The sequence below is a fragment of the Triturus cristatus genome, chromosome 5_2, assembly GCF_964204655.1.
Source record: "Triturus cristatus chromosome 5_2, aTriCri1.1, whole genome shotgun sequence".
Taxonomy (NCBI): domain Eukaryota; kingdom Metazoa; phylum Chordata; class Amphibia; order Caudata; family Salamandridae; genus Triturus; species Triturus cristatus.
Window position 1 is genome coordinate 295,407,568 of NC_140588.1, and position 144,179 is coordinate 295,551,746.

Consider the following 144,179-nt stretch of genomic DNA (forward strand, 5'->3'; position numbering starts at 1 on the left):
TTTACTACATGTCTTGTCTGTGTACCATACTCACAGAAGTAAAAATCCCTGTAAAGAAGTATGACAAGTCAAGTATGACACCAAGCAAGAATAGCAATTAAGCACCAAAGAATGTCTAATTGATAAATGGCACCATCACCTCTTAGCTCAAAATGCACTCCTCTACTCTCAAGTATACCTAAAACTGTATTCCACATTAGTCCTGGAGTGATTTGCCCATTACACCTTGATGTGCATGTAAGTAAGTATTTTGGGAAAGTTAACAGTGTCAGTGAACAAATATGTAGTCATGTCTGTTATCATCTGCACACAAACCCCGGCAACAAATAATCTGAAACAGGACAGCATGTATCATCCATGTGAGCATCTGCGTGCAATATTCTCAAACACTCATCACGCTGCCAATCACACGTGATGGGGGGTGATAGGGCCTGAGCATCACTAATAAGCCATTGGAAATCCACTGCCCTGTAATCTAGGGCCACTTACACACTACACGTGGTGTCAATGTTGAGGGTAATGGGTGTTGTTACTGTCTGTTCAGCCTGCAATAACAATAGAAAGTCACGCTGCACCATACTCACAACGGTTAGGCCAACAGGAGGGCAGTAAGCAATGCTTTCAAGGAAAAACATGACAGACGACATGCACACAAGAGAAATCACAATAGCCAAAGCTATTTGGATGTACATGTATACTGCATTGTGCAGCACACATAGAAACAGCAATCAGTCCATCATTGCCAATGTGCCTGAAGGGGTCCCTCCTCACACATAAACAGTTTTGCACCAAACCCATGCACATGTGCACTACCCAGCAAAACTGCCTGTCTGTGAGCCACACTGACAAGGCAAGTGACAGTGCACAATGTAATGCATGCCTGCACCATAAACATGTCAAAATGGTGCAGGCCACGGTCACTTAAGTGGCTGAGTGCGGAGTTCATCCTTAAAGGAGCAGGTCATACTCTGTCACTTCCTCGTGTTCATACAACCTCTGATGTAAGAAGGACATCTGCTGGCCAACAATGCACAAGTGTCCCAACTGTGACCAAGACCCATATTTACTCAAGCTTGAACATCTCACATTAGAAATGCACATAAGTGAACGGGTCACTGGGTGAAAGTGAGAAGGGGCAGTAAAGCCAAAGCTGTACCATACCTGCAGATCAATATGCATCCATTAAGATGTCATCACTCACTTTGACTTAACAAAATACACAAGTATCTACACTGTGTGTGTAATGGCAAATCAAGCATACCTCCCTGCCCATATCATGTGGCACATCACATCAACCCAGATCACACCAGTGGGACAGCCCTAATCATGGCACAACAACAATCATGTTGCATTGCCAACAGCAAGGTGTGACACCATAGAATCCACCTCTCCAAAATAGAGCAATGTTGAAAAAGTATTAGGGTGTACTGAGTAGGGGTGACTCTCCCACAATGCAGTGCACAGACACATAAATCAGAGCTAATCAACATTGACAACAACATCACAGTCACTACTGAGCAGAGGGCACAACTGGGCAAAAATTGGTCACTCACATTTGGCCTACTTGTAAACTGTGAGATGATAATGTAGAACTCTAACGTCCCATCCGTGATGTTGTACAATGAATCACTATCGGCCATGTAATAGACATATCCTCCTAAACATTCTGAACGGACATTGTCATGCAGTCTGCTTGTACCCTTATTCAGTGCATGATCATACTTGAATTACACATACAACTGCATCTCCCCTTTACATTGCAAAGAGAGAAACATCACCACCTGTGTAGCAGCCTGTCCCACTCTTCAATGATGAAGATGAAGAGCTTCCAACAATCAACCAGGACACCCTCCAACAGCTGCTCGACTCAATTAGCACAACATCGCCGGAAGCAGGGCCATCCAGCAGTGTCGTGAAATCTCCAGCCCCTGCACAAACCACCCAGCAGCAAACAACGACCACCACAGCTGTCTCCCAGGACCTTGAGGACCCACTTCTGGCATTTCATCGTCATGCGGTAGAGGTCCAGCAGGAGATGGCTGGTCAGGTCCGGGTGGGGTTTGACAGCCTTGCGGCCAAATTAGATGGGGTAAGTGCAACGTAATCCTGCACACACATACAAAATCAATTGCACAGATGCAATGTTTTAAACATAAATAGAATGTCCAGAGTGCTTCAGTGCTACTGGGTTTTCTTTATTCCTGAAAGAAACGTAACCAGCCGACACGTGTTTCATCGGGGAAGAGTAAACCCACGACTCTTCAGGGCATTAAGCCGGTGATAATTCCAAACTGGCCGGGTGCAAAAGTAATAATCAAGGAAAAATGAGCAGCAACGGAAGTCTGTACGAAGTGTGAATGATGCGCTGGTATCAGCAAGCCGGTAAAAAAGTCCAAAAGGCAATCCGCACTCATGACAAGAGAAATGGGTCAGGGGAATGGAGCTAGATCTCGAGGTTCTTTATAGATATGCCGCAAGTAGGGGTTGGTTAATAGTTCAACAAATGGTACTCGAGTTGATAGTGGCAAAAGACAACCGAATACAGTCAAGGAGTGTTCAAATCGAAAGTAACAAAAGGGGCGAACACGGGTAAGTGTTCCCCATGCTGAGTGAAGCAAGTAGATGTGCGTCCTGGCGGCGTCTATGTAATCGCGTGTGTAGCCGGGGGTACGTGGGTGTCTCAGGCCCATTCGGGCCCACCTTCAAACCATCACAGACATCCACAGTCCGCTCCATGCTCTTCAGCATTCCATGGCTGACATCGCTGGAGTACTGACTCAGAGACAAGAACAACTGTCCAGTCAGAGTGGCTCCAGCTATGTCAGCAAGGAGTTGCGTCACATGCGAATGATCATGGAGAACATGGATGCAAGCCTCACAAATGGCTGCCACGACTGCACACCACAGACACGTTGCTGGAATCTTTCATGCCCTGCAGCTGCTCATCACAGCAGTGCTGCCTCAAGGCTTGGCACAGATGAATGCTGCTGCTGCTTCAACATCCACATCTCAGCCCCCTGATGTATCAGTGCCTCACAGTGCTGCAGACAATCTACTACCACGCACATGGGAGGCACATGACACATCAGAGGACAAAGATGTTGATGATTCTGCATTATTGCTAAGAAGAAAGCAGTAGCATTCATCTATGACAAATTGACTGTTTTGCCTTGAATCTGTGCTTAGCATCATGCCCCAGAACATCAGCTTCCACTGTCCTCGGATTCACACTGTGACACTAACCTTGGACCTCGATATGGACTGCCATAATTTGTGTTGTTCCCAATGACACTGCAATCAGCCTGCTGACTGAACTCTGCTTCTTCCTCTGGACATGTTCCCCCCAAAGGACTCTGACAGGCCCTCCACTGGGCAACTATGGAATGTGGGGGTTGTTTGACCAAGTACTGGGCCAGTCTACACCAAAGCCAATACACATGCAAATTAAAATATTTAAGTTTCACAGATGAGTGTTTCCCATGACCATTCAGGTATAGAAGTCTGCAAAAATTTTGGGTCAGTAAATCCATCAAAACGTATACCGAGGGACATATGATAAATGCCCATGTTCAACTGTGTCACAGATAGGCAGTGAGATGACCGGGTATGTGTGAACAAGCCGTGCCCTCATTGCACAAATCCAACCTTCTAGCAAGATTCAAACATTGCCCTATGTACATGATGGTAATAGGTATGTGTGGAAATATGTCCAAGTCAGTCACATGCCACAAGTAGTGTCTCCATTTAGCATTGCTAACAAGTCTCACTTGGCAGATCTACTCACACTCTACGGGGTGGACAAAGCTTGTTGTGATGGGGGGCATTGCATGTCACATTCCAAGATAGAGCACACCATATTCACATAGATGAAGATTCGTAATGGCACATATCTACCACCCGCTATTGGAACCACAATGTCTGTTTCAGTAAAGTTGTGTTGGCAATTGGGACTTCTCCTAAAGTGCAAGTCCTCAGTCAGCCCCTTCCAGTGGCTTAACAATGCCTTGGAAATAAGGAACCCTCTCATGCAGGGCTTACTATGAAAGGAGAGGGCAATGTGTCTAGGGATATGTAGTGCACTGCAATTAGCATATAGTCAATATATTTCAAGGGTGGCATCACTATGAGGCAATGACAAAAGTAACATCTGGGAAACGTGGGTATGACACTGGCACTACAGAGAGCAATGCTACATTTCCTCTCCTGTTTGCATCAGAACTGTGTTCTGCCAATGCCGTGTACATTTGATCCGCAAAATGAAAACATTCTGCATGGACAGGAGGCTAAGCCTAACAACTAACAGGAGATGCTCAGTCCGTTCAAGGAGAACAGACAGCCGCTGAACGCTGTGAAAAATACCAAAAGACCTCTTCAGATAGTTTGCTCATCACCTGGCCAGAGTTCAGAGTCCATCAGCCCACCCTTACTTGCGGTGCTTCGTCATCTGGGACTCTAGGAGATCTAGATCTAGGGCCACAGTCTTGAGCCACCAGGCCCTGCTGGGTACCTGACCTGACGCTCCTGAGAAAGACTCTTGCCAAGGTGTATGTTCAAACTATACGAACTCTAGTGACGTGCAGTGCTCCAGTGTAAGTGAAAGTTAAAAATGGCTACCTGGGCAAAAAATGTGTTTATTAAAAATTGTCCAAGTGTCATACTAAAATAACCTAATAGTCTTGAAAAAATTGACTATTTCCTGGCTAAGTCTAATGCGGTCGACATGTTTCAGCCGAAATGGTCAATTGACCCGGCTTTCTTCAGGACCTAGATGTAATAAAGTAAAGGCTACTGCAGGATAAACACAATTTGTGCATAAAATCGTGTGAAACAATACTCATATAGGAAGTATAATAGTCAGGTAAGTCCGTGGCAATTGCCACCCTACCGGTACAAGCGAAACTCGTGCTTGAAGGTAAGAGCTACCTCTTCTTTCCTAGAGAGAATTCAAAGAGTCAAACCATCAAAAAAAGTGTATCTATATAGATCACAGCATCAGCGACTACTATTCAACAGTGCCCATTATGCCCTGCTTAAATCGCGGAAAAACCCCAAACAGTGGTTCCATACAGAAAAAGTTTGAAAAAACTGTAATTGACTTACCCAGCTTTATGTGGGAGAAAAACCTCACCTCACCCGGCTGACTGCTCTGTTTGTATGTGAAGTAAAACAGATTCAAATGCGCATGCGCGGATGCGGAGCCAGGGCACACTACTGGTCCCTGACACCGCGCATGTGCAAAGCGGAGTGTCTTTACTTTGAGCATGATAATAAATGATGTTGCGCCATGCAGCTAGTTGTTATAACGCTGTGCGCATGCGCCGGAGTGAGTGTCTCGGAGTTCGCACATTCGCTTCTTAGGCGCATGCGGATTGGGTAATGGAATACCGGCAGCTGGTGTAAATAAGGCAATTTCGAGTAATCAAGGCGGGTATATAAGGAGCTCTCCCTCCCCCTGCCGTCACCTCCCAGACAGCTCGCAGTCTGGTCTGAAGTACCGACGGACAGGTAAGGAGAGGAGAGCCCGCTGTTGTCCGTGATACTTAGGTCTATTTCTCGACTTAATTTAGCAGTGAGATGGCAATACCTTCCTGCCTGAACCTCGTATACTATGTTGTTCTCCCTGGACTCTGTCGCATTTAGCTTTTGAATGAGCCAGGAGGGACTATACAGACTGAGGTTTTTTATTTTTTTATTAATTTTTTTTAATTATTATTTCAAATTGCATGATAATTGAGTCTTTTGAAGACTGAGGTTTCAAGAAGGACATCTTTTTTCATCCACCTGCATCATTGTATCTATTAGGGGCTGAGTTTTTTTGGTCTTCGATTTTTTAGGTTAATCATAGTGTTTGATTTACATGTGAAGTGTGCAGACAGACCAGTATGAGTATGCAACTTTTCTGTTTTACTTCACATACAAACAGAGCGGTGCCTCCATCTCCGAGCAGTCAGCCGGGTGAGGTGAGGTTTTTCTCCCACATAAAGCTGGGTAAGTCAATTACAGTTTTTTTCAAACTTTTTCTGTATGGAACCACTGTTTGGGGTTTTTCCGCGATTTAAGCAGGGCATAATGGGCACTGTTGAATAGTAGTCGCTGATGCTGTGATCTATATAGATACGCTTTTTTTGATGGTTTGACTCTTTGAAATCTCTCTAGGAAAGAAGAGGTAGCTCTTACCTTCAAGCACGAGTTTCGCTTGTACCGGTAGGGTGGCAATTGCCACGGACTTACCTGACCATTATACTTCCTATATGAGTATTGTTTCACACGATTTTATGCACGAATTGTGTTTATCCTGCAGTAGCCTTTACTTTGTTACATCTAGGTCCTGAAGAAAGCCGGGTCAATTGACCATTTCGGCTGAAACATGTCAACCGCATTAGACTTAGCCAGGAAATAGTCAATTTTTTCAAGACTATTAGGTTCTTTTAGTATGACACTTGGACAATTTTTAATAAACACATTTTTTGCCCAGGTAGCCATTTTTAACTTTCACTTACACTGGAGCACTGCACGTCACTAGAGTTCGTATTGTTTGAACATACACCTTGGCAAGAGTCTTTCTCAGGAGCATCAGGTCAGGTACCCAGCAGGGCCTGGTGGCTCAAGACTGTGGCCCTAGATCTAGATCTCCTAGAGTCCCAGATGACGAAGCTCCGCCAGTAAGGGTGGGCTGATGGACTCTGAACTCTGGCCAGGTGATGAGCAAACTATCTGAAGAGGTCTTTTGGTATTTTTCACAGCGTTCAGCGGCTGTCTGTTCTCCTTGAACGGACTGAGCATCTCCTGTTAGTTGTTAGGCTTAGCCTCCTGTCCATGCAGAATGTTTTCATTTTGCGGATCAAATGTACACGGCATTGGCAGAACACAGTTCTGATGCAATCAGGAGAGGAAATGTAGCATTGCTCTCTGTAGTGCCAGTGTCATACCCACGTTTCCCAGATATTACTTTTGTCATTGCCTCATAGTGATGCCACCCTTGAAATATATTGACTATATGCTAATTGCAGTGCACTACACATCCCTAGACACATTGCCCTCTCCTTCCACAGTAAGCCCTGCATGAGAGGGTTCCTTATTTCCAAGGCATTGTTAAGCCACGGGAAGGGGCTGACTGAGGACTTGCACTTTAGGAGAAGTCCCAATTGCCAACACAACTTTACTGAAACAGACATTGTGGTTCCAATAGCGGGTGGTAGATATGTGCCGTTACGAATCTTCATCTATGTGAATATGGTGTGCTCTATCTTGGAATGTGACATGCAATGCCCCCCATCACAACAAGCTTTGTCCACCCCGTAGAGTGTGAGTAGATCTGCCAAGTGAGACTTGTTAGCAATGCTAAATGGAGACACTACTTGTGGCATGTGACTGACTTGGACATATTTCCACACATACCTATTACCATCATGTACATAGGGCAATGTTTGAATCTTGCTAGAAGGTTGGATTTGTGCAATGAGGGCACGGCTTGTTCACACATACCCGGTCATCTCACTGCCTATCTGTGACACAGTTGAACATGGGCATTTATCATATGTCCCTCGGTATACGTTTTGATGGATTCACTGACCCAAAATTTTTGCAGACTTCTATACCTGAATGGTCATGGGAAACACTCATCTGTGAAACTTAAATATTTTAATGTGCATGTGTATTGGCTTTGGTGTAGACTGGCCCAGTACTTGGTCAAACAACCCCCACATTCCATAGTTGCCCAGTGGAGGGCCTGTCAGAGTCCTTTGGGGGGAACATGTCCAGAGGAAGAAGCAGAGTTCAGTCAGCAGGCTGATTGCAGTGTCATTGGGAACAACACAAATTATGGCAGTCCATATCGAGGTCCAAGGTTAGTGTCACAGTGTGAATCCGAGGACAGTGGAAGCTGATGTTCTGGGGCATGATGCTAAGCACAGATTCAAGGCAAAACAGTCAATTTGTCATAGATGAATGCTACTGCTTTCTTCTTAGCAATAATGCAGAATCATCAACATCTTTGTCCTCTGATGTGTCATGTGCCTCCCATGTGCGTGGTGGTAGATTGTCTGCGGCACTGTGAGGCACTGATACATCAGGGGGCTGAGATGTGGATGTTGAAGCAGCAGCAGCATTCATCTGTGCCAAGCCTTGAGGCAGCACTGCTGTGATGAGCAGCTGCAGGGCATGAAAGATTCCAGCAACGTGTCTGTGGTGTGCAGTCGTGGCAGCCATTTGTGAGGCTTGCATCCATGTTCTCCATGATCATTCGCATGTGACGCAACTCAGGAGCAGCAGGTCAGGTACCCAGCAGGGCCTGGTGGCTCAAGACTGTGGCCTTAGATCTAGATCTCCTAGAGTCCCAGATGACGAAGCTCCGCCAGTAAGGGTGGGCTGATAGACTCTGAACTCTGGCCAGGTGATGAGCAAACTATCTGAAGAGGTCTTTTGGTATTTTTCACAGCGTTCAGCGGCTGTCTGTTCTCCTTGAACGGACTGAGCATCTCCTGTTAGTTGTTAGGTACTGATTGGGGATTGGAGTTGTTTCAGTCCTTAATTAATTCCCCTGTGACCCTTATTCACATTGTGTTTTTGGTCAGAAGGCTAAGCCTCCATGCACAGGAACATCTCATTTCAATCATGCTGACACACTTGCTCTACGCAGCAACTGCGCCGCCATCAGATCCTCCTGTGCCGCTTAGAGGAAGCAGGGGTAGCTGGCCTAGCATTGGAATGGTTTCGGTCTTTTTTGTCCGATAGATCCTTTCAGGTCTCTGCCCCTCCCTTCCTCTCTTGCGCTCACTCCATCAAGCAGGGGGTCCCCCAGGGCTCGACGTTAAGCCCGGTTTTATTTCATGTCTATGTCCAACCCCTGGCACAAGTCGCGCGGGACCATGGTTTAACCATGGTCTCCTATGCTGATGACACCCAGCTGGTGGACGCCATTCAGTTCCGGATTGGTCTAGAGGCGGTCGCTTACTGGATGACTACAAACTGCCTTCAGCTTAACGCTAACAAAACTGAAGTGTTGTTGGCGGGAAAGGACAAGGGGCTCTGGAACACGCAGTGGTGGCCAGTATCCTTGGGGTGTGCTCCTACCCCTAAGGAGGTGGTAAAGAATCTAGGGATCTGGCTTGACTCCACTCTTGGATTCCAAGACCATACTAAAAAAGATTGCTGGCACATGCTTTGGACTCCTACGGGTTCTGAGGCCTATATTAGGGTTTTTCGATCCAGCCACACGTCAGCTGATAGTCTAGGCGACTATCTTGTCGAGACTTGACTTTGCCAACTTCTTATTGTTGGGTTCCAATAAGGCGGAAGTCAACCGCCTTCAACGAGTTCAGAACGCAGCTGCCCGAGTTCTGCTCAGACTCCCCAGAACTTGTTCTGCATCGGGCGCCATACGTCCCCTTCATTGGCTCCCCATTTCCCAAAGGATCGAATTTAAGACCCTGGGCCCGATTCACAGAACTAACTTAAGACAAAATCCTAAACTTACTACCATTTTGGTATTCGCAGAAGGCACTTACTCATTTTGGTATTCACAGAAGGCACTTACTCATTTCGGTATTCACAGAAGTTAGGAGTCCTAACTTTAGGACTCCTAAATGCCTTCTGTGAATACCGAAAGTCTTAAAATTAGGATTTTTCTCAGTTTAGTAGTAGTATAGTTAGGACTCCTAACTTTAGGACTCATAAATGCCTTCTGTGAATACCGAAAGTCTTAACAAAAAAAGGATTTTTCTCAATTTAGTAGTAGTAAAGTTAGGACTCCTAACTTTAGGACTCCTAAATGCCATCTGGGAATACCGAAAGCCTTAAAATTTTGATTTTTCTCAGTTTAGTAGTAGTAAAGTTAGGAGTCCTAACTTTAGGACTCCTAAACTGAGAAAAATCCTAATTTTAACACTTTTGGTATTCACAGAAGGCATTTAGGAGTCCTAAAGTTAGGACTCCTAACTTCTGTGAATACCGAAGTGAGTAAGTGTCTTCTGTGAATACCAAAAATGAGTAAGTGCCTTCTGTGAATACGAAAATGGTAGTAAGTTTAGGATTTTGTCTTAAGTTAGTTCTGTGGATCGGGCCCCCTGTGTCTAGCTTTCAAAATTTTTAAACTTTCCACCCCTGAGATCTTATCCAATTTGCTGGTCCCTTATGTTCCCACCCACCATTTACGCACCGCTGGGCAAACTCTGGCCACTGTTCCCCGAGTGAAACACACTAGGGCGGTTGGCAGGTTCTTCCTCTATCTGGCCGCGAAGCTATGGAACTCCCTCCCTGTACAGATTCGTCAGTTAGACTGCCTGTCATCCTTCCGCAAAATCATTAAAACTCACTTGTTTCCTACAGTCTAGTTCTCGCTCTCTTCGGACTCTGCCTTCAGCGCCAGGACGCCCCTTCGCTATACAAGAGGTTTTAACATAACATAACATAACATGTGTGTGCATGGTAGATGGACTCTGCGCCAGGCTCATGTGACATGCAGGGTGTGGACGTAATCTGTGGAACACGGTTCATACATCTATTTTCAAGATGGATAAGAGTTGCAATGTCAATGTCTGCGCAAGGCCATGTTCCTACATTGTGTTGTAAATGGGCAACAATGTGCTGTCCAACTCTGTGAGTCACACATAAGATGTCAAACTTCACAAAAGAGTGTCCCTAGCCTAGGCTATAACTCATACTTGCCAACCCTGTAATCTATGCAAGTTTACTGTGCTCAAATCAAAAGCATCCTGACACTTTCCGTCCAGCTAAGTAACATGTCATGACCACACGTACACATTCAAATGATTGTTCTGTGATTGAATAAGTTGTATACAAGGTAAAAAGCAACAATCCACCAAATCACTTCACACATAAGTGCAATCAGAATTAAAAAACAGTAAACATTTATTATGAAGAAACAAAATAAACTACCCTAAACTAACACTAAACACTACTACAACGAACCTAATCTTAACTAACTGGAGCAAAGTGAATGCTAATCTAAACTATCTAACGTAACTAATCCTAAACAAGCAACAACATATCTAAGACATCAACCCCCCTCCCACCCTTAAAGCACATCAGAAGACAGGACAAATACATCTTAGCTAAACATAAACTAACCACACAGATATCATACACAAATATATCTTTAAAAAAAAAAAAATTAAAATGCTATTATAACAACAAACACATCAACTCCCCACCCAAAGGAAAAGGAAACTTATCCCCAAATCTTAAAATCTAACACTACCTAGTCCTACACTACAACTACACTACCTAACACTTAAAAAACGTACCTATCACTAACTAATAACAATATATAACATTGGGGGAACGGAGAAAAGGGGGATTGGTCTCCATCGGAAAGCTCAAACTGGAAAACCCAGGGCAGCCTTAATGTCCTGTAGGTGGGTGGTATGCTCCACTATTTCACGTTCTATTTGTGCCACTCTGATGTTCATGTTCATGTCCATGATTGTGCGACGGTCCTGCATGGTAAATGGCACAACCTTATCGGATGCTGCAGCTGACATTGTCCCTTGTCCGTGGAGCTGTGAGGGGGCACCAGATTGTGTGCCGGATCCTGAGGCAGCAGCTTGTCTGTGTGGTGTTTCTGGGGATGTGCAGATCCCTGTCCACGTCAGGACGCATGCCTGTCGCCAGAAGCGCCAGATATGGCCTGTGTGTCACTCTGCCTGCGTCGGAGGAGTACATCAGGCACCGACTTCCACCTCCCAGCTGCCCGGTCAGCTTAATGGCTCCTTGCCATGCTGCGGTATCCCCTGGCCACCCTGCGTATGTGAAGATATCGGGCCTTCCTGACCTGGAACGCGTGGGCCTCCTCTGGTGACATGTTGTCTGTCAAATAAGAGCAATGACAAAGGTGAGTCATGATTTCTATGTCAATGTTCTCCATTTAACTTAGAAACAGAAGGTCAGTGAAACATGGGAGCCTACACTCTAGCGAAAGATTGTGAAATTCGAAAGTGACATGGACAATGCAATGTAGAATCAAGAAAATACAACATTCAGGCGACACTGACATGACAGTGCATGGCATGTGACATTTAGGGGCCGATTCTGATCCTGGACTTTTATTTTACATACAAATCGGATCCGTATTTTTTTCCATACAAATCGTACAAGTCCCTTCCAACCCGCGTAGTACGATTCGTACGGGAAAAATACATACAGATCGGCCCGATCCTTACAAATCGGATCGGGAAAAGCTGTACGACACGGTCTTGTAAAAAAGACCATACAATTTGTAAAAAGGCTGTACAACCCGTCAAGTACGATTCGTACCAGGTTGTCAGCATGCGATTTGTATGGAAAATGGCCTGTATACGGGGAACGACTCGTACCGGGCTACGAAGCGAACCCCTATACGCCTCGTACCCTGGTATGACTCGTTCTGGGGGTACGACTCGTACCAGGGTACGGGTCGTATAGGGGTATGAGGCGTACAGGGGTCCCCCCACATGCGAGGCATGTGTATGGAGCGTACCCCAACATCGCGCATGTACGCACCGTACATACGCGATTTTGGGGTCCGTACCGTACATATGCACTTTTGGGGTACGGTGCGTACACAAGCGTCCCCCACTTTCCATGTCATCGGTATGCACCGTACATACGCACCGTACCCCTGTATTCATGGGGTGTACGACGCGTACATGGGGGGTCCGTCTCGTACTGTTTTCGGGGCGTACAATGTTTTCTTGGCACTTTTTGGCTCCTGTAAAAAAAGAGCCGTACGGAGTGCCGTTTGTACGAATCGTACTTGACGGGTTGTAAACTGCTGCCGGGAATACATGTGAACGTCGTGTACAGGGCAATCCGAATCGTAATCACTTGTATATACGAGTTGTATGGTCTTTTTTACAATTTGTATGGAGAGCGTCTATTTGTACGGATCGTAATTCCTAGGTTGTAAGGAAATCCTTACAAGTACGAGTTGTATGGGGAAAACGCTCCATATCACGATTTGTACAACGTTTTTCCAGGATCGGAATCGGCCCCCAAGTATCACAACCCAATGAGACTGTCAGTGTCAAATGATGGGGCTGTCACATACCCGGACTGAGGGGGACATGTACAAGGAATTGGATGAGAGAGGCATTAGCCCTTCGGGTGTAGCGCCTCGCTCCTCCACTTCTGCCACACAGGGCTGCACCATATGTACAATATTCTGGTGCAGCCCTCTGTGGCCGCCGGCAATGGTGTGAAGTTAATGAACTCTGCGCCAACACAGGCACCCTTGCACAAGAGTGAAGGGTGTCTATGTGCAAGGTAGGCTTGTTTATGTGTAGGAAGGTGTCCCTTCCTGCACATGAACAATCCTGGGAAAGCCCTACTGTCATTTTCATTTGTGCTGCATCAAGCAGCACTCATGGAAAAACAACGTTAGGTGGCTGAACACTGACTTATACATGAGGCGCGGCCCTTCTCACAACCACAACTTCACAATAAGTGATGTAGTGGTGGCGACTGGGACAAACGTTGTTTACCTCGCAATTTTTACTCCGCTCAAACTTTTACAACGCAGGTCTCTACACCGCAAACTATTACACCGCATTCCCTAAAGTAACGCCCCCCTGGAGTTAGAATAGTAATTGTGTCGTAATGGGGAACACGTTGTAATGAATAGCGTTGTAAAGCCCTGCATTATAAAAGGTATTGCAGAGTAAAAACTGTGGAGTAAAAGCATGCGTGGTAAATGCATGCGGGGTAATGTCACATATTCGGTGAGAGGGGCTTGTACATCTGACCCTGATTCTACCAGGGGAATGAGCACAAGGAGACAGCTTGACAACACCATTGCAGTGCCAAAACATGCCAATACATACATAGGGCCATCTTTGCTAGGTGGTTGGGGAACGTGCCATTGGTAGCCTTGGCTTAAAGCTACGCCCTGCAAATTTGTGGGAGCTGGTTTGCAGCATACCTACAATAGTACTGTGCAGACCTGTGTCTGATCCAGCACAGCCTGAAAAACACTACCTCCTTGTGCATTATCTGTCCCACTTGCACAGTCATCTCAGTCAAGGATGTACACGCATTCCATGTCTGGTCATACTCATCACCAACACCACTCACATGTCTCCTCTCCTGTCTTTAGGCTCTTTAATCCACATGCATGTTCTGTAGTGACAGAAACCATTGATATTTCTTGCATGGGTATCACTGACTGGGGAAGTGCAAAGTTACATCCGGAAGACATATGCATTGCTCCATCTTCACTTACTGATTTGTACACCCTTCACACTTCCACAAAACACCATCACACTGGAGGCAAGGTACATGTGATACAGACCCATACTGCATACTAATAAGTACATGATTTGACTCATACATTCGTCACATCTCACAATGACAATATTTTATGGGTGAACTCACCAGTGGCGTGTGGGTCCCTGAAGGCGTCAATATCCCCCTGTGTGATGAGTGGTCTGCCAGCTGTGAAACATGAAAAGAAACGTGTGTTGATAACAGACGTAAATTCACACATGTATCCTAGTCATCATCCAATTCATCACCATCAATGTCAATGCTCTGTAACTGTACTGTTCCAGTTCATGGTGTATACATGATTGTGTCTAGTCTGCCTGTTATTCCCACAAGACATGATAATGCAGAGTTAGGCCAAATAAGACAATCATGCTTGCACATTTGCACATTTTACACAGACGACTTGTGTGACACATTCCCAAGGCCCTGTTTCTCCCAAAAACATCATGTTCTCCATGCTCTGTAGACAATAGCATCGCTGCAGATCAAACAAGGGTGTGTCACAACTATTGATGGTGTATGACACTCTGGAGATGTCCTATGTTAAATGTCACATTTTTCATATCTCATTCAACGTTACATAAAACCTAGGTACAACGGCAGCCTACATAGTAGGCAGCGCCAATAGTAAAGGTGAGGGAAAAGCTGATCCTAACTTAGCAAAACTAGGAGAAAAGTATTATTTCTCATCCTTTTTGCTTTTTCCATATGTGCTGCCTTGTTCAGCACACATGGAATAAGCAAAAGGCTTTGGATTGTTTATGTACAGTAAGGTCACCCTTCCTGTATATGAACAATCTTTGCCCTGAACGCAGACACCCTTGCACTATGGTGCAAGGGTGCCAGCATTGGCACTACACTGCTAATTGTTGCGCCTGCGCAGGGGGGAAAAGCAGGCCTGCACCTCCACTTTCTTGTACATATACCCCATTGTGGTACAGACAGCATTTTTTATTTGTTACATAAGTGTTCATTTAACTATTTTGAGGTTGTACTTACCACCTTGTTAGCCAATGAGGACTCCCAGGAGGTCCAACATGTCACCAACACGGCCCATGCAATCCTGCCATTGGTGCTTCCATTGTCGGACAGTCCTGTCCACACTGAAGACCTGCAGCATCTGGTTGCTCACATGCTCCCACCTCACCTTCCACACATGTATGGCATATCCCTGCAGGATCTGACCCCCACTTTCAATCATTAAGGGCAGGTAGTACTTTACTAGTCAGAGGAAGCCCCCCAATGCCCCACCAACAGCCTGCCCTCCCTACCCACACCCACCATCTCCCAGCACACACCTAAACCCACTCCTAAAAAACTAAAACCCTAATATATACCCCAACAACTATTAAGAATGAAAACTACCCCTTGGACAAACACCCAACAAGATTTAGTACAAGACACATAAGGACAAGTACACAAGAATGTACAGGGACACTAGGGACAGTTCACAGGACACAACAACACTCTCAAATCCAAAATCACCAACACACAACATCAAACACCTCCAACACTCTCAACAGTCACAAGAAGTGTGCTCAAAAGAGAAAGTGAAAGTGTACAGTACTCCTCCGGGCAACAGGATGCAAGCTGACATCACTTTCTGTGTGTTTGCGGCCTGTTTTTTTACTATGCGGTGAGATTCTGCACGCAAATTGGCTTTAGGGGTAATATTCCTTGTTGTCACATGTATTTAGCTATTATTTTCTCTCACAGTTATGAAAAAATTGTTGCGTTAGCGTTAAGGCTGCATAAATTTGGACGCTAAGTGCAAGTTGTTCCTCAGATGAACAGTATTTGATTACATTTACCCTATGATCCAAAAACACACCATAAAATTCATCTTTGACCCCAAAACACACCCTAAAATTCATCTCTGACCCCAAAACACACACTAAAATTAATCTTTGACCCCAAAACACACCCTAAAATTCATCTCTGACTCCAAAACACACACTAAAATTAATCTTTGATCTTAAAACACACCCTAAAATTCATCTCTGACCCCAAAACACATACCCACCCAGAAACTTTCAATTCACCATTACTAACCGCACAATGTTTAACTTTCACTTGTCAGATAGATGTACTTATGCAGAGGATGAACATGCACATAAGGTTTTGGATGTTGTGATGTTTTATTGCACAAACTATGCTTATGTGCATTTTGCACAGAAAAGAATCGAGCATTAGCAATGCAATAGGTCTCGCAGTTACAAAACTCATATAAATGTGACACCTACTGCATTGCAAATGTTGGTTTATAAAAACTCCCATGCGTCGCTTTCACTTTAATGTCGGCCACCACCCTTTTCCTTAAATGTGCCGTATCTAAAGACAGGGGCGCGGACGTCATTAAAGTGAAAGCGTAGTATGGGACGCTTATACAAAATGTATTGGTCTGTCAACTTGACAAAAATGTTTTTTTTGTAAAAAGCGCCCATGCCCGGTTTCACTTTAATGGCTGCCGCGCCCCATTCCTTAGACGCGGTTTGTCTAAGAAAAGTGAAAGTGCGGCAAGGGGCAGTTAAAAAAGAAAAAATTAAATGCTTAAAAAAACAAACAACAGAACTCAAGCGGTAGGGCTTCAAGCACTAGTGCACTAGGCATTTACATATATATATATTTTTTTAATCAGTAATAAAGAAAAATTCATAGTTTTTATGCTCACTTCTCGTGGTTTTACCGCTAAACAACGACACTAACTAATACTCAATCAAGGAGAAGGAACAACACAATTAAATGACAATAATATCTATATTAGAATTAAATCCTCAAAACGAAAAGAAGTCATTAGGCAGATAGTTCTTGATTCAAATCCAATCTTCTTTATTGTAAATCAAGTCAAGTTTTCTTCATGAAATGTCATTTGATTTTTTCAACTCAAAGACTCGCAGCTTTCTTGCATAAATCAGATCACTCTTTGTTGCAATATTTTATTCAGCCAACGCGTTTCGTCTTAAAAAGATGTCATCAGGGCTTAAGTAATTTTAACGTGAATCTCCTCATTAAAACGGTCAAAGGCACCGCATGAACCAAAATATTAGGTGTACTAGTATTCTTAGAGGAGTTTCATCTATTTAATATCCGCTAATTTTGCACGTGTATTTTTCAAACAAGTAATCTTATTCAAATCGTGTTACGGTATGAAGTTCTCAGTGGTAGTAATTGACCATCGTCGACAGCGTGGCCCGATAAATCCCGCTTAAAAAACACAAGCATTGAAAATGCAATAGGTCTCGCCTTTGATTAAGTTAAAGCCATTTGCTTTGCTAATAGTATTGTATAGCAAAGTAAATGGCTTTAACTTAATAAAAGGCGAGACTTATTGCATTTTTAATGCTTGTTTTTGATTGTTAATGCGAGACCGACTGCTTTGCAAATGCTTGTTATCTACATATGTATCCCTGTAATTTTATAATTGTACTCGGATTGTCAGCAGTCCATGTTCTATACCTCTACGCATGTATTTATCCCGTTTCACCTACATTCTATGCCCTAGTAATAAACTTCCAGAATAGCAATCCTCTGCTGACCTCTAATCTTCGCTCTCTGCCCACCAGTTCGGTGCACCATTGCCTTCCTTGCAAGCTTTTTGTACTGCAATCCTTCGTAAATCTCTAACAAATGCCGTACTCTAACCCTTATTTGCTTTGCTATCCACAGAACTCAACCCATGGTTCCCTGCCGCCTGATCTTTACGCACCCTTCTTCGGTACAGCGCCATGAGGCCCTGCAGGATTTAGCCTAAGCTCTATAAAATAAATAAATGTATAACCCTGTCCAACTGGTGAAACCGAAGTCCCTTCCACCCCCTCCTGAGCTGTTGTGGGACAAAGAAGCACAATCCAACACCAGACCCGCAGACATTTTCCAACCCGAGCCTTAGGCTGCCTGCGCCCCCATCACCCTCCATGGCTGCCGCAGTGAGGGTCTGGCCCCTTCTATGGAGTCCCCGCGCATTCTTCACAATCCGTTCCCCGTTGCTGGGAAATGAGCGTGTTAAACACAGGCCAGTTCGGACAGCGTCCTCCCCTGTCTCCCGGGGCCTAATTACAGCCACAGGTTTGCCAGCTCTGGCTCTCTATGTAGGTAAAACTCATCGGGTGAGAACAAGGGCAGGCTGCAGGCTGTTGGTGTGGAAACGGGTGCCGGGAAACGACGTCCGCCCTGCGGCCTGCTGCTGATGGGAGGCAGGGGAGGTCTGAGCTGCGCACTGCCGAAGAGCACAGGGCACCCTCCATGGCTGAAACGCAGCCAGGCCCCGCACGAGAACAAGGTAGGATGTTTCTAACAGTGAAGTTTGGAGGTGAGTTGGGGAGGGTGGGTGAAACTGGGGAAGGGCAATGAATCTCCTCAGACACTAGTTCTAAAACCGTGGCAAGCCTGGTACCATCCTCCGTGCTACAAGCGGCGCAGTGCAGCATACCTCGCAGTTCCTAGTCAGCATGCCCACTTAACATACACCTGGAGGTAATGCACCGGTTGCAGGGACCCACCTGTGTGTAATCTTAGGTTACAGATTTAAATACACCCGCTGTTGACTCAACCTTCCATCCTTCAGCAGTTGATAAAAAAGAAGCCACTTTTAATTGAGTGTTAACATCATCTAGTTACAGCGTTGTGTGGGGACTCGCAGCGCTGTATGTGTGTCTGAACATGCCAGCCGCGGTCTGCCGAACGCCTATGAGTGTACTTGCATCTGTGGTCCATGCTCCGATGCGCAGTGGGCCTGCCCAGTGCTGGAATGAGAAGTCTGCAGGTCGAGGCACAACCATGTACCTGCTTGCTTTACGACTGTAAGTAAAACGCAAGTCACTTGCGACATGCACCCCCAGGAGCAGAGGAGCCCCACGTGGCATCATCTCAGCCCCTCAAGTGCATGCAAGCAGTCTACGGAGCAGAGACACTCTTCCTCTATACAGAGACGTCAGCACCCTCATAGACTCACTCACAGCATAAGAATTCACTACATACCTCAAAGCGGGGGTTCGAGTCTCGGCAGGGATGTTCAACATCTGGTGACTCTCAGGAAATCACTTAATCATCCTCTGCCTAACAATAGAATGTGTCCATCTGTAAAGAAACTGGTGTCGACCTCGGGTCGAGTTCGCGCTGTATAAAACTAACAAGAACAAGCATTTGCAATGTAATCGGTCCGATTGCATTGCAAATGCTTACGTTTAAAACTGAGAGCGGTGCCGCTTCACGGACACCGCGTTCGGTTTCTTTATATATTTCTTAACTTTAACACTGAGCGTGGTATCCTTGAAGCGGACGCTGCGCTCAGTGCTAAAGTAAAAAAATATATATATAATCCGAGCGCGGTGTCCGTGAAGCGACGCCACGCTCAGTTTTAAAAGTTAACCAGCTGGAATGACAAAAAAAGTCCTCACCCTGTAATTAAAGAGGATAGTAACGCCTCCAGTAAACGATCCAATCCCGGTGGGAGGGGGCAAAAGGAGACAAGGCAGCAACAAGGAGGGACTAAGAAGCCTCCTTTTCAATCATGAGCCTGGGTTTTGCATGCAGGATGACGCCAGCGAATGAGGAAGATGGGTGGGGCTTCAACTCCGCCTCCGAGAGCTTTGAAATTTGTATTGATTCCAAGAAGCTCTCGTATGACGAGAGCAGCGCATGCGCGCTGCTTTCACCAGCCAAGACCTAAAAAAGGGATGTCATATTTTGACGTGCTTATGTGAAGAAATTATTGATAATTATGTCCCTTCGTGCTGTTCCTGCAGCAGAAACTGGGGTGTGTGCAGCATTGGCCTTGTCTTTTTGGTCATTATCAGGATTGTCTGGTTCATTCGGCACTTCAATCCATGGCGCATTGGTGCGGGCACATATGTTGTGCAACACACAACATGCCACGATGATCTTGCACACTAGTTCAGGGCTGTACAGCAGTCTGCCGCCTGAGATGTCAAGGCACCGGAACAGTGACTTAAGCACACCAAATGTTCTATCCACAATGCACCTGGTGCGTCCAAGGGCAACATTCTACTGTCTCTGTGCCTGGGTAGTTGTGGCTCTGAGGGGTGTCATCAGCCATGGAGAGAGTGCATATCCTTACTCACCTGTGACATATAATGGAGAGATGTGTCCATTAGTATTTGTGCCTGCTGTGTTTGCAGTTTCTATTTTGGGGTGTGTTATTTGTGATACTTTGGTACTTCTGGTTTGTCATGTGTAGCTTCTGACAATTGGCCAACATCAATGCAAATTACATTGCCTCCTAGCTGCTCGTCCCTCCCCTCTACCCTATTTGTATGGTGGCCCTTGCACATTTGCGCCGCTGGCGCAACGAAGGTGTGCCAAAGGCAAGCCCGTCTGCGCCCGTCTGCGACCCAACCATGACCAGCGCCAGGGACCCTGGATCTACTAACGTCTACCACTATGACTTATCCTCCGTCCTCGAACTCAACCCCGGAAGAAAGTACAACTGTCAACAAGCCACACTGAACGTGACCCACGCCCGGTTCTCCTGGCGCCACTGCCACAAGACCTTCACCACTGCCACGGACGCCAACACCGCCAATGCCCTAAGATGCATCCTCCTCACCATGCGCTCCCTGCACAGACATGCAGTGGAAATCTGGAACCTCTGGGACACACTCTCACCCGACATCGCCTTCTTTACAGATACCTGGACCACCACCTCTTCCGCCCCTGATATTGCCGTTTGGAATCCTGGACGGATACAAGATACAGAGGGAGGAAACCCCAACCACCCATGAGGAGTCCTCGCCATCACACACAAAAACTCCCTCTGCCTCTCCACCTCCAGCGACACCTTCACCGCTACTGAAGACCTGCACTTCCAGGTCCAGACCAGCCCCAACTCCACACTCTGCGGTAAACTCGCCTGCAGACCCCCCGGACACCTGGACCGCTTCACCAACACCATCACTGACCTCATTGCACCACACGCCATCGCCTCCATGGACTACATACTCATCGGAGACCTGCAGTTCCAGCTCAACAACACCAACGACCCCAACTCCACTACCCTCCGGTGTAAAGCTTGGCAACATCGGAATGAAACAACTCTTCACCACATGACCAACAAGGCAGGAAACACCCTCGACCCCATCTTCGCAGGAGGAAACAGCGTACACTTCAGCCACACCATACAACACCCATGGACAGACCACCACTGCGTACACTTCCTCTGCGACAAACCCAAGCCGACCAAACCCGCACCCTGCGCCCCACAAAGGAACTGGAGCAGATTCACCGAGGAGCAGCTGAAATCCACTCTCAACCGCAACACCCCCACCGCTGCAGCTGACGCCAACCACGCTGCCAGGGAATTCCACACATGGATCTCCAACTGCACAGACAAACTCACCCCGATACACAACTCCGACAGACAGTACACCAGATAAGCCGCCTCGTTTACCACCAACCTCAAAGAATCCAGACGCAACTGCAGACGCCTGAAGAAGAACTGGAGAAACAACAAGACACCGGTAAACTTCACCACCTACAAGAACACCATGCCGAAATACCACCAACGCATCTGTACCACTGAAAGGAGCTTCATCCACAGCGAAATTGTCGCCAACTCCACCAACTTCAAAGACCTCTTCAACGTCATCCAGGAATTCACCAAGCACCGCGCTAAGCCACGGACAACGCCATCCTGGACCCGTTTCAATCCGGATTCCACAGCAATCACAGCACCAAGACTGCCCTACTTGCTGTCACTGACGACATCTGCATCCACACTGCAGCCCTTATTCTACTCGACCTGTCAGCAACATTCCACACTGCCCCCCATTGCACACTAGTGGGCAGACTACATGACGCCGGCATACAAGGAACCACCCTGGACTGGATCCGATCGCTCCTCACTGGCAGATGCCAAAGGATCGGACTGCCACCCTTTCTCACCGAACCCAGGAAAATCAGCTGCGGAGTGCCCTAGGGATCATCGCTCAGCCAAACCGTCTTCAACATCCACATGGCCCCCCTCACCGCCATCGTCCAACAGCATAGCCTCAGCATAGTATCCTACGCCGACAATATTCAGCTCATCCTCTCCCTCACCAAGGAGCCCACCACCACCAGACTCAACTTCCAGGAAGGAATGCAGGAAGCATGAAAATCTACGTGGAGAGGACAGATGTCCTCATCCTCAGAACCAGCCCAGCGGCATGGAACAACCCCTGGTGGCCCACCGCCCTCGGCAGCCCCCCAACCCCCACGGACCACGCCAGAGACCTTGGCATCGTACTCGACTCCTCCCTCTCCATGAACCGACAGGTCACCGCTGTTGCCTCCAGCTACTTCAACACCCTTCGCATCCTGCGTAAGCACTTCAAATGGATCCCCACGAGTCACGAAAGACAATCACCCAGGCACTTTTTAACAGCACACTGGGCTACGGAAACGCCCTCTATGTCGGCATGGAAAGGCCTCTGCTCTGCAAGCTCCAGAATATGCAGAACACCGCCGCCAGACTTGGGCTTGTGTTCGCACTTTCCTCATAGGTCCTGACCGTCCATCACACCTACTTGGTTCCCACCTCCCCCAGCATTTGCAGATGTGTGACGGAGGGGCAGGACATTTGATGAAAATTTGTCCACATGGCTACACCCAGTGACCGCAATTTATTTTCTTTCTTTATTTCTTTATTTCTTTATAACGTTTTATATAGCGCGAACATGACCCACGGGGGTATCAGAGCGCTTTACAGTACATAATTCTCACAAGTTATACATACAATCGGAAATCACATGTAATACAAAAGAGGTAGACATTGGTGTTTGGATATAATCGGTGGCAAATAGGCAAAAAAGTGTTAAATATTTAGGATGTTAATTTGTTCATTAGAAACAATTTTGCTTCTTTTTTTAAGGTGGTAAAAGAGGAGATTCTGTGTATGTCTGGTGGAAGGTTGTTCCAGATCTTCGGTGCGATACCTGAGAAAGCTCTGCATCCAGTTCTCTTTTTGTGGAAGGATTGAGGTTTTAGTAGTAGTGAGCTTGCGCTTCGCGTATGTCTGCAACCTCTCGACCGCTCTAGCTTTTGCGCTAGATAGCTCGTGGTGTTGCTATTTAGGGCTTTATGTGTCATGCAGGTGATCTTTAGTTGTATTCTCGACTCGTAGGGCAGCCAGTTCAGAGCTTTCAGGGCCGGTGTAATGTGATTATTTATTTTTGTTCCGGAGACCAGCCTGGCCGCAGTGTTAAGCGATGCCCTGATCGGTGCTAGCTTGTATTTTGGAAGACCGCATAGCGTGGTGCTTCCATAGTCCAGTCTTGGTAGTACTAGCGCTTGAACCGCCATTTTTAGATCAGTCTGTGGGAGGAAGGGTTTAAGTTTCCTTAAGATACTCAACTGAAAATTGGCTCCCTTGGTGGCATTGTAGATTTGTGCCTGCATATTTAAATGTTTGTCAAAGGTGACTCCCAGGGATTTTGCGGAGTCAATGATGTGTGGGGCGCAATCAAAGGAAGTTAGATGCTACAGCCATAAGTCTATCTTGGGTGTGTGATTGGGGGGGGAGATGAGGAGGAACTCAGTTTTCTTGGTATTGAGCATGAGGTGGTTGCCATTGAGCCAGTTTTGGGTATTATGTAGAATGGCGATGAGGGAAATGAAGTCATCTGGTTAGGAGATTTTCATATATATTTGAGTGTCGTCCGCGTATAGGTGATATAGAATGTTTGCAGAGTTCAGCGCATTAGCAAAGGGTTCCATGAGTAGATTAAAAAGGATTGGTGATAGTGCTGATCCCTGTGGAACTCCTAGGGTGACCATGGATGGTTGAGAGAGTGATTGCTTCATCTTGATTCTTTGGGTTCTGTTGCTTAGGAAGGAGGTGAACCATTGTAACACTGGACCAGTAAGGCCCATCCTTCCTTCAAGAAGGGCCAGTAGATTGTCGTGTTTAACCGTGTTGAAAGCGGAAGATAGATCAAGGAGTATCAATAAGCACGATTCGTTATGATCTAACATTTTTAAGATGTCATCCATTATATGAGTGAGTGCTGATTCAGTACTGTTACCTTGCCGGAAGCCGGATTGGTGTTTATCTAGGAAGTTGAAGTTCTCGATGTGTTTGCAAAGTTGAATTTGAACACATTTTTCCAATAACTTTACCAGAGTGGGGATGCTGGATATAGGGCGGTAGTTGTTCAGATCTGTGGAGAGGGAGTTGACCATCTTTAGTATAGGCGTTACCTGCCCTATTTTAAGGCAGTCAGGTAAGGAACCTTGCCTCAGAGAGGCGTTAGCAATTTTTGCCCATAGTGGTAGAATAGAGGTCTTTATCATTTTGAATGCAGATGGTGGAAGGGGATCGGAGAAATGATTGGCAGGGTTGTTCGCTAGTAGGGTGCTATAGATTTCGTGTTCAGGGATGGGTGAGAAGGAGTGCCAGTTGGCATTGTTTTTTGGAACTTCGATCGGAAAGCTAAAGAGGTCCTTGATCTGTGAGTAAAGAGCAGATTCTTGGTCAGTAGATTGTTGGGGAACCTTCTTGGATTGATTGTAATTTTCAATGACTCTAGTATTTTCTAGGAAGAATTTGGCAAGCTCGTCGCAGCTCGGGGTAGCTGGGTTACTTAACTCCACTAGATTTGTAGAGTTAAGCGATTGTTGTTTTACGATTTCGAATAGCTTTTTGGGACGGTTAATGGCTTTGTTCAGCTGTGTTTTGAAGAAGTCTGCTTTAGCTTTTAAGATTTTCTGTTGTAAGTGTTTCTCAATACCCTAAGTTGGTATAGGTGATCAGTGGAAGGTGCTGATTTGCAAGTTCGCTCAGCTAGACTTAACTTGCGCCGGTCCGAGTTTAGATTCTCATTGAACCATGGTTTGGAGATTTTGGAGGAGATATTTTTCTCTTGGAGGGGCGCTGTGGTATCAAGGATTTCAAGCATAGTGACGTTGTAGAAGTCTGTGAGATCATGGACGTCAGCCATGTCTGCTGATGGGGTCAGGGCGGAATTGCATTGGGATATCAGGGCGTTGGGATTGATGTTTTGGATATTCATTTTCCATTGTTTTGTTTTAGTAGGTTGGCTTTGTTTTGGAGTTACCTTACTGCTGAGGGAGAAGAAGATGCTGTAATGATCAGTCCAGTCACATGGGAGGATAGATTCTAGTGATATAGTGGTTTTTTTGCTATGATGAGATCTAATTTCCCCCCCTTGTTGTGGATTGGGCTGTCACAGAATTGGGACAGCTCCTGGTCTGCCAGAAAGGATTTGAGACCGCTTACATCATGATCGCCAGTATTGTTCCAATGGAGATTGAAGTCTCCCAGAAAGATCTGCGGCACTTGTGAGTTGGCGTTGGCTGGAATGACTTCCATTAGTTCATCAATGAACTTCAGATTGTCGCCCGGGGGGTGGTATATTATGTGGAGTTGGCAGATGATGCCCTTTCCGTCCGATATGTTGGTGCAGAGATATTCACAGGAGGATAAGGATATGGAGTCTGCTTGATTAACTGTGATTGTGTTTCGATAGATGCAGGCTAGTCCTCCTCCGGGTTTCTCGTTTCTATCCATGCGAAGTATGTCATGACTAGGGGGGACCAGTAGGTCAAGGAAGGGAGCAGAGGAACTTTTTTGCCATGTTTCGGTGAGGATGATGATGTCCAGATCATTCGAGAGAATGAGATCATAGATGACCGTAGCATGTTTGTTGGCTGATCTGCAGTTGATTAGTGCACACTTTAATTTGCTAGTCGAGTGAGTGAGGGTCGATTGCGTTATCTTGATTTTTGTGAGGTTTTCCCTAATTATGGATCTGTGGTTGTGAGTGGGTTCTCAGTAGGGGTTGGGTCGGATGGATTGGATAGTGCCATCGAGAGACTTGCTACTGTCATTATGGCTTGTGTATGAATTGAGAAGGTCGTTTGGGTCGTTGTTTGATAGATAATCCAATGCCCTCGTAGGGCGATACGGGTCGTTGGGTGAAGGTATTTTACTCCGTGATGTATAGACTGGGTGTGGATTCATGGTGAAAAACCTGCTGGTGTGCTGACTAATTCGGTTAACGGTGGCACTAGTGACTTTATTAGAGTTTAGGAATTCATTGGTGATTGATGAAAGATTTTGCATTTCATCCTTGAGCTGGGCAATCCCTTGGGTTCTCGTGTATGGTAGGTGGACATGTTACAAGGCATGTTGTATGACATTTGCTACATGTGCATCCTCACATTTGTGACCTACATGATTGTGGACTTGAGGTGTGTGGTGTGTTAAGTTAGTACTTTCCAACAAGCAGTACATTTCCATATGTGCCATTCTCAAACCTCTGGTTGATGATGGACTGCCGGAAGATGTAGGAGTCATGCACACTCCCTGGAAACCAGGCAACGACATTGGTGAACAAGCCCCGGTGGTCCATGATTGCCTGCACGTTCATGGAGTGTGTGTGCTTCCTGTTCCGGTAGATGTGTGCGGTGTCCACAGGAGGTACAAGTGGGACATGGGTGCAGTCAATTGCCCCCAACACATGCGGAAAGCCAGCAATGGCATAGAAGCCTTGCTTGGTGTCAAGCTGTTCTTGCGCAGTGTTGGGGAAACTTAGGTGCTGTGGCATCAGGCTGATTATGACATCCAAGACAGTTAGGAGGAACCTTGAAAAGGATGACTGGGAGACTCACCTAACTCTGGCAGTGGTTGGTTGGAAGGCACCAGAGGCCAACATGTGCAGCACTGCCAGTAGCTTTGTCTGTGGAGGGATGTTGGTGCTACGCTGTGTTGGTGCCTGCAGCCTGGAGGATATCTAGCTCAGTATGTGGAGGATGGAGGACCTTTTCAGCCTGTAGTGGGCTATCACATCCTTTGGCCTTAGGGCTATCAGGGTGATGCGTTGACAATAGACCCGCTGTCTTCTTTGGCGCTGCCTCCGTGGTGATCCTGGGGGCGGGCGGTGGCGATGGTTGTTCTGGTCTTCTTGGTGCTCCAAGCTGCATGAGTAGTTCCTCCATGGCATCAGTAGGTTAGCAAACGTGGCTCTGGGCTACTCTCCCTTATGTCCTGTTTTTTTATCTCCATTTTTAAGACCACCTTTTTTTTCTAATCTTGCTAACCAGCCGCTAACGGGCCTTAACGGCTGTTTTTGGAACGTATAACCATACCGGCGATCACTGTGAATATCACGAAGTGGGGTTAGCGGCCGTTTCTGCACGGGAATGCCTACCGTGCATCTCATTTTCGTTACCTATCACAAACAGAAGTGGCGATCGGAAAAACGGACGATTTCGCCAGTAAACTGTCGCTAACCGCAGTTAGTGGCAACTTGTACATATGACGATAAAAAAAAAAGCTGCCGCAACGTCAAAAAATTTACGCTACGGCGGCGTTAACTACTTGTACATATGCCCCCAAGAGTACGGTCCCGATACGCACAGAATGGAGAGTACTGTAAAACCAAGGCTGTGGCTCCCCAGGCCCATCTCAAGACATCTATCCCCCTCCCCTGCTCAGGCATCTGTTTTGGCCAATTTCCATATTCATGAGTCCGATCGCTGCGAGGGGGGGAGGAGAAAAGGCACGTGCTGTCAAGAATATTCATCAGCGCGTGGCGAATTTGACCTCATGCTATATTTGCTCCTGAAATACACAGGCATGATAATTTAGCCCGGTGCCTGAAAAATTACACGATAATATTAATACCGCGCCTATCTGCTGCACTGCCACCCCCCTCCCCAAGTCTACATACATCAAAATCCCCGTGCCTTCCCACACCCACTTCCGACGCCCTCGTGTGCACAGCGAACATCATTTTGATCAAGCAACAAGATGAACATTACAATATGGGACACTGAATTTTTAATTTTCTGCATGACCTGGAAAGTGTTTAATGCCGCCTTTGTTTTTGCAGTTCAAAAGGCCCTATCTGGGGTGCAGACAAGCGGGGGGTAGCGTCACCTCCCGCGCGCCGTGCGCGCCGCACATCCCGGCCCGTGACACGAGCAGCCGTCATTATTTCAGACACTAATTCATTCCTTTGTGACATTACTCAATGAACCTAAAATGCGCAGATTTGAATTGCTCTTTCAAACACATCGGCTTATGGAGGAGTCTTGAGGGAGTCTTCGGATTTTTTTTTTTAATTAATATTATTCCTCGGCAGAAAAAAAATGCATCTTCCTTGGTTACGCGATTAAAAAGCTGTCGTTTGTTCAAATTACGGGTGAACAATTATGATAATATTGGAACCAGATTTTTTTTAAATGTTACATTGCCTTTTGTGAAGCTGCATAGATGATATAGTGCACGTAAAGAGGGGCTATCACTCTAAAGATATGTTGTTCTCTTGAGGAAGCCCAAGTATCCAAGTCAACAAACTACCACCACGATGGTAGTCGGAAATTTCCTCACCGAAAAGCAATTATTGCCCTCGTGAAATGGCCCCTGTAAGGCTCCTCCTATAAACATGCGTATTTTTTAAAAAAATACTAAGTAGTTTAGTTTCCCGTTTATTAAAGACGAAACGATACATTATTCTAAAATATCTCAAGAAATAACTGTGTGGATTTCTTATCACTGCATTACGTGTTTCACTGTAATCGTGGAAGCATAATGCTTGGCGAGCCGACATTTTGATGACTGAATTATGCTGAGCACTCGCTCTTGACATTGGTGTGTCACCTGATCTCAGCAAAGCCAACGCACTCCTTCTTCCTCTGAGGTCGATAAAAAAAAGTGTATCATTCGTCTGACGAACAGTAACTCTTTTTATGAAATAGAAAAAAATTGCAGTAGCACTTGCTATATAAAGCAATTTTTAAAAGTATTAGTCGTATTGCTAATGTTGTTTATAGTTTCAAATCACTAGGATGAATATTGGATTCGAAAGCTGGTTATTTCCTGCAACTACGTCACAGCAATAGAAAGAAAAGTTGATTTCACTGCTGCGACAGCAGAAGGCTAGCTTGCAGCCAAAGACTCAAGATGTGGGTGGGATGGCTGAGACGGTCCATCTCGGATCTCCGCAGACCGAGGGAAGGGGGTGAATTAGGACGTAGCGCTTGCACCCCTAGACGCTGTTCTAATGTCAGTGTGCACAGACCACAGATGACAGGGCGCTTGAGTCTGTGCTCAGGTGGCCCAATCAGGGCATGTGTCATCACAGAAGCCAGATGTCTGTTTTCACACTGAAAGTGGAACGCGTGACCTTTGGAGCTGGGGGAGGGAAGGTTCAGAAGGTGGTGGGGGATGGTGGAAGGATGCCTTTTATTTTTTACATATATATTTGGGCATGAGTGTTTCCAATGGCTGTGGGGGAGGGTGGCCCCACGGCTCGTATTTATATATAATATGTCAGAGGGAGCGAGGATGATTTGGAGGTGGGTCAGGCAGGGTGGTAGGGTGCCAGGTATTTTTTGTTTATTATTTGGTGGGTGAGGGTTTGGACAAGGGAGGTGGCAAAGGCTCTCAGAAAACAGATATTGTGTTTTTTATATGGGGTAGATGAAGGGAGAAGTGGTAGAGAAGAAGTTGTTGAGGGTATGGCAAAGAGGAAAGGGTTGAAGGGAGACAACATGCTGGAAGCAGAGAGTGTTATATGGCTCCCCCATAACTCATCCATCACACAGCTGAACCAAGGCACCGGCTTGTGGCTAGGGCTAACTGCGTACAAAGTTGTTGTTGATTAGTTATCAATAATGGGACATAACTTCTTATACTCTAGTATATCAGATTATGGAAGTTGTCGTTGTGATGTCACAATGCTGCTGCCAGCCGACAGTGTCACATTCGGGTCACAGTGCAGAATTATAACTGTATGTTTACATAATGAAGAGATAACTATATTTATAACTCTATTTCTTTTGAATTATTTTCCTTTAACAATTCACAGCCATGAATCCACAAAAATACATTTTGCACTCTTGGAGTTCTGTACACAAAAGCTGGAATGTTTTTGCATGCCTTATTGAAACCACTTAAAATATTTTTTCCTACAAATTAAACACTGCATATGCTGTATTTATTTTCACAGTAGAGATTCCACATAAATGTTCCATACCTGCAACAATAGTATCCCTTTCATAAAGAGCAGCAAGAGACAAATGGCCCGATTTAGAGTTTGGAGGACGCAAAGGTGACAACATAATCTGACCCTCTGCGCCACTCACTCTATAACTGTCAGCTTCCTGAAGGCAGTCTCCCCACCGGCTCTTCCATTGGGAACAATATAACAAAATAGACCCAATCTGGTAACACGGCGATTCTTCATATTTACTTTGAGAGTGGGAATGGAAGTTTATTTTCTTCCTCAACAATCTCCTGTCGCTGATTTTGGAGAATTGTCCCTCCTCACAATAGTCGTATATTTTATTTTAAACAAGAACCACACCCAAAGTCAACAGTCACTGGGTTCCCAAAAATATACCGAGGGGCGGAATTAGACAAGGCTCATCAAGTTGAAATTACGCGAAGAATGACAACATAAGTGTCTTTTTAAGAAACAGGGCTACTCAGACGGTGTAGCTCCTGTGTGACGCGGTGGATAGCTGGTACGAGGGGCCTTGGCTATTACCGGTCACTGGTTGTTCTTATCAAGGGTCCAGATAAGGTGGACGAAGTCCTCGTGCCCTGAAGAAATTGCCACTACAATAGACAGGCAATGAAACATGTCGGCCCAACATAATTTGGTCTGCTAACATGCAGTATGTTTTTAGTTTGAATAAGCCCATGAGTTGTGAATAAAGTGGTTTGCTGTGGGTTTATTTCAATTTTAATTATACGGGGTTGAAGTGTGTGATGCTGTCACATATTTTCACCAAGTTTACTGGTTTTCTGGACACCTTTTTGTTTTTGTTTTTTACAAGGTAGCGACCTATGATGATAAACGTGGGCATAACTGGTGATATTTAACCAGCAAGCTTACTTTGGTGGTGCGCACGTAAGGTGCTACCTTGTTTTTGCACTTTTTTCACATTTTTACACATGGTTGTGGTATATACACCTGTTAATGTATGGGGTATATTTTTGGGAACCCAGTGACTGTTGACTTTGGGTGTGGTTCTTGTTTAAAATAAAATATACGGCCATTGTGAGGAGGGACAATTCTCCAAAATCAGCGAAGGGAGATTGTTGAGGAAGAAAATAAACTTCCATTCCCACTTGCAAAGTAAATATAAAGAATCGCCGTGTTACCAGATTGGGTCTATTTTGTTATATTGTTGATTTGAGTTGGGGGGCGACCTAATCTGTTCATTTCCCCTTTAACCTCTTCTGTGCCCATGACGAGATAGTCTCGTCATTGAGCACGGTCGCGCTGTGCCCATGACGAGACTATCTCGTCATGAACCCCACCCGCGTGTGAAACGCCCGGCACAGGAGGGGGAAAGGGCGTGGCACCGAAGGGGTTAACTCCTTGATGTTTAAATCTTCCATTGGGAAGCCTACTCTGATGGTCCAATGGAGAAGGGGGCATTAGACTAAGGGCATCAGACTACCCACACTATTTACCACGGACAGCCTGATGTTTTTTTTGTTCTGTTTGTCACCAGCAGGTAAAACCTGTCAGTCACCATAGAAAAAACATTGACTCCTAATCTCTTGAAGAAAATGTCTAGGGTATGGGGCCGATTCCCCAAGTTTTTGTTTTTCAGAAACAAACTCCTAATTTGGGAGTTTGTTTCTGAAAAACCAAACAGTTTGGAGCACAGCTACCTAAAAGACACCGGATGTGCACCAACTTTCATTACCACTAGAGGAGTCAGTAATAAGGGAACTCCTATTGATTCACAGAGATCCCCACATGGCTGGAGGTGAGTTCATAATCTGGTAGGTGGTAGTCTGCAGGGCTGGACTGACTACCAGGCGTTTTGGAATTCTGCCGAGCAGGGGGCTGATTTCACTGCGGTGGGGGCTGATTTAATTCATGGAGACCTGCGTGTACTTCGAAATAATTAAAGCAAAACGAATTTCGTTCAGTACACGCAGGTCCCCATCAACGAAATCAGCCCCCAGCTCAGCAGCATTCCAAAACGCCCGGTAGTCAGTCCGGCCCTGGTAGTCTGGCTGGGGTAAAGGAGATCGCCTTTGCTACCCTGGCAGATAGTGGGCTGCCCGCCAAACTTTAAATCAGGCCTATAGGATTTTACAGTGGTGGGGGAAGGGTGATAAGGTGACCATGTTTGATAAGGAATAAAATACCACTGTTATAGAATAGCGGGTAACACAAAATGTCTTTCAAGTTTAAGTCTTTCTTTAGGATTTGTTTTAACGTAATATTCATAAATCTCGAATATGAATATTATTAGTATGTTCCAGATCTTTCTAAATTCTTTCTTGTCTTCTTTTGAAGGTTTGGGGATTAAAAAAGCCAGGATCCAGAATGCAGCTATGGAAACCTCCCACTGTCTTCAGGTTGATTCCTCAGAACACCACTACACCTCGAGAAAAGACTAGGTAAGTGTAAAAATATTATAGGAAATGTATGTTATCCATAAAATACCAAGGCACATATTACAAATGACCTGTAAATTGCAATCTGTTCACAAATACGTATTTGCCCATGTATCACGATTACAAGTGGTGTGATGTTTATTGCAATTGGAAAATACCATGTGCTATAAAGATTGGACCATTTGTTAAATTTATGCAGGTCAAACCTGCTGGAATTTTACAAGGGGGAAAATGCCTATTTTTCAAGAGGACATGTGGATTTCAGTTCCGTTAAGTAAAAGTTATTCCTCAAAAACTTGGAATGCGATAATTATCCCATCTGATAAAGTCTAAACACACCAGTGTCGATTTTATCCAGGGAATAAATACTATGCCGATCGTAATCAGGGCTCTAGTATTTCTGCTTCATCTCTCTCTTTTACATAGTATTTCCAGAGACTTCGATGTATCTTCCTCTCTTGCACAAAACTTGGACTGGCTTGGTCTATCTTATAAATAAAAAATATGGGCCTGATTCACAAAGGTAAACGTAATCTTTTGTGTACGTTCAAGATTGTTTGCTATTCACAAAGGTATTTTTCTACCAGTATCTTTACAACTGTGGAGTCTCTGTGCCAAAAAAAGATAGGATTGTCCTTATCTAACATGGTTGGATAAGTCCTGGAAGATATTGAGGATTTCCTTCATTTGTTTCAGAGCCTCATATGTGGCGTGGCATTTTTTGTGTGCACTGCCACCTTAAGGTAATCTCTCTTGTGATTTTTGCAATTATCCTTCTGTGCTTCGGGAAATGATGTGCATCATTTGCATTCAAGGTTCGGGCATTTCCTTTTCGCTTCACTCAGATCACTGTTGTACCATTTATTAGTGGATTTTTTTCCTGGGCTTCAACTTTTTACTTGACAGATGCCAACTCTTCAAATTTATTATTTTGTGATAATAGTTATATAACAGGATCTCAGGATTGGACAAGTTAGGAACTTTGTGGTCTGCTGCTTTACATTTCATCAATGTCCTCCTTCTATATGTTATTTACCTGGTTGGAATATGAATTGCTTCTGGCTTGGAGTATGATGGCAGCTGGTACTAGAGAGAAGAGAGGAGAAAGAGGGTGATTAATAAATGGACAATTGCTTTGGATCTACAGTTATCACATTTAATTTTTATTGGTTAAAAAACAACACAATATACTTCATTATGTAACACAGATATTGTGTGGTGTAGAACAAGATGGAAAATACATTGTACATTCATTGATTGAATTCTATGGTTTGAGGGGTTTGCTAATCTTCTCTAGCAATGTTCCACATACTCAGTCTCAGATTTACAAAATGTTTCTAACCAACTGGCATCAATTCAATGGTAGCTACTGACCCTATCTCTGTGGTGGAAGGTCATCAGTGTATGAGAACATGGTATCTATCAGTGCTCTCCATGTGACTGGGCCTTCAGTTGCTATAAGTTCCATACATACTTGCTGCATGTGCAGCTCCTGTCTGAGGACTCATGGGTTTCTCCCAGTCATTCATTCACCACTGGACTACCTTCCTGGAACCAATGTATTGCAATCCTTCTTCTAGCTAATGTAAGAAAACAGCTTGTAAATGCATACTTTATTCTGTCCTCCTTGGGTTTCTTATATAGCTATAATATGCAGTGTTTAAGTAGACATTCCACAATTTCTCTCCCTCCTCTAGGAATGTTCAACACTGCCAGTTTGTAAAGTGTTATTGATATTTTGTGGTGAAAGGCGCCAAGTAGGATCACAAAATCGGACAAGATGGACGTCTTTAGGTTTGCACCTGCTGCTTTATAGAGCAACGTGTCCTAAGGTAGAAAGCTCTACATTAGTCTATTGTCTACGCCCATGTGGAGTGACCCTCTGTAATGCTGCAGTAGCAGTAGCAAATATTTCAAAATAGCTTTTCGACTAATACTTGAAAAGAAAATATCAGCTTTTTATCATTTATTTCCTGTCAGTGGTAACTGCTTACGTAGGTGGTGCTTCAGTATCTGTCCTTATGACAGCAACATGACTCTGTTTGGGAATCAAGATTCATACATTTTTTTGCACGTGCGTTTTGAGGATCATTCTAGAGACAGACACCCTCTCTTATAGTTGACTTGAAAATGCAGTCTTTTTACGTCCATTGAGCGCTCAAGTTGAGTTGACAATTACGCTTGAGCGCACAATGATTTCCCATCATATTAAAAAAAAAACACAACTAAACTAAAAGATGTGGCTTTCTTTAGATTTTCAGCTCCGCACATTGATGCGTTGATCACCACAACCTGTGCTGTTAGAAGTCAGCATGCGTTTCTTCAGATGGCACAAAAGGGCAGGGCGCCAAGCATTGAGCTATCCTGGCGGATGGAGGATTAGGCAAACGCTCGACCAGCCCATGCCAACCTCTCAGAAAACAGCACAGAAGAGGCAGAGTACCTCAATCCGCCATGCAGACTCACCTGCTATTCCACCATCACTGGGCCCAACACACAGATATGCCTATGGACATCAACCCTGTCTGTAACATCCTCATTTTTCCAGTGCTGCAACCACCTACACCTCGATTCTGGTATGCATAAGCTTTTCCATTGATCTTTGGGTGTACCTCACTTCCTCCACGTATCGTCATGGTACTCAAGTACTTAGACCAACCAAGAGCTCTGCGATTGCTTCTCCGTATTTCACTGCATCTCATTGATATTCCGCTACCCATACTAATACGTAACCTGCCAGTGCATATCAGTCCTACAACGTAGACACTATTTAAAATTCTAACAACCATACCAGCATCTAATCTGCCAGCGCTTTTCAGCCCTGCCTGCAACATCACCCGCCATTTCAATGTTGGGACTAAGCATTACTTCACCTCCACTAATAAACCTCAATCTTGACTTTCGACAACCAATAATCCTGTACTGAACCCAAAACATCTCTATCAGAGCACACTAATTCTTAATCAGTACCTATGTTCCATTATCGGCACCCACACACAGCTCTACTGGTGGAGCTTGGGCCAACGTAGAACAGGGGAGGCAGCAGACGCGGGGTGGAAGCGGGGTCTAGCACCTCCAGGAATGAAGGTAAGGCCGCTTTATGATATACTTTGGGGCAAGTGTGATGCATTCTACAAATGTGTGCTCCTTTCTTTTTGCAACTAGAACTCCCTGGAATCAAACAACTAAATCTTACAGTACTTCCAATATTAAAACAGCCAGCTAAAAAGCAGGTTGATGAAAAATGATCTTCATGGAAGACTCTGTTTCTTCCAAACATAGGCAGGAAGAGGTTAATGTGAGGAGGAACTGCGGAGACTGTGTCTGTCGTTTCTCTGTACATTATTCACACTTTTTCACTCCAAAAGTCTTCAACATTTGGAGTAAAAAAACGCACCTTTAGCCAACCGTGGAGTAAGTGAGAAAACGAAGAAAAATTGCAATTCCAAACTACATTTTTTCCTCTCATTCTCCGTGTTTTAGCACAAATAATCAAAGTATCCTTAGAAAAGTAAAGCAACAGTGGCAGAGATTGTGAAAGGGTTTTATATATAATAGTATTGTTACGACAATAATTACTTTGTATGTGAAGCTGATTGCATTTATTTTAACATTAGCTAATGTAGGCCTCGATTTCAAAAGGGGCGGTGCTGCTTTCAGCAATCTTCTCTGTATGTGGTCATCTGTTTGTTCTTGTTTCACCCCACACACAGACTATGCCTGTATAAGCACCCTTGTGGCTCTGCTTTGAAATGTAAGGTCATGTTCCCGGGTGTAGAATGATGTTTCCGATGTTCCACTGAGGGTGCATTGTTTCAAGCTCCCTCGGTGGACTCTCATGAGAACCCCTCCTTGTATAACAAGGAGCACGTTTGTACCAGCCATTTTGGTGACTAGATGGCACCAGGGATGCAAACTGCATAATGTGAATCTGTGAGATAATGCTGAATATTGTGATTTCACAAACTGTATTATTCTTTCAGTAACCTGATCCAAATTGTGGGACCTTTACACAATGGTATTTATGTATAGTTTTCATTGTATTTTGCATTATAAAAGAAGTCCATTCCTGAGGGCTGTGGACTCACTCGCCCTGATCTTTAGGAGGGGACACTTTGTTGGTCTAATCCCTGATTTCTACCTTGATTTATTCTTTAGGGCTGAACTTTATGTCGTTCTGCTTATCCATTTCCTGCATTTTATTCTGAGCACTGTTCTACTATATGATAATTGATAGACTGACTGGCTCTTAACCATTTTAATTTGCTTTTGTAATGATCTGAATCCTTTTAATAATCCCTCATGGTTGTTCATTTTCAATCCTTGTCTCGTTTTCATTGGAAAGACGAATGTGCTTTACTATTTACATTGAAATTTGCAGCCTAATTTTATTGACCAAGTCCAGTTGAGGAGCAACAAAACCATTTGGGGTTAAGTCCGTCAGATGTGGTTTATAGCCAGTCTGGTGCCTTAGTGGACTAATGCGTCCACTGTAGGGGCCTATGTTTGACCTCATGGTCACAGGTTCAAATCCTAGTGGGTCCACTCTGCCTTTAATCCTTTTGAGGTTGATAAAATGATTACCATTGAGTTTCTATAAACATCTGTTATTCAGCGGCAAGATACCCTTGGGTGACTGAACGCTTTACAAATATATGTCATATTTGGCTTTTATAGAAGAAGGTCAAACAACATCCGTAAAAACCTTTTCTCATTTTTTTTAAAAAGAAAGTGCTGTAATTGATGCCTTTGCCTCCACCTGTCTTGTTCCATGAGTGCTTTGTCATCTGTGGTCCTGTCTTAGGGCCGGACTGGCCGTAGTGGGCATCAGGCGTTTTCCCGCGGGCCGGTTTTGCAGCAGTGGGGGCCAGTACATTGTTACTGGGGGCTGGTTTTGCACAGGTACTGCAATATCCGCCCTCAGCAACAAAAGCAACAGTGCTTCACACTTGACACCCCCCCCCCCCACCCCCCACCACCACCCCTTCTCCTGGTCCAACAACATTTCCAGAGCTGCTTTGGGTTCACTCTTGCCGGCCTGACTGCTACGTAAGTGTTTCTGTGGAAGTGATCAGGAAGGGGGGGGGGGGGGGTTCACTCTTTCCACCAGCCGTCAGAATATTGCTCCAGCAGCGAAGTGTATTAATATTTAAAAAACTGATTGGCTGACTGACTTCATCAAAAATGGCACGCCTCACGGCAGCTGACATTAATTCGGAATTATTTTTAAATCCAATTAATTGTCACGGAAGCTCGCAAATGGTCTCTGCGGCCCAGCTCGCACACAGTGAGCGCCATCTTGAACTCTATTGTCTGCTGGAGCACTGACTGCAAGAAGGCCAGGGATATTTCAGAGCATGTTCTTGTTTAATGCATGCCCAAATGTAAACAGTGATAGGGAAATCACTCCACGTACGTGATAACTGAACACGATAATATGGCCAGAGCATAAAACGTCACTTTCGTTGAAGATATATTTGTCAGATGTTATCTTGATGATAACATTGCAAATCATTTTTTCATCTTTCAATTACTGTTACATTTTATTGAGACAAGGTAAAAGCGGAATCTTCAAAAACTGTTTTTTTAAGATACTTAAAGCATACATTTTAAAGGCAGCTAATTGTTTTTAACATGTACTGAAACAGGCCTTGGTTGGAGCCTTGGAAGCCATATACGGTTTGGGCAAAACTGTCAAAAAATAGCTCTGCAGAAGGTGCCCATTCACATTGTGCACAAACGGCCAAACGTGCATGCACAAATAAAAATGTGGTTATGCACATTTGCCTTCGTAAAAAGGGCTATTGAAGTAAAGAACAGGAAATGACACGTGGCTATGAAAAGCACTAATCAACATCTCATTACATACACAAATGAGCCTCAGTACACGAGCACATGCCAAATTGGAAAGCATAATGGGATTTGCTAATTGGGGGGCAAACAATTGCAACACAAATCTGCACCTGTGCAAAGGGCTCCTAAACCCACATGGACCGAAACTCACAGCAGACCACACCATGGCAGATGCTGCCGTCACATCCACGAGAAACAAACAGCTTGACAAGCAATTCACCACGATGGAACTAGCCAGGATGCAGTTGGTCTTTTAAAAAAATAAATTATTAAAATCTGAGAGACGCCCATTACCGTGAGGAAAAACAGAAGACCACTGATTTTTGAGCTCATTGCTCCTAAAAACTGCATTAAAAGCCCATGTTCATTGTTTCCCAAATGTTAACTAACCAGCACAACAGTCAGGGCATCACAGAGAGATCATTCTCAACTCAAGATCTGTATGGATTAAATTGGCTGATAGGATGACGCGCCTGCCATATTGTCCTTTGTGGCAGGGTCAGACTGGCCTGTAGGGCAATCTGGCAGTGCCAGAAGGGCTGGAGTCACAGATCACTGTGTGAGCTGTTTATGGCTTTTTGTGGGGGGAAACAACCATTACAACGCAAACATTACACCGCAATACCTTCACAACGCGGTCGTTACAACAACCGCGTTGTTACAACGCAGTGTCATTACAACGCAAGTCGTTCCAGCAACTTGCTCTAGATGGCGCTCTAGACTAAGGAATAGTATGATTTACTATTCCAACACCTTCCCTACTGTTGCACGCACTGGAGTTGGAATAGTAAATGATACTATTCCTAAATCCAGCGTGCCATCTAGAGCAAGTTGTTGTAACAACTTGTGTTTTAATGGTACTGCGTTGTAACAACAAGGTCGTTGTAACGACTGCGTTGTAAAGGCACACGATGTAATGACTTGCGTTGTAAAGAGTCATATTTTTTGTGGTGTTTGGAATGTAGTTTGGATGGGTGATACGTTTGATTGTTTGTGATTTGAAGTTGGCTTTGCACATTCATCCTACGAGAGAAGATTTTTCAGTTCTACTGTCTAACGGTACCCTGTCCCCTTGATGTGTGGGATCACTCTTGTTTTTGAAAGGTGTTCTTCTAGCAACCACTATTGCAGGCAGTCAATTGCCCTTGTGTGACTTAGGTGTCTTGTTAACACACAGTATTTCTGGATCAATGCACCTTTCTGTTAGATTGGTGAGCTGCTTGACTTGAGTGCCAACTGAATTGTCTGCATAAACTCCAATTAAGTACTCATTTGAAGGAAGTTCTAACTCAAGCGAGCATGAATGTAAAACTGCAGTTACATCAGGTGTCTCTGGTGTCACCACTTGTAGATGGAGGAGAAAATACCCTTCAAATTGACCATCGAGTGAACCACTGGCTACAGGCACTCACAGGAGGGCAATCAGGATTTGTACATGCATAGAAGGGAAATCGTGATTTGTCAACAGCACTTTTATTATTATCTGGCAACACTTTTTACTTTGTGATATGATGGGGTAGTGAGGACCTGAGAGGAAAGGATCCTACAGATACATTCATACAGTCATGAAATAAGTTTAATGAACACATCACAGGCTTAACCAAAGTTGACGAAGGAATCTTCCTGGGCTGCAGCCATTTGTCATGTGGCAAAGCATCTTCTGTGCTTCTGCTACAGCTCCGCAATCAGTGTACTGCTGCCCTGGATGGCAAAACTATGAGGGGCATCAGTACTGACAAGTCACGCAGTGCAGGATAGGGGAAAGAATGAGGAAAAATAATATTTCTCCTCGTTACGCCTCCTTTGGGGATTTGTAGCGGTTTTGACGCATTCTCAGGTCTAAAACTTATTGTAAATTTGGGAATGCATAAAAATGCATGGGGGTTTCGTGCGAACACCCAGGCACCACTCAAGAAATACCTCCCTGGGGCAGAGTAACGCAACTCGGCAATTTGTGCTGTCTTGCCTTACTGTGGATTTATCAAACCACTCAGGGCCATGCAAAGTGGCCTTGCGTGGCTTGATAAAACACATGTGAGGGTTGCATCACTTTTGCGCCCCGTTATGTGGCGCAAAAGCGACGCAAGCCTGTGATAAATATGTCCCTGAACGTATTGGAGAGATTAGTAACATAGGCAAAAGCATTTACGCGCTTGCCAGCTTGCCTAACTCAAAGAACAACAGACAATCAACAACTCGACCACAAAATGTTCATTCAAAATCTTGTAATGATGGTGAGTAGAGCACTGTCCATCTGAAATACTTATCTGGCTACTGGTTTGACCCCTTTTCTTTAAAACTCCTAACTGCTTTGATTCCTGGAGTCCTAGTAAACACGTGGATGCCTAAAATAGTGGCTACATTTGTAGGTAGCATCCAGTATAATAGTAACATTTTACTGTTCGGACTCAGCAAATTTATTACATCCCTTCTTCGTATCAGTGTCCTATATAGGTTAACTAGAATATGCAGCTAGTCTTATGGAGGCTGATTTAGAGCATCGCAAGTGCAATTTCGATACCAATGTGTCCGACCATGGTCCTCTGCCATCTTGGTGGAGGAAAATCTGCCGCATTTATAGGTCTATTCCAAGGTGGTGGATATTTTTCCACTACATTGTTTTCTGACCCTAGGTAAGAGTCTCACTGGCTATATGTCCAAGAAAATCCAACCACTTTTCATGCTGGATGGTGGACTAAGCACATTGAAAATGGATCCTCGAAATGAGTGCATTGCCCAAATCTTGTCTCCCTAGCGTGGTGGTTGAGTTTCCCATCATGGTAGAGACACATACTTACCGCTACACCAAGGGAATTGCAATATTTAAATTGATCAGCAGGACGTGGCATTCCCAGTAAATCCATTAATAACCTGCTTGCTTTGTCTTTACAACAACTAGTCAAGAAACCTGTCACAAGGATAAACACTTTTTAGATCTTGTGATGTGTGAAGAAGAGACACCAGTAAATCAGTTAGACCAATAGCATTGTCTTTGTTAGCCTGTCCTTCTCATGTGTGGCAAAGACATGAACACCTAACCAATGGATGTTTAGACAGATGGTAACAGTTTATATCATTCAAAACCATTTCAAAATGGTCACCTTGTATATGCTTATGTCACAACGCATGGACATGCATGGATAGCCTTGCACCAGCAGCCATGTTGGCTGGTTCACTTTACTTTTCTATCATGCCTGACCTGTATTTTAGAATGATAAAGCAAAAATAAAAACACGTGTGGCCCAGTAGAACTATGGGCCGCCGGGACCGTTAAGAAAAAATGTGAATAGTAATATATGGTAACAAATGCTTTTGCCAGACATCAGTGACCAGGGGCAGCACCTCCTCAGGAGTGGAGGAGCGTTGTCCCAACACAAATAAGTAAAATGGCATGTCAATGCCATTTTATTTACAAGCGCGTGTGAGTGCAGGGGGCGGGGCTGAATCCTGCGATTGCAGGATTACAGCTGCTCCTGCAGTGCGCATGTTGGGTTGGCCAGCTGGTTTGGTATGGCCAGCCCGGCAGCTGTGAAACAACTGGGGTATTGCTGTCACAGGCCCCCCAGCATCAAAATGAGCTCTTGGTTAGCCTGCTTCCACCAATCATGGAGCTGCTCTCATGCTGAGAGCAAATCCAGGATTGGTTGTTGGTGTTCCCCTGAGCAGGAAGGAAGTCCTTCCTTTTCCTGCTTGAGGATGCCGATATGGAGAGAGAAGTGCTGCACCGGTGGAGCAGTAAATATGGTGAGTTTGGCACTGTCGCGCCCCGTATTTTAAAAGTTGTAGCCGTCACTGTTTGTGACAGCTAATAAGGAAGGCAATTCAATTAGATATGGCTCACTAAGTGCCTATACCTGTCCTGTCTGCGCAAATGGATGGAAAATTTGGTAAACACTGAATTTTAAGTCCACCTTTAGGGTAATTGCACCATTGATGAGGCTCAAGCTGTATTTCATGTGAAATGTGCAATTAAACCGTACTTACAGTGGTAACAGCAGTGTAGGGGGTCTATTCTGCTGGATTTCTCTCCTACCTTTGAAGACATTATACTGGAAATGGACAAGGACTGCACCATTCAAGATAAGGCACAGACGTGGAGTAAATCCTTTCTGCAGTGTACATCAAAGATGCTGTCTTTCTAGCCCCTCAGACATCTGCACTTCTCCAACATTTTTCAATAGCTGTATGAGGCCAATAATGAAAATGTTGTGTGCCTGAGAAGTGTACTTTAACTATCTTCACCAAAGGGCACAGGGCTGGTCTTACTTAATCAAGGGATGGAGTCTATTGCATGAATATTAAGCCTAATACATCTCAGGGCAGTTCGGTATGGCGATGCCTTATTGAAATTTGGCCCAAATGAACTCAATACCTTACCTAGGGCTTGAGCTACAAAGATTACATTCACAGAAAGTAGTCACTAATTGCACACCAACTTTGTATGAATGTCGTATTATTTTGCGAACTAATCTATGTATAAATAGGCCGGTTCACAAAATGCCTAATCGTAGTGGGCCACAGAACAACCTGTATAATTGTTATTCATTAGGCAGGTTGCAATATGTGAACCCTGTGATTGGCCTACATCACACGGATGGTGCCCTGCAAGGGTCATCAGACTACCATATCTGTGATTGAGTTGAAATAAAGAAAACTTAAAAAAAAAAAAAAAAAAAATGAAGCTCATTTACTTTAAGGGAAATAGGACTGCATTTAATAAAGTTTTATTTTTTCAAATGTTTCTCTGAGAGTTGGCAGCTTACCACTACCTACATTCTCAGCGAGAAGGAGGTCCAAAGGGAGCTACTTAACCTTTGCAAATCAGTTACCTTAACACCTTGAGAGTTGACAACTCATGGAATTATGGTTGCAAATGCTTCATAAATCAGGGTACGAATCGCAATTTGGAAAGGACGTTCATATCACCCCCCTTCCAGATATAAATTTGTAATCCATTTACTGATTCAGAAACACTCTTCCAAATTCATGGGTGTTTAAAAAATACAAAAGTATTTTTAGTGTCACAAACTCTCCGATTGAATTGGAGGGTTTACGACAGGTCCAACGTTTTGTATATCAGCATATGTGAAGAATTTGGGAATAGCAATTTACTCTGAACTACTGCCCATCAGGTCTCTAATGTTCTAAACAATGGGCAGTGGCGGCTCCTCCGCAGCAAACGAAAAATAAAACGATGTTCTAGCTTAGTTAGTTTGGAGCACAACTACCTAAAGGACACCGGATGTGCACCAACACACATCCGCACTTAGGGCTGGAGAAACCCCGCAGACTCCATGACCTGAGCGAAGAATCTTTCTTGCCCGCTCAGGCCAATCGGATATTGGATGGGAGTCTGTCCCAGGGGCTGCAGGGACTGGGAAGAGGACAGCAGGAGCGACGCGATGCATGATGCAACCAACGGCTTCAGGGAAGAGGACAGCAGGAGGGACGCAATGCGTGAGGCGGCCGGTGTCTTCAGGTAAATAAAAAAATATATATTATTAACACGCGTCCCCCTGCGTTCCCCGCTACCCACCACACCATCCTTTGTTAGTGGTGGCCGCCACTGATAATGTGCCTAAATCACAAAGATTTTGCTTTGTCGTTTTATTGTGATACTCCTGGTTTACATCTGAATTTGAGCACTAAGCCTGGAGATTAGTCAGGGATCCCGTCTATGACTCAGGGTAAAGCAACTAAAAGGGTAAGTCACACCAGCCCTAGCAAAATCTGTGCAACTTAAGATCATTGTTTTGTTACATTTGAGAGTCATCAGAAAGGTTTCAAAATACCTAAACAACATTTTGCCCCTGTATATTGATCTGACTGTAGCCCTGGCCAATCTATATTCATCCTAAAGTCGATATCTTGGCTTTTCTGCATTTTGTTTCACACACCTGCAGAGATTTCAGAATGCAGAGCCCTTGTATTAATGCATTCACTTGATGTCATCACAAAAGTACAGTTCTTCATTCCTTACACTGGTTACATAACTCAGAGGGTGTACTTTAAGTTGATATGCATCACCCAGAAGGCCATTCATGCAAGAGGGCCCGGGCTCATGGAAAAAAGATTCCAACTCTAGAAACCTACACTATTTTATATTATGAGTGACTTGACTGCTAACAGGAACCGGATTTCACATAATAAACAAGTGGCAGTCAAGCATTCAATGCCTTGGCTGCACAATTGAGGAATGCACCATCACTCTGCACTAGACATATTGATGACCACAAAGACCTTATGCACTCTTAAAAAAATAAATTGCTCCCAATTACAAGATGGTTCATTATACCCATCGATGTTGGGTGGGGTTGCCCTCTCACAACAAGAGGCCACTGTGGTGATGTAAATTGTGCTCTGCAAATTGTCAAAACACAACATGACATGATATAACAAACCAAAATAGTCTACCACCCTTTCCATGGTGGCATACCACGATGCTCACTCCATCAAACATCATGTTTATTCTTCCACTGTATTTAGAGAAGTTTGATTTTCACTCTGACAGACAAAGGCAGAGGAGCAGATCTATCTCAAACAGCACAGCATCCAATTTGGGCACCTTAGGTGCTGGATGATTTGTCATTTTAGGCAGGACCTCTTTTAACCCTCTCCTCTAAGTGAAGCTATTGCATATTTTGGCCTGGCACTGCCGGAGCTATGGCCAGTGAACAACAAACCACATACAGAGGTAGAGGCTCTGGGTCAGCTCCTTCAGACATTGGTTTGTTTTCGTTATCCATTTTCAACCATTGCTTGAATAAAATGTCATTCACATTTTGGATCAAACTATTAGCTGTATTAGCCCACCTAAAGAGATGGTCCAGGCACTGCAATGGAGGTGTACTCTTTTTATGCATGCTTGTGCTTGCCTTTATTTAACTGCCAACCATGTGACAATAGCCTTCTGCATATCTAGTCCCATCCTCGCCTGTCAGAACACAGCTATAGTTGTCCTCCTGCCATCTGTGTGTGGGCACCCACCATACAAGATGTGTGCATGCTGTCAACTACCAGGAGAGGCTGCTTGTGCCCCGCAAGCTGCTCTCGGTGTAGTTGGGGCCTGTGTGATGGGGCAGGGTCAGGTGTAGCAGCCAGGCTGGTAAAAATTGCCATAGCTTGTTTCTTCCATATATCAAACTGTAAGCATTGCTAGCTTTGTGTTGAGGACTGAATATGTTACAGACCCCAACTGTCATGTCTGTTTTTTGGTTGCACTGCATTTTAACGAAAATGTAATCACGTGAATATGACACAAATACAAGCATTATACAATATTTCATTGTCTGGATAAATTAGTTGATGATGTTGAATTAGTGGTTAAGAAGAACTAAGCAAGCATCATTTATCCCAATCGGTGAGTAGGTCAAGAAGACACATAGATCTTTTTTTTAATAGGGCTTTGTTGGACTTGGCCCTCTCTGCAGGGTTACCCCCAAACTGTATGCCTTCACCCTCATGTTTTCTGAACTCATTTTAATGGACTTTTAGGACTCTTTGCATTTTACCACTGCTAACCAGTGCTAAAGTGCTTCTCCTCTCTCCTCTAAACATGGTAAAATAGGCATACACCCAATTAGCACATTTAATTTACTTGTAAGTCCCTAGTAAATTGGTAGTACATGTAGGCACGGCCTGCAAATTGAATGCTACTAGCAAGCATGCAGCTCTGATTGTGCCACCCACTTGAGTAGCCCTTTTAAACATGTCTCAGGTCTGCCATTGCAGCCTTTGTGGGCTATTTTGGCTGCTACTGTTTTGTTTGTATGCGTTTTCAGCACTGACATTTGATTATTCCGATTCACTTGCTTTTACTCATGGACTCACATTTGCTTTCCGACGATAGTGGGTACTTTATTTTTATTATATGTATTATTTTATTCTTTAGGTTCCACTCCTTCTCACAAAGAGATCAACGAATATATTACCTTTGTTGATTGTGTTCTCAGGTGATGGTTCCACATGACGCTCGTTTAATGCTTCAGGAATGTTTTGCATCACATTCTGGTAATAGTCACATGATTGGCTGAAAGATGGAAGTTCATGTTGTTAGTTTTGCTTCAAGTTCATAAAGTATGTCGGTTAGGAAGCAATGTGGTCCACAATGTTTTAGTCCTTTGGTACATCATTTCTTTCAGCTCCTTTTTTCCCGGAAGAAGGACAATGTAGTGCCCGAAATGCATTTGAGTAGAGCATAGAGAGTGTCAATGATTTTGATATGAGTTAACAAATTATCAGTGCACTGAAGAAAGGGGAATACATGAAAAAAAAAATTCATGAAGGATTGATTACACATGTTACCATTATAAAAAAAGTTTGGAGTACAAAGTAGGAAGCTTCATTATTTTTAGACTTTTAGAACGCTGACATTTTCTTGTCCCAGCCATTTGGTGCCATCAGCCTGTATCCTGGGTGCGTGACTACCTGTAGTTGGCAGTTGGTCTTTGTGTATGCTCTCAATCAGTGAGATAAAGGGTGAATAGGTGTTGGCAGGATGGGCCCTCTCTGAGTTGATAGGTGGGCAGGCCTGTCACCTACCATACTTGCACACCACAAAGACTCTGCCTCAGCACACTCAAAAGGGTTTCACACTAGCCTTTTGTGCCACCAGACAAGTTATGGCCAGGGTGGAAGGCAGAAAATCCCAAACACCTTTGGGGATTTACTCCTCTAGATACTTGTCCTACTTCAAAGTTGGCACACAGGATACATAGTGGACCCTCAGACCCAACACTCCAGTATACCTCTGGACCTATGCAAGACTCAGAATGACTGATGTGCTGCTGTGTTGCAAGGACTGCTACGCTCCTGCCCTGCTGACTTAGTAAGAAGGACTGGACCTGCATCTTTAACCTGGGACCACCAGAGTGACACCAAGCCTCAGGGACAGAAAAGGCTCCAACCACCTTGAGCTCATCACCAGGACTCTGTCTGCTGTGAATCTTGCCCCCCCCAAGTGGTGCCACCCAGTCCTGAACCCTTGGAAGTGTGCCTGAGGGTTCTCTGCCAGCCCAGCTGTGGCCCAAGCAGTACTGACGTAGTGCGATGCATCGCCGCTCAGCCTGGCTTAGCAAAACCCGGCTGAGCGATACATCCCAGACGCAGGACCTTGAAGCTTCTCAGAACAGCCGCTGCATGACACATCCTTGACTCTGAACTTCGTATCACAGCCCCGCTGCTCCTAAGGACCATCGCTGCATGATGCATCCTTGACACAGGGCCTTGCATCGCAGCCCTGCAGATGCTCAGGACCGCTGATGAGCAATGCATCCTCAATGTAGGACTTTCATTCCCAGTCCTGAATCAATGCTGAATGACGTATCTCGATGCTGGACTTCCCAACGCTCCACAACCAGGATTTAAGTTACTTTGCTCAGCGGACCTAATGTGGTCCCTGTAGTCTTCCCACAAGTCATCACGGTCAACTTGACCCTCCGACTTTTTCCCGGTCTGGCTCAGCTAGATAACCACAGATAGCATTTTGTGCTTTTAAACACTAGTTTTATTTAAATCATTAACATTGTATATCTTTATTCTACTGATGGGATTTTTGTCATTTTGGTGTCGACAATTTAATTCTATTTTTCTGCATTGGTGTGGAATGTTTCTTGTGTTGTATTTTCCCTTTATTTCTCTTTGTGTACTGTATAAAAACTTTACACGTTGCCTGTAATTTAAGCCTGAGTGCTTTAGTTCTAAGCTACCAGAGGGCCAAGTTAATTTGGGGGATTGTTTGTATTTCACCCCAATGACAATTGAGGTTGCTGCTATAGTAGGATTTCACCACTTGAACCAGTAACCCAATTTCCTACAGGCATTGTGTTTTTTTTGCTCTCATGGTTGAGCACTTTGAACGATGCTGGCTTGGTGCCGACTAGGCAAAAAATTCAGTAAGTGCACTGATCTTTCAAAAGCATTTGCCATGTTCAAATGCACTAGCACTTGAAATAGATTCTGTAATGTGCACAATAACAGGTGTAAACAAGCATTGGCAATGCAAATTGGTCAGACTTATGAATTGACTATCAAGCCAGACCTCATATTCCACGAAAATTAATGAGTGCCTCCTCCCCTCTATGCTGCTGCCAGAAAAAAACATAAATTGGCATAGCCAATAGGTCTTGCCTTTGGGACCTTATAAGTGTTTAGCCATGCAACAGTTGCATAACTAAATACTTATAAGGTCCCAAAAGCGAGACCTATTGGCTATGCCAAGCGGCCGCAAAAGTGATCGCGATTGCGATCAAACATCAAAGCGGCCGCGAAAGTGAAAGTAATCGCGGAAAAGCGCGGCGCGGGCGCCCGCGCACATGCACTGTAGCTCTAGGCTGGCCTGGTAGCACTTTTTGGAGCCCTCTCAAAAAGTCTCGCCAGACCAGCGCATGCGCTAGGTCATGCGAGACCTAATGACATAAATGATCTAGTTATCTAAAACACTTTAAATGAATTACAATAGCATGTGTGTGCCCCAGAAAAATTTCAAGGTCCGGGAGCTAGATAAATAATCAAAATGATCACAGCTGCATGGCGGACAAGCACTTTTTTGTGGAAGTACTCAATGTCTGCCCAATCAAAATATGTACTTCTGGTTCTCAACATGTGGGCCGAGCCAAAGCCTCACCCCTGGTGGATCTCACATGATTGTCTGGCAAAAGCTGCGCTGTCAAGCCAGACCATAAAAAGTCCTCTATTTAGGGTATTAATACTACTTACTGCTAATCTTACTCCAATTTACTTCTGTACTTACTCCTACTTACATTTACATTTCTATTAATCGTTAGTACTCTTGCTCCTTACACCTCCATACTCCTGTGTATTACTACTCTTGCTTACTTCCACCATTACTCCTAATTACTGTCACTCTTATTCCTGTTTAGACTTACTATTATTTCTACTCTTACTTTACCATACCTTACTTTATATACTCCAACTACTTAACAACAGAAATGCCTGAACACCTTGGCACCCCACACTGACTGTTCACCAAAGCTGGATACTTTCATAAAGGCCTCTTACACGGCCCACCAAACTAGGGTAAGGGATTGAAACATGACCAAAGGGCTTTCCGGTTGAGATCAGCATGTGTGGTACTCTTGCCTGAAGCATTTTTTCAATATTAGGGTCATACGACTTTAAATAGGAACAGTGGCCCTCGACGATTCACTCATAAGTTTATACTCATCAATATGTAGTGATTTATTAAAAATACTTTTTACAAAGTGCTGACAGCGCAGTTCAACGTGAAATACAGGCTGAACAAGTCTAAAAGAAAAGTAAGGCAGTCATTGTCCAATAGGTTGCACATTGAGTCCAGTCCACTTATCGTCGATAACCACCTTGTGATGCTCGTTTCTGACGTTACACAACCCTACCTCTTACACCAAAGCACCTTTATAGTGAACTGGTAGTGTAAGACTGACGTAGCTTGTCAACCGTGATGAGACCCGCAGACTGTAGTCAACAGAGTCAAAACGTTTAATTTTACCCAACCGGGCTGACCATGGAACTTGGGCAAGAAGACTCCAGCAAAATAAATTTTTTGCAGAATAATGTTCCCCCAAAACTTTTATTTTTTGCTTGAACATACACTGTCTGGAAATGTATTTATCAATGATATATTTGTGAAGCACACTATCACCAAAGGTTCCTGGTGCTACAAGCCGAGTGATGGAGAGACGTATGGAGAAACTAGACAGACACAAAGCGACACAGCAAGCAAAGTCAGATAGAGCGGACCAGAAAAATAAATCTTTAGGTCTGATCTAAACTGGTGATGTCAGGTAGTTTGACAGAAAGTGGGTTTTGGCATGCGGTTTTCATAAAAAAATATACTTATTTCTACAGAACTTTTTTCCTGACCATTTCTTTTCTTTTCAGAAAAAGTTTCAATGCATTTGGCAACGAAAACCTTTGCAATTCCACACATCTCTAGCGAAGTTTAATCTACCCGTGACTTAAATGAAATACAGAGAGCGACATTGAATAAAAATGTGAAATCACAAGTCTTGAAGCTGGAAAAAAGTAAATGTCTGTTACTGACAGTGAATTGTTCATAAGAACTGCAGTGTTAATGCTGCCAAAACATACTTTATATTATAATCTAACATGCCTATCAACACATTTTTGTTACATAGTCAGGGCATCACACATATTTAGTAGCATATATATTATTATAATTTCAACAATTATTGTAGCCATGCTTAAAAAAAAATATTGTTTGATTAAATATTTTTAATAAATCAGTTGAGTTTCGAACTATTATCGTAGAGACATTTATTCCTGAAGGATGATAAAATATGTTGCCATTTTCCACTTCAGTATCTTTTCTTCCTACTCAGTCATGAGACGACTTGAGATGCCTGTGAGCAGGAGATAATGGTTGCTCAAACATAGACAATATTATTCTCTGAACAAAAGTAATTTCAGTACAAACAGGCGTCTCGTGTAGATGTCTAGAACAGATGCAGGCCACCAAACCCAAGAAATCTGCACATTCGCCTGACTGTTTGGTCTGCGGATGTATTGTCTTTACTCTTAGAATAGTCTCACATGTTCAGCTAAAATGGCTTCACGTGCAGCTAAAATGGCCTCACATGTTCAGGCTACAGGGATCTAATGGTAATTAATACCTGCTATTTTACTATGCAAGAATGGGTTATATTCTCAACTTCCTATTGCTAGAATCACCCCCCTCCTCATTAGGAATGTATACTGTACGTTTACATTGACAACTGTAGCACGGAACCACCCACAGTCTTTCCTTAAATTTAGGCTCCCAATCCTCCTTACAAGCTAGAGATAGAAGCACAATGGACGCACCAATCCAAAAAGATATCCCTCGAATCTATGAGTTAGCGCTCAACCCCTGGTACCAGATAAGGGGTCCTCACGACATATTGAACAGGTCCAACATCCTTCGACTATTCCACCACATTCCAACCCTGGCTCAAATTGATTTGGAAAATTTGGAGTGGGTAAAATTTAGAAAGCTCCAAGGGGATACCCATGGAGACTTCACCTTAGTGGGATTCATTCAACAGCAGATACAACTGGCTGTGCTAGGGGAGGCGCAACAGTTAGCTAGTTGGGGCATAGATGCAAACTCCCCGTCTGCCGAAATAGCTGTATGTTCTCACTCCCAATTATGAGGGCATGGGGGCCCCCTCAGTCTTACAGGGAACAAATAATTACAGCAAAGGCGGCAGCAGCAACCAAGCACGATTAAGCACCCCCACAAACATCAGCATCATATATAGAAACAACCAGAGTGAAGTGTATATGTGCCAGCTCTAGAAGGCGACCATAGAGGAATCCAGGCAGCAGCCCCATTTTCCTTACAGTAGACATAGCTACATGACAGAAGAGTGGGAAACGCGAGAGCCCTTAGATCTACAGCAACAATTGACACTAATGTCCTGGAACATAGCAGGGCTCCGGAAAATCACCAGGGACGATAACATACAGGATTACCTTTCAAAGGGAGACATAGTGTGCTTCCAGGATACTTGGGCAGTTTCTCAGAGGAGAAAGCAACCATAGGCCACTGCATACTCTTTTCAATTAGCAATGCAACCAGCAGCCTTGCTACACGTGATAGGTGAACTCACAGGGGATGAGAGGTATAGGATGCGCCACAGAATTAAATGGACAGCTAACCTCGGAACTAAACTGATGGAGTGGGTGGAAAAGAGAGAAGGAAGCCCAAAGGCAGTCTCACCAATGAAGGCAATAAGACACTGGGAAGCTCTCATAGCAGATTTACAGCAGAACCTGGGGGAGGCCTATTACAAAACAGAGAGTGAACTTAGGGCCATGTGCCCGAAGGGCCTTACTCAGTGCAAACGGGCTCTCAGAAAGGCATTTAAGGCAAAAAAGAGAGGTGGCAAATTGTTGGAGACAAGCCCCATCGCCGTCCTGAGGGCAGCACACAGGAAGAAAATATGGGAATGCAAAAGGAAACGCATGGAAGGGAAATGGCTTAAAGTGTTCTCCTTGCTGCAAGATAAGATAAGAATCATTCTAAATTATGGAGATTCATTAATAAGCTCAACACACACGGTGTAGCCGGAGATGAGTGGGAAAATTACATGATAGGACTGTACTCGAAAGTCTCCCAAGAAGATAACATGTCCTCCACCAAACGGGCCAAGATATCATGCTCATCGCTAAGAGTGACCAGGAAACAGGCCAAGATAACGCCCAAGGCACCTCATTTACAGAAGGCGAGGTAATCAAGAACAATAAGGTAATAAGAAACGATGGAGCCCCAGGGCAGAATGTGATTCCTGCCCCGGTATGTAAATTAGCCCAGGCATACTTAGTTCCAAACCTGACTCCACTTTTGAACCATGTGTTCACAACAGCAATGGCACCGCAGTCATGGAGAGGATCTATCCATAAAAAAGTCAACCGTTCAAACCCGGCCAACTACAGGCTCGTGGCTTTGCTCGACCTAGAAGCTAAGGCCTACGCCCAAATTTTATTGAAGGATCTGGAGGAATGGGCAAATAATAAAAGAATCCTCCCACCCTATCAGTCAGGATTCAGGGTAAGTAGCTCAACCACGGACAACATAATTGCGCTGGCTTATCTTTCTAAACAAGCAGTCAAGGAAAAGCACTCGCCCCTGTTCTGCTGCTTTATAGATTACAGCACAGCCTTTGGCAGGGTGGACCGAGAAAACTGACAGGTTGGGGGATCTCACCTAAGCTCCTGAAAGCAAATACATTCCTATACGAGGGACCATAGGTTAAGGTCAAAACAAGCCCCACCACAGCAACATCGAGTTGACACCAACAATGGGCTTTAGCAGGGCAGTGTTTTGGCCCCCCTACTCTTCAACCTTTATACCACGACTTGGGGACAGCCTTGAAAGATGCCTGCTTAGTAGCTCCGAGGCTGAGCACGGCGAGGCTCCCCATCCTTCAATAAGCGGACGACACAGTAGTAATGGACCATACTAGGGTGGGTCTCCAGAGAGCCCTTAATGAACTCCATAAGTACAACAAGGAAAACCATCAGCAAGTTAACCAGAGCAAACCCAAGATAGTTGTATTTGGCAAACATCCGCATAAAAGGCAAGCCCGCTGGCAATTTGGAGATCATCAAATTGGTTCAACATCGGCCTACAACTACCTTGGGATTTGTCTCTCTGAGAGGGCCACTCCGGCGACCCACATAAAACATCTAAGAGCAAAGGCTGACTGTGTAATCTGAACAATGAAGTGACTAAGCCTACGCCTGACCAGCCCAACAGCAGAGCCAATGCTGACAGTTTTGAAGGTGAAACTAATTCCGGTCATCAACTATGGCCACCTGGCGTTTACGGGAGCCCTGGATCCACTCATAGCTGCGACCCAGGTAAAAGCCTATAAAGCAGTGCTGCAAGCTCTGAGACACGCCAGGAATGCCAGAATAAGGCTGGAACTTGGCCTTGGTAGACCCGACCTGGCATTACAGGGGGACCTAATACATTTCTACATCAGGGTCCTAAGACCCCCTGCTAACACCCTTAAACATCAATTGGGATTCAACTTTAAGGAAGAGGACTCTCCTTGGCATTCCAAGCTGAGTCAAGCAAATGGGAACTTGAAGATTGAAGAAGAGAGCCTGCCTTTACCCGAGATCCCGATATCTGCCTGGACAAATGCAGTGAAGCGGCAGGTCCAGGCCATCTCATTCGAAAAGGATCGGTTCTCACTGCACTTCAATCCCAATGCAACGGCACTGGAGGCTTCTTACATCCAGGGGAAAGTCCAACAATATCTATGAGAGGCGCTTTTAGCCCAGGCTTGCAGGAACATTTTATATATGAGGCTCACTGCACTAAGAATCACGGATTTCAACCCAGCCTGGGCACGCGATGATGGAGCAGTCACCTGCCGTTTATGCTCTTACTACAAGGAATCCTGGTTGCACCTGTTGTGCTGCTGTCCTAAGCTGGCCAGAGAGCATCATCAGCTGCTCTGCCCCATGTTTAGTGCCAAGGGCACGAAGATCTGCTAGGAGGCCTCGGACTGGTGCTTCTCTGATATAAAGACCTGCAGTCGTGCAAGAGCGGCGAAGTTCACTCACTCAGTGAGACTGTCATTGGTGGATGCAGCACAGCCTCTATACCCCTTCAAGTGCCCAAGACATGAATTGGGAAAAACGCCGGGGTGCTCTGTATCAAAATCAAGCTGACAGAGGCCGGCAATGGAGAACCGTCAGGAAATGCCGTTGAAGCGTATAATGTAGAAAAAGAATATCTGTCCTCCATATATCAGCTCCTCTGGTGAACATTGGCTGGGTGTCAAGGCATCACAACAGGCCCGAGGAGTGAGAACATAGCACTTTATTTATTCACTTTTTTGGCACTAGAACAATTGAGAAACACACCCCAATCTTGGGAAGGCAGTTATTACTAATTATTTTTAGGCTTCCCGTGTTTAATTCATTAGAGATCCTAAATTATATATATTTTTTCTGTGAGAACGCATGAACAACGGGTCCAAGTTGCTATGGGACTCAAGGGGGCGAGGGAGGAGGGGCGTGAGGGTGTTTTGAACCAATCAATTTTGTATGACTATTTTAGTGTAAAGATTTTAATTAATCTAACGGTCAATAAATTTACTTACTTACTTACTACTTTTACATTGGGAAGTATCCCACTTTACAATGCAGCTTCTATCCTTTGAACGCACTGATCGCCTATATGTAATCTTCTTTCTGGAGAGCCCTACTCTTCATTCCCAAGTGTTCAACTGGCACCAATTGGACAAATGCCAAAAGTAAGGCACCAGATGTTTTTGCGGGGCTCAAGTAAAAAATCTGGCGCAGCGCCCCACTGGAAGCTTTTTCGGGATAAGCTCTGTTATCTGGTGCCATTATGGTATGGCCAGGAAAACTGACTCATTAGGCAGGCTTGCTTAACGAATTTCAGTTTAGATTTTGCTGCAGGAATGTGGGCTAGCTTTACCAAACTCTAAGTTATTTTTGCTGCAGGAATGTGGAACCTTGAAAAGTGTGAAGCTGGGAACACAATGTCTCACCCTCTTGTGACAGCCTTGGCACACGAACCATGACAGAACACTAGTTCCTAAACATTGCAAAGGAAATTCAATGACTAGTAGAAATCCAGCAGTGTTAATGGCCACAGAGGAAGTGCTACCATGGGTCTATATAAAAAGATGTTTACATTCCTCACCCAGAGGAGAAAAGTGTAACCAAATATGTTGGAAGAATCCAACACACTAGAACGATCAAGCCAACAACTGTAGGAACACGTAGTACACCAGGAGTCCCATAGCTATCCAACCTCTAGGACTAATGGTGGCTGGAAAGGTGCTTTATGACCAGAAGGAAGCTTCCAATAAAGGACAAACCCATTTGGATTGTGCAGTGGGTGAGGAGCCATCCACTAAGATACATATGATGTACAGGTTGAAACTAAGACTCACCTCAGTGATGAAAGACAAATCATCGTCGCTAAGTATGGTATGCGCGTAGCAGCAAGGCAGAGTTAATGGAAATTGAAATGAGAGCCAAAGGGTGAACTGAACTATCAGGCACATGTGGCATGTGTGCGAGGGTGCCTCTTTGAGAATTCTGCGGATGAACTCATGTGAAATTGCCTTGCAAGTTGCCTCGCTTCCACTCCTTTTGTTATATATTTATTCTATTCAACAGTATATATCATTGGAAATTTACCTGGTGGTTGAGTCTGTTTCTTAAATGCCTAGATAAATTATCAGCGACATGCAGATCCATAGAACTTTCCGTAGCAGTATGGGAGAAAGTTCTGATGTCAGAGATTCCTCAGTAGCCAAGAGGCAAACCGAAGGTTGTGGTCAGTGGTAAGTGGGTAGTAAGCCAGGAAAGAAGAACTTGATGCCTATTGAAAAGTTTTAGTGGCCAATAGTGACACTGAACCAGCAGGCCTCTGATGTCCACATGTAGCCGTGCTCAATGATCATTTTAGATTTTGTCGTATGTCTAGTCACTAGGTGTGATGTCCGTATACATAGCCAGCACGCTGGCGGGAGAATTGGAAGGTGCCTGTTCATTTTTCAAACGGAGTGTTATGGCTACCGCTATATTGGAACTGCCTTCAGAGAATACCATATAAACAAATAGTGTGGCTTTGCAAAGGGTAATTTTCACCAATTCAGACAGGTTCTATGTCACACAGTGATGGGAAGGACAGCACCCGTGTTGTACTGTGATTGGCCTTTTCTACTACCACAGACCGTGCACTTCAGCTACCTGGGTACCATTGATACTCTGCATCATATTTAAATTATCCCTATAAGTGATGAGCAGCATCTAATTTTTTGTAATTTTTTTTATTCTTGCTCACATCAGATTACTGTTCGAGTTTGTGCAATTGAATATTACAACTATGATCCAACCACCTGCTCCGATTTTTCAACATCTTGGTAAACCATGAGTTGAGTGGATGATGGAGTTGAACCTCATTGAGGAATATGTTAAAGTACTAAAAGGAGTGGAGTGAGAACCCCAGCAGAAACTTTCCTTGTAAAAGTTACATGTAGGTGCTTAAGAAATGTAAATCTTTACTTTGTTTAGCAGTCTCGTCTGAAGAGCTGGACGCACATAAATATTCCAGATGTCAAGTGGAGGGCAGATAGGGATAGAAAATATAAACTATTTTGCAACACTATAAGTTTTCCCTTCACAGCCAAGAACACTGAGTGAGTGTGGATGAATATGTTTAGGATTGTATGCAAATCAAAGGTAGAAACGCTATGTAGCTCCCAGGTTTAGATGGAGAGCTGCTCCTGTTAATGGAGCACATCTACAATAGCAGCAGCACTTTAAATCTGCCTATCACAAATGTTTGTTTTGCTAGGAAAGTTTTAAGCATAGAATTAGCACAGTACAATCCACATCACAGTACAAAAGTGGCAAAGCCTTGTGACATTTTTGCAGGAAAGTACTGGATTAGCTAGTGATGTCCACACTGAGGTAAATAAAGGACAAACGCTTTTGATCATTCCGGGCACAGTATTATAGCTTGGGATTCATAACATACCAACCAAGCCAACCTGGAATAAATAAAAGCAGCTCCTGGCACGCGTTTTGCTCTCATTAAAGGTTGTCAGTGTAGAACAGCTTTTTCTTATCACAAAGGGGCACACTGTATAGGTTGAAACCAAACACTCACAAGCTTAGGGTGTCACATAAATTATGAAAATCAAAGGTAGGAGTTCTGGGTAGGTCTCAAGTTTGGGTGGAGAGCTGCTGGTGGTGTAGGTCGCATCTACAACACCAGCGTCTCTCTAAATCTGCAATCTCAAATGGCTGTTTTTCTAGGATGATTTTTAAGCATAGTGTTAAAACAGTGCTATAAACACTGAGCTAGAAAAAAGACAAATCCTTTTGCCATTTTGGCAGCAAAGTCTGTAAAACAGCAGGACAGAGACATTCCGAGCGTGAACAAGAGCGAGTCTGATAATCTGAAGGCGGTATGGTTTTGGACCAAACATACAGACTCACATTATCTGTAGGGACCTATTCTGTGGAATTAGGGTGGAAAACTGAAGCAGGATCAAACAAAGGAAATCCTTTGGAATCAAATATCATAAGTAATGCTGTCACCAACAACAAACAGCTAAAGATCTTTACTTCTTAATTGAAGAAACCAAACCAAGCTTAGTTGTTATTATTCTCACTGTCATATGTAAAGCAATCATCATATATTTGGTCCACCACCAAATGATGACACATCTTCTTAATTGTGTCTCACGACTGGGTGGTCCAAAGGAAGAACAACTAGCTTACAACAGTGAAGAATTTTCGCTAGTCAAACCCTCAGAATACCGGAGATCTTGAGAAGAAACTGACTTTCTTTAAGGCATACAGTTATCTGGTAAGCCAGTATTTGAACCTGAATTCCCAAAGCCTGAAAAGTGCCCCCTGGGGTTTTTACGAAAAGGCGAACTCATTTTTGGTTTAATAAGGACTGGAGCCTTACGTTTCCTGTTTTCTCCCAGAGACGGGACCAAAGGAATATGCTGTTGTAACATAATGTTCACAAAGGATTCAATATTTTAATATCACCACCTAATCATCACTGGAACCCAGGGACCCCCACTGAATGATTAGAGGAACCTGGGGACTTCTACTGGGTCATTTCTGGATGTCAGGGACCCGGCTTGAGCGATTTCAATGATTCGAACCTCAAGGCAATACACACCAAATACAGAAACAAGCATTCATCAAACAAATACACAAATGAATAAATATTTTATTTGTAATCAAATATAAGGTTGGAGCTTTTCTAAATTCAATTGAGGCCACTCACTGTTCTATAATATATTCTGTTTAATGCAGTTGAACTGGTCCCACATATTAATCAGAGGATTCTAACCTAATTTTTTGCCTCCAAATTCATTCAATCGCATTTACAGAATGTGTTCAAATACATTATTTATTTATATACACCTTATTAATTTGTTAATATATTTTCATTTTCTAATTATTTTTCTCTTCATTTCTTATATGTTACCTTGCATTGGTTTGTTCCAGTATATCTACCTTCTCTGTCCTTTCATCGTTCATTTACCCCAGTGCATATGCTGCTAATGTCTTCTAGCTAAGCTCACTATACCTCTACTACACAAGTGATATCTTACATGCTCCTATTTTACAAGTCAATATATGTGTTGTATTTTCCAAGTCAAATAGACCAATCACTTGAAGTGCGCTCCAAAGTGCTAATTTAAAGAACTGTCTCTTCCACAGTTTTGGGTTGGCTGGTGTCTTAAATATTTGAAGAGCTGGTGCAACAGTATTTTACCACCACAGGGTGATGCATGATTGCTTGCCATCGAAACTTCGCAGGAAAGTGGTTCTTTTTGCTGCAGATCACAACACATCCCAACATATTAAGTACCTCAGAGCAAAACAGCAACACAAGAAAAACATAGCAGGGCAACTCAACAATACAAAACAGAATGCAAAACATCAATCACTTTATAACACAGCAACACAACAATGCAAAAATGTAACAACACAAAACACAACAGCACAAAAATCATCAGAGTACATCACCAACACAAAAAAATACTGTCAGTCCAAAAACACAGCATAACACAAAACACAATGCAATGCAGCACAAAATCAACACAGTGATACAGCACAAAATAACACATTAGCAAACAGAAACAAGCAAATAATGACACAAATAACAAAATTCTAAAATGTTAGAGCGCAAGAAAATGTCACATAGCACAAATCAGAAGTAAAGTATAAGCAGAGCAATTTAACACTACAATGCCTGACCACAAAACGAATTTACGGTGTGTTATTTTGAGGTGATGTATTATTTTGCCGTGTTCTTAAAATTTGGGCTGTGTTTTATGCATGTGTAGTAATCATGGGTTGTGTTTAGTGCTGACATTGTGTCTTGTTTGTGTGTTGTACCGTGATTTTGTATTGTATATTTGGTGTTGATTTCTTTTTGCATTTTTGTGTTGTTTGGTTGTATTGTTTATATTGTTTAATTGTTCTGTTTTTTTGGACTACAGTGTGTTGTTGCGGTGTTGCTGTACCTCACTTGCAATCGGTCTTTAAATATGAGCAAGTATTCTTGTCGAACACTATCGCCTCCACAAATGTACTTTCATAATAGTTATTAAAATGAGTTTGCACCAAACTCTTCCTTACATAACCCTAAGGACATGTAATAGCGCCAGCCAAAATGTTTTGTGATTCAGCCCAAACAATATCCAAAGACATGCAGTTGCTTCTGCAACTGTGGCCCGGTTATGTATATCCTCAAGCTCATCTGATAGGAAATTCAGAACTTTAGTTGCCATTCGGCCAATGGCTAAAGAGGACAAGTCACTCTTCTCCCTACTTACATCCACCTGCAGAATGGTATAGTTGCTAGTAGATGAACATGAACTGAATGACCAGAATATGTTGTATTATGTTAAGTGAAATAGATTTTTATAGCTCTCGATCACCTTAGGCAGGGTATCTTTGCACACTAAGAAACCGCTTTGACTGGGCCAAACCAAAAGTACAAAGCTAGGCTGAAAAGGAGAGATAAGTTGGAACAGCCAAGTTTTAAGCTTCTTTTGAAAATAGGAATTATGCTGATCAGCCGTAGCAGGAGAGGGAGGTGATTCGACTTCTGCCCGCCGGGTATGAAAAGAAACGGCCTCCAAATCTGGGGGTGAAAGAGGAGAGTAATGACCCCTACCTAGATGTTGGGTAGAGGATAAAAGCAGAATGGTAGTCTGCAAAAACAAGATCTTCTGTTTTAAATATCATGGGACGTGTGTATAAAATAAGAGATTTAATTACGCCCATTTCAACATGGTAGCCACTAGAGGACCTTAAGTTATGCAGTTACAGATGTACGGACCAGAAGGACAACACAAGCCGGATGGCTGCATTTTAGCACAATTTGCAATCTTTTCATCAGGTAGTTTGAGATGCCCACATAAAGTGCATTTCTGTAATTTAGTCAACTGGTTATTAGGGTTTGGATTATCATTTTATATGTCTCAGTGGGAAGCCTCGTAAAGACCTTGCCTTGCATCTTTAAGGAGGTAACACAAGATGCTGAAACTAAGGTGACTTGGTCTGCCATCTTGATGATTTTAGCAATACTTGTATCATTACTCCCTCTTCACCGTCCATCACAACTTCAATACTTAATCAACAGTATAATATTTACACTTATGTTAAACCTTTTCCTGATTTTGATTAATTTTTTCGTATTTTTTTCATTTTAAGAGAATTGCATTAGAATGATCATATTGTGGCCTACTTATGATTAATAAGATCAAACATTTTACATAGGTACGTACATCACTCAATTGGTAAAAAATCTCTTTTCACAATTGCCTATGACTGCTACTACTGACAGAGAGGCCAAGAACATTTGAAATTCACTTGTTACACCAGTTATAAACTACGGAGTTCTATAAATGAATATTAATTTGAGCAGCATAATATATTTTGACTTGTTATAAATGTTAGCTGTATTTTTGGTTTGTTTTAGTATGTACTAGCAACGTCACAATAACAGAGCAGGACCAAGTTACCAAGCAACCACCAATGTCTATGTAAAGAAAAATCATAAAGTGCCATATATTTTGAAAAGCTTAAGAGTATAATGTTCGGCACAGAGTCAACCATGGTTTAGCTCACAATAACAGAACAGAGACATCCATTGAACACATTCTACAGAAGAGTAGTGTAGTTTGTTTCTGAACCGTCTGGATTACCTTGGTGTTGCTAACACAGTTATCAATGTCTCTGATTTGTTCAGTCTTTGTCCATTCTTTTTGACTCATGCCCCTTAAGTCAAGTCTACCCATCAAACACACAGTGGTTTCTCTGTAAGATCCTACTCTATTCTGTACCAGACTTTTCATTGGGAAATGCTTGTATTTCCTCACAAACATGCACTATCCAACTTTCTTCTAGCCTTTCTTTAGATGTTTTTGATTTTCTATTAACCCACTTTCAGAATATTTGGCCAGAGTGACGTGATTATAGCACAAACAAGGGCCCTCTGGCTTTTCAAGAGGCTGTTCTTGGTGTTTATAACTCCATCTATAAACCCTAAGCTTATTTAGAGTATCCACGGTATTACTAAAATTTTTGCATAATGGGGTATTAGAAGAAGAAACAATGCTTGCAACCGAATTTTCAAAATCTAGAGACTAGAATCCAGCACACAATTTTGCTTGGGGTAAGAAATGTAATCAATTTTATTGTAATATTGTATGCCTTCAACACAAATGCAGTATAACTTTGCATTGCATGAATGTCACCTCATGTTAAATATAAAAAAGGTGGAGCATGTGCCTTAATCCACTTACCACACTTTAAATAATGATTTTAGATGCACCTGCCCTTTTCTTAATGAGAATGCAATTGTTGCTGTGTACATCTTAGAGAAGACGAATACTCCAGTGAAAACCATAAACTGCCTTTCGCATATTGCTTTCCGTTTAAGAAATGCTTCTCATTTACAGTTTAACCATTAGAGCAAGTAGTGCTTTTTTTTTATACTTTCTCACTGTTTTTTGATATAAGAAAAAACATTCTCGTTTCATATAGTTTAGCTAGGATATCATAGATGAATAATATTATCATGTATATTGAATGCGCACTCTGTGGACTATTTCCCATTAGTAGATCAGGCATTTTGGATAGGTACGTACACTACTAACCTTTTTAAAACTCTCTTCTGATTACTACCTATAACTGTTCTATTAAATTTGTTTCAGAATATTTGCCCAGGTGACATGTAAACATTAGTACAGTCAAGACCCCTCATGAAGTGAGAGAGGCTGTTACTGTAAACTTTCAGGCTCATTAAAGTTTCATTGAACAATTGTGATAATGCTGAAAATTGATAATAGCCGTACCACATGTAGTATTCATGGTATTTCCACAATTTCTGCTTAAATAGGGAATACCACAGAAAATAGTGTAAGAAACACTTCTTCATATTTAAAGGTCAGGATTCAACACTTTGGCGCCGATCACGATTCTGTAAAAACCGGGTACGAACCGTCGGACGGAGCATATTCTCCGTCCGACACGTACCCGGTTGTCAAAATCTACCAACATGGAATTACGATTCGCACGGAAACACCATTTCCGTACGAATCGTACAAAACCCCGACCGACGAAAAAAAAAATACAAATGCGATCCGGGAAAGCGCCGACCTGACGTCGGGACGCTCGCAGCCTGTCATTCACGAACCAGGAATTACGATTCGCACCGACGTCATCCCGCACGGTGAATATTATCCAGCAGCCAAAAACTGCCGGGAAATCAGGACGACGCGAACAAGGAGTACCAGTACGCGATGGACAGACAGGATGACGCGAACAAGGAGTACCCGTACGCGACGGACAGACATGGACACGAACCTACGTGTCATCCCGGCCCTCATAGCAGTCGACCTCCTCTACAGGTTACGACGCAGACGCCGCAGAAGGTCAGAACAACTAAGGGAGGGGGGAAAGGGGGGGGGGGTGGCAGGACCAGGGCAGGCCACAAACCCCCCACCAAAGTCACACAGCACACATGCCCTGGACATACCTGACTCCCAGGCCCTGGTCACTACGAGGGGGTGGGGGCGTGTCCAGCTAAGCCAGCGACCGCCACAACGGAAGTTCTTGACGACGCGGACCGGCAACACAACCAGACAGGTACGTCCCATACCCACGCCTTAAGAGCGTGGGTACGAGTCGTACCACGCCCACACCTACATCACCCCAACAATGGCGGGACGGCTCGTACCCACGTGGCAAAGGCCTGGGTACGGGCCGCACAAGCATCACATAGCGTGGGGACGGATATGTACGGACCGTACCCCCACCCCGTATGCATGGAGCGTACCCCCACCCCAACAGTGTAAGTACGACCCGTACCCTCACCTGCATATGCAAGGAGCGTACCCCCCATGCCAACAGTGTAAGTACGACACGTACCCCCACCCGCGTATGCAAGGAGCGTACCACCAACCCCAACAGTGTAAGTACGACCCGTACCCCCACCCACGTACGTATGGAGCGTACCCCCACCCCAACAGTGTAAGTACGATCCGTACCCTCACCTCGAATGCATGGAGCGTACCCCCACCCCAACAGTGTAAGTATGACCCGTACCCTCACCTCGAATGCATGGAGCGTACCCCCCATGCAAACATTGTACGTACGACACGTACCCCCACCCGTGTACGTATGGAGCGTACCCCCACCCCAACAGTGTAAGTACGATCCGTACCCTCACCTTGAATGCATGGAGCGTACCCCCACCCCAACAGTGTAAGTACGACCCGTACCCTCACCTCGAATGCATGGAGCGTACCCCCACCCCAACAGTGTAAATACGACCCGTAACATCACCTCGAATGCATGGAGCGTACCCCCCATGCAAACATTGTACGTACGACACGTACCCCCACCCGCGTACGTATGGAGCGTACCCCCCACCCCAACAGTGTAAGTACGACACGTACCCCCACCTCGAATGCATGGAGCGTACCCACATCCGTGTATGTCATGAGCGTACATATTGTGAAATAGAAGGGGGGTGTGCAGAGTCCTCCCAGCAGTGCCCTGAGACAGGAGGGGTGGGTGCCTAACACTCCCAGCAGTGCCCTGAGACAGGAGGGGTGTGTGCAGAGTCCTCCCAGCAGTGCCCTGAGACAGGAGGGGTGGGTGCCTAACACTCCCAGCAGTGCCCTGAGACAGGAGGGGTGGGGGCCTATCACTCCCAGCAGTGCCCTGAGACAGGAGGGGTGTGTGCAGAGTCCTCCCAGCAGTGCCCTGAGACAGGAGGGGTGGGGGCCTATCACTCCCAGCAGTGCCCAGAGACAGGAGGGGTGTGTGCAGAGTCCTCCCAGCAGTGCCCAGAGGCAGGAGGGGTGTGTGCAGAGGCCTCCCAGCAGTGCCCAGAGTCAGGAGGGGTGTGTGCAGAGTCCTCCCAGCAGTGCCCTGACACAGGAGGGGTGGGTGCCTAACACTCCCAGCAGTGCCCTGAGACAGGAGGGGTGTGTGCAGAGTCCTCCCAGCAGTGCCCTGAGACAGGAGGGGTGTGTGCAGAGTCCTCCCAGCAGGGCCCAGAGGCAGGAGGGGTGGGTGCAGAGTCCTCCCAGCAGTGCCCAGACGCAGGAGGGGTGTGTGCAGAGTCCTCCCAGCAGTGCCCAGAGACAGGAGGGGTGTGTGCAGAGTCCTCCCAGCAGTGCCCTGAGACAGGAGGGGTGAGTGCCTATCACCCCCAGCAGTGCCCTGAGACAGGAGGGGTGTGTGCAGAGTCCTCCCAGCAGTGCCCTGAGACAGGAGGGATGGGGGCCTATCACTCCCAGCAGTGCCCTGAGACAGGAGGGGTGGGGGCCTATCACTCCAAACAGTGCCCTGAGACAGGAGGGGTGGGGGCCTATCACTCCCAGCAGTGCCCTGAGACAGGAGGGGTGGGGGCCTATCACTCCCAGCAGTGCCCATGGAACGCAAAGGGTGGAGTAGCCACAGATACCATGCCCACAAATGTCAGTCAGGTGTACCAAGACCCTGCAGTACATGTACCACATGTGTGCGAGGCATGGAGTATACGCATGCATAGGGCCAAAAAGAAAACATGTACACATGAAGTCATGTCAATAGTCCACATACACAAGTACAATGACTACCAAGGATGCCACGAATGATGCAGGTGGAGAATGGCTCAGCATGCATGTGCAAAGTTGAAGGAGTCCGTCACACACCCAGCTAATGTACACACAGCTCGGCGCTAAATATTGGGAACACCCTGCAGGGAAGAAGTCAGGGTACACAGAGGAAGGAAAACACCTTGGGACAATTGCAACATGCAGCAACTGCTTACATTAATTGAGAAAGCTAGCTAACACCGTGTGATGGCACACAGATCCCATGGTCCCCCCTATGAGCAGCACACTACTACATTTCCCACACACCCAACACATGAACACCACCCACAACCATGTAGCAGCCTCACCGACAGCAATGCCAGCAAAGCAGGAGTGTTCCAAGGGCAAAAAATAAATAGCTTTATTCAGCATGATCCAAAAACTGGTATGTAGGAAGTTCAATATTTACAAAGCCCATAGGGCAGTCCAGGAGTCACAGCTGGATGGGGGACACAGTGGGATGCGTGTCCCCTAGCTTGCCTGCACAGTTACAAGCCGTTGTCTTCCACAGGGGTGAGGGCATCAAGTGGGGGGGAATGAACAGGCACCGCAGGGACAGAAGGGCGAAGGGTAGGCGACGTGGGTGCAGGGATGGAGGACTCCACCACAGGGGGTGGGGCAGGGCCAAAGGTGGATTCTAGGAGCGCGCTGCACACCTCGGCAAGGTCCTCCAGGGACTCCCCTGCACCCGAAGGAGCCACAGGCCCCAAGGAGGGGGGGGGTCAGAGGGATGTGTCGCAGCGCCACTGGGGGAGGGTGTGGACAGGGGGGGGGCTCAAGCACCCTGACCGTGGACTTCCTTGACCGCTTGCGGGGTGGTGTCACTGTGGGGCTCAGGGACAGTGCGGCTATGAAGGAGTCTTTGGGGGAGATGTGGCCAGGAGAGCTGAGGGGAGGGGATTTGGAGGGAGTGGATTGGGTGGAATGCGGACTCCCACTCTGGCTGCGTGTCACACGTTTGCCCCCCGACCCAGTGGGTGTGCCTACTTCACCCTGTGTGTGCGTGTCAGGAGGTGTGCGGCGGACCTTCCCTGCTGGTGTGGTGCCTGTGTCTGTTGTGGTGGGTGCATGCTTACGTCTGTGTGTATGTGGGACAGGCATGGGAGTGGGAAGTGTGGAAGGAGCAGGGGTAGGGGGTGGGACGTAGCGCTGCAGGAGACCAACTGCTGCAGTCAGTGTGGAGTCTATGGACCTCAGCAAGTTGCGTTGGTCAGCCTGCGATGAATGAATGCCCTCCAAGTATGCCTCCATGTTGTTGAGGACCTGGCTGTGGGCATGGAGGACATTAAGGATCGCAGTCTGACCAATCTGCAACTGCCGCTGGATGTCCACAGACTCAGCATTGGCGGCAGCAGTGGAGACTGGGGCAGGGGGTGCGGTGCCTGGCAGGAAGGAGACATGTGGTGAGCGGGCACGTTGGGAAGGGACACGAGCAAGTGGGAGGCGGCTGATGCCAATGGAGGGGGCGGTGCGAGATGTAGGGCTGCTGTCAGATGGTGGTGCAGCCACCGCCCACTCGGAGAGATCATCCTCGGACCCGTCAGCTTCATACTCTGTTGTGCCAGTCGACAGGTCCCCGGGTTCACTCTCCTCCGCCTCTGTCCCACTCGAAGTGCCAGGCACGATGCCACCGTTGGCACTGGTGCTCGGTCCCTCCGCGCCGTCTGTGTCCATGTCTCCCTCCGTGTCCCTCGACGATGCTGTGGGCAGGGTGAAGAGACAGAAATTAATCATACACCTGTATACATATGTCACATGAGTCAAATCTACTAAGGTCACAGTGCATAGCCTGAAACAAAGGAAGAGTTACAACTACAACACAAGGTACATATGTAGGCCCTGCAAGACACAGTTGTGTGACCCACCATGCCATGGAAAAACTATGGAGAGCATGACACAATAGCAAATGAGATGACATGGAATTTTGACTGAGGAGCAAGGCCCTGGGGACAATCCAGCACTGCATCTGCACCACACAGCGTGGCAGGCAATAGGGATGAGTAGGGACCACATCCAGGAACTAGAGGCACATGCAGCATAGGTAATACTGAGAACATGCCCACCCTGACTGGCACAATGCACCTTGAGTGTATGTCCAGACAAACATCACACACTGGCCAGTCCTAGCAAGGAGATGACAGGTCTTGACATGTAGGCCATGCCCGCACCACCCACCCCCTACATGAGACAAATCTGTGGAGACACAGGAAGCACTTACATCTCTTAGTCAGGGTGAAATACACATGGATTGCAAAACTTCAATATTGCACACAAACTACCCAAGGTGCGGCTGTCCAAATTATCATGTACAAATGGGCATCATCAGATGATTGCAACAAGACACAAAGGCAATGGCCACCGTGAGTATGTAATAGGAAAATCAGGTCAGGCTGTACAGTGGACACTTGTAATACATCTCACGTCAATATACATGGTGCCAGGGGACAATGGCACAGAGCACAACCTATGCTGTAGACACAGAGATTGTCGACATTCTCGGATTACACACATGATACCTAGGAAAAGATGCCCCTGGGGACAGTAGTGGCCACACAACTCCATGCTCCTGAATGGGAATGACTGCAACACACGCTAACATCCCTGCACTATGGGTAACGCACAATCATGCACATCATGTCACAGGCCACCACATGGGACATGCCTGCTGGAAGGCCTCGCACTCGAGAGATTAACTCCCATGTCTGGAATCAGCATTAGTGCCAACTGACATGGAACCCACAAGTCCAGAACTGGACAGGGCACAGGCAAGGTCACTAAACCTGTTACACACCACCCCACACATGATGCTGCAGGCATTGTACACTTGGAGAAGGTGTCAGGCTACATAACTTTGTGATGGAGTGACTACACAGAGACCAGGGAACACATTGCAAGGTGGGGAAGGGAGGCAGGAGAGCCCTGCAACACTGTGGGTAACAGGATCTGCACAGCACCATAAACCATGGAAGTGTATCCATGGAACAGTGCACTTACAAATGCTGGTGAAACACAACAAACACACACATGTACCTACCCCCTTCCGGCTGCTGCATCTCCTGTAGGCGCCTGTCCAAGTCAGGAAAGACCACCGCCAGCACACGTTTCTGGATGTGGGAGAGACGGCGGCGCCCGCGGTTCTTATGGCTCTCAGGTGAGTCCCCCAGCAGGACCCGTGCGATCCTCCGCGTCCAGCACCGGATATCCTGCCAGCGTTTCCTCACCTGGGACAGGCGCCGCTTCCGACCATCCGCACTCCTCACGGCGCTGACGGCGTCCAGCCATATCTGCTCCTTGGCAGAGGCGTCTACCTGTGAGGATGGAGAAGTGACACTACATCAATACACCTGGCACATGTCACAGGGACACAGATTAGAACACATTCGCTGTTTACAACAAGGCATAGTATGCATCCAACGCATTGCACCTTTGTCATAGGGACATGATCCTCTGGGGAAGGGCAAAAGCAGTACGTGCCATTGAAAGGACACAGGTGGAATGAGGGCAACTACACAATCAATGATCCAGGCTCACACTGTGCATCACACCCACCCCTCCTGTCTCAGGGCACTGCTGGGAGTGATAGGCCCCCACCCCTCCTGTCTCAGGGCACTGTTTGGAGTGATAGGCCCCCACCCCTCCTGTCTCAGGGCACTGCTGGGAGTGATAGGCCCCCACCCCTCCTATCTCAGGGCACTGCTGGGAGTGATAGGCCCCCACCCCTCCTGTCTCAGGGCACTGCTGGGAGTGATAGGCCCCCACCCCTCCTGTCTCAGGGCACTGCTGGAAGGACTCTGCACACACCCCTCCTGTCTCAGGGCACTGCTGGGAGTGATAGGCCCCAACCCCTCCTGTCTCAGGGCACTGCTGAGAGTGATAGGCCCCCACCCCTCCTGTCTCAGGGCACTGCTGGGAGTGATAGGCCCCCACCCCTCCTGTCTCAGGGCACTGCTGGGGGTGATAGGCCCCCACCCCTCCTGTCTCAGGGCACTGCTGGGAGGACTCTGCACACACCCCTCCTGTCTCAGGGCACTGCTGGGAGTGATAGTCCCCCACCCCTCCTGTCTCAGGGCACTGCTGGGAGTGATAGGCCCCCACCCCTCCTGTCTCAGGGCACTGCTGGGAGTGATAGACCCCCACCCCTCCTGTCTCAGGGCACTGCTGGGAGGACTCTGCACACACCCCTCCTGTCTCAGGGCACTGCTGGGAGTGATAGGCCCCCACCCCTCCTGTCTCAGGGCACTGCTGGGAGTGATAGGCCCCCACCCCTCCTGTCTCAGGGCACTGCTGGGAGTGATAGGCCCCCACCCCTCCTGTCTCAGGGCACTGCTGGGAGGACTCTGCACACACCCCTCCTGTCTCAGGGCACTGCTGGGAGTGATAGGCCCCCACTCCTCCTGTCTCAGGGCACTGCTGGGAGTGATAGGCCCCACCCCTCATGCCTCAGGGCACTGCTGGGAGTGATAGGCCCCCACCCCTCCTGTCTCAGGGCACTGCTGGGAGTGATAGGCCCCCACCCCTCCTGTCTCAGGGCACTGCTGGGAGTGATAGGCCCCCACCCTTCCTGTCTCAGGGCACTGCTGGGAGTGATAGGCCCCCAGGGCACTGCTGGGAGTGATAGGCCCCCACCCCTCCTGTCTCAGGGCACTGCTGGGAGTGATAGGCCCCCACCCCTCCTGTCTCAGGGCACTGCTGGGAGTGATAGGCCCCCACCCCTCCTGTCTCAGGGCACTGCTGGGAGTGATAGGCCCCCACCCTTCCTGTCTCAGGGCACTGCTGGGAGTGATAGGCCCCCACCCCTCCTGTCTCAGGGCACTGCTGGGAGACATCAGGCATTCCCCCCTCCCTGGGACCCCCCCTACAGTACATAGCATGTGTGTCACACCTGGACACAATGGCAGAAGTCACAGTCACTAAAAAGGGACACAGTCTGTGCCAGTGGACACTGCACTCACCTGATAACCTGGTCGCCCGTACAGCATGGGGTACCGTGGGAGGATCACATCCACCAAAGCCATGTTCTCCTCCAGGGTGAATGGCTGTGACCTCTCCACAGCCCTTGACATGGTTCCAGGGAATCAGTAGCAGCAGCTGGGTCGTGGAATACAGAGATGTGCAGGCAAGTGCTCCCTCATGGGACCTGGCTGCCTTATATCTGCCTTGCTGGCCCATCTCATGCACAGGAGTACAGAGTGTTTGGTCACTCACATTTGCATCCTATGTTTCCTCCAATCCCTTCAAACCTAGCAGTCTGTGGGTTCTCAATCTGTTTTTTTCTCCTGCATGATGTCAGCCCACAAACACATTGCAACAAAGTAGATTCATTCCAACTGACTTCTGCCGTGCAGCTTCCTGAACAAATTCAAAATTTGAACTTGGTCTCCATGACAACCAGCATGCATGTAGGCCTTAATACTTGTCCCTCATGTGTCCCCTATGTAATTTGGAGCTTCACACACAGGTACGGTGCGTTCCGGGGCCCTAGGGTACCCCAAATGCATAGCAACGGCCCGTACACGCGTGCCTACGTTCACTATCACTCTGGGTGTCCTCGCATATGCGTACTCGTAGTGGTACGGGCCGTACACGCGCCTGTACGCTCCCTATCACTACGTGTACGCATACGCGAGAACACCCATAGTGATATGGAGCGTACAGGCGTGTGTACGGTCCGTACCACTACGAGTACGCATACGCAAGAACACCCAGAGTGATATGGAGCGTACAGGCGTGTGTACGGTCCGTACCACTCGAGTACGCATACGCGAGGACACCCAGAGTGATATGGAGCGTACAGGCGTGGGTACGGTCCGTACCACTACGAGTACGCATACGCAAGAACACCCATAGTGGTAGGGCCGTACACGCGCCTGTACGCTCCATATCACTATGGGTGTTCTCGCGTATGCGTACACGTAGTGATAGGGAGCGTACAGGCGCGTGTACGGCCCGTACCACTACGAGTACGCATACGCGAGGACACCCATACTGATAGGGAGCGTACAGGCGCGTGTACGGCCCTACCACTATGGGTGTTCTTGCGTATGCGTACTCGTAGTGGTACGGACCGTAAACATGCCTGTACGCTCACCATCACGATGGGTACACATACGGCAGCACTCCCATAGTGATATTGGAACGTACACAGGCCTTCTTAGCAGCAGTACGGCGGTTTTCACACATCACAGTGGTGACAGGCAGCACACAGGAAGGAATAGGGCCGACATACTTGTCCATGGATGGACATCAAGGCATTGTCTGTGCATTACTACATGTGTGGGGCACAGGTGTGACAGGCTGTGATGTGGAACATTACTCCTGAGTCGAGAAGGCACCAGATGTATGATGAGATGTGTACAGATGTAATGTGTGACGGTGCAATGTGTGCCAGGCATGCCCTTGACTCCTTTGACATGTGTGCATGTCGTACTGCACACTGGGGATGAGCGTCACTGGCATGGCACGGACACCAACACACGCAAGTGTCCCCTGATGCCCGGTACAGGGGTTACCACACCTGACTTGTCACTACCCACGGTGCATGATGTGACTATGTCATGTATGTGTGGGGGCTTCCCATTATGTTGATGTTGGAGCACCCTCAAAAGCTGCAGCTGTTGCAGCAACCAACATGTGTATGTGTGTAGATTGACATTGGACATTGTTCCGCACACCATGCCACATGTGGTATCGGATGTGAGGTGCGTATGTATGCATGGGACATGGAGTAGCGTGACAAGGACATGTCTGCATCCTCTCAATGAATGTGTGGTGAGTCATGACGTGCACCTTCATGGCAAGGTGTGTGGGCTGTCCTAGTGTAATGTCATGTGACCTGTGTCTCTAGTGTTCCGCTACCAGTCTCTGCAATCGGCATCCTACTTCTGCTGATGTGTGGGTGTATGTCACTCCTGTGTTGCGTCTGGCTGTTCACTTGCACTGGGACACAGCTAATCCCATGGCATGGCATGTGGAGGTTCTCAATCTCCGTGTGTAGCTGGGTCTTGGTAGGAGTGTCACCTGCCAGCCATACGTGTCCAGGGCATGTGGCACATACCTGACTCCGTATGTAGCATATGTGTATAGACAGATTAACATGTGCTCAGTACAAATTATTTGTTGTTGTGGGGCACTCACTCTTCCTTGTCACTTCCAAATTCCTGCAGAGCGCCGCCTCTTCCCCGAGCAATTCCGGACTTGGCTGCCATGCGGGAGAATGATCGTATCCGGTGCTACCGCTTCCCCCAACGGTTGATTCTGGAGTTGACGGCGAGACTGGCACCACACCTGCAACCGCTGCACAGGTATCCTACGGCACTGACACCCAAGCTGAAGGTAATGGCAGCCCTACATTTTCTAGCCACGGGTACCTTTCAAAATACCATAGCTCATGTTGGTGGCATGTCCCAGAGAATGTTCTGCCGTGTGCTGCATGATTTCTTAGAGGCCATGTTGATTCACCTGGATGACTTCATCAAGTTCCCAACCCCTGAAATGTTGACTGGGGTCAAGCGTGGATTCTATGCCCTGGGAGGGATGCCCCATGTCATTGGGTCCATAGATGGTACACATGTAGCTTTGGTACCACCACACGCACGGGAGGTAGCGTACCGCAATCGGAAGCACCACCACTCCATCAATGCCCTTGTGGTGTGTCTGTCCAACATGGTGATTTCACATGTCTGTGCTCGTTTTCCAGGATCAGCACACGATGCCTACATCATGAGGCGTAGCAGGATGCCTGAAATGATGATGCAGCTGCGCAACGAACGAGCATGTGTTGTTGGTGGGTACAGTCTGTCTGTCCTGTATTTTGCATAGCCTACCAGCACGACCGCTTCACCAGTTCTAACGATGTCCATGTGCTTTCCATGTAGGGGACGCTGGCTATCCCAACATGCCATGGCTGCTCACACCTCTCCGCAACCCTATCACGCCGGCCCAGCTCCGCTACAACACCGCCCATGGCCGGACAAGGCGAGTGATAGAGAGGACGTTTGGCCTGCTGAAGAGCCAATTTAGGTGCCTCCACAAGACCGGCGGCGCGCTCCCATATGCCCCTGCGAAGGTCTGCAAAATCTTCATGGTCTGCTGCATGCTGCACAACATGGCAGTTGAGAAAGCTGTGCCACTCATCCTGGATCAAGATGACGAGGACCATCCACCCGTGGAGGACGAAGGGCTTGGCAATGGGGCTAGTGATGTGGAGGATGTGGAGCCGCAAGAAGACATCCGGACTCGGCTCATACGCGACTTCTTTGCTTAGTGGTGAGTACCAGTGTCTGAGTGTGCACACATTGCTCCACGTGTGGCATGTGTTGTGATGTGTGTCTCCAGCTGCATGTATGGCACGTGAGTCAGAGGTGTGTGTGGGTGTGTCACTGGAGTGATGGTGGCAGTGATGGTTGTATTTCCCCAGTCATAATTGTGAACTAGCATGTTGTCATCCATACATGTGTCGAGTTCATGCACATGCAAGTGGCTGTGCTTTTTGTGGCTGACTTCTTGTGTGTCTCTCATCCCCAGGTACTTGCGCATGCCGTCTGCTGGTTGCATTGTTGTGGCACTGCTATTCCTCATGGACACGTCATCGTGTGCTGACTCAGCGTTACATGCACGGACAAGTTTGGAAGTCTCCTTAGGGTAAGGGATGCATCAGGGGTGTATTGGGTGTGGCAGTTGTTCACGATGTATGCACACTGCCCCTGTCGATGTTTGGTTCCTCTGCAGCCATGTAGCATCACCATGGGACACGACATGCAGCTGTGTACACCTGAATAGATGGTCTGACTGGTTGACAGTCATCAGTGATGGGATAGTGGATTGTGATGATGGCATCAATGTGTGTAACACTGCCCTCGGACACATACGGTTTGCATTGGCTTGACATGGTGTGGGACTTCTACATCAGCGGATCAATGGTGTATGGCAGTCTCTCCGTGAGCAGCTGTGGGTGTTTAGCTGTTAGCCGACAATTGTGTGCCAGTTCCATGGCTAACACGCATTTGTGCTGCAGAAGGGGGGTGCCAGTGTTGGACCCACATGTTACTCCACATGAAGTGTTCATGTGTACTTCAAGTTGCCTCTGCAATCCCGAAAACATGACTAATAAAGGTGTCCCTATGCCTCCAAGGTGCCTCTTCTCAGTCAATGCTGGTGTGTTGCCACGGTGCATCCAGCATGTCTGGCATGGTTTTCCCGGATAGTGGCTATGTGTCGATGTGTCGAGTAGCAAGATGCAAGCTGTGTGTGTGGGCTGAGACTGTGTATTGGGCATGATGTCCATGACTGTGTGGGTATTGTGACATGTGCCATCCCCATGCATCCAACGTTGGCCAGGCCCCCATTCTCAGCATCCACCGGACTCAAGCTTGCAGGACATGGTTCTGCCACCTGTCTACACATACCTGGGTGCCCCCCAGGACACTGGACTGGATCCCTGACCTCTGCGCATGACTGTTGCTGTACTCAATGTGTCTGTCAGCACGGTTGTGCGGCCACCCCCTCAGCTGGTTGGGCCCATCACGGGTGTGTATGGTGCTCCATGTCTGTCTTGCCTAATACACTGTGACCCGTGTGTCCTGTGCCAGACTCAGGCCCCAGGGTGTGGATGGTTGAAGTCAAAAGATAACTCAGGCATGTTTAGACTTTACAAGACACATGTAAGGTAATAATGCAACCAGCAGGCATCTTCTCTTCATGGTGTGATTTTTTATTTTTGTGGGGGGGGTATAACGTGAGGGGCTTTCCGGGAGTTTGGAATCCAAAGTTCAGTAGGGGAGTTGGTGTCCTTGCCATTGGAAATCCTCTGAGTCCATGCCACAGTCTTTGTCAACATTGGTCAGACAGTGACCAGCAGGGCCATGTGGCAGAGAATGTCTCTTGATGCTGTGATGCTGTTGCTCCAGTGGGCCAGGTGCCAGGCCAGGTGTCCTGGGAGATGGTGATGTAGCGCCGACCCTCACGGTCCTTTCCGTGGACGACCCGGCCTCCTGCGGGGACCCTCAGAAGCAGGCCGTGACGATGTTTGGGATGTTCCATCGGATGTTTCCTCCTCCTCCTGATCCCTCCCTGTGGGTGGTGATGTTCTACGCCTTCTGGCACAGGGAGGGTTGCCCATGTTGTCGGCCATCCGACGGAGTGTATTGTGAATCCCCTGGAACACCGTCACTTGCTCAGCCTGTCTGTCCTCCATCCTCCGTTGGTGTTGCAGTAGACAGGCATGTTGCTGGGCCTGCTGGGTCTTTATCTCATCGAGGGTCCCCTTGATCTCATTGAGGGTGGACACAACCTGGGCCATGCCCGTGGTGTCCTGCCGGTATGTGTCCAGGATGTTACGGACATGGGAATATACCGGTTCCCCAGCCAACTGGTCAGGCTGGCGCCTCCGCCGTCCTCCACTCCCACCACCCCTGCCCACTTGCACCTGGCCTGCCCTTGTGGGCACATCGGGTCTCTGGGACCCCTGAGGGGTGTCATTGGCGTTGTCGCCTGCCTCCTCCTGGGTGTCCGGGACACCGTGTCCCTCCTGGCCAGCCTGGCTGCTTTGTGGTGGTGGGGCAGGGATCCTGGGTGTCTCCTGGGATGTGGCAGGAGTGGGGGTGGTGGTTGGCCCCGTTGTACCTGATGCAGGTGCTGCAGGTCGTTGGACACCAGAGGTGCTAGGTTGGTCGGGGTCGGGTTCGTCCACTGAGTGGTGAGAGTCGTCGCTGCCGGTGGGATCGGCCTCCCGCAGAGCCGGGTCCTGTGAGTCTTCCCTCCCAGTGTTGGGGGGTGAACCACGAGGTTGACCTGTGTGTGAGAGAGACAATGTTAATTTTGGTCCATGCAACATCCATGTTTCATCAGTTTCAAAGTTGGCACATTTCCTCTTGGAATTAGGATCTGTCTTGCATTCCACTCACAGTGCACTTGTGCATGGGTGTGTCCCTTGGGCACCACTTTGGCCCCTTTAACTATGTGTGGCACAGTCTTACTTGCTGCGTCAAGTGTGACTGCAGTCAGCAGTGGAGCGGGCAGGTGTGGCGAGCCATGCATTGGCGCCTTCCGTGTAGCACTGTACATGTGCACATGGAGTGGATCCACACAGTTATATAATGCAGGTAGCTGTCGTTGTGCTCGTGAACAGGTTGTGACATGGCCCTGTGTTTTGCCATGGAGAAGAGGGGGGGGTTCTGGCACTGGCCACCCTTGGCTACATGCACGCAGTCTACCTGCTGACGAGCAGACATTCCCACACACCACACGGCTGATTTGCTATCCCTGTGTCTCCCTCCCTCTCTGTCCCCCTCTCCCTCCCTCTGTGTGTCAGCCTCCTCCCTCTGTCCGTGTCCCTGTGTCTCCCTCCCTCTCTGTCCCCCTCTCCCTCCCTCCGTGTGTCAGCCTCCTCCCTCTGTCCGTGTCCCTGTGTCTCCCTCCCTCTCTGTCCCCCTCTCCCTCCCTCCGTGTGTCAGCCTCCTCCCTCTGTCTGTCTCCCTGTGTCTCCCTCCCTCTCTGTCCCCCTCTCCCTCCCTCTCTGTCCCCCTCTCCCTCCCTCTCTGTCCCCCTCTCCCTCCCTCTGTGTGTCACCCTCTGTCACCTCAGCCCAGCTTCCTGGGCACACACTGTTAGCAGATCTTTGAATGGCCCTTGGCTTGTTGATGTGAGTTTGTTTCTGATCTCCAGGCACCCATTGGGTGTAGTGTGTGTCTCCGCGCTGCTGCTGTGGTGGTGTGTGCTGCCACTCTTTCACAATGTTGGCTGTTCATTAGCTGCTGTCATGTGCAAAACAGTGCCTTCACCCCCATGTGTTGATGCAAGGCGTCCGCCATTTGCTGGCGAGTCTTTCCTGTGTGGGGACACACTGTTTGTCTGGCTGTGACCTGGGCCATATGGGCAGAGGGCATTGTTGTCTGCTTCTGAGTTGCACTATGTGAATTTTGGGGCCCACCCTCCCGCCATCCGGGTTACCGTGTCATGTGTTGGTGTCTTCTGTGGCCTGTGACTTGACATTGTCCAGCTGGGTGCATGGGGCATGGTGGCGGCAGTGGCATGTGCGTGTTCATGGAGTGTGGTTGAGTCATGCGATAGCTTGGGGTGGTTGCGTGCCTGTTAGTGATTTTGGTTGTGGATGACGTTCCCCCCATGTGAGGTGCGTTGTTTGTGTACTCACCCGGGTCTCGGAGTCCTCCTAATCCTTCGACTGCCTCCACCGGCTGTATGGCCATCACCCTCTCCTCCCAGGGCTGGTAGTGTACGGGTCTGCGGGACGGCCCTCCTCCAGTGGCGTTGGCCTGGTTGTGTTCCTCCAGCATCTTGGCTCGGACCCTCCTCCACAGATCGTACCACCTGGCTTGGCATTCATGCCTGGTCCTTCTGGTGTCCGCAACAGCATTCACAGCATCGACGATGGTCTGCCACATGGCTGTGTTTGCTGCCATGCTGGTCTGTCTGACCAATGTTCCAAAGAGCTGTGGCTCGACTCTGAGGATTTCATCTACTAGGACCTCCAACTCTCGGTTACTGAACTTTGGATTCTTGTTAGTGGGCATGGTGAGGGGTGTGGGTGTGGATAGTGGGGGGTGTGTGTGGATGGTGGGGGGGGTGTGTGGATGGTTGTGGGTGTGTGGGTGTGGTTGTGAAGGTGTGTGTGTGTGTGAATGTGATGAGGGGGTGTTTGTGAAGGTGGTTGTGTGAAGGTGTGCAAGTGTAAGGTGTGGTGAAGCTTGTAGTATGGTGCTGTAGGTTGTCTGTGGTGTCTGGCAGCAGTGAGTCTGTTGCAAAGGCTCATGGTTTGTGTGTGTGGTCCCTTTTTATTGGTCCATTGGTGGGTGTGGCTGTGTTTGAAGTTTGGGTGGGTGTGTTATAAGGAGTGGTGGTGTTTTGGGCCTCGGTTTGTTTTTGGCAGTTGCAGGTCAGTGAATGTGTTATTTTAGTGGTTGTTGGACATGTTTTGTGGCTTTGTGCCATTCGAATGGTGTATTCTTGTGTTGTTTTGGTTTGTCCTGGTTGTGTACGTGCGTTTTTAGTGTGTGTACGGTGTGTACATGGGCCATTTGGTTGTACGGTGCTGTCCTTGTGTGTGGCTTGGTACGACTCGTACATGCGGTTGTGATGTTGGGGCCTGGGGTGCGCTCCGTACTTAGGAGGTTGTGGTGGGGGTGCGACTCTGACGTACACGGGTGTACATACAGGGGGGTACGACACGTACAGGGGTGGGGGTACGACTCTGACGTACAGGGGTGTACATACATGGGGGTACGACACGTACAGGGGTGGGGGTACGACTCGAACGTACAGGGGTGTACATACACGGTGGTACGACACGTACAGGGGTGGGGGTACGACTCGAACGTACAGGGGTGTAGGTACACGGGGGTACGACACGTACAGGGGTGGGGGTAGGACTCGAACGTACAGGGGTGTACATACACGGGGGTAGGACACGTACAGGGGTGGGGGTATGACTCAAACGTACAGGGGTGTACATACATGGGGGTAGGACACGTACACGGGTGGGGGTACGACTCGAACGTACAGGGGTGTGGGTACACGGGGGTACGACACTTACAGGGGTGGGGGTACGACTGACGTACAGGGGTGTACATACACTGGGGTACGACACGTACAGGGGTGGGGGTACAACTCGAACGTACAGGGGTGTACATACACGGTGGTACGACACGTACAGGGGTGGGGGTACGACTCGAACGTACAGGGGTGTAGGTACACGGGGATACGACACGTACAGGGGTGGGGGTAGGACTCGAACGTACAGGGGTGTACATACACGGGGGTAGGACACGTACAGGGGTGGGGGTACGACTCAAACGTACAGGGGTGTACATACACGGGGGTAGGACACGTACACGGGTGGGGGTACGACTCGAACGTACAGGGGTGTGGGTACACGGGGGTACGACACGTACAGGGGTGGGGGTACGACTCTGACGTACAGGGGTGTACATACACGGTGGTACGACACGTACAGGGGTGGGGGTACGACTCGAACGTACAGGGGTGTACATACATGGTGGTACGACACGTACAGGGGTGGGGGTACGACTCGAACGTACAGGGGTGTAGGTACACGGGGGTACGACACGTATAGGGGTGGGGGTACGACTCGAACGTACAGGGGTGTACATGCACGGGGGTACGACACGTACAGGGGTGGGGGTACGACTCGAACGTACAGGGGTGTACATACACGGGGGTACGACACGTACAGGGGTGGGGGTACGACTCGAACGTACAGGGGTGTACATACACGGGGGTACGACACGTACAGGGGTGGGGGTACGACTCGAACGTACAGGGGTGTACATACACGGGGGTACGACACGTACAGGGGTGGGGGTACGACTCGAATGTACAGGGGTGTAGGTACACGGGGGTACGACACGTACAGGGGTGGGGGTACGACTCGAACGTACAGGGGTGTACATACACGGTGGTACGACACGTACAGGGGTGGGGGTACACGGGGGTACGACACGTACAGGGGTGGGGGTACGACTTTGACATACAGGGGTGTACATACATGGTGGTACGACACGTACAGGGGTGGGGGCACGACTCGAACGTACAGGGGTGTACATACACGGGTGGGGGTTCGACACGTACACGGGTGTACATACAGGGGGGGTGTACATTCACGGGGAGTACGACTCGAACCTATGGGTGCTGGGGGGAGTGTTGGGTGCGTATGCGGGCACATGTCTCCATGGTTGCAATGGGAGTTCGGTGCGGACGGTGTTTTTACCATACGGTTGTGAGATCGGACGCACGGGTAGGATCATGATTCCTCGGTCGGACTTCACTTTTCACATTTGTACGGTAAATCGTCCGAGGACGTGTCGGACACATTTTCCGACCCGAGGACGTGTGGGGAATGATTCCCAATGCGGTTCGTATGGACTTTTTACCATGCGAATCGTGATTGCCAGTTTGTACGGCACTTGTACGATTCGTACGGTAAAAAGACCGGATACGAGTCGTACGGGGACATTTTTTACCGGATCGTAATTGGCACCTTAGTTGTTGCTTCTGCTAAGAGATTTCAATCTTCTACATCGTAATATTGCATTACATCAACACAATGCATTTTAACGTTGTAGTGCAAGCATTTAAAGGAAGCCTCACTGTCATCCGTAAGTCCTCCTAGTCCTACAAACTAGCAAGCAAGTAAAATGTAACCCCACGAAGCTGGTGATATTCCGTTTTCCACTATCTCTTACTAAGACCACCACCTTCCATCTCATGTACAGGTCTTCCTGGCAAAACGAAGACTTTGCTCATGAATTCTTAAATTTCCTCACCACCTTTTCCATCCAATATGCCCACACCCCCCTGTTGGGTGACATCAACCTCCCAGGCATCCCAAGCAGAAAAAGACGTGACACCCTCCTCAACCTCATCACCACACTCAAAGTGGCACAGCATTTCACACAAGAAACACACTCCAACTGCCGCATCTTCAACTTTGTCTTCTTACCAACAATTCAATGCACACCACCCATATCCTTAGACAGGACCGTCAATTTCGCCATCCTTATTTCCCTGCTCAGCGTCCTACCAACAAACCAAGGTAAACCCAAAAGAAAAGACCAAATTTTCAGATCCTTCAAGGCGTCTCCATAGGAAACCTAATGGTTCAACTCCTCTCTCACTCCATGTTTGACACTAATACCCTTCCAAACAACTTCAAAAATTTTTTGAAAAATGATGTCATCATCCAGACCCCCCAAATAAACACTGTGTTGCATGCCAAAGCCTTCAGCACTTTGGGACTCTAAAGGCATTGCTGAGAATAAATGATCCATCCACAGGAAAGCAAATGGAAGAAAAACAGAACTGCTGCAGACCTCATGAAACTGAGGTCCATCCATGCAACACATGTAGCTCATAACATTAGTCAAAGCAAAGTACTATACCAACACCATAAATAAAGCCACAAACAGAGACAGAAAGCTTTTCAAGACAATCAAGCACTGCTTCAACCCCCTGCCAGACTCACCTATTCCTCACTACACAGAAAAGTGTAAGGCCATTAACCTCGATTTCAGTGAAAAATACAGACAATCTGACAGCACATTGACATCACCAAGTCTACTTCATCTCATATTCCCATCCCTTCCTGTAAAATCATGCCATCATTATCCTTCAAAATCCTTATCTCTTGCAGATCTGGAAGACATACTCAACTCCCTCAAAGCCGTTTCCTATGAAGATGATGTCTTACACTTGTCTTTCAGCAAAGCTCTCTCTTGGGATGCTCTGTCAACTGTACTCACCATAGTCCATACCTCCCTCACTCAAAGGCATCTTCCCAGAAGTTCTCAAGACAGGTCAGGCCCTCCCACTCGTAAAGAAACCTACACTAGATAGGACATTTGCAGTCCCATCTCTGCTGCTGGTGAAAGGTTTGTTGGCCTGCTGTTGGGGTAGGGCCAAGGCCCCAAAGTTTAAGTCATGGCAGAAATCACTTACTTATTGCAATGGCTAGCTTGAACTTTATGCAGTCTTTATGTGGATCTGCTCTTGGCTTCTTCCAGGCCAAGCGATATATGGTCTCCAATAAAATAATTCCTCCTTAACTATGCATCTCAAATTGGGGTGGACGTAATTTGCGTAAGGGACCTACGCGGAGAGGCATGGAGATGGAACCAATCTCCGCACTCTCCGCATAGCTTCGTTACACGCCGCCCGCCCGCAGTATTAAAAAACTTCAAAAAGCATTATAAATAAAATTTTAAATAACCTTACCTTGTCGGCGGCGTCCCTGGGCTTCCATCCATCTCCATCGTGTCTTCTTCTGGGAACTGCGCATGCGCGGGCGCCTGCGCATGCGCAGTTCCCAGATGAAGACGCGATGGAGATGGTTGGAAGCCCGGGGACACCGCAGACAAGGTAAGGTTATTTAAAATGTTATTTATAATGCTTTTTAAAGTGTTAATACTGCGGGGGGAGGCGGGTGGGAGGCCAACTCCGTTCCGCCCGAGTGTGCGGAGATTTCCCTTGTTTCTCCGCCTACATCGTGGAAGGCAGAAGGGGCAAATATCCGCCCATTCCATGGGCGGAACGGAGTTGTCCGCTTACCCCTAATCTCAAGATCAATGGTTGTGATATAACTGTGAGGAACTAAGGGGAAAGAAACAAACTCTACGCCAGTACGAAAGACAGTAGGGAAAACCGTACGACCCAGAAGCGCTCAAGGACTTTAAAACTATGTCAGCCATGTACAAAAAAGCCATTATTACAAGAAAGGCTGAGTTCTATAAGGCCAGGATTAGGGAGGCGAATAACACGCAGAAGGAGACATTTGGGGGCATATTCTCAAGGACTTATCGCCGAGTTAGCGGCACTTTATCTAGGCCAAAGTGGTGATAAATTTATCGCCCCATTCACAAGCTGGTGCTAACAGCCGATATCACCAGTTTCCCTGCTATAGCAGCCTCAAAAAACATCGCCACAGATGACACTGGCAGATAACGAGAATCAGATGCAGAGTAGGCGTTCGCGTGCAAAAAGCCACGACAACACCACTTCGCAACATTCTCAACGACCAGCCAGATCGGCGATAAGATCACAAAACATGCAATAAGACGCGTTAGCAGCAGGGACTTAACACCTGCTCCTACCTGGTGTTAAGTCAGACAACAGCCTGCACCATAAAAGGGAGCCCAGCCCAGAGCCACACCTGAAGAACAACAGATGCCATGGAGCTACTGATCATGCAGCTCGGACACCCAAGAGGGCCACAACACCCACCGCCAACCCCCACAGGCCCCCCCCACCCCCCGGGGCCCTACCCCGAGCACCCCCCCTTGGACAAAGATACTTCACATCAACTTTACGAAATCCTGAACAAAACAATTCGCATGATGCTGCACAATTACAACAATTAACATTCATGTGTGGTCAGAAAATGGAGAATCATTCATTCATCATTGAAATACTAAACAAAATATTTAATTCAAATTTAACTCAAAACAACTATTTGGAAGAGTCATGGCGGGTCTTCACTGGACAATCTGTAAGTCACAGCCTGCAAGACAAAATTCAAGATAAGAAGGTGTGTCATGCGCTCATCAAAGGACAGAGAGACAGAGAGAGAAAGAGAGAGAGAGAGAGAGACGGAGAGAGAGGGAGAGAGAGAGCAAGACAGAGAAAGAGAAGAAGAGAGAGGGAGAGAGAGTGAGAGCGAGGGAGAGAGAGGGAGAGACAGAGAGAGAAAGAGAGGGAGAGAGTGGGAGAGAGAGAAAGAGAGGGAGAGAGAGAGAGAGAGAGAAAGAGAGGGAGAGAGAGAAAGAGAGAGAGGGAGAGAGACTGTACAAGGAGCGCAAGGCCGCTTGGGCTTCTGGCTCATACATGCCAACTGTTGTGTGTGTATCGCTATTGGTGTACCATGACCCTAAGGCCTAGCCTCAATTGCAGCACGAAAGCCACATCACATTTCCAGAATGCAAGCAGTAGTCATACTAACATTAGGGATAAAAGCTCCTTTGTCTCAATACCTAAGGCGGAAGGACATCTTCACCTCTGACCTTGGTCTAGCATGCAGCTGGCACCCCCTGAAAGAGATACCATTGCAGATGATGATGACTCCAACACCACGCACAGCGCTAATGAAAAACCAACGTATTCACACCCCACACACAGAAGTCCTTGCTTGAGGTACTCCTGCATGGGATGCCCTTGACACTTACATACACAACAACCCATTCGTCCAAACCTTGCACACACATACGACTCATTGCTTCCAGCTGTGGCATATCATCCACATAACTGCCGCGGGTCAGAAGAGTGCCAGTTCTACGAGAGCCACCAACACAATGGTGGGACATCCCGGGCACATGCACAACCCCTGTCACATGGAACTGTACTGTGCATGTATGCTGCATTTGTTGGGAGCACTGCCACTGGCAGTGTTGCGTATCAGTTACCGTCTGAGCTTCCTTCTTGTGTACGTCACCTGCGTCCAGCCCTGGTTCCACTGTCGATCATGCACATTTGAGTGGCCCATGGATGTCTGCCTATCCAACACAACGGTAGCTGAACCGGATTATGACTTGTGTGTGCGCCCCCTGTTGGCCCACGACCAGGAGTATAACCGTGATACCCATGCATGGGATGCCTTGATATTTGGCGTATGTGCTGGCAGTTGGGCATGGGAGATTGCACAAGTCCTCGTGTGCAGTGACCACATCGAGGCGCTCTCCTATTGGGCTGTTTTTCAGATTAGTGAAACGGCGTGGACGGAGCACATCTGTCCGGACCAGTTAATGGATTGGCTCGCCCTCGTGTTCGTTGAACTCGACAATGACGTACTCTTGGAACTGATCGCCCAGGAAGCTGCACTCGCATTCATGGACGAATATCTACGTTCCTGCAGCCACAAATGATTGTAACCCAGAGCACAGGTCCCAACACTTTGTTGCATCTTGGAGAAATAATCACATATCCCACCACGACAGTGGACGTGTCTGCCTTCGTCTGGACTCAGAATGCATGTGCGTTCACATACGCGTGTTGACACACACCTGTGCAAGGTGAGGCAGTCCCATGGGCGGAGCTGCACATCGTCGTTTGGCAACGTTCCTAAATCTGACATACTGTTGGAGGGAGAGTACATACATGGCAATGTAGTACTACATGTGACCTTGTTGGACCCTTTCACCTGCTCACTGTCAGCAGAGCAGACAGTCAGCGCAGTCTGGTGGTACAGCACTATGCAGATCCCATGGGCTGTGAGTCGTGTTCCCTGACATAGGGCAATGGGCATACCACAAACATCACATGATTCGTCCAGCAAGGCAAGGTAGGTTGAGACCATTGCCATCCGTAATCATTGGTGTTCATTTTTGCCTCCCCATTTCTTGCACCTCTACATGTTCCTATGCTGCCTGTTAGTGTCCGAAGCATTGGTCTGCATGTTGTGGCCTTTGTCTTGGCCGTACTGACACGCACCTGGTAATAAAGTCTAGGCAACTTCACTAGTGTTCAACTGTGATGAGTGTTGATTAGAATGTCAAATCGTGTGCCTCAATGAGCATTGTCTGTACACAGGGAGGGACTGAATGAAGCGTTTCACTTGGGGGTGAGTCCCTATTGACAGCTCCACCTCGGTGAGCCAGACATTGTGGTTGGGATAGTTGCTGGTTGACCTGTGCTCTTACGTGTCTTCAGCAATGTGATTTTGATGTCCAACTTATTGCCATGTGGATCAATGTGGTCCATCAAAACAGGCTGTGTCCACACAGTTGAGTGTGAGTAGGTATGCGTAGAGATGTTCTGTTGTAACATGTGATGGGGGACACTACTTTGGGCCTGCTACCGAATTTGACATTTTTACACACAGCTCTATTTAATACATGGACGTGGGGCTACGTTTGGGGGTTGCGAGATTGTTGTTCATGAGCAATGAGGCCACAGCTAGTTCACACCTTCACATTCATCTAATTGGCCATGTGGGTCAGGCTCAAACATGCTCATTGATGTAATTTCCCAGGGTGTACCTTTTTGTGCAATCAATGTCCATACATTCATCCATACTTTTATACTTGATATAACATAGACATGACACATCTGTGTGATTTGGAATGTTTCATTCACATTCTGTGGTGTGTCGGAGCTGGAGCAGTACATGGCCATTCGAACCCCACATTACATGATTTCCCAGTGGAGGGCCAACCAGAGTCCTTTGGGGAATGATAAGTTAATCAGAAGAGGAAGAGTTCAGTCCGGATCCTGATTGCTGTGTCATTGGTCACCAGAGCAGATATGGCAGTCCATGTCGGGGTCCAGGTGAATGTCGCATAGTGTTTCGGGGGACAGTAGAAGGTGTTGTTCCAAGGCATGATGCAGAGGACTGAACAAAGCAGGAACAGGCCATATGGCAGGGATGAATGCTACAACCTCCTTTCGCACAGAGTCATTACCATCCACATCTTAGTCCTCTGATATGTCTTCTGTGTCAGGTGTGTGTGGTGGTGTTATGGCTGCCTCACTGTGTGCCACTGGCACATCAGGGGGCGGAGGTGGTATGGCTGCCTCCCTGTGTGCCACTGGTGCATCAGGGGGCGGAGGTGGTATGGCTGCCTTACTGTGTGCCACTGACACATCAGGGGGCAGAGGTGTGTGTGTCAAAGTTCCTGAAGCAGTCAGCTGGGACAGGCTCTGTGGCAGCAATGGCAAGATGAGGTTCTGAAAGGCATGGAAGATCCCAGCTACATCTCACTGGTGTACATCCGTGGCAACCATCCTTCCAGCCTACATCCGCTCCATGTTCTCCATTGTCCTCCGCATGTGTCCCAACTCCCGGCTGACATCGCTGGAGCCTGTCTGACTAGACAGTTCTTGTATCCGAGCAATGGCTACAGCAAGGTCAGCCAAGGAGTGTTATAGAGCATGGTACGGACTGTGGGTGTCCGTTAGGGACTGTAAGTGGTCCCTGATGGGACTCATACACCCATGTATGACATCAAGTTTGGCTGCCAAGAGGTCAAAACCCACTGCACCTGTTCAGCCAGCCCCCTCTGGCAGTCTAACACATGGTGTTGGAATGCCATGTGTTTTTCCGCGAGGTAGTGGGAGCCAGCCCTGGTGGTGGGTGTTTCCTGCTGTGTGGGCTGTGCAGGGGGTGGGGGTCACCTTGATGCAGCTGGGCTGCCCTGCTCCTGGTGGTGGGGTGCGGCGGCTGTCCACGAGCCATTGGAGGGTGTCGGGGCAGATGGCCTGGGGGTCCTCATCATCATCACTGAAGAGATGTCTGGTCTGCTCTGCAGGAGGTGTTGATTGTCCCTCTGCAATGTAAATGGGAGGTGCAGGTTAACAGTGTGTTCCATGTATGTTGACGCATTGTACATGTTTACATTAAGACTGCATGACAATGTACATTGTGGCTGTTTTGGAGGAGCTGGATATTTGATGGGAGACAGTGGACATTTCGACTACATGACGGATGTGAGGTAGTAATCGTACATTATCATCTCATGGTTCCCTGCTATGGCAGATGTGATTAGCCAGTTTCTACGCACAAGCGGCACCAGTTGTGTCCTCTGTTCTGTAGTGAAAATGTTGCACTTTGTACCACATTGTCGTCAATGTTGATGTGCTGTGATTGCTATGTGTGTGTGCTGCATTGTGGGAGATTCACCCCTGCAGCTCAGATGTAGGGGCCCCTTATCCCTGTGAGGTGGTGTGCCTTTGACTTGTGTGCTTTTACGGTGCTGAGATGTTGGCGACATGGGTCATTTGTGCTCTTGGACAGTTTTTGTACTCTTGTGCATTATTTGTCTGCAGATGTGTTGTTGACGCCAGGTGTTTTATGTGCACGTGGATGTGTCAGAGTGTGATGTGCTCCTTTGAGGATGTGATCCACACTGGGCCACCTCAGTGTCTTGTCATGCACCATGTCATGTATTTTGACTGCAGCCATGCTATTGGTCATGCAGTATCACTTGCATTGTCAGTGTGGCTCACAGAGCCGCTGCTTTACTGGATTCGGCACATGTGCATGGGTAGGTTGTGAGATTGGTGATAGGGAGGGGGCCCCTTTGTGCACATAGTGGACGGGGGCCTACTTGGTGTTTCTATGTGTGCTGCAGTGTGCCAAGGTTATCAGGGACATGTTCCACAATCATTGTGGGTGTGCAGTGTGCCAGACACATTTGTGCATGTGTGCCATTGTGCCCATCTCCCCCCGTACCCCCAGTCCCTGGTCGTTACTCACCCTGTTGCTGTTGGGTCAGGACATAGCGAGCTGTGTCTGGACCTTCAACTCCTGCCACCGTCTCTACACTGATGACTGTGGCCACCATTTCCTCCAGCTCATCCAGCTCCTCCTGTGGTGCAGGACTTCCACCTCTGGTTGCCGTTGCTGTCTTCTGGTTGGCATCTAGTTTCTGCTTGGTTTGGCTATTCATGTCATGCCAGCGCTTCTTGACCTCCTCGACACTCCGACTGCATTCACATTGTTCACGATGGACTACCATATTTACGTTTGTGTTGCCAATGACACAGTGGAGGTGATGAATAGTTGTTGGTAGTGTTCTATCACCTCCGTGACGATGATCCGGTTTTCCTGCGAACTGAACCCTGTCTTCCTCTTCCTCTTCTCCTTGCCTTTCCCCAGCCACGGGGTTCCTGGCTGGTCCTCCATGGGGCTTGTGGGGTTCGAGTTGTTCTCTGCACTCGGTCCGGATGCATCCATGGTGCTATGCAGTTTCTTGTGCTTTGGGTGTGTTTTTCTTGTTGCTTTTATAGTGCATTTTCCCGCATGACGCGTGGGAAATGAATGCCTGTCGCTGCTTATCGCTGATTTTTGTATCGCGATTTGGGGTATCGCAACTTTATTCGCGTTCGTGTTTCGCATTTTTTCAGCCTCGCGTTGATTTTATCACAGTTATATGGCACATTATCGTGATACTATCGTATGGTGCCGCCGGGTTGAGAGTACAATGTTAACACAGTGTTATTTTCCCGCGATAGACTGCGATATGCAAAGTTGCGTTAAGCTAATTTTGCGATGATTAACACACGTTCTTGAGAATATCCCCCTTAAAGTACTGAAGGAACTAAGTCAAAAATAGGAGCAGAAGGCTACTGCCAACTTAGTGGACTGCAACAGGTTTCAGACCTTTTTTCTACATAGGGTCAGGGACATTCTAACCGACATAAGTAATACCCATATCAGTCAAGGCCCCTTGGTTGTGGAAGTACCACTGATCGGCCAAGGCGCGAGGCTCTCCACCTTTCCGACGCTAGGCCTAGATTCAAATTACTCTCCCAGTGATGGGGAGGGATTTCCTCTCCCTGATTAATCAATCCCTGACAACTGGGAGGGTCCCACTGAACGTCAAAGAAGCTAGGGTAACCCCGCTGCTGAAAATAGCAGGGGCAGACGTCAACAACCTGAAGAATTATCGGCCCATATCTAAGCTCCCCTTCTTGGCCAAAGTAGTGGAACAACACGTACTTAGAACCCTCTCACTATTTATCGAGAAACATCAGCTACTTCAGGTAGGGCAGGCAGGCTTTAGGGACCACCACAGAACAGAGTTGGTGATGCTATCAGTGCTGCATGAGCTCAGGCTTGCAGCCGACAAGAAGAAGCCTTGTGCTTTGATTCTGCTAGACTTAACAACCGCGTTTGGCATGGTAAATCATGGCCAACTGCTGCTCGTATTCAGAATTTCGGAATCTGTGGTGCAGTGCATCGATGGATCTCCTCCGTTCTGAAGGACCGGACACAAAGGATTCAACTAGAAAATCAAGTGTCCAGTAAAGGTGCACTGACCGGCGGAGTTCCACAAGGCTTTGCACTGTCCCCACTTCATTTTAACATTTATCTCCAGCTATTGGTGGAAGCCTTGGCTCAAATGGACTGTCAAGTGTTTAATTATGCGGATGACACCCAATTGATGCTTCAGATCGACAGTTCCCTTCAAACCCAATCTTGTGTACAAAGCATCCTTTGGTATACAGTTAACTGGATGACTGCCAACTCGCACAAAGTTAACCCTGACAAAACAGAGACACTAGCTATCACCACAGGAGGTAACCCCTGGTCTGACCTCCTCTGGCCACAAGAGTTAGGTGCTACACCCACACCGGTACCGGTCGAGAAGAGCTTAGGCATCAAATTAGATGCCAAGCTCACACTGTCTAATCAAGTGTTCACCGTGGTAGGGACCTGTGTGGGTCTGCTGAGACAACTTAGGAAATTGGCATCCCTCCTTTCATTCTCAACCCTGTGCACGGTGGTGTCGGCACTGATTGTGTCACGATTGGATTACAGCAATGCCCTGTACATTGGGCTACCAGATAAGCTGTTAGGTAAGCTGCAAGTAATAATGAACAATGCAGCGAGACTGATTTTTAAATTCCCAAGACCTTCACATGCAGAACCACTGCTGCAGCAGCTGCACTGGCTCTCTATCAAGCAGCAAACCAGGTTTAAGGGCCTTTGCATCGCTCATAAAGCCCTCTATGGGCAGGCACTTGAAAACATCAAGGACCGCCTAAGGAGTTACGTGCCAGGGCGTAACCTCCGCTCTTCCGAGGCAGGTCTGCTGTTCTGCCCTCGGTTTGATAAAACCACCATGGGCGGACAAGCTTTCTCAGTTCTGATTTCCCACCTATGGAACAAGCTACCAGAAAGCCTACGTAGGAAACCTCTCTTCTTCCATTCAGGAGAAAGCTTAAGACCCTGTTGTTCACACAGGCCTCAGAACAAGACATGCTCTGAGCAGGCGCACTGAAAGATAACCGCTGGTAGGGTTTAGCTACTCTCTCATAAGCGCTAAGAGACCATTGGTGATTATGCGCTATACAAATATCAATTAACATAACATATATCATAGTATATATGCTGACGTGTTCCACACCTCTGCTTTACACTGTGTACACATGGGAACTGTTTAACTCTGACATACCATTTGCATTGATTTTCATGTTGCCTGTCATTACAACTCTGGATGTGCACAAGTACCATATGCTGTGTCATGGGAGTTGGAATTGTATATAGTTTACATATATGGTTGGCATAAAAGTTTCCTATCTATCCATCTCCAGAAGGAGCAAGCCATAACGATCTGTAATACAATGTCACTATGCTCTCAATCCCTTCTCTTCCCTTTTTTCCCTTCCCCTTTGTTTAGTCAGGTTGGTATATCTTTTGAACAGTTCAATAAACAAATTAAAAAATAAAAGTACATTAGACCTTGATGACTTTGCCGTCTACCAGCCAAGTACTCACTCAATGGGCATCAGCAAGATTACTGAAAAAGCAGTCCATGTTCAACTCCAAAATAACATTGATGCTAATCATCTCCTACGTGACTACCAGACAGGCTTCAGACCATGCCCTCCTAACCACAGATGAAGAGGAACCCTGCCTCCTGATATTGCCGGACCTCTCAGCTGCCTTCAACTGACCCATCCATCCCACCCCCATTTGCACCATGGAGTCCCAAATGGAACTCACTGGCAAAGTGCTTCACTGGTTTACTTCCAACCTTTTCATCCGACACCATTTTGTTCTCATGAGCATCTGCAGGTTCAAAAAAAAGATTCCCATCACCTACAGAGCTCCCTGGGGCCCCTTTCCCCTGTCATCTTTAACCTCTACATGCAGACATGAGGTGCTCTACTCACAGATAACAGCATTGAGATTCACCAATATGCTGATGATACACAACTCTACTTGAAAGCCTCCTCCGCTTCAGGCATCCAGTTCCTAACACTGCCTGTATATCACCCAGACCTGTATGTTGAGAGCCTACCTAAAGCTCAACCCAACCAAAGCAGAATTCCTGTTGTTTTTCAAGTACAAACAGTACAAACCTGTCTCAATGGCATGAGTCTTGAAGGGTTTGAACGCTATTTTTTAATAAAATCCACACTGGCACCCTTTAAGGGCATCATACATGCCACAGGACTTCTCAGTAAGAGTCTGGAGAAATATGATCACCCCTATCCAGATGGAACTCCACTGGCTCCACTTGAAGGCCCGCACCATCATCAAAACCAGCTGCATCACTAATTGAGCCATCACGAACAGCACCTAGTAGACAAGCTTACCGTCACTGGAGGTTCTCAGCACACCCTTAGCAAGGACACCATCAGACTGCAGACTAAGGAGTGTAAAAAAACAAAAAAAACAAGGCAGCAGTCTTTTTCCATCTATGCATCTAGGATCTGGCCCTGTATCCATCAAGACTGTTCCAACACTGCTCCAATTTAAAGAACATTACATCTCAATGTATTAACAGTTCACAGACCAGCTACCTTTCCTAACACTTATTGACTTTGCGGCTTATTTACAAGCCCCTTGCTCCACCGCTGCCTCACTTTTTTCTGATGCAGCGGTGGCGCAATCAGTGCGTCTCACTGCGCCATATCTACAAACTGAATCATTGGGTTCAATTCGTCAGTTTGTAGAGCCCTCCGTTACATTAAACCTACGCCAGAAATAATGTATGCAGGGTTGGCGTTCCCATGCAAAAAGCCACGTAGAACTGGTGCAGTGAAATGTACAAGATTTCACTGCATCACTCTACGCCTTCACTGCTTTAAAATCCCTATGCCTGCTGAGACCACACATAAGGATTGATGCAGGGCTTTAAAAATGAAACTCACCTATGTGTTGTGGTGCATTGCTGGAGTTGCGTCACTTTTGTGACCAACTCCAGCAATGGGTCACTTTTGCGCAAACAGATGCGTCAGAACTTCTGACGCATCTGTTATTCCTTGCACCATGGAGCACTATATTGTAAATACAGCGCATCCATAGTGGCGCAAGAACATTTGACTCTGGCGCAAGGAAACTGACTCATCTATGCAGATGAGTCAGTTTCTTGTAAATGAGGCCCTTCATACTTATCTTTGACCTTGTACAGTGCTCTGCTGCCTTTTGGCTAGGTTTGCACTATACAGATATCGCATTCATACAAAATGCCACACTCTGCTTACCACACTTTTAATATTGGTTTTGCATGCCCTGATCCTTTCTCAAGGAGGATGGAAGTGTTGCTAGTATTTTCATGAAAAACAAATGCGATTCTCTCTTTAACTTTTGAGCCCATGTGATACTGCTATGGAATGTGACATGGTTGAGCAGGACTTGGTAGGGTATTTTTGTATTTTTTCCCAATCATTTTAATTATCAGAAAAACATCCTATTTCAGTATGGGTTAGGTAGAATGGTTGGATTTTATGAATGGAGAATAAAAACATATAATTATGCATAATGGCAGATATCTCCATTCAAGAAGCTGCTCAGTTTCAGTGGTAATTTTCATCTACTTCCTAAAAATTACTCAATACTCTCACAAGTTAACTTCTATATTCACCTTTTTTCACTCTTCTCTGCCCTATTGCAACAACAATACTTCATACAAAGTGACCAATTCAAAAATATTTAAACTTTATCTTGATTTTCATAAACTTTATTTGATTGAGAGATTTGTATTTTAATGTGCATACTGCTGCCCATTTCCCAATATCCGCAGCACTCACTAGACCGGTGTGTTCACTGCATTTCTTTCACTAATCTCTTTTGACTACTACCTATAACTTCACTACCAATGATGTAGAGGTCAAGGTCTTATATATGTCAGGAGGCACAACATTTATAGTTCTATGTTGTTTTTTAAATGAACTGTATTATGATCAGCACGACATTTTTTTGACTTGTAAATAGATGAATTTTGTTTCTTTCTTGCCACCTTCTAAAGATGTCACAACAGCTGACAAGACCGGATTACCAATAGGGATACAGAATCACATCATCAAGATATTCAGCATTTGTCATACATTTTTAAAAAGTTTGAGAGGGTCAGTCAAGGTTGTATTGCACAATAACAGAACTAAAGAAATTCATTGTACATCTTCTAGAAAATAATATGACCTAGTCCCCATAGTATCTCATGCATCTGGATTTCCTTGGCATTGCTGATCACAGTTTAGTGCACATTTAGGGCCCGATTATGGTTAGGGCTCCTTTGCGGTCTTGGGACCACCTGACCTCTGGTCGGCAGTCCTGACACCGCAATTACAATGTGACCGCACATGGTACAGTTGCATACTCCCATTTCTCTATGGGAGCTTCTGCTGCGGCTGTAAACCAACCGTAGCACAAGTTCCCATAGAGAAATGGCAGATTGTGTTCATCCCTGCACCGCGTGGCAGGCACCTCAAGGTGCCTGCCACAGGGAGCAGGGATTAACAGGGGGGCGGCCCCCAACCGGAGCCTGTCGATTTCCGACAGGCTTTCCATGTCGGAAAGCCTGGCATGAAAAGCCTGCCGGAAACTGAGCATTGTAATCCCAACGTGGAAACACCCTCTATTAGGATTACGTGCAGGTCTCTGAATGGCCGACGGGCTCCTTGAGCTCGTCGGAATCCAGCCTGAATGACAGGAACTGAAACCGCGATGAGACTCGGAAAGCCTATGGCCTGCTGTCGGAGGCTTTCCGAGCCTCCTCATAATCGGGCCCTACATGTTAAATCCTATGCATGTACTCCACTACTTAGTAAGTCATGACAGCCATTTCTCTTCACTCTATCCATTCATCCTTTAACCTGCTCTAATTAGATAAGACTTTAACCATCCTTCATGATCCCCGCCCATTCAGTCCACTCTACTCATTACACATGTAGAGATATCTTTGTATGATCGCATTCTTTTCTTGTATGTGACTTTTCATACTGACACGTGTATTCCCTCACAAAGTTGCACAGTCCACCTTGGATTTAGCCTTTCTCTATATGCTTTTGCTGTTCAATTAACTCAATTTCCGAATATTGGACCAGTGTGACATGTGATCATAGCATAGTCAAGAGCCTTCATGATGTGCTTTGGTAGTTTTGGGTGTTTATTACTTGAACTGTCACCCCACTTGCTCATTTAGATAATGCCAAAAAATATAATAACCTTACCACATGTAGTATTCATGATTTTTTCACAAAGTATACTATACCACCTATTATTTTGTTATGTAAAGATGAAGATTTGGCACACAATCTTTGCTAGTGGTAACTGAATTTGATTTGTTATATTGCAGTACTGCATAACTTCAACACAAATGGACTATAATTTTGTATTGCAGGAATGCCATAACCCTTTAAATATCAAAGGTGTGCCACAATCTGCTTACCACACATGTAATAATGGGTTTGCATGCACCTGTCAATTTCTCAAAGAGGATGCAGGTGTTGGTCTGTAGGATCCAATTACTCAATCGAAAAACATGCACTCACTGTCACATGTTCTTTTCCTTTATAAAAAAATGTTTCTTAATTGCCCTCTTGCTGTTTGATCCCACCTCCCATGGCTGTGTAATGTGACGATGCTGTGCAGTACATGGTAACATGTTTTTGTATATATTTTTCACAGTTCTAAGGAGAAATTTACTAGTTCTTCAGTACACTGGCTTAGATATTATAAAAGCAGAATAAAAGCATTTAATTCTCCATTCAAGAAGGTTCATTTTCTTCTTAAAATTACTGAATACTTTGAACACACCTCTCTGTAGAAAAGAAAAGGTCAGTAGATACCGGGCAGGTATTCAGAGAGGAGTTAATTAGAGGTTATTCCCTTTTGTTGTCTTGAAGGTTGTTGAGTGAGAGTGAAGAGGAGCATACAAATACCTGGCTAGGACACCTTCAGGATGGGGAATGTTCATGACAATCAGAGCGTTAGTGTGAGGCAGCCTTTTTAAGCCAAACGTTCTCCACGTAAACACAAGAGGGAACCTCGTCTCAGAAACAGCAAGTGTTGTTTGCTGTGGGCATATCCTCATTTTACTGGGGCAGCCCATGGGGGAGATTCAAATCTCCACACACTGACATTGAGGCTCTGCTCTTTCGAAAGAGCCCATAGCCTGTTTTTACCGTTTCCCTATGCTGTACTAGAAGGAGACTACAGATATTCCTGTGGTAAAGTACAGTGAAAATTTTAAAAGGTTATTAAACTTGAAAAAAATATTAATAATATGTTTAAGCTAAATTTGATTGAAAATTAGATGTATATATTTAGTTTAAATGTAGAGCAAAAAAAGTTACAACACTATTAACTTCATTTTGAAATACAAATGGAATTAATTTGAATATATAAAACTTGATTAAAATCATTTTCTGAAGTTTAAACTTTAAATTCTAAAATACATGATCACCTACAGTAAACAAAAATGATGTATACATAATTAACCCCTTCCCTGCTAGGCCTTTTCCCCCTCTGTGCTAAGCCTTTTTTTGGGGTATTTGGGGTAGTTCGCGCTTAAGCCCCTGTAACCTTTTGACCACATAAGGTATCCACGACAAATTTGCGTCCTTTTTTTCCCACATCATGGGGAGTCTAAAGGTACCCAGGGTTTGTGGATTCCCCTCGAGGGGACCCAGAAATTAGCCAAAATACAGGTAAATTTTGTTTTTTGGGGGGGAAATGGGGAAAAAGGGCAACAGATGAAAGCATATGTTCTTTTCCCTGCAAATGGTATCAAAAAAGGGGTTGTGGTGCCGAAATCACCACCTTTCCAGCTTTCAGGGAAAAGTAGACTCTTGTCAGAAAACCACATTTTTTTACACAGTTTTGGCATTTTTCTGGGACATAGCTTATTGTTGCTATTTTTTGTGCTTTCAACCTCTTTCCAGTTAATGGTAGAAAAAGCTATACATTTTAGAAATGTAGACAAAATTCTGAATTCAGCAAGGGGTCATTTGTGTAGATCCTTCAAGGTTTCTTTATTAAAACTAACCGTTGAATATAGGAAAAATTGAAAATTATTTGAAAAAAACAGCCATTTGTGACAACGTTTTCACCTGTAACTTCTTCTAATTGCGACAGCTGTTTGAAAGCAATATACCATTACATTTGCTAGACCTTTTTGGTTGTGGGGATATATAGGACTTGAAGGTTCACCAAGAACCCGACGAACCCAGAGCCAATAACTGAGCATCGTCTTGCAATGGTTTTTCATTATGTTCTTGGTATATACCAATCAATTTGGGAAAATATATACTTGGAAAAATCGGTATGAAAGACACCTGTGTATTTCTGAAATTGGAATAAAATATAGAGTTTAGAAACAGTAGATATTTGCACATTTCCGAAATTGTGAGTATCCATACTAGATGAGACTTAGAGGTCATTTTTCAAAATGACTTCTTTTTTACACATTGTCTTTCATTTGGAAGGCAGAAATGCAACGAAAGTCAATAGGTAATATTATTTGCTCTACAATTCCGTGTTACCCTAAGCCTCCCGATAAAAATGGTACCTCACTTGTGTGGGTAGGCCTAGTGCCTGTGACAGGAAACGGTCCAAAATGCAACATGGACACACTTTATTTTTACAGTGAAAACTTTCCCTTTTTTTGCAAAGTGCCTAGCTGTAGATTTTGAACCCTAGCATTGTCGGCACCTAGGGAAACCTAGCAACCTATACATTTTTGAAAAGTAGACACCCAGGGGAATCCAGAAAGGGGTGACTTGTGTGGCTCCCATCAGGTTCTGTTACCCAAAATCCCTTGCAAACCTCAAAATTTGTCAAAAAATACACATTTTCCTCACATTTATGTGGTGAAAAGTTCTGGAATCTGCGTGGATTCACAAAATTCCTCCTACCCTGCGTTCCCCAAAGTCTTCCTAGAAAAACGGTACCTCATTTGTGTGGGTAGGCCTAGTGGCTGTGACAAGAAACGGCCCAAAACGCAACGTGGACATACCACATTTCCACAGTGAAAACTGACCCTTTTTTTGCAAAGTGCCTTGCTGTAGATTTATTGCTCTGCCGGCACCTAGGGAAACCTAGCAAACCTATACATTTTTTAAAACTAGACACCCAGGGGAATCCAAGATAGGGTGACTTGACTGGCTCTCACCAGGTTCTGTTACCCAGCATCCCTTGCAAACCTCAAAATGTGTTTTTAAAGAAACCACCACATTTTCCGCATATTTCTGTGGTGGAAAGTTCTGGAATCTGCGCGGATCCACAAAACTCCACCCACCCAGCGTTCCCCAAAGTCTTCCGCGAAAAATGGTACCTCACTTGTGTGGGTAGACCTAGTGCCTGCGACAGGAAACGGCCCAAAACACAACATGGACACACCACATTTTTACAGTGAAAAATAACCCTTTTTTTGCAAAGTGCCTAGCTGTAGATTTTGAACCCTAGCTCTGCCGGCACATAAGGAAACCTAGCAAACCTATATATTTATGAAAACTAGACACCCAGGGGAATCCAGGATGGGGTGACTTGACTGACTCTCACCAGGTTCTGTTACCCGGAATCCCTTGCAAACCTCAAAATCTGTCAAAAAAACACATTTTCCTCATATTTCTGTGGTGGAAAGTTCTGGAATCTGCGTGGATCCACAAAATTCCACCCACCCTGCGTTTCACAAAGTCTTCCAATAAAAATGGTACCTCACTTGTGTGGGTAGGCCTAATGCCCGCGACAGGAAACGGCCCAAAACGCAACGTGGACACACCACATTTTCACAGTGAAAAATTACCCGTTTTTTGCAAAGTGCCTAGCTGTAGATTTTGAACCCTAGCTCTGCCGGCAACTAGGGAAACCTAGCAAACTTACACATTTTTTAAAACTAGACACCCAGGGGATTCCAGGAAGTTATGGCTTGCATGGATCCCCCAACGTTTACTTACCCAGAATCCCCTGCAAACCTGAAATTTAGCTGAAAAAAATCAGTTTTTGCACACATTTTTGTTTGGGAAAGTTGTGGCATCACCGGGCTGACACAAATTTCCTACCAACCAGCGTTCCCGCGGGTCTCCCAATAAAAATGGTGCCCCACTCGTGTGGGAGGCCCAAGTACCAGCGACAGGTAAGGGCCCCAAAACGTATTGAGGCAACATCAAAATTGCCTATAACAAAACGACCTGGTTTTGCAAGGGGGGTCACCTGGGTTTTTGGCCCCGTGCTCGGCGTCCCGCTAGGGAATCCTACCAAACCCACACATTTCTGAAAACTAGACACCAGGGGAATTCCAGGGAGGTATAGCTTGCATGGATCCCCCAACGTTTTCTTACCCAGAATCCCCTGCAAACCTGAAATTTAGCTGAACAAAATCCCTGTTTCCACACATTTTTGTGTTGGAAAGTTGTGGCATCACTGTGTTGACACAAATTTCCTACCACCCAGTGTTCCCCCAGGTCTCCCGATAAAAATGGTGCCTCACTCGTGTGGGAGGCCCAAGTACCCACGACAGGCAAGGGCCCAAAATGAATTGAGGGCTTTCTGCCCCCGGGGGAAGATCTAGGGCCACTGCCCCATCCCGGGGGAGCAGAAAGACTGTGGCATTTTTGGGGGGAGATGTGGGCATTGGCATGTCCATTCTGGGCTGACCTCACCCCTGGATCAAAAATAAAAATCCTGAGGCCTAGTGGGCTTTCTGTGCCCCCCCCGGGGGGTAGATAAGGGGCTATTGCCCCAATATGCCTCCAGGGAGGGGCAGAAAGACTCTGGTAATTGTTTTTGGGGTGGGGCATTATCATGCCCATTCTGGGCAGCCCCCACTCCTACATTATTTTTTTAAAAATCCCTGGTTTCTAGTGGGTTTTTTGCCCCCCGGGGGGCAGTTTGGGGGCTACTGCCCCCGTCTGCTCCCTGGGGGGAGAAACACTGACATTTCTCTGGTGGGGGGCATTGGCATGCCCTGTTTGGGCAGCCCCCACCCCAACATCAATAAAAAAACTGTTTTTTAGTAGACTTTCTGCCCCCCAGGGCAGAAAGACTGACATTTCTGTGTGTGTGTGTGGGGGGGGGGGAGGGGGGGTGCGCCAATAAAAAAAGAATCCATGGTGTCTGGTGGGCTTTCTGTCCTCCGGGGGGCACATTGGGGGCTACTGCCCCCGTCTGACGCCTGGGGGGTAGAAAGACTGACATTTCTCTGGGGGGGTGGGGGCATTGCTAATCTCTTTTTGGGCAGCCCCCACCCCAACGTCAATAAAACAAAAATCCCTGGTGTCTAGTGGCCTTTCTGGCCCCCAGGGGGGCAGATTGCGGGCTACTGCCCCCCAGTGAGGGAAGAAAGACCGTTGTGCCCAAAAGAAAATGGGGGAGCAAAGGCCCTTGCCCAACCTTCCTGGTGCTAGTAGGTGGATCCCTGCTTGGGGATCGCCCTCCTTGGGTGATCCCCAAGCAGGGATCCACTAGGGAAGGGTACCATATGATTCTCCCCTTTCCAACGATACCTCTCCCATCTTTTTCGGTGCTCGGACGGCTGAGATAGCCCCACAAGGACCAAAACTGAGAAACTGAAGAAACTGAAACTAAGTTTCAGTTTCGATTTCATTGTAATGACAATCACGTGCCATGCGTGCGATCGTCATAACAATGATATACAAAAATATGCCTGGGGAGGTTGGGGAAGCTCTTCCCCACCTCCCCAGGCAAAAAAAAAAAAAGGGAAATCCCTCTGCTGTCTGCAGCAGAGGGATCTCTTGAGCATGTGCTCATGACAGAACGGTTCCGTCATGAGCACACTAGAAACTTTTGCTCATGACGGAACCATTCCGTCATGAGCATGAAAGGGGTTAAAAGTGATGTATAGTTTAAGTGAACATAATTTATTTTGATTTTAAGAAGAAATAATGTTATATTATTTTTTAAATTATTTTCTTTCAGTTAAAATGTTAAAATCAAATATAAACATATGTTTTAACAATAAATTAAATACATTATTTCCAAAGGAGTTTTATTTGAAGTTCCTGCATTCATTATTTTCTATGGGAGGGTGTTACAATGTCAGTGGTTGGCCAGGTGTGGTGCTGGACTTATTCCAGCTCCATTGCAGCCAGTGTGAGCAGTTTTAAACTGCCATTTTGACCTGGCCTAGACCTTTCTTTTCAATGTATATAAGTCACCCCTAGAGTAGGCACTAAACAACCCAGAGGGCAGGGCGCTCTGTGTTTAAAATGTTGGAAAAGTACTATTAAGTTTTACATGTCCTGGCAGTGAAAAACTCTTAACTTCATTTTTCACTTCAAGGCCTACCTCTCCCATAGGTTGACATTGGGTTTCCTTCTTACATTTAATAAATGGTAACTTTCAATTGGGAGCAAGTAGACAGGCCGGGTTTGGTGTCTAAAGAATTATAATTAAAAGCCTTCTTTAATGGTAAAGCTGGATTTTCAGTCACAGTTCTGAAAATGCCACTTTTAGAAAGCTGGCCTTTTCTTTTTCTAACTATTTGGTGCCTGCAGTCTGTCCCTGCATCACATGACTAGTTATAGCTGGCAGTTAGTCTTTGTGTATTTTTCTCAGACAGTGAGACAAAGGAAGGCTAGGTGTTAGCAGGATGGGCAACTCTGACTTAACAAGGAGTAGGAGCTGTCTCCTGACACACTTGTACATCACAAAGGCTCTGCATGAAAACACTCACCAAGGGTTTGTCACCACTCTTTTGTGTTCCCAGACAAGGTGGGCCCAGGGCACAGAGGAAGGGGATGCCTGACATCTCAGGGGGTGTAAACCTCCAGAACCTTCTCATGCATCAAAGTGGGCACTAGGTATAAATAATGGACCATCAGACCCAAATCTTCAGTATACGTCTGGACCTTTGGAAAGCTCAGAAGGACTGCTGTACTGCTATGCAAGAGGGGCTGATACTATGTTGCCTTGCTGTCCTGCTGTTTGAGTGAAAGGACTAGACCTACGTCTTGAACCCAGATCCACTAAAGTGACTCCAAGGGCTAGTTGCCTGGCCTCCTGACCAGAGCCTCAGGTACAGAAGGCTCCAATCAACTTCAATCCAGCATTTGTACTCTGCATGCTGTGCATCCTACACTCCCAAGTGATGCCACCCCATCCTGGACCCTTGGAAGTGGGCCTGAATGTGCTGTGGTCCCAGCAGAACCAATGCAGAGTGATACATCACCTCCCAAAACTCCATTTTGTTTTGGAGCCACTGCACAATGCATCTCCTCACAGAACATTATCTCAACCCAATACCCGCACAGGCCTTGGGATCGCAACCTGCAGCGCCTTGGATCCATCGCTGCACAACACATTCTCAAAGCAGGCCTTCGCATCACAAGCCCCTTGTTAACAGCATCCTTGATGATAACACCGGAGTCCGCATCACAAACCTTACAACTTCTTTGAAACCAGCCGGTGCACGACGTATCTCCGACACTGGAGCATCGCAGGCCTTCGTCAATGGCACCCCCAGCGCAGGACTTTGCATCGAAGCCTGCAGACTCCTTGGAACCGCTGCTGTCGCCACATCCTCAATAAAGGTCTTCACATCACCAGCCTCTTGTCAACAGCAACCTCGATGATGTCAGACTCCGCATCGCAAGCCCCTCAACTTCTTCGGAAACAGCTGGCCCACGACGCATGTTCGACGCTGGACTTCTCATCGCAGGCCCCTCGTCAATGGCATCCTCGATGACAGCACAGGACATTGTGTCGCATCCTCGCACATTCCGAGAACCACCACTGTGCAAAGCATCTCCACACCAGGACCTCGCATCACCTCTGCTGCGCAACGCATCCGCCACACAGGATCTTGCAATGGATCCGCAAACACTCTTGTTCAACGGGCCTAACTTGGTCATCATATCTGGCTCCATCGCAGTGGGCTTGAACTTGGGACTTTGTCCCAGTCCGGCGCAAATAGAGATTCACAGTTGGCGCATTGTGCTTCTAGGGGCTATTTTCACTCAAATCTTTAAACTTGCATATCTCTGCTACAAATGATTGGATTTTTGTCGTTTTGGGCTTGAATTATTTATTAAATTGTACTCAATTTCTATAAGTTGGTGTGGGATGTTTATTGTGTTATGTTGCTGCCTAAGTACTTTACACATTACCTCTAAGTTAAGCCTGGCTGCTCTGTGCCATGCTAGCAAAATGTTGATCACAGGTTAATTTAGGGTTTGCTTGTGGCTTAACCCTGACTAGGATTGTGGTTGCTGATTCAGTAGGGTTTCACCCCCCTTCAACCAGTAACTCAATTTCTTACAGATGGGAACCTGTGACAAGCAGCTAAATTACTTTCATAACAGGAAATACATGGAAGTCACCTTCCAGATTTAAAATTGTTCTTTTTTAATGTTTAACTTGCCTTTCTGTACATTTTTTGATTAAATAATATTTGTGTTGGATTTGATCTTAGTATTTCTGATAAAATGTTTTCATTTCACTTAGAGGAACATGGAGTAAGATCTTTCTGTTTTGTTGGACCTATCAGAAATATATTATGAGTCATGCCGGTATATTGTGATAGTCAAGAGAGGTGAGCTGTGGCAGGAATCCTGACAGATTGATTTCACCCTAGTTAGGGCTCACCACCCAGGTATAGCTTGGTTCCAGTGACACCACATGCACAGGACCCATGTCTGGGCATACCCATCCCACTTAGGGTGACACACCTATTACTGTGTAATAAATGCTAACAGTGAGGTAAGACCTATCTCATAGCAATGTTTGCACTGAAATAATGTTGGAGGGACAATTGGTGCTAGGAATGTAGTTGTCATGGCTGCCATTCCTGAAGGTTGTTTGTTAGGGAATGTCTTACAAGCCAGAGCAAGGGCAGAATTTGGGAAACAATACCTTTCAACTATGATGGTTCTGCCTGAGTAGGTGTTTGTGGCCACAAAGGCTCAGACACCCTACCATGGAGTGAGGAGAGAGTGGGGCCTGCAGCTAATACCATAGCCCCCCCATGAGAAAGAGAAGGGGGAAAGTGTGTGGGAAGCCAGACCCTGAATTCCCCACAGCTGGAAGGAGCCTGATTCTCAGGGGGAGGACCTGATAACTGTCAGAGAAGAGTTATCTGCACTTAGGGCCGCCTACCTAAACTCATTGCATTGCAAGCACCAGGAAAACCTCCAAGGCTGCCTTCTTCGATGTACAAGGGTACTGCCTCACTCCTGAAAGCCTGCAGCATGAGGGTGAGGCATGAGCAAAGAGAGAAGCTAATGGGTAGTTTAGGATCTACTAACGAGAAACAAAAGGCCTTGCTCCTATTTCTGCTAGGAGGTTAGTGATGCCTGAGTGCACACATCATCCCTTTCGCTGGTTACCTTGGCATGATTTAGACCCATGACCCGCTTCTGTGCCATTGCACAGGCCCTTAATGGGAGTTAGAGGGAAGGAATTGTTTCAGTCCTGCCCGATTTATCTACAATCCACAGGAGGGCAGCATATGTCCCTGCTCCCTTAATCCTCAACCAGCAGTGGGGAAGCCTCTTGAAAGGGTGAAGATGGACATCATGCCTGTCAAAAACAGGATTTAAAAAGTGGCAGACAATGTCACGATCAGCATCAAGAAGAAGGTCTCTAAAATGTTGTCACTGGTAGTGACTAAAACCTCCAGTAGTCCTTGGGTCTGGAACCAAAGTCCACCCCACAAATGAGTACCAATAACAGGGGGCTCAATTTAGCTGCTGAGATTGAAGCACATCTTGTTCAGTGAGATTATAAGCTCATTGACATGTTAGGGGCTGATGAGTTTGTAGGTACTTTTGACATACCATCCAGGTACTGGCGAATTGCTGTAACGGAGGATGCTATGGAGAGGTCGGAATCTTCTATACTTTTTTATAACAGTTTTTATTGTTTTTTTAAGACATACAGCATCCACAGGTCCTCCAGTGAATAAAATATCCATAATGAATTGTAGCCGTTCAACATGTCATATATCAGTATCAAAGGAATATGCACAGCAGTTAACCCTTTTTATGAGATTTCTCCTGGCATCCCCATGACGTATACACAGAGTGCTCTGCTTTAACACAATAGTCTTCTTCCACATGTCCATTCATTCATGGAGGAAGTCATTTCTGACCTCCAAGGATGTCCCTTTTAGCTAATCTTCCACAATTGAGGGCCACTATCACTTCAAAGTGATGCTCTTTAGGTTAAACTGCACCTACAATTTTTGAAAGCCTGTAAGGACCAACTGATCTACCTCAAGAGCTCACTTTAACCCTTGCAACAGTCAAGCTCAACAATCAATGCCAAGAAGTGGCAGATAGGCTAGGAATCTGTGATGTCTCTGTGATGTCCCTGGGCCATCATGTTGGTGGAGGTCACCCTCAAACTCCACTGCTCAAACTATCTATATGGCCTGAGTGCCTCCCGAGATCCAGACTTTCTGGTCTCACTGAGTATTACTGAAGGTTTGTAAATGGGGACAGGATCATTGTGGCACTCTTAAGAGAACTAACTTCTGGAAAGCATCCAAAATTTTTTGACTGTACTGAGGAAGGTCAGAAGGCTTTTGACAGCCTGAAAGAGGCGCTGCACACAGTACTGAGGGCACCTGACTATAGCAAGGAGTTTGTTGCTAATGCTTCAGAACATGGCATAGGGTAAGTACCGTCTGAGTTCAATGATGAATGGCAGGATCGGGCTGTAGTGTTCACTAGGAGAAGGCTAATATACTGGTAACATCAGTGGAGTAACAAGGAGACAGAGGCCTTTATTGTTGTTTGGTCTCTAAAGAAGCTAAGACCATAGGTCTTCTGTGCTCATTTCCAGTTTCAGACAGATCAAAGGCCACCTAGATGGCTAATGCAGGGGGGTGGGGGAGGGGCAGAGAATTCCAAATTATTGAAGAGGTCAAATTTCTCTACAGGGAATTAGCTTTATGGTGGAACAGTACCTTGATTGTGATAAAGCCAATACTGATGGTTGTTTCAGGTTTGTCAGCCTTGGCGATTAGAAATCCCAGAGATGTTAAGTTCTTCTTGGATGTTCGTATGGAGGGGCCCATTTAGTGAAAGTCCATTTTTTTGTGTGGCCCTCCCATTTTGTACTGCATTGGTGTTCTGCCAATTTGACTGTGGGCTTTGGGGGATAGCAAACCAGTTCTGAATGCCTCTGTTCTGACACCTAAACAAAGTTACGAATTTGCTAACCTAAGCTGACATATTTAACTTTTAATTAAGGCCATAGTAATATGGGGTGGGAAGTGCACAATGGCATAAAGGTTAAATGTCTCCTATGGGCTCCAAGGCAGATTACACCATCCACAAGTGTGACTTGTACAAAGCATGACTTTGGGGCAGCCATTGTATCCCTGGTCTGCTCTGATCTAAGCTGCAACATGTACATTTTAAAATTATTTATAATTTCAGCAACTTCAATTATTGGGGAACGGTAGACTCATCATGATCAGAGCACAGTATCTACACTATACCAAAATACATATGGCAATAACCTTTTTCATCTGAACACCCTGCTCAGATACATCTATGCATGTGCTACTGCTTTTTGCTCAAACGTCAATTCATCTTGTAATATTAAAGCTCAAGCAGTCTCATATTAAAACATGTGCACCTTTGTTCCACTTTCTGAACAGGGCATACATTATCTGGGGGCAAGATACTCGTTTTTCTAAGCATAAATGAGGCTTAAATGTGGAATTTTTTGATAGGCCTCAATTTTTGCAAACTCCTAAAATGGGCCTGTGACAGGTTATCAATTTGGTATTCCAATTACTGAATAGGTACTATATGTATCAATGGTTTGCAAATGGAATTCTGTTCACAAACCATTGAAAAGAGATCAACACCCAAGTTGGGGTGGCAACTTTTTGGTAAAAAGAAAGGTGTTCCCTTCCCAGTTACGAATTGGAGAACGACTTTCAGCGGTAGTAGGCAGTGGTCAAAGCGACATTCGGCAGCTCTAACTGAAACATTTTAATAAGGATACTTTTTTTTTTTTTAAAGCAGCCCAGTTTCCTTCGCACAATCATTCACAGCGATGGTGGTGTGCTGATCTTTGAAGGCCACCATCCTTGTCATTTTGGCCAATCGGAGTTCGTCATAATTTTGTGACCAGCCTAATTAATAATAATTAGATAGGTCGGACTGCAGCCCACTTCGATTCTTTGTTATGCGAATCAACCTATTAGTACATTTGCTAAATAAAGTTATTTTCGTGAAAAAACTGGTTGCAAATTGCAACTGCTTTTTGTAACCAAATTAATTGTACATCCCCCCAGGTTCCATCATTTCAAGGTAGTATTTTATCCTGTTATGGCTGCTGCTCTTTGTAAATGTATTTATATTATAGTCGGCCCAAGCATGTTGCTCTGAAATGATGTAAATAAAAACAATCGCAATAGTTAGGAAAATTGTGGCTAGTTGACAAATCAAAATGTAAGCAGTTGCAATGAACATTAATGGTAAAAATACTTGTAAATTAACTGAAATAGATGTTGGGCATAAAATCTAAATCTAGTATAATATATAGACAGCAATATGCATATTTACACTCAGTGAAAGTAGTAATAAACGATGGCTACTCTTTTCCTTGTAATACGATAAAATGACTCTTCAGGCTTGTTTTAAAGTCCCTGGGGGAGGTGAATTCTTCAGATGACTTAGGAAGTGAATTCCACAGAAGGGATCCTAAATAGGATGCAGCACTCAGAATTTGGTTCAGATTAGGAGATTTGATTGGGGGATCTTGGGCTGCAGTTGGGAGTGTAGTAGATTAGAACGTCATCAAGGTATTTTCAGTGTAAGTGGTGAGTTAGTCTCATGCTGTACAAACTAGTATAAAGTTGTAATAGTTGAAATTCCAAAATGTATTTAGTGGGATGACCACTAGTGGAGTATTGCAACAATTACCTTTGCTGAGCATCACTGAGGTGATCAGTGCTTTGCCTTGTGGAATAATAAGAATGGGTATGTCAGTCATATATTTAGAACTTGCTAACAGGTTACAGTGGCTGTGGTGGTGGTAATGAAAGTTTCCAGGTGCTTGGATGAGTTTTAGAGGAAGCCATGATTTCAGAGAAATTATAATTAGGAAATCAGGAAGGGAGTGGATAGGGTTGAGGGAATATGCACATATAAGATCTGAGTTGATTATGAGCACAGCATGATGGACTGTTAAGTCATGTGATCAAGACCCGAGTGGGGGTCGAAACGCGTCATGACGGACTGGCTGGGCAACTGAATAAAGCACTTTAAATTGGCACAAAACTTGGGTCCGCTCTTCGTCTCTTGTGTCTTGGGAAGGCATCGACAGTGGCGATTTACGTTCGTTCAGGGTTGAGGGAATATGCACATATAAGATCTGAGTTGATTATGAGCACAGCATGATGGACTGTTAAGCTATCAAGGGATAAATAACAGTGAGACAGCTGGACAAGCAGGCCATGGAGGCTGGGAGTCACTGAAATATGGCAAAAGTTGAAAGAGGTGGCCAGCCACTTGATCCACACTGTTCTACACACTGCAGACACTGCTGCCAAGAGCCAAGACTAGGGCTGTTGTTTGTTATAAAATAAGCATATGCATGGCATTGCCTTCCATGCTAGAAAGCAAAGCAAAGCAAATGTCATTGGCTGATGCTTCTTTGGAACAAAGACAGATGATTGCTCAGAGAAGTTGTTGCAGAGCAAGACAAGTTCTAAATGTAAAGGCCCTCACCTCTGTGCATCATTCAGTTTGTTCTGCCTCTGATATCCCAGTCACGTCGTAGGCCAGGATGAAATCATTTAGCTCAATCATTTGTGATTAATTATCCATCATCAATGCAGTTTTGATCAAATATAGTTCCAGGATGGCTTATGGCTGTGATGTAAAAGGAAAGGAGCAGAAGGACACCTGTTGACAGGCACCTTGAATCCTGTAAAAAGGACTCCCATCACATAGCATCACAATGAGAAATCAAAGTGGCCCGTAGAATGATTTTATAGTCCAATTTTTCACACTGTAAACAGCTGTTAAAGATGTGTCTCCATTCTACAGTCATTACAGGTGGTAGGACAACGTGACAGGGAAGCAAGGTTGGTAGAAATCAAAGTGGAATAACCATCCTCTCAAAAGAACCCCAGTGATGGAGAAACTCAACAATTTCTTAGTGAAATCTTCCTTTGCAAAACAAAGAAGGTATTGTTCAATGATAGCTATGGACAGCCATGTGAGTAATAAGGAGTTGCAGCATAAATGTTTACATCACATTCTTGTTTGTATATATACTGCTAGTCTTATCAGTACCTCCCTCCTTCTTGTTACGTCCATATGGCAGCTGGAAGCAGATGTCAAAGGGCAAGAATGGGGCCCTGATATAGGATAAAATGATTCACAGAGAAAATCACTCAAGAGTGTTGTCTAGCTCCTAACCCCTCAGTCTTGGTATGATTGAGGTTTTTGTACTTTTAATATACTAGACTGTCTATAACACAGCGTTTTTATACCACACATATCTCCCATATCAATTTTCAATCATTTACAGAGTGCTTTAGACCTGGGATAAATAGAAGTGTAAAAACACACAGGCACCAGTAATGTTAGCAGCAGGTATCAGAAGTGTTGTTATGCCTGATTATGACCTAGTGAGGAGTAATGGGAAGTAACACGAGTGTTGTAAATAGAAAGTCCATGAGCCAGGTATACAAAACAGGATAGCTTTATTCAGGCTTAGTTTCAGGGTAAGTTTTGTAGAAGAATATAAGCAGATAGTAGAATTGCCCCACCAGGAGCAGCCTCCCTGCTGCTCAGCCTGCATCCACCAACTGACACTTCCACACATAACCAAGCACCCAAGCATTCCATGACACCATCACACATTCCAAAACTCATCCTGGCTGAGCAGTAGGAAAGAGGTAGTTAGGGAAGAGGAATGGCAACAAGTAAGTTATAACAATGACCACATCGTTTTCATTTCATTTCATTTCACCCTGATTTAGAAAGACAGGAACCTCTTGTGCCATGAATGGAGGCACTGAAAGGGGTGCCCCACTGAAGACACTTTCCCTTTGCAGAGTGGCCACCATGTTTCATGCGTTGGCTCAGTAAAGTTATTTTTCCAGGAAGCAAACCCTGAAAGTAGAAGCTTCTTTTTAGACATCAAAAAACACGAATGACCTGACGCATAGGATGTTTTAAATGAGTGGTAGTTGCTCTACGTTAAATAGGGTGGAGTGAGTTCCACTGTGTCTTTGAGGCCCAGAGGCCGCCAAGCTGCCAGGTCAAGGGTTTATGCCAGGAGAACCAGCTAAAGCGACAGCGGAGGAGGAGCTAGCGGAGTGCGGTCCATTGCGGTTGTTTATAAAAATGGCTCCTTCGAGCTTTGGGCTGACGAGCTCCTGGACGACGCACCTGCGTGCCTGTGCGGGCACTGAGGCCCTTGACGGTTGCTTGGCGGCCCTCTCTTCCACCCCTAACTATTTTCTCTACTGAGGAGGGAAGTTATCCCGAAACCCGAGCCATGTCTCGGGCGATATTTTAAAACCCGGGTCATGTATCGGGTCTAGAGATCATCAGTTCCACAAGTACTTACTTGCACCCACTGGGGTGAACCACTCAAGAACTCCATCAGAGATCATCAGTTCAACAAGTACTTACTTACACCCACTGGGGTGAACCACTCAAGAACTTCATGTACCAGCTTCCCTTGGGGCGACCCGGAGGAGGAGCTAGCGGAGTGCGGTCCATTGCGGTTGTTTATAAAAATGGCTCCTTCGAGCTTTGGGCTGACGAGCTCCTGGACGACGCACCTGCGTGCCTGTGCGGGCACTGAGGCCCTTGACGGTTGCTTGGCGGCCCTCTCTTCCACCCCTAACTATTTTCTCTACTGAGGAGGGAAGTTATCCCGAAACCCGAGCCATGTCTCGGGCGATATTTTAAAACCCGGGACATGTATCGGGTCTAGAGATCATCAGTTCCACAAGTACTTACTTGCACCCACTGGGGTGAACCACTCAAGAACTCCATCAGAGATCATCAGTTCAACAAGTACTTACTTACACCCACTGGGGTGAACCACTCAAGAACTTCATGTACCAGCTTCCCTTGGGGCGACCCGGAGGAGGAGCTAGCGGAGTGCGGTCCATTGCGGTTGTTTATAAAAATGGCTCCTTCGAGCTTTGGGCTGACGAGCTCCTGGACGACGCACCTGCGTGCCTGTGCGGGCACTGAGGCCCTTGACGGTTGCTTGGCGGCCCTCTCTTCCACCTCTAACTGTTTTCACTACTGAGGAGGGAAGTTATCCCGAAACCCGAGCCATGTCTCGGGCGATATTTTAAAACCCGGGACATGTATCGGGTCTAGAGATCATCAGTTCCACAAGTACTTACTTGCACCCACTGGGGTGAACCACTCAAGAACTCCATCAGAGATCATCAGTTCAACAAGTACTTACTTACACCCACTGGGGTGAACCACTCAAGAACTTCATGTACCAGCTTCCCTTGGGGCGACCCGGAGGAGGAGCTAGCGGAGTGCGGTCCATTGCGGTTGTTTATAAAAATGGCTCCTTCGAGCTTTGGGCTGACGAGCTCCTGGACGACGCACCTGCGTGCCTGTGCGGGCACTGAGGCCCTTGACGGTTGCTTGGCGGCCCTCTCTTCCACCCCTAACTATTTTCTCTACTGAGGAGGGAAGTTATCCCGAAACCCGAGCCATGTCTCGGGCGATATTTTAAAACCCGGGACATGTATCGGGTCTAGAGATCATCAGTTCCACAAGTACTTACTTGCACCCACTGGGGTGAACCACTCAAGAACTCCATGAGAGATCATCAGTTCAACAAGTACTTACTTACACCCACTGGGGTGAACCACTCAAGAACTTCATGTACCAGCTTCCCTTGGGGCGACCCGGAGGAGGAGCTAGCGGAGTGCGGTCCATTGCGGTTGTTTATAAAAATGGCTCCTTCGAGCTTTGGGCTGACGAGCTCCTGGACGACGCACCTGCGTGCCTGTGCGGGCACTGAGGCCCTTGACGGTTGCTTGGCGGCCCTCTCTTCCACCCCTAACTATTTTCACTACTGAGGAGGGAAGTTATCCCGAAACCCGAGCCATGTCTCGGGCGATATTTTAAAACCCGGGACATGTATCGGGTCTAGAGATCATCAGTTCCACAAGTACTTACTTGCACCCACTGGGGTGAACCACTCAAGAACTCCATCAGAGATCATCAGTTCAACAAGTACTTACTTACACCCACTGGGGTGAACCACTCAAGAACTTCATGTACCAGCTTCCCTTGGGGCGACCCGGAGGAGGAGCTAGCGGAGTGCGGTCCATTGCGGTTGTTTATAAAGCGACATCAGTATAAACCCATTTCTTACCACTCCTCAAAATAGAGCAGAGGAACCGCAAACATGCAGGGCGGGAGTACAGCTGATCTAGACTAGTGCTCCTAGTTCCCCCAACTCTAAATAACCCTTTTATTCACAGGTTAAAATGGCCCTCTATGCTGGCCTCAGATTGTCTCGGTGATCGGTGGAGATACATGGTATGTAACAGGACTTGTGGGATGGGAAGGCAAGCCACATATGGCAAAGGGATTCCATATACCTGTTCCCTGTCTTTATCCACCATACGACATCAGACTGCAAGGACTTCACTCAATTGCAACTTGGATCTTCAACTTACATTTCTGAGCTACAAAGGCACAGTCTTGCAATGGAAGTTGACTTAGTCCATCTACCAGAAGACATTTTTTTATTTTGTTTTATATAGCCCGAATGTTTGAAAAAGAGTGATGTGCACTTCAATCATTGACATAAAGCAACACTTCAGTACCACAGTTGGCTGAAATCAGACTACAATGCCCACTGTTCCTAAGATATAATTGCAAATAACATATTTTGACTTTTTAGCCACCATCATACCATGTCACACCGGACTGTACTTCACCCTAATATTTCTTGAAACGTCAACTTCCATTTGCAAGCAAGTAGCCTCACTCTAGCTATGGAAGGGGATCACTTTTCCCACTGAAGAAACAAAACAAGGTACAGTAGGTGTCTGAGCTGCCTGTCTTTTATTAACTACTCTAGAATAGGAAACACAAAAATTCACCACAAGATCTGTGGGGCCCAATGACGAAATCAGCAAAAGCGCTTCTGTAAGTCCAGAGCTGTGAATGCTGTGCCCTAATCGCGGTTGAATCTGTGCACTAGCCCTGACTAAGGGGCTGATTAGGATGGTGGTTGGACTTTTGTCCGACTGCCATCCTATCGGAGATGGGACCGCCCAACAGGATATGGGCGGCCCCGCCATAGGCATTAGGATGCGACCGTCACCAAGGCAGTCGCAGTGCCTATATTTTGTATTGTGATGGGTGCTGTGGGCTGCAGCACATGCCACAGGAGAAAAAGGGGACACTGCACACATCCCTGCAATACGTGGCAGGCACCATGCGGGGCATGACACATGGTGCAGGAATATGTAGGGGGCACTGTAGGTGCCCCTCGGGTCCCATTTTGGAGGGTCAGGGGCTAAGGGGGCCCGCTGCGGGCTCCTAAAGTCCCCTTGTGCATGCCTTTTCATGGCGGGTAATCCCTATGGCGGTGCCTGGGAGGCACCACCACCATTTTAGCGAATACAACTTCTTCTGATGCACCGGCGGAATCAAGGAGCCCGTCGGATGCGTGGCGGTTGGTCTTTCTGACCGCCAACCATCTGCCCGCCATTGTAATATGATGACTGGCAGTAAACATGGTTACGATGGCGGTGGGACCAGTTTGTGCCGGTCCCACCGTCATCGTAATCAGGCCCTAAGTACTTTACTTACCCCTATTCTAGACTACCGCACCCTGGGATTCCTTAAAAATCATCATTCCTGCTCTCCATATTTGATGCTATCCTTTCCCTACTGACTTTAAATCAGTCTTGAATTTAAGGGTGTTAATATGCAGCTCTTCATACTCCTGCAAACGTGTGAATCTTTCTAGCTGAAGGACAACTAAACTACTGCAATATGCTGCCTATGGGTCTCTCAAACAATATTGTTAGACTACGTCAACTTCAAAACCAGGCTGCCGGGGTATTTTTGAATCTGTAAGAACATGACACATCATGTGATGCATGGCACCTACTGGAGTCCAGATTCATATCTAGAAAATGTTTGATTGTTCACAATAAAGGATGTTCTTTCATGCACATTGTGCACCAGATTTCTCAATGCACCTTCAAAATTGTAGAAACATAGCAGCCAAATATTGGGAGAGCACATTATGGAGTATACAGAGGCCTTAATTCTTATTGATGGAACTCCTCTAAACTGACCTAGGAGGTGCGAGATAGATTTCCAGTCTTTCAATTTGATGGAAAATAAACAATTTTTAGTACCTTTGGAGACAATACTCAAATTCAGTGCAAAACAGATGTAGGACGCTTTCTATAGGCCCGATTCACAGAACTAACTTAAGACAAAATCCTAAACTTACAACTATTTTGGTATTGACAGAAGGCACTTACTCATTTTGGTATTCACAGAAGTTAGGAGTCCTAACTTTAAGACTCCTAAATGTCTTCTGTGAATACCGAAAGTCTTAAAGTTAGGATTTTTCTCAGTTTAGGAGTAGTAAAGTTAGGACTCCTAACTTTACTACTCCTAAACTGAGAAAAATCCTAACTTTAAGACTTTCGGTATTCACAGAAGGCATTTAGGAGTCCTAAAGTTAGGAGTCCTAACTTTACTACTCCTAAACTGTGAAAAATCCTAACTTTAAGACTTTCGGTATTCACAGAAGGCATTTAAGAGTCCTAAAGTTAGGACTCCTAACTTCTGTGAATACCAAAATGAGTAAGTGCCTTCTGTGAATACCAAAATGAGTAAGTGCCTTCTGTGAATACCAAAATGGTAGTAAGTTTAGGATTTTGTCTTAAGTTAGTTCTGTGACTCGGGCCCTATGTCCCTTACAACTATCACAATTTAGTCATTCAGCAGATCATTGTCTTCCTACACTAATAATTTTTTGTGCTGCAGGTAGATACTTAACTAGTCTTCTCAGCATGAAGCAAGGAAGGGGACCAGAACTAACCTCGTTCCAAACAACCAAAGAATGTAGGCCGATGAAAATAGATCAAAAGGCCTTTTCCTATCTTCTATGAATAACTCATTCCAAAACCAAGCTTTGGTCATGAATAATTCCCGATCCTTGAATCTAGGCTGTAGTAGGTCAAGATTTCCTTTTATAACACAAGAAAAACTGTTGGTCTGCAAAAAGTAAACTCTAACAACAACTGACTTATCTGAATTGGTTAAGGGAATCCTTATAAAAAGGATAGAATCCCATCACCCACCGGAGTGGCATGCTTCATCATCTGGGATTCCACTGGGTTGCAAACCCTAGTGCACCTTGGGGCTACAACCTTCTCAACTGTAGAAGGGAACTCACAGATGTTTCAGGGAGTTGCATAAAATGGAAACTACTATAATCCCTAGACGTGGTGCCTCAAGTTTTGTGTTGGGGGTGATGGTTGCAGTGCATGTGACAATTGTGTGTGTAAAAAAGGTGATTTAAAATTGGCTACCAGGATACTAAACAACTTTAATAGGCACTATCCTGGTGTCAAACCTAAAAACAGTGTGTGCACAGTTTTCAACAAATAACTGTAAAAAGTCCACAAGGGCGACAGGTCTACATGTTTCAGCCTCAGGATACTATGATCCAGGCTTTCATCAGGACCTTAAGAATGGAATTGATACTGCAAGTAATGTACTATATGTGCAAAACAGGTAAGATCACAAACAAAGGCGGTTGGTTCAATACAACCTGCATACTCCTGTGCGTCCAAAATGTAGTTGACTGTCACAGAAGTGTTGGACACAATCCTGAAAAAGAAGAACATATCTTACAAAATCCTCCTAAAACCATTCAACAGACTGCTGTTGTCAGAGAAACTTAGTATAGGCAATGCCATGATGATGTTTGATACTTTGTCAATGTCTCATGTACCCACAAGTGTAAGTCATCAAACACATTTTTAAAGAAAGTTGTTGCACTTACCCGGCTTTTTGCGGGTGTGCTCCTCACCTCACCTGGCATCCGCTCAGGAAGTGAGACACAGCTCTGTATTAAGGTACAAACATAAAAACCACATTCAAAGTCAAAAATACTCTGAAAAATGGCTACCTTGCTATATTAAAATGCTTGCCATTCAATATAGTGACCACAGCCGAATCCCAGGGAGCACCTAAGTACAATATAAAGTAATCAATATCCCACTGTGGGGTTAAATAATACTGTTCATATTTTGTATTCTGAACTACAAGCAAGACGTCTTCATACAACCCGGAGTAAATGCACTCAGCAGATGTGACAATTTGTCAAAAATGTTGTCTATGTATCTTTTGCTCAGTAAAATCCGATCCCGGAATGGATTACTGTGGTCAAAGACACATTCTTGCTCGAACAAATGGACATACAGATTAGCCATGTCCATTTGGAAAAGATACATAGACAACATTTTTGTCGTCTGGCGAGGTACAGATGCCATGATCTTAGAGTTTCATGCATGGCTGAATACAAAGAATCAGTTTTTGAAGTTTACCGAGGAGTACAACAAAGTAAGTCTGCCATTTCTTGATATCTCGATCTGCCCTTCACAAGGTAGACTAGGCAGTGAATTGTACAGAAAGCCTATGGCAAAAAACTCGCTGTTGACCTTTGATAGTCACCATCCAAAGGCTCTTCGAGAAAACTTGCCAGTAGGACAGTTCCTGCGTATCCGTAGGAACTGTTCAGACAAGGACAATTTCCAACTTCATGCCAAAGCGCTGTCGGAACAACTGAAAGTTTTGGACAATTTCCAACTTCATGCCAAAGCGCTGTCGGAACAACTGAAAGTTTAGTTTGGGGACAAAATTCTGTTTGGTCTTTAAACACTTTCTCTAGGACCCCCTGTTTGAATGATTTTGTGATACAAGATTTACTTTTACCATTGAACGCTATCTCATCACCCCTTTAACTATTCATTTCTGAGTGTGAGTTTTCAAAGGCATTTCGATAACATACACTGCATGTATCCTTTTTTCAAACATCCTTCATCTTGTATGTGACCGTCGTGGGGTATTTAACATTCTTGCAAACATCTATGTGGGGATCTCACAAATTAGAATGATTTTAATGCAGTAATTTGCAAACTTAAACAAGTAGAAGTCCAACCTAAGGATCTCCAACACTAATTACAGAGTTTATTGCTAACCACTGCCAAATTCTACCTCCAAATATGTTCCTTTTAAATTTAGGAATAACCCGAAAACCGTTATCCAGAAGTCACAACATTGTACTGGGAAATGCAACAAGAATCTATCTTTTAAGTAATGGGGAAGCAGCCCAGATAGCTTTATGAATGTTTTTACTGTAAAGATTACTTGGAGCCAGGTAAGTTTCATGAAGGTAGGTAGTCTATAGAATGTGTAGGTCTTGTTCTCAGTTCTGGTGACTGCCTTCTATAAAACATAAGACTACATTGAAAGCATTACAAGAATTCAGATTTTCCTTTTTGGTGATTTGCTAAAACTTGCACAAGTTCTTTTTTTATATCAAAGGATGAAATCTACAAATCATTCTCAAGCAATACTTGTGAGGGACCGTTTGTGGTGCTGTTGGACTGTTGTTCCACTGCTAGACCAACGTCTAACATGATACCTAGGGGGTCATTACGATGGCAGTCGGACGAGCTTCCGACCGTTATCCTATCGGCATTGAGACTGTCTGACAAGTAGTCGGCAGTCCCACCCTCCAGATTAGGATGCGACTGCTGTGTAGGCAGTCAGAAACATCTCTTTTTCAATTGCAGCTTGTGCTGCGGCCCAAAAAAGGGCAGTAGCATAAGCCGCATTAAAAAAGGGATTTTTTTTAAACATCCATGCACCGCATGCCAGGCACCATGTGGTGCCTGTCACAGGGTGCATGGATGTTTGGGAGGGGAACCACATGTGCCCCCCTGACCCCATAGCATAGGCCCATGGGTGCCCTGTTAGGAGCCCCCAAAATCACTATCCAACAGCCTTTTCATGGCAGTTGAACCCCCATGAAAAGACTGTGGGAAACTGACATTCTAATTGCTACAATATGAAAAACAAGTGGTTCTGTCGGGTATGGCAATTGATTTGTACAAGGTATTGAATACACTTAAGAAATATAAGTCATAATCATATTTTCAAGTAACACACTAAAGGAAACAACTTGATTATGCAAAAAGTAAAGTTCTGTACTCTGTATTTATACAACTCTAAATAATGGAGATGGCTGTCTGTAACACAACACACATAAGGTTAATATACAAGGGACTACGGTGTACAATTAGTGGCTTGTGGTGATGCATGACCATGTGCTGTACAAAAGTGACATAAATGACATATACATAAAAAAGAGGTACTAATTAGTCAAGTCCATTCATAAATGCATAAATCCCCAACATTAGTATTAGTTTCCTATTCAAGTCAGGGAGATTGCGTGGACTAGTGGTGACAATAACGTCGACGTTTCGACCCTTGGCAATTGCGCAGCTTATTAGGTATCAGGAGCGGGTCTTCATCAGGACAGGGGGGGGAGGGGATTGACAGCCGCTGGCGGTGGATCCTAGTGATTCGGCATCCAACTTGAAACAAATTACGTGAAGGCGTCAGCCGACACCAAGACTCACACCAGAGGGCTGTGGTCTGAAATAGAACTGGAAATCTATCTTCACCAGCCGGTTGAAGATGATTATAAGGAAGCCGCCGAGGTGATCATAGGCATTGAAACAAGAGACGTCCTTGTCTGCCGAAGTCGGATCAGTTCTGTGCTACGGCGGTGCTTCCACAGGCACCCCCTCCGTTGAAGGGATTAGGCTCCAACCGCTGCCCTGACGGGCACCTTGATCCTGTTGGAGGTGGCTGTCTTTCCCCCCACCCGATGCACTCAGACTACTGGTATCATAATCCGGCGGTCGTACCACTGCCCTAGATGTCGAGCGGAGCACCACCGACGGCCTGACGGTGGCAGTCCATCCGACATCGTAATTGGGCCCTTAATGTTTTAACCTTCATAGTATTGTGTGTGACCTCTTCTTCTATGGCAATGTCCTTGCATTATGCTTGGAGCTTTTGCACTACATGTTTCAGACAATCAATCCTGAATGCTAAATTTTGTTACTCGTTAGTGCAAGTTGATTATTAACCATTAAGTTCTTAACAATTGGATAGTGTTCACAGTTTTTACATACCCTCACAATAGGTGGAAAAACAGCTGTATGTCATGTGTAAAGATTTTCAAAAAGCTGCCCCTACTGCATGCAATGATACACATGTATAATATTAAAAATGTGAGCTGGCAATGGTAAACTCTGCAGAACCCCACATATCAATTGGCTGTCTGATTAATATCGATGAGATCTCTCAATATACAGTCCTTTAAGAATGACCCAAACCAGCCAATTGTTTTACTAGACTGCCTATTGTTTCATTCTTTCAAGGAGGACAGCGTGATCAATGCTATCACGGTTGCCGACAGGTCATAGATCCCTATCATATATATACTACCTGACAACCTCTGAGATAAGATGTTCTGTAACAATGTTGTTGGGTTCCTCTGCATGGCTGAAATCTCATCTGGTGGTCTACCAAGCAGTGCTCTTTTTCCGTTGTGGCTTCCAGCTACTACATGCATACTTTTTCAGAACATTAGCAATAAATTGGGCATTTGTGATTGGTCCAAAATTGGCTAGAAGAATAGATCTCATATAACCCCACTGTTTGTGTAGCTGGTACCAGCTAGCAGAATAGACACCTTCTGTCTTTATCAGCTGAGTTGCCTCGCAGTGTTTTTACCAGAGACAATGTGGGATTGCAAGTTTATTCATCTGTTTTTGCCTAAGTTGTTTCAAATTCATTTGAAAAGTTATATTTTTTTCCTGACTTCATTCTCATTTCAACATCTGATTAAAGGGACTCTTTGAAAGCTGAATTTGTAGCACACTTGTTTACAAAATGTACATACCCAGGAGAACCCAGTTTTATTCTATAATACACTAGAGTGTCTTCTGTATTATGGAGGCATCCCCACTTTTCAACGGATTCACTCATAGACATGTACACAGAAACACACAGACACACACAGATGCACGCAAACATGCACACACACACACACACTGCGGTAGCTGGTGATATTTCATAGTGGTTTGAGGTAAACACCTTTCCCAAATTTGATAGAGACCAAAGTCAAACTCTCCCAATAAAAGTTCAAGGAAGAGTGGTCTCCTATGAAAATTTTAAAAAAAATAGAGAGCAAACAAATATGCATGTTTCAACAAATTTTCCCAGGGAAACTGAATAAAAAGACTTTCATTTAAATGCCATCATGAAGCATGTAGTCTTCAATGTGCTCCCCAGATGCAGAAATCTTTTTTATAAAGAAATGTACCAAGGGAAGCAGGGATTTTGTAGGACACTCAACTAGTGCTTGTGTGTCCAAAAGAATTAATATAATTTCACCCCAACATCACTATAAAAAAATGTCCACATTCGAATGAAGTGAGGGAAGGCTATGTGAGCACCTGGGCTACAATCCAAAAACTAAACAGACTCCATTTTGTCCAAGTCACGTGATCGCATTGCTACAGCACTAATACATGATCAAGCTTCAGGAACTAATAATTAAGGACGTTTTGCCGAGCTCAGCTCTGGGTGGCATGGGAAGAGTGGAGTAAGACATGATGTCCTCGTTCTGGAATTTGCAAGAGCTTCTAAAGGTTGCATCTGCCGTGGGAAGTGCACAGTGTTTAACAAATGTTATCAATGCACCATGAAGGAGATGCTACACGTATAATGAATGCATATCTATTGGTCTTGCCTGAAAACAGAACTGTTGGGGAAATGTCCATTTCTGGACGAGGGTATAACTACCTGTGCTTAGAGTTTGTTGTCAGACATCTTGCTGCAGCTTCAGGAGTGCCCATGTCATTCAGCTGAATAACATTTTGCTCTAAAAGAATGATCCTGATTATAACTTTTTTATGAGGCTCAAGCATTGACATCTGTCCTTGGAGTATATGCATACCTTGTGGAAGAGGTGTGGCGCAGCAGCCAGGGTGCCTGACTCCGAACCACAGGGTTCACGGTTCGATCTCCGGCTTCGATGGCAGGTTAGCCCAGCACCATGTGACTCTGGGCAATAGCTTGCTTAATCTTCCCAACGGCCCCCAGTGCAGGGACACCTCTCCGGAGGCAGCTGTGTGCTTCACAGATGCTGGCATAGGTTTGAGACAAAAGGCTTAACGCTGGGCTAGGAGAATGATTACCTGGAAATTAAATTTTCTGAATGAATTTGTTTCAAGGGTGAGAGACTGAGACAGCTTGTGCCCTCTTTCTTTGATGGGTTACCTGACTGACCAAGTGGAAGGCACCCACTTCTATCAGTGTATTTTCCATATATTAGGATGGTTTCGGCTTTAAAAATGTTGAAGCAGCTTACAAAATACACAAAACTTGCTGTCAGGGCCGGACTGGGAACCGAAACCGGCCCTGGCTAAGTGCTCGGCAGGCCCCCCTGGGGGGTTGGGGTTGCCGCCGAGCTCTTTGCCAGGGCCGGTTTTCGGCCGATTTTGTTACAGGGCCGATTTTGCAGCAATGTTGCAAAAACGACCCTGTAACAAAAACAGCCCCAGGGGCCCAAAACCGGCCCCCACCCATGCGGCGTGCCGGGGGATTGCCCAGTGCCCGCTACGGCCAGTCCGGCCCTGCTTGCTGTCCAAGCCGCCGATAAATTAAGATTCGAGGAATGACAATTGTCTCATTGAAGAGCAAGTTTCAGAGACTTCTGATTGATGCTTCAAACCGCAGATTACTCGCCTTAGAAGACTTCCCAGTCTCCAGACTGGATCCAGACGGTTATACGAAGGTACAACGCAGGTAAATACTTTGCATGCCTTTGCCACGCATATTTTAGCACACATGTTTTTACCACGAATATGCATTTACAACGCATGTCAATACCATGCATTGTTTTTATATTTAAAAACAATGTATTTTTGGGGGGATACCCCCCACCCTCCCAGCTTACCTGAAATGCGTGGTATTGGCATGCGTTGTAAATGCGGTAAAAATATGCGTGCTAAAAAATGTGTGGTAAAGGCACAACAAGGTAAAAACCTCGTTGTGAAGGCTGTTTCCCGATCCAGACACGGTTTTCATAGCGGTGCTCCAGTGTTCTGCTAAGAGACCTCATGCTGTTCCTCTCTTGAATCTGCACTGCCCCTGAAGGGACGGAACGGCATGACATATAAGCCTCACCTTTGCACACTGACGCCAGTTCTTTTCTTTACACACCTTTCAAAGCAAATCCGCAGCTCTGACCCGTACTTTTTCAGTTTCCTGACAACTTTTCAAATGTTTCTTACCAGTGTGCAGGGGAACAATGTCCCCACCCAAACCAACAGTTTCTAACCATGCCGTGACTGCAGGAAGCAGATTTTGCAATAAATGAATATCAGAACAATAATATCGGGAACCTAAATAATGAGTTTTCCTACTTTGTATGTAAATTTCAAATATGTCCAAATAGAAATTGTGGATAAGAATATCAGCAAAAGATAGTTAAGATCCACGAGAATATCTACATTATCTGCTTTAGATTTAATTTATTTTGAATATTATGGTTTAAAATAAAAAAATATTCGAAATAATTGTAAAATAAAGATATATATATACAGATATATATAAAATAGAACAATATGTAAATGATTCAAAGAATTGCATAAAACTGTTAATAATAATCAAGATAAAAAATAACATATATAACAAACATTATATTAAAAAATGAAATAAGTGGGGGCGTGATCAAGATGGCGACTGCAGTGGACGCTTGTTAAGCAAGCTCTGCGCCGGCCAGATAATTATCCTCTCTAATTGCTGCCATTAACCTATGGATAAATGCAAAAACAACAATTGATGGATAGAATGCAGAACAATGTCATACATTCACCCCAGTACAGAGATCTGGGCCTAAATCCATAGTTCTTTTGCTCACCATGCCCTTCCAGTTTGAACCCAGCCGTATGCAAATCAGTCATGACCCTGTGCCTCATGGGAACAGTCCAGCCCGAACTGCCAAGCCAGGTCCTCCCTGGACTGGAAACAAGCATCCTAGGACTGGTTTCGGAGTTTCACCCCTCTTCAGCCAGGATAGCTTAATTCCAGTGGCATGGAGAGCACAGACCCACGTCTAGGCATACCCGTCCCACTCGGGGTGACAAATGCAAGTTGGCAGGGTATGCCCAGACGTGGGTCCCTTGCTCACTTTGCCACTGGATTCAAGATAGCCTGGCTGATGAGGGTTATGAACCCGAAACCGGTCCCAGGTTGCTTGTTTCCAGTCCAGGGAAGACATGGCTTGGCAGTTCGGGCTCGACTGTTCCCATGAGGCACAGGGTCAGACTGATTTGCATATGACCATCTCTAAACTGGGGTGGTGGAGTGAGCTAAAGAATGATGATGGATTAAACCCAGATCAGTTGACTGGGAGTGAGTGTTTGAATTGCTCAAACGCTCCGTCCATTATCCCCTTTGCTATCGCTATGTTCGCCCTAAGTTGGCAGGGTATGCCCAGACGTGGGTCCCTTGCTCACTTTGCCACTGGATTCAAGATAGCCTGGCTGATGAGGGTTATGAACCCGAAACCGGTCCCAGGATGCTTGTTTCCAGTCCAGGGAAGACATGGCTTGGCAGTTCGGGCTGAACTGTTCCCATGAGGCACAGGGTCAGACTGATTTGCATATGGCCATGTCTGAACTGGGGTGGTGGAGTGAGCTAAAGAATGATGATGGATTAAACCCAGATCAGTTGACTGGGGTTGAGTTTTTGATTTGCTCAAACGCTCCGTCCATTATCCCCTTTGGTATCGCTTTGTTTGCCCTAAGTTGGCAGGGTATGCCCAGACGTGGGTCCCTTGCTCACTTTGCCACTGGATTCAAGATAGCCTAGCAGATGAGGGTTATGCACCCGAAACCGGTCCCAGGATGCTTGTTTCCGGTCCAGGGAAGACATGGCTTGGCAGTTTCGGGCTGGACTGTTCCCATGAGACACAGGGTCAGACTGATTTGCATATGGCCATGTCTGAACTGGGGTGGTGGAGTGAGCTAAAGAATGATGATGGATTAAACCCAGATCAGTTGACTGGGGGTGAGTGTTTGATTTGCTCAAGCGCTCCGTCCATTATCCCCTTTGGTATCGCATTAACCTATGGATATGCAGCATTCCTTCTCCCAGATGGGGGCTTGCAGGCGATATTTGGTATGAACACCTGCTGTACTCTCTATGGGGAGCTTAGAGGCAACATCGAGATCCGTGGCCTGGAGCAGCTTAAAGCTGCATGGACACTCTGAAAAGGCTGGGGCCACCTTGTGTGGTTTAAACCTAGGACGTTGTGTGTGGCCAGCTGAGGAAAGAGATAAGAGACCACACTGCTCTCCGAGCTGTGACTCCTGAAGCACCCCGGTGTACCTGTCTGTGGACCCGGGCTGTCTGCCTGTTCATCTGGCCACACCGTTCAGGCGTGTTACCGGAGTGTCTGGAGACTCACAGAGAACACCTTTGAAGGCCCTGGAGCATTGTCAAGTTTCGCCCTGCCCTGACGGAGCCCTGCTACACCTCCATCACTCCCGCCTGCGGAGGTGAGACTCATGGCATCTGTGCGGTTGGGGCACGGTCTGGCGGGCCTACCCAGGGCACTGGTAAACTGGTGCAGACTGCGGATAAGGCTGTATTGTCGCTTACTACTACGGACCTATGCATGGCGCCCGGAGCACGGTGAGACTGCACACCTGATGAGGTGCTATGATGGGGGCTCCTACGGCCGCTACTGTTCTGGACTGAGCCGACAGGGCCGGCTGAGGCGAGCCTGTTTTTATTGTAACAGCTTGTCGCTTGAGTTGGGAATTGAGAGGACAGGAGCTGTATGGCCCCCTTGGTTATGTGTGGAAGGGTGATGCTAATTTCCTGGTGGAGGCACGGTAGAACTGTGGCACTAGAAGGGAACTGCTGTTGGTCTTTTTGGGTCTGTGAGGCAGTGATCGCACAGCAGTACTCTGTCGCTCCGCCTCCTGTGACCTCATCGTTGGAACGGAGGCTCCAATGCTCTGTGGCTCTCCCAGCGGCGCCCAGGGGCCAAGAGGAGTTGCGTGGTGTTGCTCCCTGTTGCGCTGTCGGTGAGCCCTGCTATACTTGCGCACATTGGGTTTGCGGGAGTTTTATAGTGCCTAATAGACTGCTTACTACTGGGGGCATTTAGACTGGACAGTAAATGACATGACCCCCGCCATATTAGCCTAGCCCTCTGCTGTTCTCCCTTTCTGCCTGTTGAGCTGCCCCCTTGGCTGTGTGAATCCACTGCCAGAGGGAACTGTAATTATACCTTGGCGGTCTGCGCCTTGGAGGACAGTTTCTTACCGGCAAATACAGCATACTTACGGGACAGATGTGTAGCCTGGAACCTGTCATGCCTATGACCCGTTTAAATTAGCTGAGACCCCAGCATTAGGCGAAGCAGGCTGGAGCACTAGTGTGCACACTTTATGTTTCTTTATTCAAGTAGTAGGGCTAAGAGGGCCCCCTCAAGACGCTTTTAGATCCAGTGCTGGTTGATCCTCCGTGGCGCTGCCCCCTCTCACGTGGTTGTACCTCCTAGATTGGCAGATGTGCAGCACACAACAGATTCTCTATTCTCGTGTTCAGTATCTTACTTGTGAGTGCTTACGTGAACTACAACCAGTGTGAGTTTTTCTGTTGTACTTTAATTCCTCCCCCTACTTTACGTACACCTCATAGATGAGTAAACTGAGAGATAAACCGGTAGGGGCACCCCCAGAGGTGGGGGGTCAGTCCCGCTCTTTATCCTTGGAAACATGGGAGCCGACCCACCTCATGAACCAGATCCATCTTCAACTAGATAAAATACTTGCCGCCATTGCATATACCAAAGCCACCCTGCAACAGGACATTGGCACGGTATTGGTGGGCCTGGACCGGCTGCAAGCGGAATATCACAAACTTGCAGATAGGGTTAAGAAGGTGGAGACCTCGCTGGGGAAGCTAAGACCCGGGCACTCGACCCTCACTGGCCAGGTGGCGGAACTACAAGCTAGAGTGCGGACCCTGGAGCACCGAGCTGAAGATGCAGAGGGACCCAAACGACGTAATAACACCAAGTGGTGGGCCTCCCTGAGAGTGTGGAGCCAGATGATATGGTGTCCTACCTTGAAAACTGACTAAAGACAGACGTGACCCCAGGTCTCCTCACCTCCTTCTTTGCACTGGGGAATGGGCAAAGGGTCCAGGCGCGACTTCTAGCCCTGGATCGCCCTCCTCTCCCCTCCCTATTCTGTCAGTTACTTCATTATAGGAATAGAGACATCATCCTGCCGAGCGTGTGCATGGAGGGCCCCTTTACAGTAGACAACAGCTGGGTGTCAGTATTCCCAGACTTCACCAGCTGCAGTGCAGGCCAGGAGGGCTTCCTTCTTGGAGGTTACAAAGGCACTTCGCTACGAGGGGATACAGTACTCTCTGATTTTTCCCTACAAACTTCGGATAGCACTCGATGGGACCACCCACTTCTGTGAAGACCCTAGATCAACATGGGACTGGCTAGAGGCTTGTAGAGCAGGGACTACTCTCCAGCTGCCTGCCCCGGACCTGACACCCCCAGGCGCGGACCTTGGAGGTGCCCCCACATGACCCTGTGTAACAGACCCTGGAGGGGACCATCTCAATCACAAACCAAATAGGAAAGGGTTGCTGCCCTTCATGCTGTTGCAGACATTGTGATGACTCAGAAGACAGACTCAGACGCAAGGATTCCTTCCGATCATACATCCACATAGTCAGACTCACAGTCCTCTCAGTTCGATGGATCCGGCCTTCCCATAGTGACTCCATAATCTGTGGAAGATTTAATTTAGTATCCTTTACTAATTGTAGTAAGAATATTGGTGTTCTTGCTACTTCTGGCAATAACTGTGGGGTTGGTGGGGTCTATTTCCTTCAATGTAATGCGATTATTTGATTTGCTTGCTTCCCTTTCTTTGGGCCTCTGCTTTGCCTCCTGGGGATGCCAGATTGTGTGTTAAGCTGGGTTTCTGCATTGGAGGTATGTGGTGGGCCGGCACCGTGTAGAACTCGAATACTAATATTGGCCTACCCCTCACAGATAGACCCATACCGGGTGACTGGGGGAGACGTTCTATTGATGAGTTTTCAAGATTCTCAGTTTGGAAGGTCATCCATTGCTTGACTGCCCTTGGGTTGGGGAGTTTGTAGTTATGGGTTGTTGTTTTTTTGCACATGGTTCGCACTACATGTTGAGAAGGGGAGGTTTAGGAGTGGGGGGTTCAGAGTGGCCTTGGTGGGATGAGTATGCCATACAAATGAAAGACTGACCACTGACACACAATGATTTTCTTATCCTGGATTATAAGGGGGATGGGTTCGGCCTCCAAGAGACATAACATACATGGATATCTAAGGAGGCGCGGAGTACAGTTGCCCATGCTTCAGGAAACACATCTTACAGAGGGTGAGATTGACCGATTACAGCGTAGGTGGCGAGGCCAGTTGTATGCCACCTTGTATTCTGCTTTCGCCCAGGGGGTGTTGATCTTGGTTACGGCAGGGACTCCCTTTAAGCTTGTCCACTCTATCATTGACTAGGAGGGCTGCTACATCTTACTTAAGGGTAGGCTATTGGGAAAATATGTCACACTGGGCAGTATATATGCACCGAACCAGGACCAGGTAGCCTTCCAGCAAACCCGTTCCACACATCTGGTGAGCCTACTTACAGACAACATTCTACTGGGTGGAGATTTTAATTGCGTATTATATGTCCTACTAAACTGGTCCACTCACCTTTACAGGGAGGGTCTGCACCCAAGTTGACTGAAGGGCTCCAAGACTGGCTAGAGCTTTGGGAACTCACAGACGTATTGAGGGCATAACATGGGGAAGTGAGAGACTACTCTTATTTTTCACACATCTACAGCCTCCACACCCAGATAGACAGGTTTGTGTGCTCCCGTAGGACCTGCCTGTTCATGGCACACACTGAATGTCTGGGGTGTGCCCTCTCCTACTACAGTATGGTGCTGCTGGGATAGCAGACTGTGGGGGAGCACCCACAGATTTCTACGTGGTGACTCAACCCAGCGTCCCTGGAGAACACTTGCTTTCGGGATTCCGTGAGGGGCAATTTCCAGTTTTTGGCACTTAATCAGGGCTCGGTGTCCTCAGGTCTAGTTGAGTGGAAGGCCTTAAAGGTGGTGTTTTGTGGCTACTGCCTGAGCCAATTCAGCAGTGTCCAGATGGAACTGAATAATCAACTCCGAACCCTTGATAATAGATTGCATATCCTGGGCAACGCTCTTGGTACCGATGCAATAGCGCTAGACAGGCTCCGAGAAGTATGGTAGCAATATAGTGTCATCTTGAAACGATTGCATCGCCATGATTATGAACAATATGTTGCCAGGGCATATAAAGCGAAGGAGAGACCAGGCAGATTGCTTGCCTGGTTTCTTCCACCTAAGACCCCTGGGAGGGGCTCTTATGACGCATATTCGAATTGGGGATGGCCAGTCACTCTATTTCTCCGAGGCAATTAATGGCAGGTTACGTACATATTATGAAACGCTGTATGCAGGCCACTCCAAGTTGAGATACAGACCACTTTCTTGGTCAGATTACCATTGCTGGTACTCCCAGGGGACAATCGGGAAGGTCTGGTGGGACCAATATACAGAAGATAAGATTTGCCATCAAAGAGATGGCGACCGGTAAAACCCCAGGCCTGGATGGCCTAACTGTAGAGTTTTATGCAGCATTTTCCGAGACCCTAGCTCCAAAATTAGAAGCACTTAATGTGGAGTCCCTCAGGTTGGGTGCTCAACTAAAATTAAATAGAGATGCTGTTGTGATCCCTCTCCCCAAAACTAAGACCCAGTGGGCCCTGACCACAGAGATACTCCCACTCTAGATGTTAAACACAGATTTTAAAATCCTTAGTAAGGTGTTAGTCCTTAGGCTACTCTCCCATATGCCCACATTAATCCATAGCAACCAGAACGGCTTCATCCCAGACCGCAATTCTTCTTTGAATCATAGAAGGTTGTACCATGTCCTGTATCACCAGGAAACCCATTCATACCCAAATGCTATGCCGATATCAGTTGATCTCGAAAAAGCTTTTGATATAGTGTGATGGGACTTCCTATTTAAGAACAAAACTCCTGGACCCAGTTCCGGCTCCAATACCGGCAGCACAGCCTTTAATGAATGCATGAGTCCAATCAATTAAATCTCGTTATCCTTATTCCTTGTGCACCCTCGGACAGACTTGGATTATTTACAGAAAAACGAGTGATTTAGAGATGGATCAGTAAAGGACTGAAACAGTGTTGAAACACACAGGAGCCATTTTTTGTCACGTTTGATGGATTTCAGTGAAACAACAAGCCACTACGATTCTCCAAAGTTCAAAAGAAATGTTAATTTTATGAGCATCATTGAACTGTACCTTCATGTCGATGCGATGTGCTGGTTTATGTCACATTGTTTTAAACTCATGGCACACTTTATGAGCAACGGGGTTGTTGATGAGGGTTAAGGGTATGAAAACATACACCATACGGGATTCTGGGCAATGCAGTTCTTTGTGGCTGAATGAATGTCTGTTCCATTTTTTTCAAGAAAACCGGAAGTCAGTTTTTTTCGTTTTGAGTGAGATGCATCTGTTGAAGCACCTGAAGTTAATTGGTGCGTTATAAAGACCAGTTGAGAAGAACACGGTTGCTTTATTATTACAGGGAGATAGATGTGTGCGTGCGCACTCATTAGACACGCAAAATATGGAACACGTTTGCGTGAAGAATAAGATGTCAGCAAGCGAGGTGTTGCAACTTTTTTATCCCTGAAGGATTTATTATATCTGTCACGGTAAGCGAAGGAGAACGGTATTACATTAGGCATTCCCAAGCACATATGTTTTAACTTTAAGGAAAATGAGTCAGTCGAATGAGGGAGGGGGGGCTATTTAATAGATAGAGGAATGTTACCAGGACTCGGGAGGTTTTTCAAGGGCACTGTTACAAACAGCCTGTTGCTCTTTTATTTTATTTAATTAGAGGTGTCGCCTTTGAGCGTTTTCTGATGTTCAGTATAGGAATTACGAGTATAATGTTTATTTTAATTATGTGAGTTGGAGAAAGACAGAAATATAATGCTGATGGAAACATCTATTAATTTGTGTATTTTAGATACCCCTGACGAAGGGATACGTCCCGAAATGCATTGGGTAACACAATAAATCACGTGACACTTGGATATCATCTTGCCTCCTGTGTGTGTTTGATCTACCTTTCATTGAATTATAATGAGTAAAATTAATTGAAGATTACCAAGAAAAATGGCAGTATAAAGCAATGGATTAATTTTAGAGTACACAAAGAATAAGGATAACGAGATTTAATTGATTGGACTCATGCATTCATTAAAGGCTGTGCTGCCGGTATTGGAGCCGGAACTGGGTCCAGGAGTTTTGTTCATTTTGCAGCGCAATTGGACGGAGCGCTTTCCAGGCATGCACGCCTACAAGTACGAATTTGACAAGTTTCAGGATAATGTTTAAGATTAAGATTGGTGTGCATCTCGCTACTCATGTTCTTATTGTAATAACTTCCTATTTAAGGTCATGTGGGCAGATGGGTCTGGGGGTATGGTGGATTGGATGGGTCAGGCTGCTCTACATTGCCCCGACTACCAGGGTTAAGACGGGTCACACTTTCTCCCCGCAGTATAGGGTGTACGGAGGCACCAGGCAGGAATACCCCCTGTCCCCTCTTTTGTTCACCATCACCATGGAAACTCTGGCAAAGCTCTTTTGGCTTGTGGGGAAGGGCTCCAGAATAGAAGTTGAGGGTCTGGAATATATCATTTCCCTTTATGCCTATGACATCCTTCTTTATCTGAGGGATGGTCCCGGTGGCTCTGCAGCACATTTGACATTTTGGAGGACTTTGGGAGAGTCTTGGGTGTCCGGGTTAATAAAGTTAAGGCCCATGTGTTCTAAATGTCCCCGGAAGCTTGGAGGCCACTAGACCTACCATTGTCGCCCTCCTCATTTTGCTATTTAGGCATTCAGATCTTCCACTCTCTGGATCAAAGCGTAAGGGTAATCTGGGGAAGGCCTTACGATCCCTTAAGTCTTGTGTCCCCTGCTGGTGCTCTCTTAAATTACTGATTATGGCACGGATTTCAGTGTCCAAGATGGTCATGCTCCCGAGATTGCTTTGTCTCTTTATCAACCTTCCAGTGGGGTTGCTGGTCTCTTGGATCAGGCAGCTGGATAGCTTGCTGCACGAATTGATATCGGACAGCGGCGACACATGGTGTCCCTGAAAGTTCTCTGGTGCCTCCCTGTTGAAGGGGGTTTAGGTGCCCCTGATTTTGAACTATATTTTTTGGCCTCGCATAAATGTACATATAGGTATACTCATCTCGTTATGCTTTAGTTTCTGGAATAGCAAGTTTCATGTCACAAAACAGATAGTTAGTTAGATAAAAATGCAGTTTATGTATATCCTTTTCAATATTATGGTAGATGCAGGACTTTCATGGCAAACTATTAAGATCTCTCCTATTAACTTTAGAAACTCACTTCGACTTGAAGATGTCAGTGCCCAGGGGAAGAGATGAGTCATAGTGGTTGTGTCTACGGTCTCAGTTTTCACTCTTATCACATACGTCTTTCCCTATTGCTTCAACTGGCCCTCAGATTATCTTTGTATGTGGTCAGTGGAGGCGGGGAGAGAAGGAAGAGCGCATCCCTTCAGCTGGATCCAAGGTACAAGGTTAGTGCTTTCTGACAGATTGCCTAGCCCATATTATCATCCACCCTGACCAAAGGATTCTTACAGTACACTGTCTCAGATATTAGATATTCTAACTAAGTTATAGTAGGAGGTAAGTTCTGTGAAGTCCAAGAATAAAGCTCCACTGTCAGAATTAATAGTAGTGAAACAAGCAAATTGCAGTATGTTTGAAGACGAGAAGATCAGCTCTAGCCAGGTGCCGTTTCTGCTGATTCCAAGAACACTGATTTACTGGTACTGCCATTTCCCTTATGAGACACCACGATTTTTGTACATTTCTGATGTCTTGTAACTACAGTCATACTCTTGGCATCCGTAGAGGGGTTTTCTGGAGAGACAGTTTCTATTATTTCTTGATCAATGTCAGTTGATTACTTGTGTAAACCTATGAACTTCCCTGATGATTAAACTAAAGTAATTTTTATTTTGTTGTATCATAGTGGGAAAGCAGAAGCCTGTGGTATTTCATCAGAGGAGAAAAATGACCCTTTGCTACATACTTTTCTGCCTTCTGTGATAAAATGTGTAAACTAATAGTAAATCACATACTCTTTCTTTAGATAATGAGTTATTAACCTTGAACAGGGTCAGCAAGATCTGTTAAGTTACATTTCCACGTACATTCTCTTGGTAGCTAAGCTGGTTGGTCTGATGGAAAAAAGGCATCCTTATTCTAAGAACATCCAGTCAGCTTCCGAGATCCCCAGAGAGAACCACAAAACACAACCAGGCAAACTCAGACAGACCCTCACAACGCTTCCAGACGCCTTTATATTACCACCCAGGCACTCTCCAAATTCACTCAAATGGACCTGAACACTCCCTTATGCATCCCAAACACCTTTCCACTGCCTGAGACACACACACACACATGAACACAGATGCATGCATACATACAAAGACATATATATATACACCACACATTCACTCTTGTTTTTAGGTCTGGTAAAGACACATAGCTTTAGCTATTCCACCATGTAGAGGTTGTTTAAAAAATAAATCACAATAAAATAATACATATGTATACACATACAAGAGCTTTTGGCAGTCCACTTCCTCCATTGGTCTGTTCAAGTGTCATTTCCACTTTGCTTACGTCTACCACTCATACAGTACAGTCAATAAGTAAGCCCACTTCATCCATTGGTTGTCTTGGACTGCCAGTGGCAGTATTTCACTTGATCACATGTGCACAGCTAGCTGAAACGGAGTGTGCTTCATTGTGAGGGCTAGTATGCCAGGGCTTCTGGGCCACTCCTTTATTTTTTATTTGTTTCCAAATGTTTTTTGCATGTTGCATGTTTGTAAACAAACCTGCACACTTGCAAGGCTTATTTATTTGCTCCCGCCACTTCAACTTGAAACCCAGTCTATGATCAGCCCATACAGCTCTGCTTGCAGCCGTCAGCTACAATTCTTTTTTGGCAGGCAGTTGCTCACATAAACTGTGGGACTAGTAGCATGAGTTGAGTGGAATGAAATGAGGGGTGTGCGAAATTTGTGTAATTATGCAAATTTTCAAGAACATTGCATTGACTCTCTTTCACAATGACGACATATGTTCACAAGGACACTACACTTAGACACACTGTCACTAACACAAAAGAGTGAGGTTCTGTAATTCTCGAGTCTGACTTCATTTTGTTCTGTGCCACCATTTTGTGTTGCCCTCACGTAGGCCTGTGAAGGTAGCCTGGCGAATAAAGTGGCCTGGCCTTCTTAGTTCATGTATACATTAACTAGGTTTTTTTTTGACTCTGAAATGAACTGTAAGAAACTGGCCTCTGCACCTGAAACTGACCCCGCAAAGCCAATTTCCCTGATCGAACTTTGTCTGAAATTGCCAATCAATGTTCAGGACATCGTTAACTTTTAGTTTCCTTGCACATGCCTTATCTTGTTCAGCATCTCTTATCGTTTCTTTTTTTATGTTTCTTCATTACATGGGTTATGCTTTCAAATATAGGTTTGTCCGGCTTGTGGAGATTGAATTTGGGACATTCCTAATAATTAACTTTTGGGTTGGGATACTGTAAATTGAGTTTTTGTTATGTGACACTTTGTTTGAAAATGTACCTTATTGGCTAGAATTTTGTGCAGTGGGTGTACATTTATAATGTGAATATTGGGTATAAAAGGAGACGTCTCGCCTTAGTAAAATGAGCAGTCTCCTGAGAAATTACACCGTGATGTATTTCTAGGATCACTGTTACTAGCTGCAGCTAATAAACTTGGTCTCTGATGCCATCCAGAAGTATTCCGTGTCTCTGTATACCAAGACAGGTGAACTCGAAGATCTTAGGCGTGCCCCTGACGCCGCTGGGTTAAACCCCGGTTCTTCAACTGGCGCCCAACGTGGCGCGACTTCAGCAGTACTGGTCCAAGCCCGAAGATTGTGAGGAGCCCCGTGAGGAAATTCTGGAGGACGGCCGCCACTTCATCGACCCCTGCATGTCGATGTGGACCGAAGGTTTTTTTCTGCGAGGCTTCTCCTTTCCGACAACTGCGAAGGACTGCTGCCCTGACTGTCGCCCTGTCTTGGACCCTCTTGTGATGATTTGTAAGGCGAGACGTTAGACGGTCTTCTGGTGGCGTGACAGACATTTTGGTTAAGTATAAGTGGGTCGCTCTGTGGTAAATATTTTATTACCGGTACTATTTTTATGCGGTAAAGTCTATTAAGAATAACTCAGTAAATATAAGAGGCAGAATCCGTGGTATTAGAGGTTTTAAAAGGCTTTATTCCTATACAAAGGAATACAATTCGAATTGTAGGCTTTCTATTCCATCACCACGAAAGTTCAGGAAGGAAGGGCATACATTATTGACAGATAATTGGTTTTATAGAAAATACATTACAGTGAAACAGATGCAAGAGGCGTAACAGCTGATAGTACAGATAAAAGGTGCATACGTAACTAATAGAGGCGGTCATATGGGCGTAATTTAATAAACGTCATTATACATGATGTCACAAGTGGGTGTATCCATAAGAGAATCCTGCAAAGTCAGCAGAAATATTTGGCAGAGATGCGCGCGCAGCCGCATGACGTGTGATTGACGTGCAACTAGAGGGTGAAGGGGACTTGACATTTAGCTCTACATGTGGAGACAAAAGTCTGGGGGTTATGTCAACCTAATCCCAAATCATATCTAATATCCTATGTTTAAAGAACTGTGTTATCCAAAAGGAAAGGTCTCTAGGATAGAATCTATTCTATACTGACTGTTAGTGCGTGTACAAGCGTCTAAGTGTCTACATGAGATGCGAGGGGGTAGGAATATTCCATGGTAACGGGGCCTATGAATTACTTGCATGAGGACAGCGAGGCCTGGCCCTTTGCACGGTAGCTGGAGGAATGTTTACCTAAACTGCTAGACAGGAATGCATCGGATGAGGAGCGGAGTAGATAATCTTGAAGGTGAAATACAGTTTTTGGCAGGCAATATGCTGGATCAGGCACCGTTAGCCGCGCAGGGAGTAGGACAAAGTTCATGGATACAGATGCAGGCTCAGACTGGAGCTTTCAGAGGCAGAAGGCAGGAAAAGGCTTGATGACAGAATTCAGGGCCTACTCGCCTGAATCTGTAAAATGTGGAAAGTGAACCACATAAAGTCGGTGGCCTTTCATACTTAGGAATGGAATATCTGACCCATTCATGGCGGATCTGAAAGAGGGCATGTTGATGGTGGACGCACATATATTTGCGTCTTCAAAACTGGAGCAGGAGGGAACATACATGTACTTATAGCATGCACATGGAGCCGTTGGGGTCTACAATAGGGGACATAACTGGTCACAAAATTCATATTTCCTCATTCCCTCCTTGTCCCCTACGGACCCTCAGGAGATATCGATCTTCATCAATCCATCGATCTGTTCATATAGCATCATTTGTTCTTCTTTCTTCTTCCGAGATCTTGAACGAAAACTTGGATGTGGGATACACGATGTGGCACACAGACCACAAATCGCTGGCCCACATTGTAGACATAAGCAGCAACTGAATAGTATGAGAAAGCCAATACCTAGGAAGGATAGGATTCTCCATCCCCAGGCTGACAACACGCCCCAGAACCAACCGGACCAAGTCCAGGTGCCTGGACTCTGGTGTATCTGGCTTATAATCTTATGAAGGCGGGTTATGGCTTTATATACTGACGGCGAATTTTCTGGTATGAAAATGCAGCAACTTGATCCGATGACCCTACAAGCTCCGCCCCTATCGGCCAGGATGACGTCAAGGACAAGACGATTTTGAAGCACAACAATCCGCATAGCAGACTGCTCTTCTGTTAAATTGCCTAAGGCGGAAATAGTTTCGTTCACTACTGCTTCAAGGGTTCTGGTTCATCTACGTATCAGCTTACTATTAGTGACTGTACCTATATAGGGAAAGAAACCTTTATTGAAATCTGTGTATTTTTCCCATGCTGTTTCAGTGTAATCGACAATTGGGAGATCTCTCTGCTGTCTATTGTGTACTAAATGGGTATTTCGGTGATAATCAGGAGGAGCTAGGAAAACAGGTGGCAGAAGGAATGCTAGGTAACAGGTACCATCCCAATCTAAAGGTAGACATATATATGCGGTCTGGCCACATATGAAGTAGGAATGATGGAAAGCTCTAAATGTAGACTTGCCTTGATCACTGAATTTTATTACAGTGGTGCATTTACTATGGCCCATGTGTATGGAACCATTCTTTCTTATACATAATTCCCCTTTTACTGGGAATACTGACATGGCGGGCAAGATTGGTGTAGCTTCAGATTCAACGTTCAGGATCATGAGGTTAAGTGTAAAATTACCTAATCCATATACTTCATTTTCTAGATCAGTTCCTGTTCTTTTGGGAAGTCCCTCCTTGTTAGGGTAGCAGACTTTAAGCAAAACTAGGTTCAGGTTTCCCCATACCCAGTTGTCTTGATAAACTGCGGAATTTGAATCTAGGGAATTAATCAAACTAAACCATGCTCCACAGGAGCCATTGTGTGTGAACGGATAGGGAAAGAGGGGCAAAACTCCCTTATAGTTCTGATAGGGAGGGAGTCGGCCACATATCCAACAATTTGTGGCATTGCTGGTCTGATGGGAATGATGTAACATACTGATAAATGTGTTGTTGCGCAGCGCAAATCTATAGGACAACTCATGCGGAGGTAATTCGCTAAAAGAATGTTCTGCAGTTATATTGTAAGCACGCTTAAGAATAGGGTAATACATGTGCAGTAGTATGCTGGAAAAGATAATCAGAAGACTTAGAGAAAACAAAATTAATAATGTTACTGTGCAGTGACTACAAAGTGATTTACAATACGCATGCCTCTTAAGCTGCATCTGTTGATTTCTTTCTCTCTTCCGGTCTAGAGGATACATGTCAGAGACAAATTCAACCGATTCACCTTGGAGAGGACTTAAACAATCAAATTGTCTGACTTGCTAGACCTCAATTTTAGTTTGTACAGTTCTGGTTTTGACTGCTCAACCAAGGGGAGCTTTGAGTCTGTCTGTGAGGGAATACAGGGTTGAGTATTCACACTGGATGGTAGTCCATAAAATTTCTTGATATGACTTGAGTGCAACCACCCTTTCCGTCCCTCGATCTTCACGGCTGTCCTTGTAGTCAGTAGAACCAACTTTGGCGACTTCCACCTAGGCTCCAGTTGGGTCTTCCGGTCGAAATTCCTGACCAAAACCAGGTCACCAGGAACCACGTCATGGGGCTTCACCTCAGTATTATCGGGAAAAGCTGCGGCTACCTGTGAACGACAAGATTGTAGTGCAGACATCAAGGAAGCCAGGTAATCTGTCAGCATATTACAGTCAACATCAGTGATTTTGCGAGGTATAGGCGTCCCCCACATATTTGGTGGTCTACCGAAGATCACCTCGTACGGGGATAGCCCTGTTCGAGAATGTGCTACCATTCTCATGTAAAAGAGCGCAACTGGTAAGGCTACTATCCAATCGACACCTTTTTCCCTACATATTTTGGACAATCTAATTTTCAGAGTTTGATTATGGCGTTCCACGAGACCTGCTGCCTCGGGATGCCGGACACAGTGGAATTTCCATTGGTAGCCTAACAAAAGGGAAACGTGTTTCATTAGTTCGGATGAGAACGGCTGGCCGTTATCTGAGTAGACAACACGTGGTAAACCGTACCGTGGGAAGAATTCTCGAACTAACTGTTTGGCAGTAGTCGGGGCAGTGTAATCTGAAACCGGGTAGGCTTCTGTCCAACGGGAAAGAGTACAGACAACTACGAGAACATATTTGAATCCTCGACATCGTTCCATCTGGATATAATCCATCTGGAGGACTTCAAAAGCATGATCGGGAGGTTGAAATCCACCCTGCTCTACGGGGATGCTTTTACCTGGATTAAACTGACAACATATCATACAGGTACGAACTTTTTGTTTAGCTGCTGCTCGCAAGTGTTTGTTGAACCAAATGTGTTGAATGCTGTCTAGCATAGCTTTTTCTCCTAGGTGCGCTGGACTATGTATTGTGTTAATGATAACTTGAACCATGGAGTCGGGAAGAAACCATATAGATTTTTCCTTCGTCATCCATCCTTGATCTGTTTGGATCCCTCCTAATTCAGTCCATTTCTTTATTTCTTCTGGTGTAGCATGTGTCTGTATGTCAATTACATCAAGGGCGGGATCCTTAACTGTCATGCAATGTGTTGGTGTCGGAACTATTGTCTTTGTCATGTCAGTTATGTGAGTCTGATTCTGAGCAGTCTGTTTAGCTATTCTGTCAGCTAGGTCATTACCCTGAGAAATGATGTCGGTAACTTTTGTGTGGGCCTTGCATTTCATAATTGATATTGCAGTAGGTAGATGAATCGCGTCTAATAGGGCTTGAATGAGGGGTCCGTGTTGGATGTGGGCACCGTGAGAAGTTAAATAACCTCTCTCTCGCCACAGTACGCCGAAGTCATGGACGACTCCGAATGCATAACGTGAATCTGTGTATATGTTGACTTTCTTATTTTTGGCTTGAGTACAGGCTTGTGTCAGAGCGATGAGCTCTGCTGCTTGAGCTGACAAAGTGTTAATGCAATTTGTTTCAATGACTTCAGTGTCTGTTGTGACTGCGTAAGCGGGCACTAACTCTCCTGTACTTGTTCTCATACATGACCCATCTACATACAATGTCAAGTCTGGATCTGACAAAGGGATATCTGTCAAGTCTTGTCTGGGTTTCGTCGTGATAGTAATGACTTCGACACAATCATGTGCCAATGGATCTGTTCCGCCCACTGGTAACAGTGTGGCAGGATTTAACGTATTACAACGTCTGATTTCTATATGTGGCTGAAACAATGTCAATTCGTAACCGGTGAGTCTCGCTATAGTCAAGTGTTGTGTTTGTGTGCGGTTCAAGAGAACCTCTACTGCGTGTGGTACTTGTACTGTCAATTGGTGTCCTAACACTATGGCATCGCTTTGTCTGCTAGCTAAAGCTGTTGCTGCCACTGATTTTAGGCACGCAGGAAGAGCCTGAGCTACTGGATCTAATGTACTAGAGAAATAAGCACATGGTTTGTGTGATCCTGCTTGTTCCTGAGTGAGTACTGACAAGGCAGTACCTTCGCGTTCTGTAACAAAGAGTGTAAACTGTTTATTGTAACATGGTGTTGCTAAAACAGGTGCTTGGCATAAAGCTTTCTTTAAGCTTTCAAAGGCGTGTGTATGTTCTTGAGTCCAAGGGAGGACAGTCGATGTGGCTGCCTCCTGTGTTGTCAACTGGATGAGTGGTTTTGCTAGAAATGCATATTGAGGGATCCACTGCCTACAGTATGAAGTGAGGCCTATAAAAGCCCGCACCTCCTTTTGTGTTTTGGGTGCTGACATGTTAGCAATTAACTGGATGCGGTCGGGTGTAAGCTGCCTTCCCTCCTTGGACAGCGAGTGCCCAAGGTAAACAACTCGCTGGACACAGAATTGCAGCTTAGAAGGGGACACCTTGTGCCCCTTGTCGGCCAGAAATTTCAAAACCGTCAGTGACGCTGTCTCACATTCAGGTTCGCTTCGGGCGGTGATCAGCAGATCATCGACATATTGAAGCAAGGCAGTGTTAACTGGCATGCGGATACTGTCAAGTTCTCGTTTCAGTGCTTGGCTATAGATGCTGGGGCTTTCTGTAAACCCTTGAGGTGCGCGTGTGAATTTAAAACTTCGTCCATTTAAACTGAATCCGAACAGATATTGACTTTCCGGATCGATTGGGACACTAAAGAAAGCATTCTTGAGATCAATTACAGTGAAGAACGTTGCTTCTGAGTCAATAGCTGTGAGTAATGAAGAGATATCTGGGACCACAGGGTATTGTGGTACAATACATTTGTTTAATTCGCGCAGATCAATAACTAATCGATATACTGGTGGTGCTTTTGGATCCGTTCTTTTAAGAATCGGAATTATCGGGGAATTACATACATTGGAGTCGGTTTCGACAACCACTCCTTGTGCAATGAGCTCGTCAATAATTTGCAGTAAAGCCACTACAGCATCTGGTGGTAACTTGTATTGTCGCATTCGTGGTAGTACTATTCCTGTTTTCAGTGTAACTCGATATGGTGTAATGTTCATGCAACCAACATCAGTGGGGCCTTGTGCCCATAAATGTGTAGGTAAATTCTGCAGTCGGTGATCCATGTCTCTGGACACGTAGTGACCTTTAAAGTCACGTAAAAATAGTCGTACTCCTTCCGGAGAACAACATATTATAGCTCCTAGAGCTTTCAATGTTTTTATACCTAACAAGTTTTCTGGACATGATTTAGTAAGCAATAAATCTGTAGTACGTGTCAATGGACCAATCGTGAGTGGAAGAGGTTGTGTTACGTCATTAATTATGGGTTTTCCTGAGAATCCAAGGGAAATATTCTGTGAGCCTGAGAGGGGTGCCCCTGGAACTTCACTGCGTCTTATAGTTGTTCTGCTTGCCCCTGTATCAAGTAAAAACTTTCTGTCTTCCCCTAATAGTTCACTATGTACATAAGGTCCCTCTTGGTCTACAGGAACCTCAATAAGGGGTAAGCCAACTTCCCTCTCTAGGCTATTTCATGTATATCGCTGATAATCGGGATAATCTGCTTGTGCATACTGATACATCTGTTGTGTTGTCGCTTGTGTTGCAGCAATAGGCTGCGCTTGTGGTGGTGCTACGATCTGTTGTGGAGCTGCCTGTTGCGGAGTTAGTTGTTGCGGAGCTAACCTAGGTTGTGCATGCTGAGGGATTTGTTGTTGATTCTGATCCTGTCTTGGTGGACGTGGTCTCTCCTGGGTTCTACCTGTAGCAATATTATGTTTCAGGACTGGACAATCGTGTATATAATGACCTTGTTGTTTACAATAGTTGCATGTCCCTTTTGTAGGACCTGCGGAATCACCCTTTTGATGACCATCAGCTGGAACTGACTGTGCAACAAGCATTTTCATTTTTGTATCTTTCATACGTCTTTGTTCGTGTTCTTGTTCTTCTCTAATTCTTTTGTGGTGATATTGTAACATCTGTAACATCTGTGATGGGGTATTACCTTGCCAGGTACTTTCGAATTTCAATACTCTATTCTTGACTTGCAGCAGAGAATTTTAATTTTCAACTAATTTTGTCACAAACAGATGTGGATATGACTCACTACTTGCTTTTATGCCACTATTTATACCAAAACATTTTTCAAATCGGGAATAGAAATCACTAGTGTCTTCATCTGGCTTTTGTTTACAGGCTGATATTGCACCCCAGTCTTCCTTTTTCGTAGTTAATAAACGTGGCAGTACCTGCACTAGTAGTCCTGCTAGTGCTGTAGTCTTTTCCCCAAGTCCTGCTCCTGCAGCTCGGGCCCTTTCTTCGTTTTCTAATGCTGTCCAATCTATCTTTTGGTCTCCCACCTCCCATTCCTTTTCTTTGAGTTTCTCATAAACACCGGCGGGTAATAGGACTTTTAATATTTTCATAATGTCGGGGTAGGTATACTCTCCCATGAGTAACATGTCCTTTATTTCACGGTGGAAACCTGCTGGGTCCTTGTCATGGCTGGGTACTACTTTCTTCATTTCTAATAATTCCAGTTTAGTTATAGGCGTGTACACAAACACGCGTGTAAAGTTATTACCGTCACCTCTGATTGGGTGTACTTCGCGTAACGGGTTCTGTCTATCTATGTGATACATTTTTCTTCCCATGATGGGAACTGGAACGTGTTCTGGGCATACGAAATTTAAATATTGGTTTCGGGATTCTAGAATTTCCCTAATCAAATCAGTACCTGACCCTCTCCATATGTTCGTGAGTAGTTCTGTCAATATGTCAGGTAAGGGTCCTGGATCGGAGTGTTGGCTTTTATATAATATAAGGAGGTGTTGAATCATGTATATACTAGCTAAACGCTGTTCGTATGGGTCAAGATTCAGAAACGTGTGTGCAAGTACATCATCATTGTATTCGCTGGGACTGTCAGCCCATTGTACTGCTGACCTGGCTAATTCTTGTTCGTCCATGGAATCGAGCATATGGTACCCCCTTCGATCTCGGAGTAATTTATCAACGGTTTGGAATAGGTGTTCAGGGGATCTTGTATTTAACATAGGAGTTTGAAAATGTCTATTATGTTCTGGACGTATCGGGCGTATCGGGTCATTAAAGCCTCTAGTATTATTATGGGGTCTTCCTCTACCTACATAAGCCATCGTTTCTAATTGTTCTGATTCTTGCTCCTCCTCTTCTTCTGATTCTACTCTGTCTGTTTCTCGTCTTTCTTTATGTATTCATTCTACTTCCTTGCGGATCTTTCGACACATGGCGATTATACACGCCTGTCTATCATGTTTCTCTTCTGATATGTTCTGACCCCATTTGACAAGTCTTTGCATGGTATCGTGATCTGCCCCAGGCCTGTCTTGATTCCTAATTACACAATTTATGAAAAAACGTAGTAGTTGTCTTTGGACATCCACTTTCTGGTATTCCATAGCTTCGTTAATACTTTCTGGACCTCGCCCTGTTTGGACAAAGCGATATATTTCGTCTAGGTGTTCACCCATTCCTGGTATCGTCATTAAATATAATGTAGCTCGTCTTATACGTAGTGATGATATGAGCAATTTATCCTGTCTACCTGGTACTGGGTCGTATCTACAATCCACAAGCTGTTCTTTAAACATGTCGGATGTCGCTAGTTGGGGTGTACGTTGGAGTGCTAAATCTCTAAGGGTCTGTTTATTTCGCGGCGGGGTGGCAAACATGTCTGTCGTACCTCCTGTAGCACCGTCTGAGGTGCTAGGCACGAAAGGATTCGTTGGGCGTAGGATAGAAATCGTAGATGCGGGAAAAACTGTAGAAACGGACGGACCTGTTGGGACTTGCGTAGGAGTTTGTGGTTGCGGGGGTACAGACGGATGCTCTTGGTGTAGAACACCATCGGCAAGCGGTATGTGTGGTATGGCATTAGCATACTCGGGAGCTACGTCATCTAAATAGGAGGAAAGGAAAACGTCCTTTGCTGTTTTGGGATGTGTTTTTATCGGGAGCAATGGAGGAGTTAAGTCTTTTGGTATTTCCGGGATAGCCTTAGGTAACCCTTCGGCCAAAAGAGGATACATACCATTCATAAGAGTGTTTCTTTGTCTATCTACTTGTTCTGATTTTACTCGGGTACCTTCCTCAAGTAATAGATTTTCTCGGGTTTTATTTGAATTCTCTCTACCTTTCTCTTCCTGTCTGAGTGCTTTTTCTGTACGTCTATATGATTCTTTACGCCATAATTCAATGGCATCTTTCTGTGACTGTCTGGCTTTCTTTTTCCATAATTCTTCTTCTACTCTCATGATGCAATCTGCATCCCAGGTCCCCGCTGCGGGCCATCTCTGACTCTCTGGTAATTCTTTGGTGTAGTCCACCCATAAATCAAGAAATAATACGGCATCTAGGCCATGCTTATGATACATAAAGTATCCTGGAGTGTCCCTAGGTGGAATGGGAACAGCTTCTTCGAGTACCCCTTTTCTGGTTTTGATCTGTCTTAGTTTCGAAAAGAGCGGCATTTTTAGACCTTATTACTAGAACACACTTTATACAATGAACACAATAATGAACAGTCATTCACACCACAATATATAGAACGTATTAAAATATTTAACACTTAACAGTTTTTCGAACAATGATAACTAATAGAAAACTAGTTACTGACATAATACTGACACTAGATAGTACTTATTTATATGCAAGACATACTATATATACTGCTAAACAGTACAGATACACTGCTAAAACAGTGCATACCGGACTTGTGTACCCAAACCCGTCTTGACCGGCACAGACTATGTGCACGTTAAATGCCTCCCCGGTAATG